The sequence below is a fragment of the Ornithodoros turicata genome, chromosome 1 (genome assembly GCF_037126465.1).
Source record: "Ornithodoros turicata isolate Travis chromosome 1, ASM3712646v1, whole genome shotgun sequence".
Classification (NCBI taxonomy): Eukaryota; Metazoa; Arthropoda; class Arachnida; order Ixodida; family Argasidae; genus Ornithodoros; species Ornithodoros turicata.
The window spans coordinates 220,455,614-220,599,792 of record NC_088201.1 but is presented as its reverse complement, the minus strand read 5'-3'; the positions used below and the strand labels follow the sequence as shown (position 1 = coordinate 220,599,792).

Below are 144,179 nucleotides of genomic sequence, written 5' to 3'. Positions count from 1 at the left end.
CTTTGGTGTCCGTCCATCTCATCGAACACAGTTTCATCGAGTGCCGTTTCATCACATGCTGCTTCACTCAACACGTCACCATGTGACCCGTAAAAGACATGCATTTGTGAAAGTTAAAGCGCTTTCAACGCAATCAATTGCCGGCACACTTCGAATGAAACTTCTGTTAAAGTATAGGGGAAAATAAGATGGATAACACGGCGCTCCATGAATAGACCCAGCAGTTTCAGTACAATTACCTATCCTGTGAACTAAAGAAAAACGATGGCTGAGGAGTGAAAATGACAAGAATGTAGCACCACATGTCACATGCGTCACATGGTCACTCTGAACGAATCACATCAAAGTCACAGTCTACATCTGAAAGACTGCAGCCATCCTCTTTACATATCTTGCTTTCATTTTGTTGGACATTTTCTCTATCGGGCGTATAGCATTTGCGATTACTTTCACATCTCCAAATTCTTATAACGGATAGGCCAAGGAACGGAGAACCTGCCTTTTGATAGTCAATAATGACGTTTCCTTTGCTAAAAGTGGAAGTTTGCCTTCGAGTCTGTTTTTAGGTGGTAATGTGAATGCATCTGGAACAAATTGAAGTTTTAAAAGAAATGCATACTAACGGCCGTTCCGAGATAACCGGAGAATAAATTTAGTAAATTTCACTAGGCATACCCATCGCGTTATCGTGCTTTTGCAGGCAGATCAAAAGAAAAAAAAAAAAGGGGGGAGGGCGATCGTGCCACTTCTGGAGCTCTTCCTTACAATTAACTTTGGTATATCTGTGCTACAGAACCCCACACCACAAAGGGCAAGGTCACTCAAGAGTACACCAAAGGGACAAGCGGGACAATAAGATGATCCCAGACGCGAAGGCGCACATGTGGCTGGGGTCAAAAATCGTTTTCTTTGGTCTCCAAGGTGATTCAGATGAAAACTAGAAATAAAGTTCAAATTACGGGGCTTTATGTTCTTACGGCGTGATCATGTTTATTACATGTTCGCGATTACTATTTACTATTTAACGCGGACAAACACCGCCGCGATTATTGTGGGATAATATGCTTGATGGTATTAGTCAAGGACCTAGAGGTTGTTAACCTTTCACACACGGAAGGATGTGTGCAAAAGGTATAAAAGAGGAGTCCTGACGCTGGGATCTTTGCTCGCTTCATTGCCGAGTGTTCTTTTCGGATGCCAGCTAGCCTTCCCGCCATGATCAACTTCTTCTGGCTTGTCCGCCTTTTTCTTGCAGGTAATATTTGTTATCATATTTATTCATGGTGTTTTGTATTGCCGCTTGCACCCAATTTGTGTCGAAAATTTGTCCTGAAAACATCTCAGGAAAATACGTCGACTGACTTAACAGATTTTCTGTTTCTTTGTTCTCACAGAAGTGTAATTACTCTACACGGGAGGTACTTGCACTGATCCTCGTCAAATAAGATTAAGCGCGAGAAATCGAAATTTATAGAAAGTACTTCTCTGTTTCTTTCATTCGCGTTTATAACGTGGCGAGACACCGAAGGTGCATTATGCAGCAGGCCAGTGCAAATACATTCTCAGAACGAGTGTGCAGCAATACATATGTGGTTTACGCGTATAGAATAGATTACATTACTTATCTGAATCATTCTGATATTCACACACCAGTTACGAAAGCAAAAATCAGAAAAAAACGAATTGGTAAAATGCGTAGTTATTCGGTGTCGCTTCAAATGCCAAAATAAATTAAATAAAGGAACCGTAAAAAATAAGACGAGAGAATAAGAAGAGAAAATAAGACGAATGTGCATGGATCATCATAGAGAAGCGCATGTGCCTTTCCGGGTCGTACACGATATGCAGGAAATCGGAAATTCTTATTGATAGTCACCGGTAGCGTTAGCGATAGCGTAGCGCTCCCAGGTCCCATTCTTATACGGTTTATGTGTGGAACTATTTCTGTAATTACATGAGTAAGAGGCGTTTCCGAATAATATACACGACAGTGTGCATTGTACGTCACTGTAGAGTAGTTCCATGACCGCCTCTCGACATTTTATACAGCATGTGAATATGCTTTAACGTTAGGTAAAAATAAATTACGCGAGACAAGAGCTCGTACGATGAATGATCAAATGAACAAATGATGACAACAGTGTACATGGGTTTTTGGCGCACTGAACGCGTATTAGAAGTTTCGTTTCCGACCCTCTAACTACCGCAAGGGACGGACGTTGAATGCAAGCAACCATGTTCTAGACTTCCGGCACTTCCTGTCATTTGTTTACATCGAAACATCAGAAGCATCGGCCGGTGGCGTGCCGAAATTGTCCTGTATGCGATTAAAAGAGAATATTTCTAGAAGTACCGTTGTAGTAATTCTGTACTATATGTACTACTTCTGATGCTAAAAGGCTGTATCGTGTGATTATCTGTGCGCGAGAAAATGGCGAGTACATGTTTCAGTGTGGAAGCTTGCTGATTCATTCGTTCCACAGAATGGCACATTTTTATCTCATGAGGCATAAATTAAACTGTCAGGCTTCCAGCTAGTGCTATAATTTGCTTGTGACTTGTGTATTCATTAAAATGCTTCGTGATTGCACCGAAAACAGTTGAGCAGTTTGTTTACGCATGGGCAGCGTTGTTATGGGTGCGGTGTTGGTTTACATTGTGTTTGGCTCGCATATAATTCTTAGGTGAAAGCGCAATCCTGTCATGGCTTCAGGAGGTAGGCTTAATCCGCAGTTCCGTCGTTTTGGGTATGTAGAAACAACGGGCATTATTGTCCGGACGGTTAACAACTAGTATTATCTTTAGTGGCGCCCAGTTGGCGCTGGACCGGGCGCTGACAATCACGTATCTTTTCGCACGCAACGTTACGAGAATCCATGTGTTGGCGTCCGAATCATCTAGAGACAGTGTTCGGACACCTGGCCGTACTGTCTCTAGGTGGCTCAGACGGCTGCGTTGGGGCGTTTTTCTCGCCATGCAAAGGAAGTTGGCTGCAGAGGGGACAATTGGCGGACCGGGCAAAATTTTAGAAATCGATGGGACGCTGGTTGGCCGGAGGAAATATAATGTTGGTCGTGTCGCAAAAGGTCGCTGGGTGCTCGGGATTGTTGAACGTGAGATTCGGCCTGGAGGCAAACCACATGGTGAAAGGCTCGGTCTTGTGGTTTGCCCTAGGAACAAGCGTGACCGTGCCACCCTTATCCCGGTCATCCAGCGGCATGTGCAACGCGACACAACCATTATGACTGACGGCTGGGCAGCGTATGCCAGGCTCCCATCTCTGGGGTGAAAGCCCTCAGCTGTGGAGGGCCAGAGGTAGGCAGCCCTTCTATGCGCATCATGTTGTGAACCGTAGGCACAACTACGTTACGCCTAACAACAGACAGGTGCACACACAGACGATCGAGTCCACATGGCGTGGTCTCAAGCGTGCCCTCCGTACTGGTGGTGTTCGCTGAGACTACCTTAATGGCTATCTTGCTGAGCAGCTCCGGCGCAGGGACCGTCGCAGAAGCCAACGAGATCCATTTGAGGACCTCCTGGAGTTGCTTATTGAAGCGGGTGGAGCAGTCTTCGACAAGTCGAAAGTACGTGGCCGAGGATGTCTTCCTGCTTCACACGTTGCTAGAGCTCCACATGCAGGTGCTGTTGCGGCGGCCGGACCACCTCCCTCGATACCAGAACAGGGAACAGCAGTGCCACTGACACGACAGGTGCTGGCACACCCAGGACAACCTGGAACACCCCGCGTCCCACCTCATGGGGCCCTGCCAGGACGCATCTCTGGAGCCAGTGCTGCCAGCACACGAGCCAGAGTTCCAGTAGAGCCCTCTGCAGTGCGAGCTCACACAGCTCAACAACCAGGTACTGCCACTGCTGCACCACCTCCTCCCACACCACAGCAGGGAACAGCACGGCCTGCAGCACCAGCAGCGTCAACTGGACAGGATCAACCTGGAACCCCCCCACCCATACTACTCAGGGGGACGCTGCCTAAGACCAATCCCAAGGGTGCGTGCTGCTCGCACACCTCGTGCACAACCCAGGGCCCGAGCACCTCTGACAGAGGTTGAGCAGAGGCAGCAGGTGTTGTCACCTACCTCTGCTCCTTTCGCAACAAGAACAACAGGTGGGACCCAAGCAACTACCATCGCTGTGCAGCCAGCAGCAAGGGTGTCAACGTCATGTGTCACTGCCCCAGTTCTGGGTGCGGCACCTGTATTGACACACTTGTTGCTCACAAATACAGGGTATGCCAGTGCTACAGGGAATGGGATACTGCCCAGCACAGTACCATTGGTGCAGCCACAAGTCATCATGCTTCCGCCCTGGCAGCTGCAGGCTAATCCACCAGCACTGACTGTGCAGCATCCTATTGTTGTACCACCACTGGTTCCACAATAGCAGCTGTTGTGGAACGGTGGTTCAGTAGTACAGCTGTCACATTCTTAAAGTAGAAATCAGTTTGCTTTTCATTTTACGCTATAAAACTCAGTCCAAGAGCTTCACCTTGAGCTTGAAGAACAAAGGAAAGCCAGCACAACATGAAGGCTTTGAGCACATACTTTGAGCGTTCTGGATGTGCCGTCCTTTCTGTCTTCCTCAAGCTCAAGGTTCCCCTTCCATATTTGCTAGCTCACTGACATCATTTAAGCGGGTAGAAATCCAGCGAACCAGTAGTGAAGTATGGAGGGAATTGCCCCAGGACGAGAGCTGCCGATATTTCGGACAGAGACTGTGCCCAAAGGAAGAACAGTCTCTATTCGAAATACCGGCGAGTGTGGTATGGCGGGCTAGCCCGCCATAGCTGTGGTCCTGAGGCAATTCCCTCCATGCCTTTGTAGCGGCATCGCCATTACCATCCCCGCGCACCAATAACCTAGGCGCGCGGGTAATGGTAATGGCGATGCCGCTACACCTTCACTTAAAGGGATCGAAAAGTGAAAAATAACCCACATATTTTTGCCCACTGTCGTGCACAACATCGTTGTTTGATAAGACACAGAAAGCATTACTTCTCAATTCGGCATATTTTTTTACGTATAAATATTTTGAAGATTGCCGGAACATGGACGGTGCTGCCAGCGAATGGTGAAATAGAGCAACTTGAGTTTCAGGTCCAGGGCCCCAGGGATTGGTCATCCCTTACCACGTGAGAGTTAATTTTGTAGAGAACAAAGCTGAAGCACATTATCTTACAGCTAAACGCCATTTTAAAAATGACGCTCACTTCCATAGCTTTTACGTTAATAAAGCACTCAGCTACTTCACCGCTACGAGCTACGATCCGCCGCGCCATCTGCAAGGCCGTCTGCGTTATCGCGTTTATTGTTTGCGTCGTGGGTGGTCGTGTTGGTCGCGCAAAGAGAAGTGCATGACATGTTCGTGGTTGTTGTGTCAATTATTCGGGAGACCTACATATGCCTGGTGTAGCTTTGGTGTTCGGGGATGCAAAAATCATGTTCGTTCACCATCGGCGGCGGGCGTTTTCTACCACAAGATTCAACAGGAGGGTGCGCAAAAACGAATGTGGTTCGAAACTCTCTGTTATTAGATCTAGCAGTCGTGTCGTGTGTGCTGAGCTCATTTTGCTGCCGATGGCTACGAAGATGCCGTAGAAGGCCAATTGCGAAGACGTCCGAAGCACACTGATGCTCAGTACCCAGTGATATTGCTTCACCGAGGTGACGAGTTCACCACAACGTCTTAGGTATGTACAGGCGTCACACATGTTTAAATTATAATATAGCGACGACGTATTCCATTGAGCTTATGTTATCCTACTTGTCCCGTACTCAACATTGTCAACATCAACAAATTTAATTTTAGGGTCCTTCCAGTGTTGAAGTGGCGCAAGACTGCTTCGTGTGTGTGTGTGATCCAGGCACTGAAGTTGACATGACAGAAATAGCTGAAAGCAGGTATGCAAAGTCCACAGATGGAAGCACTTGATTTGTTACGGGTTGCAGACTTTGTGACATTTTTTTGAGTCTTTGGACAGGTGCAGAACATTAGTATGACGTCAACAAGAGGAGAAGAAACCGATGAGAACTACTAGCTTGTTTGAAGGGTACAAGAATACTTCCTGTTGAGATGTAGTTATGACTTTATGACTAAGGAACGCTAATTAATTTTCTAGAGATGCATCCTCTACACTTGAATGCCCAGTGAAACAGCAAACGTTCATTGTCTTTGAAGTCCCACTACTCGAATTGTTCAATGTGTGTCAGAGCTGCAGTGAGCCATGCAATGTTACCACATCATATTGGTCCTAAATTTGCAGAGTTCCTCTATCTCGGACGCAACTGTCATTTCCCTTTATTGCTCTTCCGATCCTACCTTCTCAGAGATTAATGTGGTTCACTATACACTGCATGGGCACTGCCTTTCTCTACTCATGCTTTCGGTTTCTTGTTCTGTTGAATAAATCTTCACTTGAGTTTGCAGCTATCACGCTTTCTACTGTGTTTGCCCCTCATCTATATTGATGTGCTGTAACGATATAGCACATCAACATACCAACAACCTACCAAACAACCTTGCCAAGTCCGGCTTTTGGATGGAAACTACACGATGTGGTAACATCCACATATATAAAGTTTTAGTGGACGGAGATTTGCTGTTTTTGTGCAACCTTCATTGTACATTTCTTTTGTCTCACTTAGCATGCCTGAAGAAATGTTCTGATCTTCATCAAGATGACAGGTCATTGTTTGATCTGCAGCATTATTGTTCCTGTAATATTTTCACTAACAGATAATACAAAAGTGAACAAATGGTAGAATATAACTAGCTTGTTAAATTCAAAAGGGAAAGACGAAACTGTTTATACTTCTCTTGTTTATTTTGTCGCAGGTTTTACAACTCTATCAAGTACGTCAAAACATCGGAAGGCAGGAAGTCCTACTCTGTTAAATCCCTGGACAATAAAAAAGAAAGATATAGTTTGAGTTGTGACAAAATGTTGCTTCTGCTCTTATATTATATTTCAATTAAATGTTACGATGCATTTGTCGTGTACACTGAAGCCAGTTTCAATTTGCAGGACTGTCAATAATACTTTACATCTCAATTACAGTAACAGAGGACTTATGCAATAAATTATTTAGCCATTTTGGAGTACTATTGCCCACACCAATGCTGCATGGTTAACTTTGAACCCAGATCAAGGGTTGCTAATAATACTTGAAGTCAGCCCTCAAGTCCTTCTTTACAACTGTTAGTTGGTGACGTGACAATAAATCAGTTACAAGTACTCCGTTTAGCAAAACAGAGTTAATTAAGTGTTAAATCCCAATCGTAGTTCAATTATCAGTTGACATTTGGAAACGTGGTCACTAAGAAGTACACTAAAAGTTATGAACACAGTTCAGCTGAATGACACTGATGAAAATTATCTTACTCCTCACATATACAATTGAGACATGAGTATAACATACAAATACATCTATGCCCACAGGTTACTTAACCCTCCAGGATCAAACTAGTAATTATAATATGCTGTGACAGCAAAGAAAAAGCAATGAGAAAAACTTGCAGCAAACAAGAAATGAAAATATGCTGACATTTCTACAGGTCAGCGCACTGATGGGAAAGCATCCCTAATAGCATGCGTGACGCAGATCGAGATCCAGTGGAGTACTTTCTATTGTGTTTTCTCGGAGTCCCCCATACCCTTTTTGTGAATGGCCGACAGGTGGTATAACGGAATTTCCTGCAGAAATAATTGTTTTCCGTCCAGTTTGCCGTTCAAGTAGCGCGTAAAGACCACACGGCGCTTCCGTGTATGTTGCTATGCTCTACAGTTTCTTGGATGTATGTAAAAGACACTTGCAGTACTTCGGTGTCATGGGACAGTATTTCGAAATATTCGTTAGTTCTGATGCAATCGTCTGTCTGCTTTCCACACGCATTCTCTACCTCTCGGCAGCAAAAACTGTAGTATCCATCCGTAGTATTCGTCGGTTTGCATTTCACACATGAACACCTGCACGACGAAAAAACAGCGCTTGTTTTCGACTTACACAAGTGCTTCTCCATGATACATGGAAATTTCACGGAGCAGTCCATGTTCACGGCACGGTGAGCTACTGCAGAGAACGAATGTGACTCCGATTAATCTCTGGACGAGGAATCTTCTGCTGCGAAGAACACATTTTCCTGCACGCTAACGCACGAACAACAGTTCGGCGTGAGCGACAGTTCTCGAATGCGGAATTCAAGCGCACTCATGTTCAAGAGGCTCGACATTCTCGACGTAGAAAGTGGTCACAAAAGCCCACTGCCATTTTTGTTGTCGCCGGATTAGCGCCCGGAAGTGCGCGTATTACATGCGTCCTCGACAGATGGCGCGGGGTCATGCAATTGTTGACAGACTGCTCTGTTTCCTAGTATGTCCTTGGACATGCAATTATGGAGAATTCGATTACAGAAAAACTACAGCGATTTCAGCGGAGTTCTTTGATGTTTGAACTTTTGAAGGTTCAAGCTTTTCGCTGAACATAAAGTTTCGATAGGTTTATATTCACTTTTCGGTCCCTTTAAGGTTGTTCTGCAAGATAACTCACAGGGTGTCAACCAAATTGCAGCCTTCAAATTCTCATATTTTTCCGGGTGTTCACTGACTATTTTAAGCGAATTCCATGACCAAAACAAAAGGAAATGTGGTGTCTCCTGCTACATTTTAATACAGACCCCTCATAGAACAGATCATTATTTAGTGGAGGCTGGCTGTCTTTCTTCGGCTCCTGAGCTTGTCGTATTGGCGAACTTGCAACACTCAGCAACGCCGCTGCGGCACTTAACACTTAACCATTGCTCGACAGCCCTTATTCGCTGCGCATTGTCACAGCACTTGTCTGCAATTTGCCCTGAATTCAGTGACTTTTTGGCAAATACCCTGACAGCAGCATCTGGATTATAAACTGATTTCCACTTTAAGTAGGTTTTCGTTTTGTCTTCTCTTCTTCCTTTTTGTTGTATGTCTGCATGCATGGAAAACACAATGGATGGCTTGCAAAAATCTCGCGATCTGGATGTATCTCTCCAAAACACATGGTATTTGCTTTCAACGTGCCATATGATAGCAAAACAGAAGCCTGTGAAAAACCAACGTAACGTCAGAAGTGAGAGCTTCCTATATTCCTCTTAGGTCTCAAAATCGTATGACTGCACCACCAGCTACCTCACTGGTTGGGCATGTGGTTACAGTAATGCTCGAGCAGGACAAGCTTCACAAGCGATGAAGCCAGTTCATCTGCACACCTATTATGCTCTTGTTGCTGTAAAACTTTAAATGCAGACTCACATAACTGTCCTTATCAAGATTTCCATTTGTATAACTTAAGTTGTGTTTGTTTCAGAGCTAACATCTGTGGAACAAATTGTAGTTAATTTCTATTGAAATTTAATGCATTGTGGGCAGTGGTTTATATAGTCCCAAGCACAGGGAACTCTTGCAAAAAATTGGGGTGATGTTGATTTTTAGTGATGATGTACAGCTAAATGTACCATTACCAACACATCATTTGTGTGTGTTAAAGTTTTGATTCAAGTGTGATGCTTCCATCTCCAATTACTACAAAAGGGATACCCAGGTCTATAGGTGCACGAGGATGCTGACACCTGTTTACAGTACTTGAATACTGTCTGTCGGTTTCTGAATTCAGGGGCTACCTATAAAGAAGCTATGGCTTGTGCGTTGTCTGGACATGGACATGTCTGTTTTGAGTTATATTTTGCATATGTTCCTGGATTGGTTGTTGCTGTAGCGAGTTGCAAACAGTCAGTGCTTTGCTAAAGTTTACCATACCTGACTGCCACTGAGACATACAGCATTTGGCAGCAACAAAATGCTGATGTAGAAGGCCACCATGTTGAGATCTACAGCTTTTTCAGTAGTCCTTATTGAGGAATGGACTCCAATTACTTTGGAAATGTTACTTGTGCAGCTACAAAATCGCGCATACAAGAACTGACTTCACATGGGAGCTCACCCATTACGGTACGCCTACAGACAGTGGGGCTTGTAGGTAAACAGTACATCTTGATACTGTCAACATTGTATTCCTCAAATAGTGCCACACACAGCACTGAGGGCATCTGCCTATATTTTCTGTTGGCAACCTCTTGGAGAGGAGGATTCATTTTACGTGCAACCATTATTATAGTGTCTGGTATTGCTCATACAGGAGCTTAACCAGGGGGGAACATTGGTGATACCCTCGTCAGACTCAGTCCAAAGGTTGCACCAGGCTACCTTCTGTTGACTGCGCTCCAGCCTGGCACAGTTTGCGCAGATACGCGAAGTATTTTACAGTTTCCAAGACATTACAATGTGGCATCCATCGAGGGGGCAATGCGGTACAGCAGTGCTCTGGTGACAAGAGTGCCTTGCATAACTTGTAGAAGATTGTGTTTGAAAACTTGTTGCAAGAACAACCTCCAGAGGAACGTTTGTAGAAGATCTATGCTGGGAGACTATCTTCTATCAAAATGCACAAGTCAGCAAGATAACAAGTTGTCAGTTTCCAAAAATCATAATGCCCTAATGCGTGTACAAGACAGCTCAACAGGTGCAGTTTTATACTTTTACATTCTAGATAATATGGAGTAGATTTACACATAAGATCAATTGCATTCTCCTTTTACATTTTGGATGTTTACTTCGAAAAAGGTCATGACTATCGGAGGCACGCATATCGTAGGAATGAGAGTATTCCAAGTTTGTGGACAGCAGTTTATTGTCCGAAGGCTGGACTGGACTGGACGTCCGTGAGGATGAGAAGCTGCGAGCCAGAATGTTAAGCTCGCGCCGGGTGGCGCTGCTGTCTCGTCGGCTTCTTCGTCCGGCGGCTGGAAGCGCCGCTACAACATTGTTCTAAACAGTCAACATATGTGGCAATCCCACTTTGAAATGCCCTGCAACTCAACAACTCAACTTTCCACTTGCTGCATACAGACGCCATCTTCCTTCGCGATGACAACCGGTCGAACCGATTGACGGCGTGGTCGTTCGTGCGAAATCACACGTTTCATTCGGTATAACATGTCGCTGGTGCCTCTGAAATAAGTTTTCTGAAGCAACGGAATTGTGGGATGTCAAGCAAAAAACACAATGTTTGTTAAGAAGGGATGTCTCATTTGTAACGCTAGGTGCTTGCAAATTACTGCAGGCAGTGTGAGTTGCTGAGGCGTATGTTTGTCGCCGTCACGAAAGTGTTTCGCTGCTTTCTGCTCGAGGAGCCGGTGTGATATTTTTGGTTAATACACTAATGCGATCCCAATGAAGGCTTCTGAGGGACGTTTGACATTCGCAGTTCCGCCGATGGAAAATTTGGAGTGGGGAAGGGCCGAATTACGCCGAACGCGGTGTTCTTTGTTCGGACCAACAAATGTAGAGGACGGTGCCCTTCTTTCACACCAGCTTTGACCGGCGGTGATGGAATGTCCCAGCGGGCAAATGTGCGTAACCTCAAGCTAGGACGGTGCCGGTAGGACTGGCTGGCAGGCACAGTGGCGCGCGCCAGTAGAAGCACGTCTTCGTCGTTGTCCACGGGCCGCCACACAGGGTTGTTTTTGTAACGCTATGCAACGTGGCTCAATAAGAAGATCTGCAGAGATAAAAAACGAAAAAAGAGAGAAGTAATTTCAGTGATGGACATTATACCGGATAATGCTTTATTAGTACGCGGACTCATCGTCGGCGTTATCACGGAAATACTGGCGCTGTATAGGCAAAATGGGCATGCCAGTATAGGCAGCCCATATTTGTCCAGTATGGAGCCTGGTTGCACTCTGCATATTGGTCCCATATTGGCAGCTCATACTCGACCAATACTGGTGCTCGTGGCAGGCCACATGGGTCCAATACTGCACCAATATTGGCGCGCTGCTTGGGTAGTAGATCAGGGATCCCTCTCCACTTTAGTGCAGTAAGATTGCTTTCTGCTGTGCTTTATCTATTGCGTTGGTCGCTACAATAAAGTTCTCGAAACTTAAAAATTTCAACCACCCTTGAGCTGTTGAAGCTGGTTCTCCATGTGGGTCAAATATGGCATTGGATGACACATACGGCTGCACAGTTTTCCCTTCTGGTGCTTTTCCAGATGCAGTATACACGAAATCCTCGTGCCAAAAATGTAGTGCCCAGCTTCGCGGTTTTAGTGCTTATTACTGAGAACGAAAATACACAATGAATCTAACGAATAAACTGTTCACATCATACTTTGATGCTGCCCTCTCGCCATGATGGCTTTCTCCTCTCTCTCAGTGTTGCCTGCCTTTTTCCTAATTACGCCAGGCAATACTACACACGTCTTCTGGGTATGTCGGCGTGAAATAACAAATTAACTGCAAATGGACAGCAGGTGCGGGAGTGTCAGAAACACTCGCGATTATATTTTTAGCACAAGTTTCGAATATTCGAGAACGAACATACTTGTCAGCTTCATTGCAAGCACACAAGGAACGAGCTCATTAAAATCTGCTCTCATTATACCAATAAAGTGCGCGCACAAATGTACAGAATAAAGCATTGCAGCGGAATACGTTGCGCACTCGAAGGTAGGAAGCTGAGTTGACAATGCATGCTCAGTAAGGCTGAATACGACACGTGGGTACACCTCCGACGTATCGAGCGTATCATTCTCCCTGTGCGCTTCCTGGTCAATTTCATGGCACGTCTTATAATGCCACCGTAACGATGTACGATTACTTCGGCGGAAAAGGCAACAGTGGACATCAGCATGCCCGTCGCCCATAGCACAAAGTGTGGCCGCAGATCACTCATGGTCAAGGCCTCTTCTTCTAAGGTCTTTGGCATGTCGTCGTTCCCCAATTGACCTGTTACTCGGAACTCTTCCAAGTTCCTTGCTCTTGCGTATAATCCGGACTTCACACCCTGAGCCACGATTTTAATAACGATAAAATACCCTTTAATGGTCCGGTTGGTTTAGACAGGTGTTTCTTCCTTGTTGGATCGGAGCTTGCTGGTAATACGTACAGCTGCATCCCAGAGTGTCCGAAACCAGATAGAGCTCCCGGCAGCTACGTATCGTTAGGTGGGCAAAGTACGTGGAAAACTCGTCCCGCCAGATTTCCTAGTCCTGTTTTCCTCTCAAAGAAAAGTGTGCGAGATTTCCATATCTGCCCACATAGCGATGGACATGTCAATGTAATGAAGCAACTTAAGGAGATGTTGAGAATAAGTGTCTATACAACAGAGCGATGTTCTGACGTCTAGCCGTCCGTTTCCTGCGAAAACTTTGATAAGCCGTGGAACGACATCAGATGATAGTAAGTTTTCTATGGAACCAAACGCCTTCGAACACGATCATACGTGAAATACGGATAAAATCAGGACTGCTTTGAAACGCATGCTTCAGCCGCCACATGAGTCACGGAACTGACTCCGTTGCGACTCTGTTAAAGTGTTTCTGCATTGTTATTCGAAAAGGTGTTCTCGGGGACTGAAAAAGGTATATTTCCAATTTCAACTCTTTACATGTCAGACTTCCACCGCACAAAAGGAGAAACGATGGTCATTTACCCCTTCCTTTGAGAGGAAGGCGTATAAGAGGAGTCGGAACCTCGCGGAGAAGCGGTAACGCGTCCATCTTATTCCTTCTTACACCTTCTCCCCTCGACCGCTCCGCCGCCGTGCACTTTCATCCGCGCATGTAATGCACATAGTTCCAAATATTTTTTAATCGTTTCACAAATTAAATCTCAAATATACATTTCCGTGTTGATATAAATAAGTGAACTCAGTCTCTCGTCGGTCGTCAGTCGTCACCAACGCAAGCAACTTATTTGTGGACAGTTTTAATTCGAAAGCAAAGTTAGGTAGCAAGCGAGCTGGTGGTGACGATCCATGACTTGAAAACCGGAGACGAGGTAGGGACGGTAACAGACGAACACAAACACGGTCTCAAGAGCTGAGTTTGAGACCGTGTTTGTGTTTGTCTGTTATCGTCCCTACCTCGTCTCGGGTTTTCAAGTAATAGATTTTTAATTCTGCCGCACTCTTGTACCCTTACGGGACCTTTCACGTCAGTCTGGAGTATGGCGAACGCATGTTTGTGTTCGCTGTATACGTATGTGTATGTCTGAAGCTCAGAGTTATCAAGAAATTGCTACTTTTCGGAAGGATTCTTCGGACTGAATGCATTCGGTGTTTGGTTCACCCACGGCCGTGAGAGCTGTTCTTGAATACGATAAGGCTTAACAAAACCGTTTCATACTTTCAAACCTTTGTTCGATGGAGTCAATTCAGTAAATTATTTATCATTTTCAGGTTGCATACCAGCTTGACTGGTAATGAGGCGTGTCACTGGGATTGAAGCACAGGTGAGGTCATGTTGCTTTGCAGGTCCTTACATTGTGTTACTGGTGAGCCGCTTACGGCGTACGTGTGTTTGTTTTGCAGTTTTATCGTGGAAATTGACCGTGGACGTTCGAACGCTAGAAAAGACATGCTTTGAACGAAATTCTGCTCAGAGGCGTCATGGTATTAATATGTGAGAACTTGCAGTGTTTCTATAGGTACTGCGACTTTCCCGATTTGAATTTATTTTTCTTGTGTGTGGTTGTCGATATTGGACACTTGAATACTAATGGCCAAGCCGGTTTGGATTCGAATTTTGACGTACGTACAATTTCGCTCTTTGAACTTGTTTCGTATCTCTATGGCTAATGTGTGTAACAGTTCACATTCGTTGTTCTGTGGTGCCAAATAGAGTCACTAAATAAGCTACGCTTCAGAGTATCGACACTGAGTTCCAAGAGCGAGCATGCGCCATCTTGTTTCCGCTCCACGCTACTCACGCATACGCGCACTGCGCACTTCAGCGCACGATACCATCTGTCGTGCGCGCGTGAAATGTTATTTTCATTTGCAAGCAGCAGTTGACGGTCTTGAGCTCGCCTCCCAGGCGAAAATTTGAGCTGGGAAGCCAACTGGTACCAGTTCGTTCCCAGTTCGCACCAACTGGTGGTCAACTGGAACCAACTGGTACCTGGGCTGGTGGCAACTGGGCACTTAGTATACCAGTTCAAGCTGGACTGGTTGCAACTGGGAAGTGAACAGGTACCAGGTTCAAGCTGGGCTGGCGGTAACTGGAAAGTGAACTGGTACCAGTTCAAGCTGGGCTGGTGGCAAGTGGGCAATGTGTGCAACCAGTTCAAGCTGGAATCGTGGCAACTGGAAAGTGGACTGGTACCAGTTCAAGCTGAACTGGCAGCATCTGGAAGTGAGGTGGTGCCAGTTCGAACTGGACCTGTTTACATATTTGGGAGGAAGTTTCGGTTTCAGTGCCAGGACAGGTTAATATGAAGATTGCAAGACGAAGTTATAAAAACGATCAGACAGTAACTTTATTAGTAGAAATAATTATATTTCAATTTTTGGTAACGTTCGTTAGTGTTAACGAAAGTTATTTTGGAACTCTTATATTTGTATTTTGTGCGTTCCTGCTGCCGCGTTGAATCAACGGTCGCTTGCTTAGCAGCGTGCTTGTACAGCGATTTTTGCCCCTTATGTTCTTAGCGTGATGTGTGACATAGGCGTTGGTTTTATAATCTAAATGATTTGTCTGCAAGTTACGACAGTGCGACAGTACAATGAGCGCCAGCGGCCGGCGGGTGGGTGTTATAGGATTGCAGCTTGACTACAACTGTGGAGACCGCTTTATATCGTGAGTACTATATACTTAAGTGCTTTTCCGTTGTGCACCATTTAGAAATATTACTTCCATTAGAACCTCTTCTCTTTGTTCCGCGTCATATTCGTGGCACCTGCAAATGCATGGCGTTTTACGAGTAACATCCGGTTTATGTTAACGCTACCAGCAACTTTTTTCATTCATGTTTTTGTTTTTGCTTTTTTTTTTTCGTTCATTCTCGTGTTTTAGATCCTTCACACCACGGATGTTGTCGAACTAGCGTAGTGCGCCAGAGTAGTACTCATTGCCCCCGAAAGCTGGCGAATCTCTTAGTTGAAAGGTCCAACTACTGCACAACGAAAATGTTGAGAGATTCGCGTACTTTCTGGGGCCACGACCGCTCAGATTGAATGACTGTCCGGGCACACACTACAATTACATGTTGTAATTGAATGCATATTCACTTGTGCCCTTTCAACTTTCCAGAAACCTTAAGCTGCTGGGGCTCAAAGGAAAATATCGATCCATTATGTGCTATTAACAACATCTCAAATACTTTGTTGAATGATTCAAGATGTCCACAAGGCAGTCAAGCAAGGGACCAATCAACCATGAAGTATTATCTATTCCATGTAACTCTGTAGTTCATCTACTGCTATAATTTAATTACATTATAGTTACGCTACATGTACATTGAAATATGTGTAATGTTTGACTACAAATAAAATACAATTTTGCATTGCAGTTCTTTGGATCTGCCGTTGCTGGGAGCAGCAATCCTACAAAGGGGCACCGGTTACATACAAGCTAACCTTTGTCCGAACAGGCCGCTCTAAGTGAAGGCACTTCAACCGGTCCCAGCTCAACAATGAGGTTTGCAACCAGTTCCAGTCGAGACTGCGACTGGTTAGAAACCAGTTGGGCGAACTGGTACCAGTTGAGATTGGGACCGGCCAGAAACCAGTTGGGCCAACTGGTACCAGTTGATCGAACTGGTCCCTGTTCGATAACACAGCTCACCCAGTGCCAGTTGAACTGGTCCAGTTGCAACTCGGACTGGGCAAACTGTGTTATCGAACAGGGACCAGTTCGATCAACTGGTACCAGTTGGCCCAACTGGTTTCTGGCCGGTCCCAGTCTCAACTGGTACCAGTTGGCACAACTGGTTTCTAACCTGTCCCAGTCTCAACTGGGACCGGTTGCAACTGGGACTGGGTGAACTGTGTTATCGAACAGGGACCAGTTGTCCCAACTGGTACCAGTTGATCTGGGACCGGCTGAACTGGTCCCTGTTCGATAACACAGTTCAACTGGTACCAGTTCAAAAAAATTTCGCCTGGGCTTCACATCCTCGGAACGCTCTGGTTGACAATACATGGATTATCGCACAACAATCACACATGCTTCTTTATGCCTCAGCGAGCATTATGTAAGCCGTCCTTGATCCTCAACTGGTGATGGTGCGGATACAAGATGACGCTCCTGCTCTTGCTTGGACCTCAGTGTACCCTGAAGCGAAGCCTATTTAGTGACTCTAGAGCCAAACTCACGTGTTGCACTTCTCTCGTTCGGTATTTCACTCGATTGGTATCATGCAGGCTACAGAACTCCATCGAATGAGTAAGTCTACTACAGTATGTTTACTCCTTTTATATGTGCTAAAAAAACTCCTCTGGAAGGGTGCGCTGTGGGTCAAGCTGTTTACTCCTCCTTAACGTCTACCTTTTCGGATAACAGTGTTGTAGGATTATCTCCATTGACACTCGTACTTGTTCGTCTGGGAGCGCTGTCCTTTGCCTTGCCGAATACGAAGACGCCGGACAATTTCAATTTCCCCGAATGTAAGAGACTCCTTGAATTCCAGGCGGAGGTTCGTGCACAAATGGTCAGAGAGTCGGCTTTCGCGTATTCCTCACTTAAGGCTATCAATATCTTGATTGGTTAATAAAGACGTTCCCTACTGTTGTTTCGGTTGCCATGAGCCGGTTCTATTTAACGCAGATTTCGTGTCGCCTTGGGCATTATTCATATGACCTATGTAACAGATAAAATCACACCGAACGTGGCTGAAGTTGAGTGATGGTCTATACAGTGTCGTGAATAACCAGAGTCACCCGAGTTTTGATGTTAGCGAATTTTACGGGAAATGAAAAGGTGCACGGTAGTAGAGTTGTGAACTGGGCAAGTTGGATATTATACTAGCCTTAAGTAACACAGACCGGTGTGCGGATGACACAGCCACGTTGTACTCCGGAGAATATGACAGTCGCTGGCAAATAACTTGATGTGCGCGTTGGGATTTGAACTAGCTGCAGGAATAATAACTACTCACCCTCGTAGCGCCCCCTATAAAATACGCATTTTTAAGTAAGTAAGTAATTTTAAGTAAGTAAGTACGCAAGAGTTTGACATTGCCTCATCGACACAATGTTATATATTTATATATTTAATTGCAAGGTATTTATATCTGCATGACGGATGGTCCTATGATATTAGTACTCTACTAGAATAGAAGCTAAGAAAAAGTGAAAAGTTTGTTTTCCATAGGTATGCCACTATCCAAGTAAAACAATGAACATGCATCAATGCGCACGATACAGCCAAGATACCAATTAGAATTGTATGAGAAAATAAAGAATAATCTTCGAACAGGACGCAGCTGCTTGCTGCATCTAGCAATTGGTAAAGGCAGTGTTCATATATGCCCTGATGTAGTGTATGTCCGCATAGCCCCGCGTGAAGTTGGTGTCCTTGCATGTGTTTCCCGAGTCCAGATGGTTGACGAGGAACAAGACATAGCCACCTCTAAAGTTGTATAGCTTTTGGGCGTTGCATATCTGGAAAACATCGTAAAGTCAGAGGGTGACGAGGGGTTTTACAAAGGTCAAAAAAATTATATATAAGAAATTTACATCACATCACTGGCCCTTTTGTTTGCCCTGCACGACAAGTCAATGCGGAAGCGACACACAGTTTTCGACTATAACGAACGAATATTTAACGAATATTCCGCGGTTAAGAGAACACGCATAACTGTGCGGACGCAACAACGACGTCGCATTTGACATTAGTTTATTTCAACCCCCCCCCTCTCCCCTAACGTGTTGGTCCACTCGCAGTGGCATACTTGGGGATGATGTCGGGATCACCGACAAGGTCTGTCTCTATGTCTAGAGAAAACGTCTCCGTGAACTCGCTTTAAGAATGACTGTGGTGCCGTCGATAACTATTGTTGGTGCAGTATGGCCAATGGTATCTTCAACAAAGAGAACAGCCTTCGTATCGCGGACTACAGCAGTGCAGTGATTTCGCTCAAGTACCAGAAAAACCCGGGCTCTGTACTACTCTACACACGGCACAAGAAAGAATAAATCAATTGGAGTACAGCACAATGTGTGCTTGTGTCCGTGTGTGTGTGTGTGTGTGTGTGTGTGTGTGTGTGTGAACCTAACAGACACCCTATCCTATCGCTTTCATAGTACTCTGTACATGTACTAAAACGCATGTTTCGGGAAGTGTGTGTGTCAGGCCTGGCGTCATTTGAAGGAACATCGAAAAAGACATTTGTTGTTACGAGCGACACACAAATCGCGGCCTGCCCTGAAGTGACTTTGCGCGGACGAAATAGCATCAATGCAGACGAATTGATGAAGCAAGTCCTTACTAAAATGCCTGATTTAGGGCGAAGAAGGAACGGCGACACCGAGGTGTCGTCTCAAACTGCATGGAGCAGAGCATGAGGGCAGAGCTACGGATCTTATGTTATGCACACGACACTCAGTCGATTACAACTCAGTGGGAAGAGGGCGCGAGATGGAAGAGTGAAGAGGTTCACAGTCTTGTGGCGTGGTCCCAAGGACACGCAGCGCCCTCTCCCGTGCTACCAAGGTATCGCCTGCGGTACGGTTGTCTCACATCAGCCCGCCGTGGTTTAAACCATCTCAAATCTTCAGGTGTTGCTAGGACACGTGCAGGATATGGTCCACGTTTAAATAGAATATCGGAACAAGATGTTCGTGGGCAATCAAGGTAATATAGGCTGCACAACTACCGACAGGCGATTTCGCCAACGAGCAGCACATTGAAGCTTCTAGTTTGTTCCCGTGTTTCAGCCTCACAGCGCTTACTTTCCACAATACTGACCAGGTGCTGCTGCCTCATATTTCAGAACAACAATTGTATTCGCGAAGACAAGCTTTAGTCGATGATGGGGTATTTAATGGCCGCTGGCAATACTCTGCCTCATTGCTCGTGGCGATGTGTGGAATCAAAAACTGAGTGCGTTGGTGGGCTGGGTTTGGCCATAGACCAAGAAATTTTGATAGAGGGAGTGGGCGAGGTGTGCGATTTAACCGCGATCCGCATCCGCTTCGCGTCCACGAGCGAAAGTTGTTCAACGTTCTGATGAACAAAATGATCAAGAGGGGCGCTGCGAAGCCATGGAGTTTCCCGATTTGCCCGAAGGACCTGGAGTTTCGGAGAAGATGGGGAGGTTGCCCCGTCACGTCGCCGGGGGACAGATTGATAACACCTGGCGCGATAGGTGTTCGCGCGAAAAAGAATACAAGAAACAGGTGTTCATCTCAAGTTAAAGCAGTCGGCTAGGGGCACATCAGCGCGACATTTTTTTTCTCTTCTTTTTGGGCGGGACCTGGAAGCATTTCGGTGGCTACTACGCGAGTGCCGTAAAATCGCGGTCTTAATACTACATTCATACATAATAATACATACATAATACGCGGACGTAATACGCCGTTTCAGCTACAAATCCTGGTTAAATATACATTGCTTTAATTGGCGCAAAGTTATGCAAACATTTAATTGTTCTTCTGAATACAGTTTACCCCTCATGTCTAAGCTATATACGAGCGCACCTATCTCTGTTGTGTATTTTTGTTAAAATTGCATCCAAGTTTATGAAATCCGGTAAAACCAGTGTCAAATGTAATTGTCACTGCCCTTTTACCGCTGCTAAACTCACATGACGATATTTGTACGATGAAGTGAGAAAGTACAACATAATTACTAGAAAAATCACAAAATTCTGAAACGATTCTGAAAATTCTGAAAACACCTTGGAAACGACCGCAGTTTAATTGGGCTTATTTTTCTTTCTGTACTCTTTAACGTTTTGCCGTTTGTGTTTAAAAGCACACTGAAACAAAACAATTACGATCAGATCAAGACTGTCCTTCGAACAAACGCTACACAAAGAATTCGCTAAAGGCGTCCCGACACGTCATCCCAGGTTATTCCAGATAAACGTACAACACGCTTGTTTGCACCGATATGGCCCTACACTGGGTCTTCCACGGAGAAGAGCAGAATCGAAACTGGTACTGATACTGATGCGGCTGAGACTGATACATCACAGCACGCCTTGCTGCCACATATAATAACACACATCTATGTCCAACACGTCTTGACATCATCAACATATATCAATAATATGTGAATTACCTTCATCCTGTATGTGACGTTGGTGTCGAACATGTAGATTTCAGTTCGGGACAGAAATTTTTTAGCAACATAATTAGTCATGCTGCGCTTCTCAAGTCCAAATTTTCGCGTGCAGTCCTGAAAGAAGATTATTTTGTAAGTCCTGTACTTGATATATTAAGACATTGAAAATTTGTATTTGAAATTTATGGAATGCGTGAGCTGTGAATTTTTTTCATGGTTTGATGCGCCACACCTTAGCAGTGAGCTGAAGCTTATATCCTACCTCGTTGGTGGACGAATGCGCTAGCAGCAAGCGGTGCTTTCGGTAATGCATGATTGCTCCAAGTGCCACACTGGTGGAATTTACGCTTTTGTAATCATACACCGCGCGAAATACATCAGTGTTGGAGTGTCAAGACCGGCGAAATAATACCCAAGAGGCAATTCTCCCGCGTAGATTGGTTGATAAAAACTACCAAACGGGCTCCTAAGGCAATCGGTTCGAACTTATGTTTGCGGTGGGAAGTCATTTATACAGACCTCCGCCGAAGGCCTCCAAGATAATTCGCGACACCTACCGAATTTTTGTTTCTTTATCTCCTCCTTCAGGGGATAATGAACATCCAGCAACTTATACAGCGTCAGCCGTTAAAGGGGCACTAAAGTGATGGCCTTACGTCGTCTACAACACTGCAGAATGAAAGCGATGTTTTCACTCTAGAAGGAATATGTGAAGGACACGTGTGACATGTAATGTGCGTAATCCCAAAGCTTTTACTGTTTAAGAAAAGCAGATCAAAGAGCGAAATCAGCGCAACTCTCCCCTTCATCTAAAAGCTAACCTCCATGGAGCACATGTCGTCAACTGCGGATGGACACGGGGCCAGACAATCAAAGCGCTCTTGCTCCAGAGAATGTGCTCGAGTTACGCTGCCATGTGGTCTGTGCATGGTAGTACCGGCCTCTGTGGCACAATCGGTAGAGTGTTCGCCTTCTGGTTGCCAGATCCCTGGTTCGATCCTAGCCGTGGACGCCAGCTACTTGGTGGCAGGGTACAAGTTGAGCGTGCAGGGGCAGTCTTCCACGAGAGCGTTCATTACGGGGTCTTGTGTGCTGAGCTTTTATCGCACGTGAAAGTATTAATCTACAGGCCAACAGGTGTGCCATCGCTCATGATCTCAGTTGTATCGCGATATAATTATATTATTTATTTGATATTATGATTATTATTTCGCCGTTGTCGTCTTATCTCGTGAGTCGTCTTGCTATGGGGTGGCACCGTCTCGTCTTGCCCTACGAGATGGGGCTGATCGCCGGATGCGTCAAGATATCATGATTCGTAAACAGCATAAATCAGCTCACATCGGTAGGCTAGGTTCGCAGAAAAAGAACAAAAAATCTACCTGCTTTTTGTCCACTGGTATACGCGTACAACATACAATAGCATTCTGCAAGTCGAAGCGCTTTCATTCATTTCTGTGCAGCCAAGCTCCAAAAGTTGCCATAGGCATCGTGCAGACACAGGGCTTTTGCTTGCCAACACGATCACGTCAGTGTACCCTTTAGTGCAAGTTAAAATCGGGTCGAATGCAGTGGCTGCAGGCTTTCACGTTCGCCGCTACGATCCTAATTTTCAGTCATCCCATTTGGGTCCGAATGGCGGCACATCTGCCAACTCTACACGTGCGCGAATGCTCCAGAGAAGCATCCCTCCGTAGTACCGTGGGATATGAACGATACCACGTGGGACGCGCAGTGCAATCAATGAATGACGAGCCACATTAGCCGAGAAGGCAAACAGCGTCTGCTTGGATGGTGGTAACCAAGATCTTGCGGCATTTTTTTTTTTTTTTTTTTGTGGTATCCTATTCAATTTTCCAAGGGGCTCCCTACAGAGTCTCCATAAGAATGTTCCCCCGAAGTCGGTCCAGGGCGCACAACATACAGGCTGTCCTCCAAAGTTGTAAGAAACTCTTCTTCGCCTGAAACAAGTTTTAACGGGCCAACTGTGTCCAATTCTTTTTTTATGGCGCCATTTACTATACTGGATGTCGTTACAACCATTCGTACGATGAAAAACAACGTCGCTGTCGGTTGGGATGGCATCTCAGTACGTGTTCTCAAGACCTGTGCGAATGTTCTAGCAGTGCCTTTGCACCATATTTTCAACCATGCTTGTATCGCCGCTGTCTACCCGAACTCTCTTAAAGTTGCTCGCGTTGTGCCAATATATAAGGCAGGCGATAAGGAAAAGGTCGAAAACTATAGACCGATATCTGTGCTTAGTGTTATTAATACGTTATTTGAAAAGCTGTTGTGTAAACAGATCAGCCGATATCTGAAGAAATATAACATACTTTGTGATGCCCAGCACGGATTTCGAGCTGGTTTGTCAACTGCATCTGCAGTCTTGGCTGTTAGTGATGTGATACATCAGGCCTTGAATGATTCACATGTGGCTGTTGGTCTTTTTGTCGATCTGCGGAGAGCGTTCGACACTGTTGATCATTATATCCTTCTTTATAAGCTTTATTATTACGGCTTTCGTGGTTGTGTATGGCGTTTCTTGAAAAGTTATCTTTCTTCACGCACTATGTATACGAGTATTGACGGCGAGTATTCTGTTCCTATGCCAATTGACATTGGCGTGCCCCAGGGCTCTGTTTTGGGCCCTGTCTTGTTCTCTCTGTATATCAATGACCTTCCACAGGTGTCCGATATTTTGTCAACCTACATGTATGCCGACGACACATGCTTTTTGTATAGTTCCTCAAACACTTCTGATATAGGCCCTGCAATGTCCTATGAGGCCAACAAAATCGCTCAGTGGTTCGAAGCGAATCGTTTATCTTTAAACACGAGTAAGACGAAGTTTGTAATCTTCTCTAGATCATCATCTATCAGTAGTACTCAGATTAATATTACCGTTCAGAATCAAGCTGTGGAACAAGTGCATGAAATTAAATATTTGGGAGTGTTGCTGGACTCATCTTTTTCTTGGAGGCCACATATTGACAAAGTCGCAAAAAATATATCGCAGTCCTGTCACGCTTTATTCCTTGCTAGACAGTACTTCCCCCTGTATGTGCTGCGTCAAGTGTACTTTGCTCTGGTCCAGTGTCACTTGACTTACTGTGTTACCTCATGGGGCAATGCATTTACAACATACCTTGAGCGTCTATTTAAACTACAAAAGAGAGCTGTCAGATTAATAACATTCTCTAATAGTCGAACCTCATGCGTTGGGTTGTTCAGTGAATTGAATATTTTGCCTTTTCCCGATCTGATTCGTGAAAGATGTACCTTGCTTGTCTTTTCTATTGTAACGACAAATGTGCCCTACAATAGCTCTATATTTAAAAAATGCAACAGGAGCAATCGAAGTGTTGCTTTACAAGATTACATTTTGTATAGGCCAAAGAATGCATATGGAACCCGTTTGACTGTGTGCTTTGGTACGAGACTGTGGAATGCCTTACCGTTCGATGTGAAAACTAGTCATTGTTTCGCCGCGAAGTTGAGACAGCATATACTTGCCTCATCAAAATACTTGAAAATTGTTTAGTATTTCAGTTACCGCTTCAACGTTGATGTTTTTTAACTGTGTGTCGCAGGAGTCTCCACTAGCATGCGCTACTGACCCTGTACCGCAGTATTTCCTTTGGCTGCAATGCCTTGTGTTTTTTAAATAAATACAAATAAATAAATAAATACATTCCGTCAATCATTCTCCCTTCAGCATTTGTCCACGTCTGTGTGGCGCGGATAACAGCAAAGCTTCCCCGGGGAAACACACAAACAGGAGAAACACGCATGAGGCAGTTTAGTCCAATCAATGATCAGCATCATGATATTCAGCTACTTAAGGCAATCGGGACCTTGGGTTATGTTTCCGAACCGTGATCAAAAGGATCCTCCAATCTGCTGTGTTTCCCAGTTTCCCGATGCGGCGAGATAAGAAATAAAGTAGAGCTGCGAATTGCACAGACCGTGGGTGCCCATCTTTGTGACTCCCCGGTTACCCCGGGAAGCAGCATTAGGTGTCTCAGGCCGACTTCAGGGGGAACAGTTCCATCATCCCTCAATAAAGTGTCGGAAATCCCAGATTGAACCTCAGAGGACACAATCAGTACTAAGATTACAACAGACTCCCTCTCCTGAGCGCCAACTTTGCTAGCTGTGCTTTTCACACTACTCATTTTGTAGCGGTGACGCAGCTGTTTTTATCAATTACTTTTCGAAGCAACGCGATACACTCGACGACGAACAGGGACAGCGTTGAAGACTGTGGACTAGCTGACTTGCGTACTGTCCCCCGTCGTCGTTCGTTCATTAGTCGTCAACAATTAATAGTTGCGCTAGTTTTGCACGGAAGCGCTACACAAGGTAAGGTAGTTTTGCAAGCTCCTCGCCAACGTGCAGTTTAGCGGGCTCCGCGAGTCCCCTTTATGTTTGTTGTGAACCAGCCTCAAGGTGTTGCTTACCCAGTGAAACCAAAGGTTCAGTGTATTGAGTTGGCATTTCTGGCATTCCTGATTGCTGACTAGATCCATATTGTCATTGGCCAAGCCCCTGGGTATACCCCTGTAGGTGATCATGTAGCGGGCGCAGGTGAAGGAAAGCAATAATGGCAGGTCGGAGGGAAGCTGGACGGTCTTGATGAGCTCCAACGACTGGACCTGCATGGTAACGAACAAGTTTGAAAGAACCGCAGGGCACGAAAAGTGCTTTAGCAAGGCTTTGCTTTTCTGTGTCAAATGCCTACTGTGACAAATTGGTTTCGAATCTTGAGATATGCGGTGTAATACCTTGCGCCATGCGCCTCCCGACGGCGTAGCTGCTCAAAGCTTATCCACCCTCTCCAAACAAGGTCACTTGCCATGAATTCTTACTGGACACTTACATACTGGTGGACATTTACAAGCAGAAAAATCCTCGGAATTAAGCTTAGTTTGGTTTCTGAAGTAGATTACGTAGTAGCAGCAGCAGGGTATCAGCAGAGCTATGCGTAGGTACACCAAGGGACCACAGTTAAGCATATTTCTTGAAATATCGTTGCGGTGTCTGCAGAAATTGCTCTCGTAACTGTACTTGAAACAATCCCTTTAACTCCCCCATGATGGTCTCGGTATAACCCATTCGAATGCACGGAAGCCGAATTTTTCGTTAAAAGTATAATTTCTTCTAATTTCCGCCGTGTTTGTTTGGATTTAACGACCCACTGGCTGCTGTCATGGTCTGCTACAAGAATTTCATACGTCGATAGGAAACCAGTACAGTACCAACACCAGTATTTTTGCAAGTACGACGCAGCGAACACAGTGAAGTACAACCCTGCACCCACGTAGTAATTTGCAACAGACCTAATGCAATGCTCTCGTGAAGTCGGCATATCTCACGCGGAGCAAAAGAAAGGATGGTTACCTTGTTGTAGAGTATTTGCTGCAACGCGTAAAGACTGATAGAAAAGGGAGGCCGCATCACGACATTTAGATATTTTAATTGGTCGCAGAGTAAAGGATTACGGGAAGAAAAGAAATACGGTAACTAGCACGGTTTGCAGTCGTTAGCAAAGTGATGTCCAGGTATATATGTAAACTGTTTTACAATGGCGCAGAGAAGACAAGTTAGAGCGTAACACTACAGCATCGAGGTTCTTCCTTACGAACGATGGCTGACCGATGACATTGGCTAGGTGTGTCCACAGTGATGGTGCGTTAAGCCGACAGCTTGGAACACCTACGATTTCTTCTCTCTGAGATGTTCGGACGAGTAGCGCATCTGGAGATAGTTCCCTGGAAGAGAAAGCGTAAAGGGTCCGCGCGTTTGTTCACGATGGGTCGTCACAGGACGTATATAGATTATTTAATACGATTTTCTTACTCTGTTGCAGCCTGACACTGAGACACCCGAAAATTACAAAAACTTTGAAGCGCGGGAAACGTGCACATATGATACAAACTGATACGCTAGCACTGCTGTCGTTCATCATAGTGCGAATTCCAACATTTCAGGCGTTTCGTTTCGTGGGGACGACGATGGAACGATGGACGCCAACTGGTGGAACATGTCGTGGACATGGACACAAAAAACATGGACAACAACTTTATTTTGAGGTCATGAACGGGGAGTTTCATCGCCAGCGGCGATACTCTATCCTATCGCTGGTGGTGATATGGGGAATGAAATAATCAGACCCTTCACAGCAAGGATCGAAGTCATATGGTGTCCAAAAAGGTAAAAAGAGTTTTGGGGGTACAGCGTTGGTTGATTAGATTTAGACAGGGACAAGTAATTGTGTGTGTGTGAGAGAGAGAGACAGTGTGAGTCCAGCTGATTAAGAGACCCATGGAGTGCTGTTCTATAAGGTTGGTAGTGTAAAATGACAAAAGGAGGAAAACAAGGACACAAGGTGGAAGCCAGGGTCGCAGTGTGTGGCAGACTGCTATTGGGAGAGATTCGTGTGAGTCGTACGTGAGGTAATAATGAACCCAGTTGTTTCGCTAGTGTAGTGTCTACTCTTGCGATTGGCCGGACGGGCTTCCCGGTGTGAGCGAGAACAAAGATTTCCACAATTGGCGCTCAATGCGGGGGGACTGAGCCCACGACCTCGAGATTTAGAGTATCGTTCTCTACCGAGTGAGATATTCGGGTCTCTTCGGGGAGCCAACCCCAAGCAGCTGCCGACGCCCTTTTGCTCCCCCGGGACCCCCAAAGACACCCCCCGAGATCCTCCAAATGGTCTGCCAGAAAGGCCAAACAAGCCAGAAAAGCTGCAAATACGGGTGCCCTACACCTCATGTGGAACACCGATATCCCCGGAGACAAAAAGGTTGGGAATATATCCGCTTTCGTTGACTGGCTCTGGAGTCTCAACACCAAGTCGAACCTCCGCGGCACCTTTCTCAAGAGGATCAGAGACTGTTGTGGCTTTCTTGGTCTCGAAAGTGAACCGGTGTACCCATCGTCGCGCATCTCCCCATAAAAACAAACAACCAAAGAAACAAAAACAGTATCTGCACTAGCTCCGAGAGCAGCCAATTCTGATGTGGACATGGCCCTGGCAGTCTTACGACGCAGTCTTAGGACGGTGGGAACTTGGTGGAAGGGCACAAGTCTCTCAGACACGCTGTCTTCTGCGAGGGACGTTAAATGTGCTGCGGCGTGTGTCGGGTTTCGGCGCACTATCAACCTGGCAAAATTAATCGACATACCCGACCACTGTAGCGTCGTTCACAGTCACATTATATTCAGCATTTTTCGGCACAAAGGCATTTTCGGATGTCTATCACAGAAAGTGGATATGGCTGCTGCAGTAATGCAGGCGGTGAAACGCCGACAAACACAGCGCACAGTGCAGTGAAGTCTGAGCCCCTCTTTTCTGTCGGGATTAAGCGCGACATTGTTCTTTCCTCTACAGAGCTGACGATGGCCACACTTGCAAGTAGGGTACGGGATTGATATCCCTTAGCATGGAATTTATAGTCTCTGCTATTCCTGCCTAGCAATGGGCCGCACATGCGGCAAACTCAATTATGGGATATGCCTCCGTGTCTCAAGGCCTCAACCTCAATCTCTACGAGGTCGCATTGACAAAGATTACGCAAAGGATTCCGTACGCATATGAGTGACCTAAAGTGCATCATGGTGGTAGCCATCGCTGCACTATCACATCGTGAACTGCCTGACTCCCAAGCTCTGCTTGATACACGGTTATCTCGTGTTCGTCGTGCAAGATTGTAGGGGTGTTGGGGCTGTTGTCTTCCGAGTAAGCTTGACAGATAAGCGTGTGATAATCGACGGCGTGTGCGCTCACTTCGAAGCCCATCATTAACTATGATCTCTATAGAACTGGTTAATGTAACAGATGACATTTTACTTACCTAGCATACCGTAGCAGCTGCGATCTCATTTCGTCATTGATGGTATCCGCTGCGTCGTAGACGGCAGGTATTACACCGATAATATGTAAACCTCTCGTCTGCATCTGGGTTTGTTGGTCGCGCAAACCCTGTGGAAGGCAGGGAAGGCATAGTTCTTCAGAGCCATGTCGTTGATCGAAAGCCCAGCCCCGGACCGGCAGACAGATGTCATGGGATATGGAAATACTCCGAGGCACATTTAACATATGTTACTATTTGCCATACGACCTGTTTTGAAGAACAGTAAAGTTCAGCTTAAGGAGATAACGGTCGTAACCTGATATCGGTGCCATCCGCGCCATCTGTTGACCTATTTGTGCATCCACGTCTGTTTCGTCCTCTCTCTGTATCTCTGCTGTGTTTGAACACTCCCATCCAGGCGATTTACATAAATCAGGTCTGGGGCCCTATCCGCGTCAAAACTAATCGACCTCGATTACTTTACTTCACAAGCTGTAGGGCGGGGCTGCCACGAAACACTCCGCCCTTAGATCCCGACCGTTTGAACTGAAATTTATACCTAGTTTTCCTCCGCAGCCTCTCGGCCGCAATCTCGGACGGTGACCCTACGTCATTTTGATGTAACAATGACGTAAAAGATTAGCTTCAATGCTGAAATGTAGCGAAATATGGTCGATTACGATTCGACGGGTTTCGTGATGCATGTGCAGTTCCATTTATTGTGTTGTATAAAGTCTGTATGTGCTCGTCAAAACCAAAAATTCATATCTATCTTTGTTTTTCTTTAATAATGAATGAAAAGCACCGCTGCACAACGCGCTTCACCGCGTTAACACAGTTCCTCCGTGCGGATCGCCGCCTCGGATGCATGAGAGTGGCGCGTCTTTCGAAGCGTCGTCAAGGCACCGTACAAGTAACCAAAGTTCAGTTTGTTGAGTAAAACTTATTTGCTGTACCATTACCACCCCCACAGCTCACGAGCAAAATAAGCATAAATGTCACTTATCATTTAGCATATCGAGCACACGAACACAGAAAAATATATAAAAAAGCTCATAAATAATGCTCAAGATTTAAAGCACGAACCGATTTCTCATTAACGCGTTTACGTCTCGTGCCACACTGTCCGTTCGACCCTTTGCATGATCCTTTGCGGTTTTATCGCTTTGTTGCCTGCCATCAGCGCTATCTTACGGGCACATACCGCATTATAAATGCCAAGTGTACAGTCACGGTGTCACACAAACATTGCCGTCTTGCACACGTGTACGTCACGAAAAATGACAAAAGAGCAAGAAAGGAAATTACGAGCGTGCTTTTCCGAGGATTCTCCATGAAATTCAGTTTTACGCCGGTGCAGTTTTCCGTTTCCAACACCAAAGAGCCCAAGCAACAAGGCACAATTATCAGGAGGAAACAGTGATAAGGCGGGTCGCTTTCCAAGATAACACGTTGGGCCATTGGTTGATAAAAGGTGTCAACCACTTTTAATATTCACGCCTTTTTGGATTGTGCACCAATGACTGAAGGATTTAAAATAATCGAGGTCGATTACTTTGACCAGGATAAGGCCCCTTGTCTGGTTCTTATGTTCCGCGGTACACAAACCGTGCACCGGTGACGACTAGATGTGAGTGCTCCGAAAGCGCGTTAACGCCCACAATTTGGCCTAGATGTGTCATACAGTTGCTTGAGCCTCAGGGCTCCGCACCAGGAGTTCGCAAGCTTCGCTTTGCAGAACACCCTTTGAAATTCGATCGCTGAGAGAATACTGAAGGTACAGTGGAGCTATTACATACCTCAAGCTTGCAGAGCTACAAGCTTTCAGAAAAGCGTACAGGTTTGCTATTGACTTTACAGTTCCTTTAAAATAAATATATGGAAGGAGTGTCAACCGGACCTCCATGGAGTTGGGGCCATCCCAGCATGGCTTTGAAATCAGTTCGTCTGCGCAACGATGGTTATTGCAAATAAAACGTGCTGCGCGTTTTTTTTTTTTTTTAATTCAGAAGGATCCCTCGCTTGGCTAGCGTATTCCAAATGTTGGAGGACATGTGGCTGACACACTCATTCCTCGGTATCTTCGTGTTGTCCTAAATTTCCTCTTGTAAAATGAAGTGTCTTACTAACTCTGAATACTTGCACTTGCATATTCGTATTTTTCAACGCTTTGAGAGACTTCTCAATCCAATTTGCAATTTAAGTTATTAAGTGTTAGCACAATGACAAACTTACTCTTAGTAATAGCAAGTGTTAGCACACCGATGACGAGGTAACCGCCAATTTATCGAGCCTAAAGGAACCCTAACCAGAAAGCGCGACTCAGAATAATATCCGTTGATAGGTTGCAGTGTACGCCTTAGTCTACGGGGCTACCACGGGGCTACCACGGGGCTACCTACGGGGCTACCTACGGGGTGGCGGATTACTAACACTCGCACGTACTTAACGCCATTTTTACGCCACTGTTCTGTTCTCAGCAGATCGATTTGTCGTAACTTAACGTCATTAACCCTAACCCAGTCACCCACTACATAATAATGAGCCGATGATTTTACCAGTGTTTTACATAAATTAAACTAGAAGTGGGCCTAATACCCATCCCCGTCGGAAAACACATCGGCTGCACTTGATGGTAGTTCATTAATTACAATATTTTTCCCGTTACTCGGACAATCTTTCATCCAGGCGAGAACCAATAACTAAGCTTGCGAAGATAATGGGTTCAAAAAACAGGTTATGGTTTACTGGGTCCAACGCTTTTCTGGGGGCTGAGCAACTCTTCTGGTTCTTTCATGAACACTGTAGCACGGGACCACTTGGACGCAAGCACTCCTACAGATTTGGGCTTATGGTGGTCATACACAATGCGACATAAATGAACGACAATGCAAGATACATATGGTGAGTATAGTACAAATGGACTAAAAACTAAGTGAATATAATTGTTTACCGAGTACAATGAGGCAGACAATATTCAAGAAAGTCCACGTTAGTATCTATATGCACGCTAATGACACCGCACAATGAGACCTCAACTAGGCACAGGGAAGTCATAATCATCCATATGACACGTCTTGCTTCAGACGAACGGGTCGCAATCCACTTCCAGTCACCTCGTCTCTAGAGTGTAATTTTAATCTTCATGGGCCTCTGTGCACAGTATCGAAAAATTGCACGCGAAATAGCGGTGTAGCCTCAAGCCACATGTATTACCAAATTTCCCCTCTGCAAAACAACAACACGTCGCTCCCTAAGAACCAACAAGGGAGACAGCATCGGTAAAGGAACATCACGGCTGTGCGGGCCTATTAGTCTAACGTCGCATTTATCCTGTGAATGTGTCGCCTTCTCACTGATCTGCTAAGGGAGAAAGAGGGCGTCAAGTACACTGTAGGCAACTACGGAATATAGAAGTATAGGTTTCACAGATGGGTTTCCGGCCGTCCCTTTAAGTGGATTCCTCCACTAGGATCCATCCATCGTGGACCTCCTACAAAATATAGCCTAACTACCCGATTGGCCGATCTGGATTGGGTCCCTCTTCACAGCGACGTTACATGTTGGAAGAAAGGTCATCATGTACTTGCCTTGAAGAAACTAATGATGTCGCCTATTTGTGCGTCGTTATTAGAAGTGAAAAGTTTTATGTTGAGTTGCGCAAAATGGGGCAAATTGTTTCTCCCGAACCACGCCAGATTATCCCTTCCATTCGTCGTCTGTAAGTCTTGAAGTGACTTGCTAGGTACCCTGGGAAACAGAAAATCATCATGAAGACACTACACTAAGGAGACCTCAGCTACTACATAACGACACTGAATAACATTATACACCAACATCTCGTCATAGTACATGTATGACGAACGTATGTACCAACCATCCCCTAAAAATGTATCATCATACAGTGCTGGTCACTCTGCTTATACACCAGTTAAAATGTTTTCAAACACGTATGTATAACCAGTATGACCGTGTGGACTGTTTGACAACATGTTGTGATACACACGACGATGCATTGGGGCACTACCGAAAAACGGTGATGGATAAGTTGGATAAACGGGCCTATTCGCCGCGACAGTGTTCGTTCGCACGAGCCAGTGTCAACGAGATTGTAATGCACCTGAGTTATTTTGCACGAGTCAGTTATAAGTCCGTGTCAGCAACATTGTGTTGCAAGTGTTTAAAATGGCGAGCTCATTGTCTGCGCGCATGGAGCATGAGACAATCGAAAATCAGCAAGTGCAGCCCCGTCTTCGTAGTCATCGTACATCTTGATTAGCGATGTCGGCACATGGGAAGTATATTAACTCTTCGGTTGGTTACTGTCAAACTGTCGTTTGCCATGCATTAGGGTTTAAGCCACTACCACTGTTCCTCCAGTTCAGTTGAATAACCAGTGTGACCGATGTTTGAATAACACATGTTCGAGACGATGTATAATCATACAAGCGTTTGGACCAAACTAGTTGTCAAACAAGATATGCATAAACATGTATAACCAGCGTGACCGAGCATTATACATATGCCATACATGATTAGTTTACGTACGTGTACAACCAGAGTGACTCCGGCCTTATGATTGCCCGTCGGCTCATTAACCCTTCCCCAGGGAAAGGTGATCAACTGGTACCCGTTGGCTCAACTGGGTTCTGGCCGGTCCCAGTGTCAACTGGTTCCAGTTGGCCCAGCTGGTTTCTAACCAGTCCCAGTCTCAAATGGGATTGAGTGAACTGTGTTATCAAACAGGGACTAGTTGCCCAACTGATTCCACTGGAGGTGGTCCCTGTTCGATAACACAGTTCAACTGGTACCAGTTAAAAAAATTGCAAATTTGTAACGTTTACTGTAGTTATTGCACATTAATCTTAGTTATTGTGATGTTAATGCATAGTATAGGGGAGCTATGGCCTTGTCAAGCATTTCAGGCTTTTTTGCCATATTTACCCCGCCCCGTTTGGTGTTAAACATTTTCATTCATTCATTCATTTAATAACTAAAAATAAATTGCATTTTTGTGTTTCTGTAGCTTGGATCTGCCTTTTTTGGGAACAGCGATCCTGTAATGGGGCACCAGTTACACACCAGTTGAACTCGTGCCAGCTACGCTGTTATCGAACAGGCCAACAGGAACTTCAGCAGGCCGAAGCTCGTCACTCAGTTTGTAATCAGTCCCTGTTTGAACTGAGATTGAACAACAGTTCACGCAGTCCCAGTTCTGGGTGGGATCGGTTACAAAATCAGTTGGCCCAACTGGTTGCTAACCGGTCACAGGCTCAACTAGGAGAGGTTGCAAACCTCATTGTAGAGTTGGGAACGGTTGAAGTGGTTCCACATCAACTGGTTCGTGTTCGGTAACACAGTTCTCCTCGTGCCAGTTCGAAAAATTTCTCTGGGTACAACTAAAGAAATCAAATCGGTTACAAAATCAGTTAGCCGAACTGGTTCTTTAGCTGTACCCAGAGAAATTTTTCGAACTGGTACGAGGAGAACTGTGTTACCGAACACGAACCAGTTGATGTGGAACCACTTAAACCGGTCCCAACTCTACAATGAGGTTTGCAACCTGTCCTAGTTGAGCCTGGGACAAGTTCGAAAAATTTCTCTGGGTACAGCTAAAGAAATCTCCGTGATCGATTGTCAACCTTGATGGGAAGGAACCATGGCTTCGCATTGCAGGACGACTAATATCGAGAGCGTGCTGCAGTCGGGGGAGGGGACTCTAACGTATTCTACCTTTTTCTTGGTCGTTTTGTTCCTTGGGCCAACATTAATCCTCGGTAGTCCTACACGTCCTTTCTAGCATCCTTCCACAGAGACGTTTTCTGCGCACATTGTATGTCTGCACGAAATACTGGAGTCCTTCACTTGGTTGGAAGCCAAGCGATCTAGGGTATCATGGGAAGCAGACACTACCCATTGATTCAGTTTGGCCAGTTCGACATTAGCGTTTTGCAAAAATACTCATTCAGCGGACTGTATAGGTGTCCGGAGCTGTCCTGCCTACTTTGTTTTTACCGATGTCACATTCTAATTGCCGGGATTACTTACAGTATAGGCATGTCAATGCCGCATTTCGTGCCACGGCAAGTTACTGCATTAGCCGTGGCGAATTTTTCGACTTCACTTTGCCTCCTTTTGAACGGAAACCTGTCACGGCATTCGAGCAACAGGACATCGCAGAGATTATCTGGCATTTTGTTGACATCGCTTGTGACGCACACCAACAGCCGTTCTGCTGAAATGAAATGGCACCAAATTATTTCCCTACACTGCCTGTACATCGATGCCCTCAGGTGCACCTAGCGTACTCCTGTAGAGATAGTTTGGTCTCTAATGAAACTGTGAAAAACGTGTTGGAAAAGGGAAAAAATCTCCGTCAACCGGTTTTGTTCGAAATTGCTGTATGGACCTCGCTTACTTCGGTATCTTAAGTTGCGTTATCTACCATGTTTTCACTATTTTCCTGTAGCATCAGCAGTGCTTCCGAGATCCAAGGGAAGGGCATGTTACGGGCGGAGGCGGACGGCTGACGTGATGTTTCTTGACGTTTGTCAGTGCTGACGAGAGGGGGGGGGGATGGGGGGGTCTAAATCCCTGGAGATACCAGGACCTGTGTACGTCCCATCTTTTCTCCCGGCCGCATCCGTATCCACGGGAAAGCATAATTGCATGGACCTCTTTGCTTTCAGGTGTACGTAACAAACCATACCGCTCGAGCCGCCGGACACCAACCGGACTACAACTAGAGAGGACGTACAAGAGTGACAACTTACAATCATTTCAACCATTTTCACACGGGGCACGACCATGGCACAAATCCTCCAAAGAGCCAACGATATGCGAATCAGACAAGAGGTAGAACTCATCCTGTCCAAATGGACAGGAATGCGCCATCGATCCTGCATAGGCGCTAACGAATGAACAGCGGAAGAGTTTCGGCGATGGCGCAGCTGTATTTGTTCTATTGTGAAGTAAATAGTTGAAAGGTGTGACTCTTCTATGCCCTGCATTGTGTCGGCTGTCTGCCGAGTTCGATATGAACAAACTTTGGAATGATCGCGGATGCACAGCGGTGTATCCAGCTGCTTCGGATAAGGGATATGTCTTGCATACAGCAGACATTGTCGTGCACTGGGTGTGCTATCGCTACGGCAGGGACAGTGATAACACTGACAATTTGTAAAAACTAAATAATACTCTTCTGCTTAGTCCCGTTATGATCACGTTGTCGCTATTCCTTCGATTTCGTGTACTCCGTCGTTCACATTGTAATTCAGTAGGAAGCTGGAAGTGGACATTGCAAACAGTGACATCAGGATAACATACCTTAAATACCTGGGTGTAATCGTTCCAGCGGACTTAAGATGGAATGCGCATATTCGATAGGCTTCTACAAAAGCTAGGAGAAAGCTGTTTTGCCTTAGAAGGTTATTACGGTATTCCACATCTGAAGTACGATTGTTGGCATATAAATCCCTTGTATTGCCAGTGATTATGAATGCCAAAGTTGTGTGGGATCCATACACGTTAACGCACGAAAAGAATTAGAAAAAAATCCAATCGTATGTTTCGGCAGAAACGAATCCTCAACAAGACTGCGACATCTATCGAATTTAGAGACTATCCAAGTGTTGTCCTTAAAAGACGAGACAATTTTTTATCTAATTTTTACGGACATTTTAAGAGTAACTTAAACAAGTATATTCAGCTTAAAGATCCGTTGACTTTCAGGTATCTTCGTACGCTATTTTTAAAGTGAATTCCTAGTCGGACTGATGCCTTTAAATACTCATTTCTGCCAAGAACAATTGATGACTGGAACAATCATCACTATGAAATTTGTAGCTCCCAGTCATATACAGCTTTTACGGAAAAGCTCATGTTCCGTTTCAAGTTATCATCCTAGGATCCCAGACGACTTTGATATTATTTGCTTATCAATTATGGCCTTTTCTTTTTCGTTGTTGCGATGTGTGAGTGTATTGCCTACGTTATTGTATTTACTCACTTCTGCAATGGCTCCAGAAGAGCCAGCAGTATCTCGAAATAAACGGATCGAGCTCAGTGAAGAATTCGGAAGGCGAAAGAGCCTGCTAGAAGCTCGCGATATTTTGAATGTTATCTCACACGAAATGCGAGTGGCCTTGCTTCCCTCTCGCAGCTCTCCCCGTAGAGTCCTTTCTTTCAGAATTTCAGAAAAGCACGCCGTCGCGTTTTATTATCAAGTCTCTTTCTGCGGAGTTGTGCGCAACGTCGCCCCACAGTCCCAGTTTGGCTCGGACCGCCACAAGCTGTATTATCTGACCCCCATGAACTATACATGTCATCATTCTCTAAAGTCCCGCAACGGCCAGTAATGACACGTATGCAGGGTTTTCCAATAACCTTCACCTGCGCTTATAATGCATTCCGTGAATGCTCGAGCAGGTCCATAAACATGAAAACGAATTACCTGTATGGGGCGACGCCGGAGTAGATGCTGTGCCAATTGGTGAACTAGTGGTCGATGTACTTGTACTGGTACTTGTACTGGTACTCGTAGTGGTGGTAGATGTACTGGTACTACTGGTGGACGTACTTGTACTGGTGGAGGATGTAGTCGTACTGGTAGAGGACGTACTGGTACTGGTGGTGGACGTACTTGTAGTGGTGGATGATGTAGTCGTACTAGTGGAGGACGTGCTGGAACTGGTGGTAGACGTAGTTGTACTGGAGGTGGATGTAGTGGTACTAGTGGTGGATGTAGTGGTACTAGTGGTGGATGTAGTGGTACTAGTGGTGGATGTACTGGTACTGGTGGTCGTTGTAGTGGTACTAGTGGTGGATGTAGTGGTACTAGTGGTGGATGTAGTGGTACTAGTGGTGGATGTAGTGGTACTAGTCGTGGATGTAGTGGTGCTGGTGGTCGATGTAGTGGTGCTGGTGGTCGATGTAGTGGTGCTGGTGGTCGATGTAGTGGTACTGGTGGTGGATGTAGTGGTACTGGTGGTGGATGTAGTGGTACTGGTGGTGGATGTAGTGGTAGTGGTGCTGGATGTACTGGAAGTAGTGGTGGAAGTACTGGAACTAGTGGTGTTCGGCACATTTGTTATCACAGGATTTGTAACGGCGGTAGTAGCTGGTGAGATGCTTGGCGTCTCAGTCGAATATGTTGGTTTCAACGTCGTCGGGATGCTCAGACTGCTAGTCGACCCAGCAGCTGGTATGGCAGTTGGAGGACTGAGTGTCAAAGATGCAGAGCTGGTGGTCGGAGTCGGGATCGCATTGGTCGTTTCTCTTTTCGGAGTCTGCGTCGATGATGCATGCCTAGTGCTAGGCTTCTGCCCGGGCGAGCCTCTGTCGGGTGCACCGTTTCCAGGTTTACTGTACACCGTACTAGTGCTGCCCATACTGGACTGCTGGCTCAACATCACTGTTGGGAAACACGGAAGGAAGAGGCAGATGTTCACAATTTGGGATACCATCTATGAAACTCTTCACCCCAGAATGATAATTTTGCGACATTTATTAAAGCGCACTTTCAATTGCAAAATCATACGTACGCGTAGCTATGAAGTTCGCAAGAATAACGTTCCGAAACGGCACCTAATATCTCCGTGTGACTTATCTTGCAATCTCTGCTATAAAAATTATTAAAAAACAGGATGCGCATTGTAGTCATTGGGGAAAGGATGGACCGGTGACAACTCGTCCTCTTTTTTCGTCCTCCATTTCTTCCTTGCTCCGAAACTTCTGAATAAAGCGTTCTATTTTCGCAACTGCCCTAGCTACACTGCATACATGTCATATTGTTCCGTTTGTTTTAGTGTTCCAGTTTTATGCCCAAGGAGTTCAAGGGTACACAACAGCGGTACACTACAGTCGCGATTTGGGATCACGAAGGCGAATAAGTACATCCCCTTGCTTCGACTGAGAGCTTGTAATTTGTATAAGGTTGGAAATCGAGAAGAAATTTCAGAAGGCTAGTATTTGAAAACCAGAACTTACCAAATGCCACAATGAAAGAAACGATAAATGCGACACAGAATGTGGTTGACAGCGTGCAGCACAACGAACTGTAACGAACAGAAAAAAATGTTGCAGCATTGCTCAATGCTACTGATACTCTTGCTTGCTACTACGCTTTCTATTTGCGGTTGCCTACAACAATAATCTAATATTTAATTTAATGCAGCATGAAGACAAGCCCCTATCCAAGGGCATTTAAGGCAATGTACGGGAGAGTAGGGCGCCTTTTCTCTCTGGATTTTGTTGGCGATGCTCAGGCGGCAAACTGAAAAACACGCCGGATTTTATGTAAGGGAATAGACTTTGTTTCTCGTTGATAGTTGCTGTGCTTGTGTTCCTCGGGGTTGCGGCGGGTCGGATACGGAACGAACCCGGGTTTGTGAGCCGCGGGAACCACATGTTTGAATGATCTAGATTAGTTGTCCATGTTTCCTTTCTAGAATGGAACTTGTGGCCTACCATCGACTGCTGACGTATAGGCGGAGGAACAGGAAAACATCTCACAACGACAAGAAAGAGATGGAGAAAAAGAAAGACAGACGGATGATGACGTGTAGGTTGGGCTTAAAAAAACATGGCATTGATGAACGTTAGGAAGTGGACAGGCACCGTGTTGAGAAAGTCTGAGAACGCCTGTGTCATACTTCTCTCTGTCGACCATAGCCCGGGCTTTCTCAGGATGGGTCGGTCTCATTTGCTACGACAAGCAGACAACCAACGTATGGGTAATGGGGGAGCGGATCACGTGGCTTCCTGCGCGCTAAGAATAAACTAGAGTAGTATACGGTATCTGAAAGCATTTAAAACCATGCAGCTAGGAAACACCTTCATTGACTGAGCCACTTCATTGGCGAATAAACAGTGTGAAGTTCGAAAGGGAAGCCTGTTTTTCAATAGTAAGTAGAGCGGGTAGTAACTGCCTCTTGCTTTCCAGACTTTCGTTTCGAGGTTTCGGTTGGTCTTGGTTCGGTTGGTGCTTCGGTTGGTCGCAAAAATATGAAAATATATGCAAAAATATGTCAAGAGAAAATGGTAGCATGCGTGGGAATAAAACGAGTCATCTTATTTCAAGTGAGCATACATATGTTTGAGTAAGTACATACAACGAAAAGAATTACACCGACAAAACGTAAGAGAAAACAATTTAATGCGGATGTCTTGTGTCCCGTAGTGGACGCATCACTAATGCAATTCAGAATGAGGAGACGACAGACCAGTTCGGTTATCTAAAGGGGTGAGAACGGACATCAGGGCTTGGCTTTTGGGGCTTTTGGAGTATTTTTGAGTCGGTGTTGCTGCCTCAGGGTTGTGTCTGCGCGCTGTGTCGGTTTATCTTACTCTCGATATTCAATCCTGGATCCTGGAGATCCTGAGGAACGGTCTCGAATTCCTTACACCGGCGACCACCACCTTAAGCCAGCGATTCCGCACACTCATCTTAAGGTTCCGAGCCACTTATCAAGCGATGCATATCGCCAACACAATATACGCGTTCCAAGTACAAGTGATCTTTTTTGAACAAGGCTCTCGTTGGTCCTGTTAGCGTCCCTTCCTCTAGTAAACTACAGAAATTAACAACCAGAACTTGTGAAGCTATATACGGTGTGTATCGGAGTGACGTAGTAAACTTGCTCTGTTCATATGCACGGAACCTACACAGATGCATAAAGTGTGGCAACACTTCATATACCTCGATGTTTCACCATAGTTGATAGAGCACAAAAATCGGTTGTGCTTCAGACTTGGGTTACTCGAAAGGGAAATATCATACTTACTCGTCCCCTAGAAAAGCAATACAAAAACGAATGGTTAGAACCCTTCTGCATCAAACTGTACAACTGCCTGTTTCTACTACATGGGTCCGCAGCGCAACTAGATGCACTTCAATTTGCAGACTGTCGCTCTGGGTGGCTCACTCGACAGTGTATCCGCGTACTGATCTCAAGATCGCGAGGACAGTGGCAGATTGGTTGAGGGATATACGGATAGAGTGGCTGAGACGGGCAGTCTTCGGCGACGGACGTGTGGTGTGCCACCTGTCTGGACTTCGGCGCACTTTTGACAAGAACTTTCAGGTGTGCAAAATCAATCCGCACACCCAACCACTGTGGCGTCTCTCATGATATCAGTTATCTCGTGACGGAAAGCGACGAATTATAATTATTATTATTTCATTTCCGTACTAACCACGCAGTCAACCGCTCTACGTACTCCCTGACATGGGAATAAATTCCTGGTGCCTTTTGAAATTACTAACAGATCTACACAGTTAGAGGGCACTCTTTCAGACCAATGGAAGTACACTCAGGTGATGTGCAGTTTTTTGCACTGGATTTGCCTCCGAGAAGCAGAACATGATGGAATAAGGTGCATTAACCTAGGGACCACTCATGCTGCCATCGGATGCTGCATAGCCTTAGAGGATCGTTACGGGAAACTCTTCGAATCGAAGTCTGATGTGGTCCGCACTCACCTTCCACAATTATTTCCTCCGTTGGCATCAGAGGATAACTTAGACTCATGCTTTCTTCTATGTCGCCTGCTGAGCTCATAGCATCGGCTGAGAAGTTCTGTTCTGTAAAGATTATAAACCAGAATCCCGTAAACTCAGCTGCGAAGTTAAGATAAATAATTATGAACTTAAAATGCACGTTACGATGAATTATTTTAATATGGGAGCATATTCATACACAGGCATCTATCAGGTTGTTTTTTCACCTTTTGTTTTTATCCAACAATCTATGGGAGCAGCATAGATTACGTTTTTACAGATCAGTTCTATGGCCCGGCGGCAAACTCTGGAGGACTGTGTGTAACTACAAGGACAAAACTGAGTTAGCGGCACGGGAGGCAATCCCCGTTGAAATCAATTGTGCCTTTGTAAACCGACAATTGAAAAACGCAGTGAAGCTCACTAAAATTTATTAAAAGCTTTCGCGTGGTGGACCATGCTTCATCGGGTAATAATGAAATGGTGAACTCGCACAAATGTACATAGACTCGTAAAAGAAGGAATTATATATTTGGATTTGGTTAAGAATGCGAGGGTTGAATAAACAAGAGAGATTTCCTTCCTCACATCTGTACTATATTCTACTGGGTTGCTTAAACTATTTCGGTCCAAAACAAAAAAAAACGAAATCCTACACGGCCCCAAACGACATCCTAATCGGCCTCTGTTTCGTTGTACTCGGCGCTAACCGTTGAATGATTCAGGTGTCTGGCATCATATTCGCTTCCACACAGACGGCAAAGCGGCGTTCCCTTTTCAACGCTGGTTTCAGCATTAATTTATTTTAGAATACTTTAGAATTACTTTAGAATACAGACGGAGGGGAAAATACAATGAATGGTGTAAAAGCAGTGTCTACAAAATTGAAGTAAAATGCATTTCAATGCAGTCAACAAAAGCAGACAGCGTGTCGCATTCCACAACTTGCTGAGGGAGATTGTTCCAACTTTGGATTGATGCCGGGAAAAAGAATCCCTTAAATAGTTTCAATGAAAACCTTACTGGTCAATATGTGTGGAGTGTTTATTCGGATAACTACCTGTGTTCGCTAGAGCAATGTATAATGATCAATTAATACACGTCTGTTTATTCAAAATTAGCCAAAAAGTTTTTAACCGTTGAAACAGTCGATGGGACAGCGTGGGAACAATTGGTAAATGCAACAATTGGACGGCGAGTCATTGCTTGAACATTTGTTAGGAACAAAGCGCATCGTTATATTTCTGCATACGAACCTTACAATTTGCTCCAAGGGGATGACCTGTGAAAGTAATAACCCTGGAGCGGCTTTAAAAATAAAAATAAATACATAACAAAGGAACTCAATGCTGATATTTTAATTTATTTGTTCAGTATTTCGTCCTTTTGCTATGTCATGTGATTTTTAAAGCCGAATGTCCCTTTGACACAAATGTTAGGAACGAATATAAAAATATAGCGGGAATGAACCAGGGTATCGAAAGAAACGCCGCTCTGCAGTCTGTGAGGAAGCAAATACGACGCCTGGTACCTGAATTATTCAACGGTCAGCGGTGAGTACAACAGAGCAGAGGACCACTAGGATACCATACGATTTCGTTTTTCTTTTGAACCAAAAGGGGTTTTGCAACCAAGTAGAGAATAATGCAGGTAGGAGGAAGAAAATCCAACTCTTGTTATTCATGCTCGCATTCTTATTCTTCTCCCAATATCTTTCCTTTTTAAGTGTCCACGTACAGCTGCGAGCACACCATTTCGTTCTTACCTGGCGGAACCTTAGCAAGCTTCATTGCCGTTTTTCCAACGTCTACACAACTACTGGACCTGACTTTTTCCACTCTACCAGAGTATACCTCATTCGTCAAAATCCAGAAAAGAACGCGTGTCGCCAAATATCCATCGCATAAAAATTTATGCATACAAATGAGCCGATACCGAAACAACGCGCATCCGGAGCGCATGACTTTCGCCGACGGAGGTTTATCTTGGTCGGAAAGTGGTTTATCTGAAGAACAGATCGATGCTTACTCAAATCATCTCCATTGCCGCAAAATTACGTGCGCCGTGATCCCTGTGTTCGCGGTCACCGCGGTTTCTGCACATTTGCATAGCGAAATTCGTGGATGAATATTTTTAACGCAAGTGTTGTTTCAGGATTATTTAAACACGAAGTGGCCAGCAACGAAGGTTGCTAAATTGCAACTAAATTGCTTGGAAACCATGCAGAAGAGCATTGGTCGGTCTTTCGCAAGACTTTCCTTAGTCGTCTCCCTGACAAGGTGCGCCTTATTCTAACAGGCAATGATGTCACCCGGGTAACGTAGGGACGAACACGCAGATCGCATCACCGACTACGCTTTGGCTATCCTTGCTGCTGTGCTTCCTGCAACGGATTCTCAGCCTAACAGCAACTTCGCGAGTTCGCCGTTGATCGCTTCACCAGTGAAACGTGGAAAATGTCGACGCAGTTTACCAACCTACGAGCTAGTCTTGATCATCAGTCTCGCAGATCCCGGCCATGGTCCCCGGTAGAGCCCTGCACTATCCGCGGATGGAAGCGGATATCCGATACTTGAAAATTTGAACTTGAAAATTTAGGACTTTCTGCAGTGTACGGATCGGATGCGAATGGCGCGAGGTCGGATGCGAATCGGATGCGGATACGAAGGCAGCGGATCGGTAGCGGATCGGATGCGGATATACCGCGTGGTGTAATTTTTCCACCAGCAATTTATTTGTATTGCGCTGCGAGACCTTTGACCATGCACGGCCAAGACGGGAGAGAAGGCATTCTGGCTTCTCGAACCGCGCGAGCACCGATGAGGTAGCGTTCCACGCGTTTCAGAAGTCTCTCCATAACGCCTTTCTTGAAATGATCACCTTTGCTTGTCTTCGTGAGTCCTTCCGTGACAGCACGGAGGCATCCGAAATTATACCAACATAGGGTAAGGTGGGCTATGTTGAAGACAGTTGAACTTTTTTGTTAATAGCACTCAGAATAATTGCCTAAATTGTACCATAATTCGTTAACTGAATCCGCAAACCTTTCGGAAATGATCCCCAAATTACTGTGGTACAAACGACATATTTATTTCGTACGAGACAAAAATGACAGGCTACATATTTTAATCAACTTACCCCACCCTACGGGTAAATTGATGACATCAAAAAATAATGCCGGGTTTAAATTTTGTGTCTTGTTTGGGACAGCCGAAACGGTCAGCCACAAGTAGTGCACGTTGAAACACAGGACAATGACACAGCATCATAACGGTGAGGTCATATTTTATTAAGACGAGGAGGAGAATGAGCAAACTGGAAGTCAATGCTCGCGAAAGTTACAGACGGGACAAAAAAGGGCCTCTGTTACCTCGACCACATCTGGAAAACAGCGTCTCACGTCTTTCTAAAAAGCCACGTGCAGGACGTCAACGCGTTACTTCAAAGTCCAGACAACGACTGTGCTCACCCTGGTGTTACAGACGAGAGAAAAATATTGCTTAGAAAAGGCCACGCGAAAAACCCAAACTGTCCTCAACTTGCCCCCGTCTTCAAGTAGCCCCACTTTACCCTGTGCTTCCGGCGGTCTTTACGCGTACTTCGAAACGTGCGGATTTTGCGGAATGGGATGCGGATTGTGCGTTTTGGTCAACGGATCGGATGCTGATGTAAACTGTTGTGCGTGCTGTGGATGCGGATCGGATGCGGATAACGTTTGCGAGGTGCGAGTCGGATGCGGATGCCAAAAATCTCACCTGCGCTGGGCTCTAGTGCCCGGTTCACCCTATCAAGATTCCCCCCCCCCCCGCCCTTTTAGCGATTTTTCCTGAACTTATTACGCTGTGCAACCTGTTCTATGATGGACCATGCCATCCATCGTATAGAGCAGACAGACGCCAAGACCTTCGGGACGCAACGCGTGTCTTCATCAGATCTGACCCTGTTAAAGCCCTCCCCCCCCCCCTTACACCTACCCAAACTGTACACTACGCAGTACTATCCCGTACGGACTAAATTGTTTGTGTGAACCGCAACGGCAGGGAGGATACATCACCCCTTCACCGCGTCATGCACGCCTACGTCGCATCTCACGCCTTTGCGCCTGCCGTTGCAGTCTCTGCCCCGATCTGGGTGTTGGGGGTATAGAGCCCTAGAAGGCGATATAGGCACGCGCAATTTGCCCGTAAAATCAGATATGACCGGCCTAGTACGCACATTATTATACATTTATTCATCGCTTTATTGATAGGAGGTGAGCCAAGAGGATCGCTAGCCTCATCACCGGGCGCTCGTAAGGCGACACCTCTCGTTAGTGGGGTACAGTTGGGGTATTTTCAAACACATGCACAATATGTGACAAACCTGAGTCAGATCTGCCTATAGTCTCCGAAAGGACCGGATTTGTGAGATTGTTAGTTCATACGCTCACAGACTCATCTATTAGGTCAAATAGATTTCAGGAGCAAGCATATACAGGAGCATTAATGTGAGAATACGGTTGTTTACATCCTTGTTCACACCATGAGACAATATTTGCTATAACGGTAGAGATATCTGAACAGATGAGAGATCCATCACAGTAACCCACTCTGTCCGAAGCATCCGCCGTTCCGTAGACGGCCATTTCATTGCTTACTTCAATATCTGATCATGGAAACAATGATAGTTTTTATTTTCTGTCGACACGTCTTAATGAATAGTTTTATCACAATTATCGTCTGCCAGTCTGAGTACACCTGAGATTATTGTCAAGTAAAATTTGACCGTTTTGACTGGTGAATAAATGAGAAAGTTATCTGCGAACAGACCTACAGTAATGCGACAGTCGACATCAGTATGGCTATTGTTAATATATGCTAAAAAAAATAAGTGTTCCAGTACAGATCCCTAGCACACATAAGAAAGCGTTGCAACAATGTCGGGTGGACTACCTTGCAATGGAACATACTGTGTTCGAAGATACAAGCATTCATCTAATGGCTCGTGAATACCAGCAGCGATCAGCGTAATAATTTAAGGTGTAATTAGCAGAGGGGTTTAGAAAATTCAGGTGGGCTCCTTCATTCAAGCAGCGCGCAAGATCGCGAACAGCTTCGAACAGACACGTTGCAGTGAATATACCTTTCCGGATAACTATGCTGATTTATGGGAAAGACTTCCGGGAGCGTCATTATCTGGAGACAAATGATATCTTGCATTACGTTCCATCACTTTTCAAGCTTCTCAAGCTACGGATGCTGCCGGGTAGTTGTGTAAATTTTGCCTCCCACTCGACGTATATATCGAGAGAACGATAGCACATTCCCAATCCTCCGGCACATTTCTGTCTTCACAAGAGTACTATTAGGTAGAAGAAATCGGAAATCCGTCCAGCTCATAGCCTTTACTTTAGACGGAGCGGCAACAGCAAGATATAAAGGTACCGTGAAGGCAGCCACTTACCCATATTATTTGAGGTTGTCGCCTTGACAGTGATTGCAAATAGAAGGAGGAGCAACGATGTTGTTCAGGATATGCCTAACTTCGCGCTGCTCGTGTAGAATGAAATTTCTTCAACTTCTTCCAGCTCGTGCTCCGGTCTCATCTTGCACGCCATTAAAGGGACAGTCCGGGAGAACCGGAAGTTGATTTTTTCCAACTGCCACGGAGGCTTACATGCTGTGTGGAAAGTTTCAGCTCACAAAACGGCGTGGTTTTCGAGACACCGAATAAAAACTTCTCCTCTGAAGGCATCCGGTTTCGTTTTTCTCCCTGGCATACTCCTTGCCCTAAAGATCCTCTATGTACGTCATCAGTCACGTGAGCATGACGTTCCCAATGGACACAGTGGGGCGCAAGACTGCGCATTTGCTGGGAATGCAGAGAGGTGTTTTTTTCTATGAGTGTACTGAACCGTAGGCTGCGTCTCATACCTGTATTTACAGTGACGCTACTCAGCATTTTACTCTGCATAACTTGTGATTGCTACTCAAAATCATCATAATGGGCAAATGCTAGCACGCAACAACCAACTATCGCGCAAACAGGCATGCGCAGGTCACGTGCGGCCTTGCTCTTATGCACGTCACGCGAGAGCTCGCTGCGGCCTTTACTCAGGACCAACTGCGGTATAGAAAAAAATCGATTATAAATCGCGCGATAGGATTTCTTCTGAAATAGTTTGCACGGTTGTTGTGCGGAGTATTAGAAATCATAAGACGGTGTTTTCCAGACCCATGTTTTCGACCGGACTGTCACTTTAAGGAACCATAGAAGCTTCGGATAATTAACCGATTACGTGAAAATGCAAAACGACATGGTGACAACCTTAGCAGCTCAGTAGATAGCGTTCTGCTTTGTTGGGCTCAAAACCTGTCGATAGATCAAGGCTGATGGATGGCCCATGGATCAAACAAAACAACAACAACTTTATGCGAGTTGATGAATGGGGAGCTTGATCGCCAGGGGCAATGCTCCACCCTGTTGCTGGTGGTGATGTGGGGAATGAAATAATGAGCCCCTTCACAATAAGGATCGAAGTCCTATGCTATCGAGAAACACATTCGCATTCAAACAAAATTATCTCACACAACGATACCGTTTAGAAGAAAAAGGCAACGAAAACAGAGCCGTCTTTTGCGGCAACGGATGGTGCTAGTGGTGGTGAAACGGCCCGCCGTTGACGGCCTCACAAAGATGGGCAACGTCACGACTGACGCCCAGGGAGAATGTGTGTCCTGGGCCGACTTCTAAGGAATGGGATCTCCAGGTACCAAAGTTTGGCGGCATCCAATCAGACAGAAGGAGAAGCGCGCTCATAGCTATCGTGGCGGTGTGGATTTGGAACGGGTCCAATGGTACTGTTTCGTATATGCGCGGCGTGATGCGCACTGCTGCATTTTTCAACACCGACTCACTGAATTGTAGCCCACAACAGTTCTCGCGAATGTTCCTCTCGCAGCATTTATGTTCACGTCTTTCGCCACGTGCACTATGTTTTTCACCGGGACAGGTCCATGGCGTGGCACACGTGTTCACTCGCAGCATGGAATAAAAACACTCATGCACGAGCTGAAGCGTGGTTTAGGGCTCAGCTCGAACCAAGAAAGAGCCCGGCACAATTTTGATTGTTGCTTTGTAACGGAATTAAATATTTGAATTATGGTAACAAGTAGGAAATGAATATAGCGTGTAACGTAAATTGAAGTCAACTTGTTTTTTTTTTTTTTGCATTTCAGGGTCCCTTGAAAAACGGCTTCCCTTTTCTCCTCTGCTGCGGTTGTAACAAGCTTCTATGGAAGTTCCATCCCTCTGTATTTAAAGGATGGTGCATATTCGAAAAAACGATAATAAAGAAACCAGTGCAGTGGGACAACGAAAGGGACAAAAGACGAGACAAACACAGCAGTTTTAAATTTATTTCAGTACATGGTACATATATCTTGCGTTGGCGACAGACATGTGCTACCAGGCGAGGCGTAGACTCTGTGGTAGACTTCTGCAGCACCCTGGGGATAGTTGCAAAAAAAAAAAAAAGATCCTGCCCCGGGATTCCGGGATCTACATTTACAAATCTCGGCGTCCCAGGATTGTAAAAACGGCTCGGGATTCCTAGTCCCGGTCTTTCGTTGAGTGCAGAAACGCGTGAAGGCAAGGAACAATTAACGCGATGGCCGCTGGATGCGACCAAAGCAACATGACACGTTCGAGCCAGCATACCTTTTTTTCTGCACTAGAACATGCAGCGGACTTCGCCATTATATGATGTTTTCCATTATGTGTGTATTTAAGTGTGCACAGTTAGGTATACCATACATCCGTTTATGGGTGCCTGAAAATAAAAGGATGAATTGAATTCATACAAATTATTGTTCTTAATGATTCAACTTGATTTTATAACGAGAGGATAGAGAGGTAGCATGCGAGCTGGTGGTATAGATCCATAACTTAAAAACCCGAGACTAGGGGACAAAAAACCTTGTCTGTGTTTGTCGTTTTTTTGTCCCCTAGTCTCGGGTTTTTAAGTTATTGATTTTATAGTTGAACTAGGAAAATAAAGTTCATTAAAAATTACCATATGCAACTCTACGCCCCAATATTTCGCGGACCTCGATCCACACCGAGAAGCGGTCCATTTTTTTTTTTGTTCGCCCTCATTCGTTTGTTTATTATCATTCAGTCATTACGATTATTACCATCCATCGACTGCGTCGCAGTTTGACGAGAAAGATGTTAAAGAAAGACATCCTCCACGAGCCACGAGAGCATTCCTGCCTATGAAGAAGAAGGGGAAGAACGCTAGCATTCCGGTTACTTCGAGAACCAGTTTCAGTTTCTCATCCTATCCCGAATTCCTCACCACCGCAAGGTACCGCAAGGAAACAAAATGAGTGAGTACCTGCGTTCATACTGTGTCATTCCTGTTTTTCACTTCGTTCTGTTGTCGTAATTTGCAATACAGTCGATTCGGTGGAGATTGATTGAAGCGGGTGTCCGATATTTCAAAGAGATACAGTGCTCTACTACTGTTCCTCAGTTTGCGTACATTTCCATTCGGTTTTGCTTCAACAGTACCGATTAGATAGTTTCAGTACATTGTACGTACACTACGGAAACTGTAGGGTGCTGTCATACTGATACTCAGCAGTGTGATGTCAGCCTGTGGAAGGAAATTGGATAACTAGTACACGATCACCCATAGCATTCTCAGAACTGCTTCAGTGAGGTAGTTAACTCTTTCCTCTTTTCTAAAACTCCCTAACGTTTTGTACTACTACTTGCGTTATGCGACAAGTGTACACAAGGATCGAAGTTACAAGCAGTACGGGAATCTCTGAAGAATCGTGTGAAAGGTATCGACGCCTAGATAACCCGATAACGTAATACCCGATATCCCTCTTTCTCATCACCGTTAATAGGTTCCGTCTGTCTTGTCCTTAGAAAAGTTAAAGCATGGTCCACGCTATTGGTTTTCAATAGTCCGTCCGTCAACGTCTCAATGTGACGAACACATGCGTTTCCAATTAACGTCTACACTTTCACGACTAACTTGGCGAGAAACTGCTTACGGCCGACTACCTTAAGAAGGTAGATTAGGTAGGTTAGGAATGTAGAGAAGGTAGGTAGAAGGTAGGTAGAATAAGGTAGGTTACCGATAAGAGCGCGCTGCGGCACGGCTGCCGGGGCAGCAACCGGATGTATGTCATCTCTCCATTCAAAAATTGAACTTTGCTTACCTAAGCGTCCGTCGCTTTCGAAGGGGTTAGCGTGGGTTCACAGACGGACGTATTGAAACGCAATAGTGCGGACCAGGCTTTCGAGAATCATTAGCGTGCTCTGCTCCGAGTCCCTAGTATATCCTTCGAAATGGATACGAGTGCCCTTCGAGCATATTTAATCAAATAGACGCCCCCCAATTGTACGATTCCGCCTACGCTGTCGTGGCGACACCTATGAGCGACGGATGGAATTGAATACGTCACTGACATTACATTACCTGTCTTGTTTCACTGCTATCTCATCCATTTACCTCGTTTCATTCATTGCGCGCTTCACAAACGGAAACGTGTTAAACAGTAGCATGTAATTCGTGGTGTCCTCCAAACAGTCGTCGTGCCCTGTGTTGTCGCGATTAGATCACACGAGACTGATTCAGAAACTGGTTCACTTGCCGCTTAGCGAGTCGTTCGCCCGTAAAACGTATCAGCACGGACTCAGCGGGCGGCGCCCTGGTTGGCTGACAGCTCTAGGAAATCCGTCGTGTCGAAGGGCGCTTGCTGTCCTTTGGCTTTGGTTTCTCCAATAAATATTTCACTTGTTCCGCCCCAACAGCCGTCATTCCGAGTGCGATTTTGTGAAGTTGAGTGCGCTTTTGCTTTACTTGTTGCGGCCATGTGTCAAGGCGATCTTGCGTTTGGAGAACTTGATGCTGTGCGGTAATTTTGTCATGCCTATTAGGTACGGATGAAAGCGCAAGCGGAGGCGGGGGAAACGTCGCGCAACCGGGTGAGTCTCACAAAATATGTTCCTAGAAAAAGGAGTCCATGGCTCGTTAACGTACAAACTCGAAATTTGCCGCTGAAAGTTCAAATTATATTTTTAATGGCGTTCAGATGGAGAACGGCTGCGCAGAGGCATAAAAGACACGTTGGAGTCTCACTAGATACATTTGCAGAACGTTTTGTCGTAAGAGTATCTAGACCAAGTGGAATGCAAGAAACGCGATGCGATTTGTTAAAGTTGGCCGCTGGGTAGGTCTAGGAATTCAAGCGGCTGTAGCTACGGCGTGCTGTAGCAACACTGATCATATCACTGTAAAATTCCACACATATTAAGTTTAGTCCCCAAATACGATTTTTCACTCGATGTTGCATTGAAATAGGCATGCGTGTAGGTCCCTTGCAACAATTCGCCCCGTACGAAGCCCACGGAAGCTGAGTTCGAGTACCCACGCTGAATTCGCAGTATTTTCCAGGACTAGTGCATGCGAAGGAGGTATTGCATAGGTAAGGCGAAGGAGGTATTGCATTGGAAGTCCCGCTTGCGTTGTAGACGCAGGTGGTTGTCTTCATCGCTTTAGCGATTCTGTCTTGCCCGCTTAGACTGTCGCATGTTACAGAGACTGGCTTTGCGTTACTCCGAAGTCTCCTTCGCAAGCCGTTGTCGCTGTGTCCCGGGACGCGTCCGCTCGACAAGTGCTGGCGATCGCGAGCCGTGGTTGAGACACCTCAAGTTGCTCCTGCTATCATTACAAACGCGATGTAGCACGTGACCTCCAAGGGACAGATAATGATGGTCCCCAGCACATACATTTCCCTGCCGTGTGAGAAGACATATAGAAACTTCGTGAGAGGTGTATACCGCCTCACCTTTTGTTAGTTGACTCTTATAACCAGCTAATCGACGAGACTGATCGATAACTCGTACACAAAGTAGGTACGATTCACGTTCTTACACACTCCGTCTGACCTGATTTCAGTAGGGTTGGATGAAGTAGTTCATTAGTGAATTACGAATTAGGAAATATTCAATTGCTAGAGAGAAATACATTACTGACTACGTCTCCATTAACTATTTATTACCGACCCATCTCACCGATTGGTTGATACAATACGTCGATACCGAGTACGCACAAAGTGTGGCGTTATCGTTGGGTTCGTGCACTTTATCTTGGGTTAATTAGGGATATAAAAGTGTTGCCACTGACCTGTAACAGCCGATGACTCCGTAAGAGACGACCGGGACCAAAAAAAAAAACACACAAGAAAGTCACACAAATAAGTCGGTGCACATTTTTCAACCGTTATCATGAAATGATACAATCATCATACGATAAAATGTCCGATAAGTTCGACGTTCCCCGTTTGTGGAACGTGGAACCCCGTTATGGAACTGATTGACCTACTGTGTGACGCCTGTCCACGCTCGGTACACCTTACGTCTAATGGTAATAATGCGTCGGCGAGCATGACTTTCCCTACGGGTTCGCTGCATTTCCTACCCTTCTACGGAGTCAATTAGTTAATTACAATTTGGCGTCAACTTTTGCATCACACGGGTAGTCGCCCGAGTAAATATTTATTTACCTAATCCATGTTTGATACGATATGCGGATGCGCAGAACACGTCAAGCACGTTGGGTTCGTACGTTGTGCACCCAGGTTCCCTCAACTGCGTAGGGTTCACCGGCTTGTGTACTTATTTCTATCATGAAGTAACCAGTTAACTATTGCTCGAGTAAATATCCAACAAGTAGGCCGAGTGATCACCACATAGCTAATTCACTCAAAGGCCCTTAATCAACTATTCATTACTTCACACCGATTGGTTGATACGTTGTCAAAACATCCTGTCCGGGCATGGGTGCCCGCACAGGAAAATAATACGATTCAGCCACACCTCCTCTCGCGTGATATAACCTAAACTCCGTGGAATTCGCTCATCTATGTAATTTTTATCTCGATAGGTTCATACCAGAGTTGCTTCACCAGTTCGTAGGATAGCAGTTGACCTGATTCACGGGTTCATGTGATAAAGGTTGATAGGAATCACGAGTGCGTGCGATACCAGTTGATACAATGAACCAGTTCATACGTTATCGGTTTATCCGGTTGATAAATAGAGAGGGAAGCTGCGCTCATTGGTATAACATATAAATACGTGCTCAGTGCCAGTGCTAGGGAACGAACATGGACGCACGACATGGCACTGAAGTGACAAATTCATTGCAAACTGCATGCTCCTAATACCTTGCCCACCAATCCCCTCTGATGTTACCCATCCAAAAATCTGCTCTTACATCACAAGTCAAAGCAGATCCGTGTGTGGCGAAGACGAGGACAGCTGATGCTGTCCGCTCGAGCAATAAAGCATGAGCTCAGCTCCTCGCTGATGCTCCACCAAGCCGGACAGGCTCTGTCTCTAAAGTGGTGACCCGAACGATCCGAACTGCAACATGGGAGGTTCACCTACCGCGGCCCGCGTTGGGCATTTCGCTATCCGCCTGCCACCATATATTCGGTCCCACCCCGACTTATGGTTTCAACAGGCGGAATCTCAATTCGCATTAGGCGGCATCACTACCCAATCGACTAGGTACCATCACATCTTGTCTGTCCTTTCCGAGGACGTGCTACTCGAGGTCAGCGACGTTATCAGCTCACCTCCATTACAAGATCCCCACGACGCCCTTAAGCGTGCTGTCATCAGCAGGGTTCTTCCGTCCGATCGTCAGCGGCTGCACGAGCTCTTCTCAAAGGAACCCTTGGGGGACCGCAAACATTCACAGCTCGTCAGATACATGCAACAAATCCTGAGAACCGCTGCTTTTGACGACAAGCTCTTTCGTGAGCTCTTCCTCTCAAAACTTCCTCATGCCGTCCAGCTGGCACTGTCTGTTACGGAAGAGACCGACATTGCGTCATTAGCTACCAGAGCGGATAAGGCAATGGAGCTGTTCTCCGACTCGTGCTACCCGTCTGCGCTGGCAGCGCTTGAAGGCACACATTACTTTTCATCTTCACCAAGCGCCCCTTCCCAGCACCTGCCACAGCACGCATCCTCTGTGTCAGCAGCGGAAAGCTCTGACCTGGCCTCGCTACGGGAAGAAGTCCGCCGTATCGCAGACATACTCGAGCGATCTGGACCCCATGACCGCACTTCCTCAGGCCCAGACCGTTCTACTCAACGTCGCCGTGCCGCACGTTCCCCGACTCCTCCCACTTCGCCGCCAACGCGCCGACGCCACCTTTGTTGGTTCCACAGCCGTTTCGGTCGCAGAGCTCGGCGATGCGAATCTCCGTGCGCATGGCAGGGAAACTACGCCGGGGGTTACTAGCGGCGACCGGTAGCCCCCACCACATACGGCAAGGTCGCCCTTTCTTCATCAAGAATCGGTGCGGCAAGCACAAATTCCTGGTCGACACCGGAGCGGAGGTCAGCGTCCTCCCGGCCTCACCATATGACGCCCATCATGTATCTCACAGCAGTAAACGGCTCCAGAATTCCTGTTTACTACCGTCGTTCATTGACTCTCGACTTCGGATTACGCAGGACATTTCACTGGGTGTTTCTCGTTGCTGACACTCGGCACTGTATCCTAGGCAGCGATTTCCTAGGGCGCAACAAAATCTTGGTCGATGTCGCTGGGCAAAGGCTGGTAGACCACCTTACTGGCGTCACGGTCAACGGCGTAAGCACGCGCGCTACATCTGTCGGCCTCGCGATCACTCTTCCGCAGAACAATGTTTTTGCCGATCTTTTACGCCAGTTTCCATCCTTGACGGCCCCGTGTGACTGGACGAAGCCCGTCAAGCACCCTGTCGCCCACCACATCGTAACAAGTGGCCAACCAGTATTCGCAAAGGCACGTCGCCTAGGCCCCGAAAAACATGCTATTGCGCGACAAGAGTTCGACCACATGTTCGCTGTCGGCATCATTCGTCCATCATCTAGTAGCTGGTCTTCGCCCCTTCACATGGTTCCTAAAAAGACCGGTGACTGGCGACCCTGTGGTGACTATCGCGCGCTAAATTTGGCTACCGTTCCCGACCGCTACCCCTTGCCCAACATCTCTGATTTCACCACGGGTCTTTCCGGTGCAACGATGTTTTCGAAGATAGATTTAATGAAAGCCTGCCAGCAGATACCAATGGCCGAGGAAGACATTCCCAAAACCGCAATAGTCACCCCTTTCGGCCTCTTCGAGTTTCTCCGAATGCCGTTCGGCCTCCGGAATGCTGCCCAATCTTTTCAGCGGTTCATTGACAATATCACTCGCGGGCTACTTTTCGTATTCGCCTACCTCGACGACTTGTGCTTCGACTACCTCGACCAGTGCTTCACCCGAAGAACACCTTCAGCATTTACGAACTTTATTTTGACGCCTGGCCGACCATGGGCTGCTGATCAATGCCGACAAATGCGAGTTCGGAGTTCCGGCCTTGGAGTTCTTAGGACACAGAGTAGACGCTCGAGGAATTTCCCCGCTTACAAACAAAGTCGAGAAAATCCAGAACTTTCCTCTGCCGTCGTCCATCACCCAGCTCCGCCGTTTCTTGGGAATGATCAATTTTTATAGGCGTTTTATTCCACGCTGCGCGGTAATACTACGACCGCTTGAGGCGCTCCTGAGGCAGACCACGTCGGGAGGCACGACGCTTTCGTGGTCCTCCGATACCTTACAAGCCTTTCAGGAAGCCAGATAAGCACTGGCGTCGGCAGCGACCTTGATCCACCCCGTCATGGACCCACCTACGTCTATAATGGTGGACGCCTCTAACCACGCCATCGGCGCAGTCTTGCAGCAACGCGTTGAGGGCCAGTGGCAACCTGTCGCGTTCTTCTCGAAAAAGTTCTCCCTCACAGAAGAGCGCTACAGCACGTTTGGACGTGAGCTCCTCGCTGCCTTCACGGCTGTCAAGCATTTTCGATACTACCTCGAGGACAGGTCATTCACCATCTTCACAGGTCACAAACCCTTGGTTTTCGCCTATCGTTCAGGTAGCTCTCGGCGTTCCTCCAGGGAAGTACGGCATATCGCGTACCTAGCGGAATTCAGTGCCGAGATCAAGCACGTAAAAGGTAGCGACAATGTTCCAGCTGACACGTTAAGCCGCATTTCGGCTTTGGAGCACACCCCCCTTAACCTCGCCGACGTTGCTCATCATCAACAATCTGATTCCGAGCTGCAACACCTACTATCCAGCCATTCCTTCCGGGCCATTCGTGAGATCTGTTTTCCGGGAATAGACATATCTGTTTACTGTGACACATCCACAAGCTCGGAGTGACCCTTCGTTCCGAAGGCCTTCCGGCGACCCCTCTTCGCCGCGCTTCATCAACTCATCAACTTCATCAAGTCAGGGCAGCTCAACGTTTGATTACGGCCCGTTACTTCTGGCCTTCCATGAATACTGACATCCATAACTGGACCCGATCTTGCCTCTCCTGCCAACGTGCAAAAGTCCACCGCCACGCCATTTCTCCGCTTTCCCAGTTTCCCTTGCCGAGCGCCCGGTTCACGCAGATTCACATCGACATTGTCGGCCCCCTGCCGCCCTCGAACAATCACCGATATCTGCTAACTTGCCTCGATCGATACACCAGATGGCCTGAGGCCGTACGCATGCCAGACGCCACTGCCGCCACGGTCGCCCGCACTTTTGTTTCCACCTGGGTCGCAAGGTTCGGTGTCCCTTCTCAGATCACCACCGATAGAGGCAAGCAATTCGAATCTCGACTATTCACATCACTGACGCAGCTCCTCGGTACCAACCGTTGTCGCACGACTGCATATCACCCATGTGCCAACGGTATAGTCGAGCGCTTCCACCGTCACCTGAAGGCGGCCATCATGGCCTATGGCAATTCATCCAAATGGCACGACTGTCTTCCATTAGTCCTCCTGGGACTTCGGGACTCGTGGAAAGAGGATTTAGGCTGCACCGCTGCCGACCTGGTGTACGGCACTAGCCTTGCCCTTCCGGCCCAGTTCTTCGAGCCCACTTCCTCAACGGCCATTACCCCCTCGGACTACGTAGAGCACCTGCGTGAGCACTTCTCCCACATCACACCCACTCCTAGGCGAGCACACAAGTCCGGCAAGCCTTTTGTCTCTCCGCAACTCACCTCCGCCACTCACGTTTTCCTCCGGACCGATGCCTTGAGGAAATCGCTGCAACCTCCCTATTCCGGCCCCTTCCCCGTCCTGGAGCGACACCCGAAATATTTCGTCATACACTGCCACGGCCGCCCCGAAACGGTCTCCATCGACCGCCTGAAACCGGCTTTCGTCGACGCCGAAGACACCCCAGCGGTCCTGACCACCAGCACCGCCGGCCGTCCCAGCATCCGCCGCAAGACCCCCAAAAGAGTCTCTTGGAGTGAAGAAGTCACTTTCGTTGGGGGGGGGGGGGGGGGCTACTGTGGCGAAGACGAGGACAGCTGATGCTGTCCGCTCGAGCAATAAAGCATGAGCTCAGTTCCTCGCTGATGCTCCACCAAGCCGGACAGGCTCTCTGTCTCTAAACGTGTTACCACAGCTATCATCACTACAGTCTGTCAACAACCCCGCAGAGGGAATTGGCAGAGGGCATTGCACCCCGCCTGGGCTTGCTTCTTGACTCCTCGTGCACTGGGAAGCATCCTGTTTTGAATTCCGTTGATAGTTGATGGATTCGATTCATCGATACGTTGCCACCCCTTATGCGGTTACATGCTCTGCCTAACCTAATCTCCACAAGATAATTGATGTCACTCACAGCGACAATGTCCACTGGTGTGGCTGAACGTGTGTAAGAAACGCGTAGAACAATATGCCCTTTGAAAACGTGCGAATGCCTGAGCCTGGCGTGCTCTGCTCTGACAAGCCATAGTGATAAGGCAACTAGCATAGAATCTGTGAACGGTTCGACACACATCGCTTGTGCCTTTAATTGAAACGACTCCCATTTACATTAGGTGTTCAAGTACGTCCCGAAGAGGATAACCGCGTGGACGAAGGTAAGTGCAAATAAATCCGCAAGAAGCTCAATACCAGCATGATGAACATGATCAACGCTCAGTACTGACGGTGAGACATTTACGCTAACCTCCTGCATTCTTCTTTTTTTTTGTCATTTCAGGCAAATGGTAAGTAATACACTAGACAATAGGTCCAGTATCTCGGTCACTTACTTCGGGCCACGAGCAAAGAATAATTTTTTGCGCAAGGCATCCACTTCTATTACCCACTGCTTGCGGTGTAAGAAACAAGGTCCCATGAAGGCATTATTGTACGCAAAATAATCTGGCCGGTTTTAACAAAATTCGAAATACAGCTGTTTCGAGGGAGGTTGGCTTTTCCATCGACTTTTCATATTTCAAACAAAAACCCTTTTGAATGACCTACGTCATTCGCGCTCTCGCGAGAGACCTGTGAACCTATGCAGCACCAAGACGAAGCTGGACTTCAGGAGCACTAAGAGCGTATCTGTCATTCACACGACGCCATTCCATGTCAACACAGTGACCGTGGCACATGATTCTATGGTGTTCAATATCCTCACCAATCCGTGTTTGGCCGATATATGTGTTCCCTCGTGTTCCCTCGGAATTTGGATCTGTCGACGGCGGGGACGAGGAAAATTCGTGGAACTGGGCGGCGTATGGTGCCATGCTTGTACCGAACGGACTTGTTTCGAGACTCGCAATACGCTTACGTACACAACGGTGGCAGTCAGGAATCTTTCCTGGACGTTTTATCGGGAAGAAACTGCCACCTGCTGTGCCCCCCCCCCCAAACACAGGGGCGCTTTTACCTACGTGCCGCACCAGACCTCCGCTGGTAGCGAGATGGGCCGTGGCCGCCAATATTACATTCTTGTAGAACATGGGACTGTATGGGGCTTCTCCGCGATCAGAGACGGCTCTGGGAGCGGTCCCTGCTATCCCACACGCTATCCCTGTCCTCAACCGCATCGTTGCAGTCGTTTCCAGATAAGAGAGTCTAGCCAAGGAGTTAACGAATGCTTTGCTTTTAGCGTGTTTTTATGGCTGTATGGGTCCCTTTGAGAATTCTTAGCACCTAATATTTAGTGGCGCCATCTAGCATTTTACATGCGAATTGATAATTGGAAATAAAGTAAACACTTTTAATTCATAGCGGCACATCTCACGCTTGTGGTTTTATCCTCTGAGTCAGGACAGTGATCCATATGCAGTAATCGGCACGAAGGACGATGCTAGTCGACCAAGGCACCCAGATCATTGATAATGAAGTGGTTTCAAAGTATTTCTATCAATATTGCTGCAGTATGATTTAATATGGATGCGGCAAAAATTCCTGTTCATGAGCCAAGCCGCCGCACTTTAGTTGTCGTGTAAGATTAAAATGTCGCAGTGAAATTCCACATCCCACATATATTACATTTCCTCTCTAGGTCTGTGCGCTTCATCGTGATCTCAGTGGTGCTGTTCATTTTATTAATCGGGGCAGTTATCGCTACATCAACACGTGAGTGATTTTTATGAGTATATTTGGAGTATTTGATATTTGATACAGTATTGCTAAATACGTATTCATCGCAATGGTCAAGCACATATATCTGAATTGAACTTCGAATACTTCCGAAAGGCGGCCGAAAATCAACAAGCATTGATAGTAAGATTTCAGTACGCTAATTTAATAAAGATTGGCCGTTCGGAGCCGACTATCTCTTCCCGATCGTCTCGTTTTATGTGTAATAGAGGGAAAAGCAAGTTGAAAGCATATTGTGAGGAGGGAATCTACATCCGAGTGCAGCGGTATGCAGGAGTTCAATAACACAGTGAACGCGAAAGTGAAGTCCATGCACGGGTATTGCTTCCTTCTTTCTTTGTCACCCTCTATGTATGAATATGGATAATAATTGGGAGTAGATTTACACGTGAGGCGAGTCAGACCACAGTGCACAATCAATCGTATCCAGTCATATCACGACAAAGCATAATTCCACCCTGGGCCAAGAGATGGCCATATATGGTCCGATATTGGTCACGTTGGCCAGTTCAGTCAGTTGCTCTTGTAGTTTAGTTGAAGGACGAGGGTTGGAATGACAGAACCTGCACGCTGTTGTTGACCATACAGAAGTGGCCGCCGTCCCTACTTTGGCGAAGAAAGCCGGGGTGAGGATGAAGGGTGCAAATACGTAGAGAAGAGGGTGCGAGGGTCCATCGAGGAGTGCCACATAACACGTTCCTAGCCAATCGTAAATTCGAAATGAGTCATTCTCCGAGCTGAATTGTTGAAAATGCGAGACGTGAGCTTGTTAGTGATAATAGTTGGGATAACCATAGAAATCAACGACCTCTGAACTTGTGTGTAGCGCCACCAAGCGGGTACTGTGTAAATTAATCAGACGATTGGATTCAATGCTGCTTTAAAAGTGGACGCGTTTCACGCAAGTATAGCTGCGTGCATGTTCAATGGCCGTTGGTTTCAATGATCATTGAAGACTACTAGTGTAACAGGGGTATTACCTAATCGTTAATAATGCGATTTGCGTCGAACCGTGTCAACTGGAACCCATCACTTGATATTATGCATGATTTTCTCCCGTTAGGCTAGATAAGATTACAAGGGTTTGCCACGGAACAAGGACATAAAACAACTAGACATGCCCAAATAAAAACACCCTGATTAAAAACAAATCTGTGGCGATTTTGCGGTAAATGGAAGGGAAATGCCTTAGCATTAAGCGTATTTTCCCGTCCATACTTGACTTGATTCCCGATTGATCACCTCCGGTCTATACTTGATTTTTGGTTCAACACTTTACATTGCAAAGTGCGAGACCATTTAATTAACCTTTCATTAGCCTCAATTACTTTCACTTTGCCTGTAATTACCCTTCCCCTTAAATTTTGTTTACTTGCTTTAATTGCTCTCCATTCCAATTTAATTGAGGTTAATTACATTTAATTACCTGAGGTAACCTGGGGTTAGCTTCAGTGATCCTTAATATAATTTAATCACTCTTAATTACATATATCTTATATTCATTAGCCTCAAACTAAACTGTCTTGCTTTTATTGCATTTAATAGCCTCTAATTACGTTCAAGTACCCTTACCTCTTATTGTTAATTACCTTTATCTCTAGGGGGCGAAGTCTACCTCTAAGCTTACATATAACAAATTTTATGTAGGAAAACGCTGTTTATACATGTCTTGACGCCCGCCCCCTATAGGGGTTCTCGGAGGATTCTGGAGAATGGAACAACGTATAAGTGAAGTTCAAATCTTGTACAATACTGAAAGAGTGTCCATCATACTGCCTCAAGGAGATTTGGGGGCTTGAGGAAGTCGCCACCGATAGAGAAGTGACTAATAAGGTTCAGGAAGAATATAGCCAGTTTGTTGATGTCGTTTGTTTGTTTGTTTGTTTGTTGTTTGTTTGTTGATGATGCCAGTTGTCGTGTCCCGTCGTACTGGTAAACATGGTTGCTTCTTGACAACGTGCCGTGACTATCTTGTTACTTAGCGAACGTCATTGAATCGTCTTTGCTAAAAACACGTTTCACTGAGGATCACTAAAAAGCTCGGTAAATCGCTAAAAACTTAGATCGTATTGCGTTGTGAATAGCACATCAAGAAACCAAACTGAGAAGCGCTAGGGAAATTGAATCTTAAGAAAGCGTTCCCGAACCCTTTAAATGAAATCTATTCAGTAAAGCTCCATACTGCCTATCAGAGTTTACGGATACGGAAGGGTGTACATCCAGCAGTCCAGTCGAACCAGCGGCCACATCTACAACATGTCGATAGACCACAACAAGCGTTAAACTCATGCCTTTCCTTGTGACGAGCCTCAAACCAAGCTTACGTATTTCACGCCAAACTGATTTCACGTGCTGTCTCATGATATTTGGCAGCGGGCTAACGGGAACAATTTATATCAGTGATATCGGATATCGTCGCCCAGTCGAGAACTCACCCACTGTCTGACCTGTTGTACTGGCATGGTAGGTTTGTGAACCGCACTCTGTACGTCAGTGGTACGTTAGTTGTTAATGGACATCCATTAAGCTTGGCTCCAGAAACCATAGGCTGTTTGTGCTATTTTATTTCCCTGTTTTCGCGTCAGAGGTCCTTTCTTAATTATTTCAGTCCTTTGGTACATCTTCCTCAAATCTCCCGGCAAAGAATCCACACTCTTCACGTCTTCTTCTGGATCTTCAACAGCCTCCACACGATCCACTGCTTCTACCAAGGCATCGAAGAGCCCGGCGGCTCCAAGCGCTACGACCGCCAAAGCATCGTCGCATCCCGTGCCTCACATAGGTATGTTGATTTTGATTCTCCAACACAGTTGACGCGTCACTCGTCACATTAGCGGGGTCACGTACAAGCAGAGGCCCGATTTTCTTACTGTGCGAGATAGCCACATCGAAACTCACGACGCAGCTGACTGTAAATACAAGGAAGCAATTTTTGAGTAAAGGCCTTACTCATCCATGCTGTCGGTGTTGTTGTTGTCTTCGTGGTTGATTCCGAGTATCGATACTAACGGTCTGTACAAAGTGAAGTATGATACATACTTGGAAGTGTGTACGGCGACTTCCCTAGTATAGACGATCTTGAAGACAAAGCCATGTCATGTTGTTGGCACAACGCCTGTTGTGTTTAGCATTACACTGAGGGCGTGCTTCATGTATTGCGGGAACCAGTAATTTTGCAGGGTTTGAAATGTTCACGTTGAAACACCCCCGCGATGATCATCGGCATCTCTCTCTCTCTCGTTTTGTGTGATCGACAAATGGTATCACATCACCAGTTTATCTGCTTCTTGGTAGCACCGGGCCTTGGTATTCTACAGCGATAAAGACATAGTTGCCACCACATTTTCCGTGATGCAGACGTTGTTTACCGTGAAGCTTTCTTAATCTGAATGGGAATCGTTATTTCACTCACTGTTAAACGGTCTGCGTTGCTGTCGTAAACTCAATTCCCCATACCATTGATCTGTCGTCTTGCTCTGGCTGGTTGATTCGAAATCATTAATTGGTCAGTGTTGATCATGCCACGTTTCAGACAGTGATTCAGGAATACGGCATTTCGATAACACAGTTTACTGATGCAATGACAGTCAGGCCGAACTGAACAGATTGTGGGAGACTGGATCAGCCCCTATGTGTGGTCTATGCCGTTCAGTGAGTGGAGATTGGAGGATGTCATGACAGTCTTGTTTTCTGTGGCATTTTCGACCAAATCGCATGTCTCATCGATAAACGTTCAGTTTGCACGTGTTGAGTCGTTCCATCTCTGCCGCCGGAACACTGTGGACGCTTCGATGCGTGCAACGACACTTGTAGCTCAGGAGAAAGGAACATACAAGAGATTTATTTGGCGCTTCCTGTCAGAATCGTAGTCAACTTTACTTTGCTTGCGACTTGTGGACTGGAGGGCACATGGAACTAGCGAGCTCAAAGGGAAAGTAGCAGGCAGTCGGGTGCGATTGTGAATGAGTGCTTACTGTCGGCGTGGTAACTCGTAACATATTTTGAGAGTTAGAACCTAAAGAATACTCTGCATTAACAGGTGTAGAAGACAAGCGAGATTCACGGCCCACATAATCCGCGTGCGAAAATGACATCTGTTGTGCCATCATAGGTTTTTATTTAGGAATCTGTAATTAACAAAAATGTGCTTGTGAACCGCGCGATGTGTACCTTCATCTCCGTCGACATCACAAGAAGTGGGAGCTGTCTGCAGTGTAATTCGAATTTTCTCCCACTAGTATTTCTTATATCTGTTCGCAGAAGGTGCTGCAGCGGGACTGGAGCCAGTCATTATTTAAACCCAAAGTTTTCTTTTCAAAACCATGAAAGTGCGAACTACGACACCTGTACGCCGGTCATAGACACGGTTGCTTCGCGGCGCCACCGGGACATATAGAAAAAACACGTTGCTTAATTCGTGTAATTAAACAAATATTGCGTAATGCAGAGCCATACATTTTTTCAGTACCCGTAGCGGCACCTCGTTATCGGTAGCGGTATTTCGCTGCATTTTCCTGACGTAAGGAGCATCGATATCGCGATACAACACAAAGCCGTTGTAAGACCCTCGAGGCCAAAAAGGGTTTATACTAATTTGTGAGAGGCCAAAGCAAGACACAAGTCAAGCTGACAAAAAAAGTGCAGAGGATGATTGTGGTGTCAACCCTGTACTCTGCTGTTACTTTTTATGCTCTGTCTTTTGTAATGAGCTGCAATGTGAATCACAGATTTATTCATAGCAAGGTAGCCTGATTATACTTCTGTCCCAGTCTTTTACTTGCCAAGGTAACACCAAATATTTGGAGAGTTGATTCCAATATGCCCTACCGGGATCACAAAGCTTGCATCCTTGTGGAAGGAACAAGGGCAAGAGAATGCAGTCATTTCTCGTGTTCTGAAAATCCTCCTATACGCATCGTGTACCATATTGCCGGGTGATAAACAGTAGGTCTGCTACCCCCGAACCTGGCGACCAGCGCATACCTAGAGACCCCGTAGGGGTTATCAGTGTACGCGAATCTGCTGTGGGTGGCGCCACCACGGACCCAAGACCCCAGTCCCGTGGTTTCATCCTTGTCGAGGGGATGTAAGGCGAACTGTAGAAACGTTGAAGCGTCGGGGTCTTGGTCAGGCGCCGGTCGACAGGTTTTCTAGAAAACTCTAAGACATTCTAATATGGAAGTAAACTGGCTGACTGGAGCGTTCATTTAACAAAGCAGTATGAGGGTAAAGGGTTGTTTCTAATGGTCAAGGGTAGAAAACGCCCCTGACCTGAAGTTTACAATTCGAGTAGTATATTACAAAAGTACAAAGTAAAAAGGCAGTAAAGTACAAAGGCAGTATAAAATTGGGTAAGATGTGATCATTCTTCACTGAGAAGGTGGTTGCGTGCAAACTGGTGACTTGTTACTGATGTGCACCTTAGAAACGTACTGTTCCCATAAAACACTAAACAGCCGAGGCGTCATCAGTGCGTCTAAACCCATTGACTTGCCAGTTGCAGAAATTCTTGGAAGATTTTCAGGAAGTGATAGACGTGCCTAAAATAAAGATAGGGAAGAACCAGTGCATCCCGACACGACTATCATCCTCTCTTTTGATCTCCCTGCTGTCCCCGAAAAGTCGGTTATCCCTCAGCTGTAGTGCGCCCATACATTCCAAACCCCTTGCAGTGCCTCTGTTGTAACATGTTCGTGCATGCCGCGGGCTCGTGTTGTGGCTCTCCCAGTCGCACACTGTGTGGTCAGTCCAGCCAAGTGACAAGGAACACACCGCTAAGGACCCATCTTACTCCAGATCTTGTGCGAAGGGGAAAATTCGGAACACATGCGCCGTTGAATTTCTGCAAGCACGTTCATTCCCACAGGAACATTCCCAATTTCGTGAACTTTAAGAATTCCAACCTCGGGGGGACTGATACCTTTGATAGTATCTGATGATTTCTTACACATGAGGGTTCAACACTGTCTGCCGCGCTGCTGTAGGTTCGATGTCTACTAGAGTTGATTTTGTGACATGACGCTGACATATAGCTACCAAACGACGTAGCGGATTACACGCCCTTGCGTATTACCGGCGCATGTAATAAATAGCATTTTGTAATAAAATTACATTTTGTCCGCACGGATCGGCATTTTGACCGTGCTGGAAATCGATAAATGAGTGGCGCACAGGCTTCCTACGGCGTGGGCATTAAATGCGGAATAACCCGACGCTGCCGTATGTTCATATGCAGTCGTATATAAGTGAAATAATTACCTGTCATTCCTTTCAGTTGAACGGCTGTTCGTGTGTGTTTTGAAGAACTACGCCGTCGTGGTGCCAGATGGATTATGTGACGTCTTGTTGCTCATCTACCGGCACAGATTTCCACATGGAACTCTTACAAGATTGGCGATAGTAGAGAACTTCACTAACACTAATCCAGGAGGTTCTTGTATCATCACGAAATGCGGCATTAACATGATTCTTCTGTAAGTGACCTTAAGACATTGACCGACATTTGAAGAGTACAATTAACGAGCAATGATGGGGGTAAGCTGCTGCCATTCTGAAACACAATTTGATCATGTGCGACCGTCATTGAAATAGGAGCGCAGTGAGAGACTGACTGAAACGCGACTGACAGTCGTCGGTATGTCGGATAGTGACATCACAACACACTCAACACGGCGATGGGTGATAGTCATCGAAGTGTTATCGTTTAGGCCAGAATTATTTATAGCAATTTCGCCAACATCCCACAAAAAAAGTGCTAGCACACCTGGTTTCTCCACAATCTACATTCAGCGATTACAACACTGTTATGAACATAAACGCTCAGAACGGCTTCAAACTGTAGCAATTACTTTCATGTGAAGATAGAAGTTGAAAGTCCCTTTGGAAAATTCGATTTTGCAACACGCGGGACACGGTGCCACCACTTGAATGCGCTCCCCGTATAGGGGTAGAAAAAAATTCACAGTGCGCCTACCGATCAAGTCCGACTTTTGATTTTGCTTCTGTGCATAGTCTACCTTCAACATATAAAATTTTCGAGGCAAGTTTTTGGTGGAGTTTTTTAGATAAAGGCTTCCAAAATTGGTTATTTTTCGGTGGTATGGTGCTACTTAAAGAGGTATCGCTTAGGTACCTGACAGAGTAGAGTAACAAATTATATATAATTCGATAGCCCCATGAATGACAAATTAAACGGCATAAAATTCGATCTTATTCGTCTTTTACATCGCCTGCAAAGTTGCAGTGAACATAGTGCTTTTCGAGGCTTTGAGTCAAATTTGATATTTTTTTGCAGACAAACAAAAACTGACACAGCACTGCCAACCCAGGAGCCTATTGTGCCCTAGGTGGTCTAAAGCCAGATCCAGAAATTTGTACAATACAACAATAAACAGCCTTGTAGGAAACGCTCAAACCTGCACGCGACGACATTGTCTTCCGAGAGGCAGTTTTTTCCTCCTCTCCTATTTCCCGAACCGCGCAGCGCAGATAATTCCGAAAGCGTTTATTTCTCCTAACTCACCGATGGCTTCTACATATATTTTTTTTCCCGTTCATTCGAGACACCAAGTGTACCGGATTGTTCGATTTGAGATGGAACTAGCCACGTGTGGCCTTAATCCAAACGTCAATTTGGAAGTGGGTCATCATTAACATCAAGAGTAATGGTCACCATTAACATCAAGAGTAATGGAAATAAGTAAACGTAATTGACGGGAACTAAATGAAATTTCAAGATTACCTCAGGTAACCTGAGCTTACTTTACCAAAGGGTAATCCAAGGGCAATTAAAGGGTAGTTGAAAGTAAGTTGAAAGGTTAATTAAGACTCACATATAATAATTGCGTCACCGGAACGTGGACCGGAAGTCATGTATAGACCATAAGAAGACAACTGGAAGTCTGAGCTGGTTCGAGTTGGATCCGAAGTGCATACCCGAGCATGAAGAGGAAGTGGACACCCAAAAGCCAAGTATAGTCCGGAAAAGCGTTGAATGCAAACGCATTTCCCTTATGTGTCGCAAAAGCGACACTGAATTTTTTCGTGCCATAACTTCGGCACATGTCATGGGAGGTCATGTGATCCAGTCACGGGGCAATGCTTCCCTAAACCAACCTCAAGTTTCTGTCCGATTCCCATGAACCACCAACCTCAACCAACCTAAAAGTTGGCCCAAGTAGATAGAGATAGTCAGACGGAGCGAGACTGCCTCGTACACAAAGGCTTTGGCCCTGATCGCTTCTCGGTATGCGTCATTCCCCGGACAGTCTCATTTATGAGTGTTTCACATTTACCTTAAATTTCCAGCAATTAATCATGACGCAAAAATACGAATATATATTCGCACGCGTGGTGGTAACAGCAATGAGACTGTCAGGTTCCAGGCCGACAGGTCGTTCTATTTAAACGTGCGGTCCATCACATTATGGTTCTGCTAAGTGAAGAAATACCAAAAAGAAACAAAAAAATGCTGAGTCAGCTATATAAAGGTCACAGAATAGACAGCAGTGGAAACAATACATTATGACACGGGGCCCTGCAAATATTATATGGGAGTAACAAGGTTTGACTCTCCTGACTAAAGAAATGTAGCATGCACTCTGTAGGTCACTTGCGACTGATCGTACAGCAGCTCATATCACCTGCCGAATACGCTGCAGCGCACAAGCGAACAAAATAACGTTTGGTGTCACTTCACTGGCCGCTCAACAGCTGTGCCGTGATTAGTGTGGCCATGTGTAAGGTTTTCTTAAAGATATTTTCTTCATTTCACAGACAAATAACAGACAGCCAATCGCTTGACAAGTTGGCGAGTGCTGATGGAACAAAGGATCTTCAGTGGTTCGAGGGACACAATTTTCGCCATTATGGGATGCTTAACCTGCGACTTGGTCTGCACACTGAAGAAGCTATAACACATTTAATTAACTACTTCAAGGCAAGTGACAGATTATTTTTTTGGCATGCAGTTTTACGGAAGAGGAACACGAATTGGAGCACACGCCTTTTGTTGGGTTGTTGTCTTCCTTTCTTTCCATGTGACCGGCTGTATCTTCTAGTGTTAGTTTTACCTGATGTGCACACCGAACGCAGAGAAACCGCTTGAGGTAAACAGGAAGAGAACGAATTGAAAGCAGAATGATTATCATCTCGACAAATCGGCACGACGAAAAGAAGAGGTTGAACAACAGTATACAAGATCTTTTGCACGCTTGGTTTGCCAGTTCAGTCCCTGTATATTATTCTACGAGGCTTGTACAGGGTGTTCCACGAGAGGGCGTTGTTAAATTCGTAAAAATAGTTTTTACTTCTACAAATTATGGCAGTGCTTTGAAGTCCTAGAGACGCTTTGAATTCGCGTGTCATACTAAGTTCGAATAATCGAATTCGCAAATTACCCGACACAAGGTAGAGTCCCTCTTGATCACCACGAAAACACACGATGGCAGACCACAGAGAACAAACACGGGGAACTAATTAACGGGAACGGGGAATTCATTTCTGGGTTTTGCTCTTCAAAAAAATTCCCCATCAATTTGAAAGTTGGGCCAAGGTTGTTGGTTTGAGCCCATTGCTCCGCAATGATCGTGACCGGAAGAGCCAGAGAGTTTTACTCGAATATGTCGCGCAGCCCGTCGTTATCGGTGGGCTGGAAGCTGACACGTTGAGAGACGTAAACGATCTGATTGTGCCGAGGTTTGTTTTCTGCTTCTACAGGAGGTGATGTATTTGGATGGAGCAAGTTCCGGAAACGTAGGCTGTCGTAACTGCGTACGTTTGAAATACCCTGGTGGTTTTGCGGAATGCACAAAGCTGTGCTCACGCCTTGCAGGTGTATCGACAGACAAAAACTACCTATAGTAAAATTCACTAGCATTAGGGAGTGCCCTTCGCTGTTTTGCGGCTATCAAATTTTTGCCCACATGTACACACGCGTGATTTTGATTGGAATAGTGAGCTCCATTCATCAATCCATGGCTAGAAGCGTCTCGCGGTACACCCTGTATATATGCATTATTATTTTTTATCTATGGTGAGTAAGGAAGTTATTATGTACGAACAAATAGCAAATAAATCATTATAGCACGCCCTTCGCATCACACGTGGACACTTGATGTGATTAACTGTGTGTCCATCTTAATTAATTAACTGTGTAGCTGAGAAAAACTGAGAAAACTGTGGCGGCATTGCCAGCGCCATCACATCAAGGCGCGAATAATAAATAGCCTTGCCTCGCTCAGCCCGAGCTCTCGCTCTGACCTGGCAATTCCACCGCCATGTTGTTGTCTGGTCTCGTTAGTCTTCAGTAGCACTACAGTGGTGACCCGGACGTGATGATAGACGGTACACCGAAGCGCGACACCCAGGTGTTCAAGAGGGCGGCTGCAACTGTGGACGCAGTGGCGTCGGGTACCGGTACAGCCTCGGGCCAACGGGTGAAGCGGTCAATGATGGTGAAGATGTAACGATAGCCGGATGATATTGGGAGTGGTCCCACCAAGTCGATGTGGATGTGCGCGAAGCGGCTGTCTGGCGCGGGAAACTGAGAAGGATGGCGGCGGGTGTGCCTGTGAACCTTAGTCCGCTGACACGGAATGCAGGCTTGAACCCAGTGCTTAATGTCCTTGTTCATGAAGGGCCAGACGTAGCGCCGAGAAATGAGTTCTTGTGTTGCGCGTATGCCAGGATGGGACAATGAATGATAGGTCGAGAAGACTTCTCGTCGAAGTGCCGCCGGAACAAATGGGCGGGGTCGACCTTGTGACGTGTCGCACGCGACAGGATGTGTAGCGCCTGGCAGGTCGACATCCTCTATGGTTAAGGAAGACGACGGGTCACTTCTGAAAGATGAGAGTTCTTGATCGGATGATTGGGCCTGGGCCAGTGCGTCGAGGAGCGAAGACTGACAGGTTGTCCCAATGAAGTTGACGCGACTGAGAGCGTCCGCCACCACATTATCTGCACCACTGATGTGCTGAACGTCTGTGGTGAACTCCGAGATGAATGCGAGGTGGCGGGTCTCACGAGGGGTGTAGCTTGTGCTGCATGAAGAAAATGCGTAGACGAGGGGCTTATGATCGGTGAATACAGTGAATTGTCGGCCCTCCAAGAAATGGCGAAAGTGCTTGACGGTGAGATATATGGCCAGGAGCTCGCGACCGAAGGCACTGTAGCGAGTCTCCTGGGGCTTCATCTTGCGTGAAAAGAATGCTAGAGGGCGCCAAGCGCCAGAGATACGTTGTTGGAGGACGGCGCCGACAGCTGTGCTGGAGGCATCGACCATGATGGACGTTGGGGCGTCGTGTTGAGGATGGAATAAAAGGGACGACGAAGCGATTGCCTGTTTGATTGCCTGGAAGGCAGCTGCCGCTTCAGGGGTCCAAACCAGCACAGAGTGTTTCGAGCGCTTGGTGCAGAGCAGAGCCTCGAGAGGACTCAGTTTGGCTGCGCATGATGGCACAAAGCGCCTATAAAAATTCACCAGCCCCAAGAATTGTCGTAGGTTGGTCACGGAAACGGGCTGCGGGAAGTCTTGAATGGCAGCGGCTCGGGATGGTAAAGGCATGATGCCCTGGCTGTTGACATGGTGGCCAAGGAAGTCGAGTTCTCCGACTCCGAATTCGCTCTTAGCGGCGTTGATAATGATGCCGCTCTGTTGTAAGCGGGTAAAGAGTGCCCGAAGATGATGTTCGTGCTCTGTTGGGGAGCGGCTTGCGACGAGGAGGTCATCCATGTAGGCGTAGACAAATGGTAATCCGCGAATGATGTTGTCGATGAACCTCTGAAAAGTCTGGGCAGCGTTCCGCAAGCCAAAGGGCATTCGAAGGAACTCAAACAGGCCAAATGGGGTCGTAATGGCGGTTTTTGGTATATCCTCCTCTGCCATAGGAATCTGATGGTAAGCGCGGACGAGATCTATTTTCGAGAACGTGGTGGCGCCTTCCAGATGAGCTGAGAAGTCCAAGATGTGCGGGATGGGATAGCGGTCGGGGATGGTTGCTTTGTTCAATGCGCGATAGTCGCCGCACGGGCGCCAGTCCCCGGTCTTCTTTGGCACCATGTGCAGCGGCGAAGCCCACGTACTGGATGATGGCCTGATGATACCAAGTTCAAGCATGTGGTCAAATTCTGCCTTTGCCACGCGGAACTTTTCGGGTTCAAGCCTGCCTTCCGTGTCAGCGGACTAAGGTTCACAGGCACACCCGCCTCCATCCTTGTCAGTTTCCCGCGCCAGACAGCCGCTTCGCTCACATCCACATCGACTTGGTGGGACCACTCCCAATATCATCCGGCTATCGTTACATCTTCACCATCATTGACCGCTTCACCCGTTGGCCCGAGGCTGTACCGGTACCCGACGCCACTGCATCCACAGTTGCAGCCGCCCTCTTGAACACCTGGGTGTCGCGCTTCGGTGTACCGTCTATCATCACGTCAGACCGAGGTCCCCAGTTCGAGTCCGCCCTCTTCTCTAGACTCGTCAACACTATGGGCTGCAAGCGGATTCGAACGACTGCCTACCACCCGGCGTCAAACGGCCTCGTGGAGCGCTTCCACCGACAGCTCAAGGTTGCCCTCCGGGCTGCTCCCGAAACACCCTGGCCAGAAGTCATACCGCTCGCGCTCCTGGGGATCCGTTCCACCTTCAAACCTGACATAGGCTGCACCGTCGCCGAGCTGGTATACGGCACGTCCCTACGCCTCCCCGGAGATCTCATTTGCCCGTTGCCAGGCAGCACTGCTCTCTCACCAGCTGACTACGTTTCGCGGCTCCGCCATACTATGGCCGCCCTTCGTCCAGCAACATCTCGGCCCTCGCGTGTGTCCTCGGCCTTCCAGCATCCCGACCTCGCCTCCTGCACACACGTCTTTGTGCGCTGTGACGCTGTACGGAAGCCCCTGCAACCGCCCTACACAGGCCCTCACCTCGTGCTGCGCCGTTCACCCAACTTTTACACCATTCAGCTGAACGGCCGCGAGGACACTGTTGCCTTAGAACGGCTTAAGCCGGCATACGTCGACGCTGTACCACCGTTGCCGCCCTCCTTCTCCGTGGAGCTACTCTACGACTCACCCTCCACGGCAAGCTGTCCGCTCACTACTCCAACTACTCTTCCCCCACCGTCGCCTCCTCGGCTGTCTACCCGACTCAGACCGCCCCGACAAGTCACTTGGGCTCCCAAGCTCGTTTCTATTCGCCAGCTTCCAGCGCTCGGCTAGGGGGGAGGCCCTGTGGCGGCATTGCCAGCGCCATCACATCAAGGCGCGAATAATAAATAGCCTTGCCTCGCTCAGCCCGAGCTCTCGCTCTGACCTGGCAATTCCACCGCCATGTTGTTGTCTGGTCTCGTTAGTCTTCAGTAGCACTACAAAACTGTAGCTATCTCCCGGGTATGGACGTTAACGGACGAACAGCATGCACAAAGGGGTTAGTTTACGAGTCTTGTTCCAACTTGCAGGTGTCTCACTAGAAAGACAACCATAAGACCCACATGATATAGCCTGTGGGATCATTCGATTCAATTGTCATGCCTAGGACGCAGCCGTCAAAACGAAGATGTGTGTTTTCCTCACGAGGTGTCAAAATTCCAGAAACGTTTGCCCGGCACGGCGTTTGAATTTGAAAAAAAAAAATTAAAACGCTACTAACTTATCATACATTTTACAGGCACTCCGTGAAAAACAAAACCAGATGAACACAAGGGGTCTCCACATTATAGGTGTGACACCGTATTTCTATACCAACACACCCACAATTGGTGACGACATCAAAGAAGACCTGCGACGCATTGTTACGTAAGTGAAATAGGTACCGAAAATCGTACCGGAATAAGCACTGGATTCATTTATTGTCAGCTAATGGGAATTGGGGACAGTTATTACACACAATCAATCCATCAATTGTGTTGCTAGTACAATGATGCGAGACGTATACTTTGTTCCACGAACATTCTGCGAAAGTGCTCGACGGAACAGAGTGGGCGATCAAGCACCTGACTAAGCCTATTACTATTTTTGTTACAATATATATTGAAGCTGAGCGCACTGGAAGTACGCTGGCGAAAGAGATAGCTGAAAAAGCCTTATATTTGTTTTGTTTGTCTTGAATATTCTTCCAGAATGACCATTTCATGCCTCTGTTCAGGCCTCTTATCTTCGTAACCATTAAAGCTACGCTGTTATCCTTTTTAGACTTACTGCCTATATGCTGCTGTACTCTATGTTGTACCTTCGAGGTTCTAGAGTTTCCAGGAGCCTAGAGAAAAATCGCAAAGTAGCCTCATTTGAAAAAGAGAAGCAAATTTGGCGGCTTTGCTGGCGCGTGAGTGCAGAATGCAATTCCATGACCAGCCGTGATGGTAAGCACGAGGCAAGTAGCTGGTCCAATGCTCACACACCATGATTAATGATTTTGCGCAGCTAATGCCAAAGTTGGAATTTCATCATATGCTACTGAATGTGGGGGTCCAGTTTCCACAGCCCCAGGCTTCTTTTATGCGAGACAGAACCTCGCCAATGAGGACTCATGCGTAATCTAAAAAAAATAAAAACTGGGTGGCGCTTTTGGGGCATGATAGTCCCAACTAGATAGCTGATGACCTAAAATTTGCGAATCAGCTTCCTAAGTGGCTTTTGGCAAAAGCGAGATAGCAGGATGGAAGACAAACTTATGTTTTAAGATCGACTGCCTTTCAACTAGGATTGTCTCCCTTTCTTTTTTCGCATACTATTTCTTAGATAGAAAATTGACCTACCTGTACAAGACAGATGACAAAACCGCATCTGGCTGTCTGCATCTAACCGCATCTAACCTCATGGCCTGTTTATAAGAAATGTCTAACGAATAATCAACAAAAACACCCTGATTGGAAACTTCACAGTATCGACAAATACACGAGATGCAGATATGCTGAGGTGTCCTGCTGTTCAAGTGGAGACCGCCTCCATTTGATTGTTTTGCTGATTCTAAAGGTGCAGCGGAGACCGTGACCCTACACCACATTATACCTTGCTTTTGAACTATCAACAACTTTTGTGTATCATTTACAGGATTAGCAGCACCCTGGTATACTTTAGACCAGTAAGTGTATCTAAGTAACATGCATAACATTTCTTCCCTCTGTTATATGAAGCACAAGAAATGCATGTTTTCAGACATTTTTGCCAAGTGTGGCAGTTGGAAGAGGAGTTTCCCTATGCACCACTTCTCTGTGGAGCTTATGTAGCACCAAGGTGTACAGGAAGCTAGATCGGCTCACTGTATGGTATAGAAACAACGATTTGGGGGTTGTAGATCATCCTGGATGAATACTTGAAAACGTTGTATGACGTCCAGAGGAAAGGTGAACTGTATTTTCATCGTTAGCTCTTGCACAAACACTGGATGTTGTGTACTGTAGGGGAGACGGTTGTCTAAAATCAGCACACCGTGGTTTATCTCGTCAGGTGTTGCAAGACTATTTGTTTCGAATAATAAACACGCGCAGCACATGATCCACCTTAAAATACATTTTCACAATAACCTAGTTAATATGGGACGGCGAAGTACTGACAGGCGGTTTTCGCTAACAATGTCCTCAACAGTAGATGTATCACTGTAATGTCGCTATGTATTGTGAAACAGGACATGCATTACCACTTGTGGATGGCACTCCTCCTGCTTGTATAATTCATGAATACACTATCACCTCTATCACCAGCAAAACAGCTAGATAAGTATTCGCGTACATACCATTTTCTGGTAATGTTGTTGGTACAATGTGCTGCGAGACAGGACGTGCACTAGCACCACTTGTGGACAGTGCACATCCTGCGTCTGTAATTCAAGGACATGGTATCACCTCTATCAGCAGTATGTACAGGACCCAATAGTTTGAATTTGGTGTGAGCCATGAGATACCTTTATTTCGTCATTAGTGAAAATGTCATTGCCACACAGTGAAGACACACTTATTAATAATACTGGAGGGTCTACTAATACTGATACTGTACTGGGAGGCAGCTAATGCCACTGCTACATAGAACGTGTTGTTGAACACACCACTTGACGCGGGCTCCGTCATGCTGCTTGACTGGCCCTGTAATAGTATTTTATATTGAGAAAATGATACATATGAACGGTGGCTGTTTACACTGCTAAGCGTTGTTTGAAACAAGCACTCGAAGAAGAAACATATGAGAGGGGCTAATAGTTCATCTTCAATAGGCGCAAACAAACAGCAAACAGCGATGGGGGACGAAATATTGCTCCTCGTAAAACATGCTCAGTGGATTCTTAACATGCTTACGGAGTTACAAGGGCTACCAAGACAGCATGTACGACGTTTATTCAATCTCTAATTTTACCGTCGACGTTCCGCGGGGCAAACTTTTGGCAGCCAATAGAACTGCTAGATAATTCTAGTTGGAAGGAACCACAACCACGGCAGGCTAGTGCACGATACCACTATATTTTCTTTTGTTGCGTTCCATTCTAACCTAACTGAATGCGCTTACCATTTGTCCCGGGAACAACGTAGGCATAGCCCTTAGCCGACTTCGTTTTGAAGCGAAGCCGAGGCGAGGCGAAGACTCTCTGAAATGTGAGGATCACATGTGCGGAGCACTTTATGCATAGTAGGATGCCGGGTGTGATTGCGGCCTCCCATTTTCGTTTTGTCATTCTCCCTTCGCCGGTGAGCTCCAGGAACATAACATCGCGTTCCCGTAATCTTCGACATGATACAACTTCCCTTGGGAGAAACTGTCACGGCAGAGCACTTGAAATATGGATGGACTATGGATTTGTCCGCTGCGTCACGGTCCGAACCAACTCGCAACAATGTCGTTGTCGCTGAGACGCTCGCGGCCGTAGAGGCTGCGCTTACGTTCAAACCTAAGCGACTAAATAACTAAGCAATTATCGGGAGAGAAAATTGGCCAAATAGGTCGTCGGAGTATGCTGAACTTCATGGTAAGAGTTTCATACCCACGTTCCCGGATGTTTTACGAGAATGGAAATATTTTTTAAAGACTGGCAAAACAATTATCACTCATGTTTAACTTCTGGTTTTCCAGAAAACTGTTACGCGTCGAAAAAGTGCTGTTTTGCAACTGAGGCGACTTTGCGATATTTCATCTGGACACCTGCAAACCCACAGAAGAAACAGTACGGCAGCACGTAGGCAATAAGTGTGGCGAAAAACTTCCATAGCATAGCCTTAATGGTTACAACGAAGGTACTAGACCTGAAAATTGAGGAATTGCTGGGCTCACAACAGTCATTTTTGGAGATTATAAAAAATATATAGAAGAAAGAAAGAAAGAAAGAAATATATTTTCAGCCATTTTATCCGGCAATATATTTCCTTAGCAGTAGGCTTCAATGCGGCGTTAAATCACCCCTTAATGAAAATAACTGTACAACGTACAGAAGGGTGTAGTTGCACCATATATTGTGTTCTTGGTTTCTATTCAGAGGTGGGGAGTAATGCATTACAAAGTAATGCATTACCGGTAATGCATTACTTTTGAGTAATGAGTAATGGTAATGAATTACGTTTTGCCAGCAAGTAATGAGTAATGGTAATGCATTACATTTCGACTGAGTAATGCAGGGTGGCATTACTCATTACTTTTGTCCAATGTTCATTGCGCCACGTGAAGATTGGGAACCATCCAGGTTTTCAACCCGCCTTTAACAATGAGCATGAAAGAACTGATGTTCTGAGGCTGGAATTCCAGCCTCAGAACATCAGTTCTTTCATGTTCAACAGTTGCCGCCTGCGTCGATCCCGTCGTATGAATGTGTGTATGAGTGAAAGAGGATGAGTGAGAGAGAGTGGCTGGTTTGTCCCTTCAGATGACGCACCCTGGAAGTCGCTAAGAAGGCGTGTTAGCTTAGTTCATTTGGTAGAGCCCTGGACCGGCAATCCAGAAGATGTGGGTTCGACTCCTACAGCTGGCTAACCTTTTCAGTGACTTTCATATTTCATCTTTAACAATGAGCACAGGGCAACAAGGAAAGAGAAAGGCGCAGCCTGGGGAATTCTGCAGACTTCAACAGTCGGCGGTGTGTGTCACAAGTGTCTACATGATGATATCTCCGATTTTCTCTTGTGCGCATTTGGAGTAAAGGAAAATCAATGAAATAGAAACATAGCCTATACGTAACAATTGCTGTAGGGATTCACCGTTTTGGTATGGTACTGTGTTAGCTTCTCTTGTGCTGTCAGAGGAAGTTTCTCCGCCAGAACAGAACTGTAGACTGGGCCTCATCCGCCGGCTCCATAATGCTAGGAAAGGCATCATCTGCAATAAATCTTATCTATAGCTTTTGCCTATCCGACTCGCTTCTGCGGGGATTTAGTGGCACCGATTTGGGGATACTCGGGACGCTATTGCCTATAGCAAAAAAAACAGCAAGGAAAAAACTTATGCATAGCACCTTTGAGGTTTATGCCCTGAAACGTAAATGTAATGCCAGAGTAATGCCATTACTTCGTTAAAGTAATGACATTACTAATGCATTACTAATATCCAAAAAGTAATGAGTAATGTAATGCATTAGTTTGTTATACAAGTAATGAGTAATGGTAATGCATTACAAAATAAAAGTAATTTCCCCACCTCTGTCTATTCTTCAAGTGAAATAAATTTTGTTGTAACAAAGTAACAGCATAGACATGCTATGCAGCATAAGTTCTCGTTGAGAACTAACCAATCGGCAATGCCGTGCGCGGCCTCCTCATCCATTGCTGTGACAACAGGTGACATAGGCCCGGTTTGAGCAACGATTCAATGCTTCAGTGACAATAACTTCCTTTAGTGAGGCACAGTTAATCGTCATATTCGAGTTAAGGGTCGACGATATCTGTGCAAACTCAGCAATGATGACATACAAACATATTGTGAGGTAGGAGCTGTCTGCGCCCACTAGCCACGCGATCGTCGCTACCCCCCCTTCCTAGTCAAGCCCATAACATCATGACGCAAACCTAAATCAACAAATTCTTGGAAGTCGAGGGCTTTTGCGAGGGATGTGCTTCTTAAAACCCCTGCTTGTGCTCTCGCCTGATCGTGTTTCGTGCTTGAGCACACTTGTTTCTCGGGCAAAAAAGAGCAAGGAAGGGACGTGTGCTTCACTGCCCCTTGAACCCTCTCTACTGTTGTGTATGTGACGAAGGTAGCGCCCTCTGCAGTTATTTTCCCAAGGAAAGGGTTGTCTACGTTATGTGCTATGTTCTTGTTGTTAGTCCCTGGGTAACTGGACACCTGAGTTTTGGCATTAAAGCAACCGTGATCGTGGGGCCTCTCCTGTTATTGTAAAGTTGAACGACGCCGCTTGGGCCTGCAAGAACGCACTAACAGCCACCTGGGCTTTAGCAATTTCATTCCCAACCCCATTCCCATTCCAACTTCCACCAGCACATTATTGGGTACTTATGCGCATTAATTAGTTATCTTGCAGGGAAGTCGACTTAGACGCCCTTCTCATCAGAACAACTCAGACAGAGGCTGCTCTATTCGAACCAGAGTGTCGTCTTACCGGACCATCACTATGGACGCATCTAGACAATCTGCAAAAACAAGTAACTTTTGTAAGTAACTACGACTTGAATACTGTAGATGCTTTGAAATCGTGTTACAACATAATTGAATGCCTCCGACTGGGGCTCCGTCCCAACTCGACCTGACGGACGTCTTTTCAGTACGTTCGAATATTACACAGAAATAAGCTTTCACTAGCACTTTATCAATAGGCGAACAAAAGTAAAACTGGTGTTATTTTTCTGTTCCTTGAGTAAGAAACAGGTGCTACATAATTAGCAAGCTATTAATTTAGCATTTATAGCCTTTATTTATATTTTAATTAAGTTAGCAATAATTACACAAGTAGCGTAAAGCTATCATCCGGCTTCCTGTCATCACTCTGTTTGCGTAACGCTCGTGAAAGCTTAATTTTGAACACCCTATATTGGAAGAATGCATCTAGGGCGAGTTCACGGAAGTGCTGCAGCTGCTGCAACGCCCGTGCAAGATTTTGTGCACCGTTGAGGAGGTGACGTGAAAACTGTAGCTGTGAAACATTGTGCTTTTCGACGCTTTTTTTTTTCATCCACGTGGTGTCTGGTGATCATTAATGTGCTATAGATAAGCCGATTCTTCCGCCGCGAGCCAGTTTGGAATATCACGGTACTCTACACAAGATAATTGTAATGTCATATCGTGATATGTCCTCTGTCCTCTCTATGTACTCTGAAGAAAGCGGTTATGATTATTCAGAGCCGTATATTAAAAGGGAGTATATTAAAAGTTGGAAATACAACAGGAAGGACAGACTGGCATCGTGGCGGACAGTATGGGAACTGGTATTCCGTGGAATAACACTTCACAGGCTTCAACTACAAAGCATGCACAATAACTGAGACTGTAACTGAACACAATCTGATGAAGTGACACCAGAGAGTGATGTACACATCCACTGACAGTGTCTCTGAGGCAGCACTGTGCTCCTTCACCCTCTCACATCGGGAGTGAAGCGAAGACGTGTCTCTCGAACAAAAATAGAAAAAAAGTGTTCCTTCACGAATTTTTTGTGCATCTATCCAACGGATCTTTGTTCTGAAAGCAGCTACGGTAGCAGGTGACCGAAGGGACCAGATATTCTCACTGGGACAACTTCGTAGCCATTATAATTAAATAGTTAATCATTTAAAGTCAATTAGGACGTTTGATGGTGCCCTTTAGCATATCCTATACTGCAACTGACTTTTTATTAAAAAGTTATGTGATAAAAACCTGATCGAATTTTCTTGGACACCCTGTAATATATGCCTTGGGGGTAGTTGCATTTATAATCGAATGATGCCCGCCGGTCACATTTTTCATTTCTCTCGAAAACATGTATGTTATCCCACCCACAAATACATGCAAAAGGTACCTGACCGCAAGTCTCTGCGATATTTTCGTCTCCGTCCAAGGCGCTTCGAAGCAACCGGCGCGAAAGATCATTATTTTCTCTTTCGTTTGACGTTAAACGCATTGCTTTTTCATTAGCCATTATCCCGTAACAATGCCGTGAACACGGAAGGGTAGAGGAAAATTATCATTTTCGCGGCAGTTTTTACCCAAAAGCACATCTTTAAATTTTCCAATATTTTGTACTAACATAGCTGAGACATAGCTCTTTCAGGATATGCAATAAAATGTTTCCTTATTTTGGTCCCACAGGGCGCGCAATTTTTTTTTTCGCACTCCCATTAGGCAGCGCTCACAGGGGTCAAACACAGGTACACAGATTGGACTTCTATCCCGACCCCTGTCTTTCTTTTTCGTTTTTTTTTTTTTTTTTTGGGGGGGGGGGGCTTTCAGTGAGGGTGCCGTCATGCCGAAGGCCAAATGTAAAAATGCTCTCTGTTGCGTTTTCGGGATTTTGTTTCGTATGCTTTTGACCATATAAATATCCCACGGTGGAACGTGCACCGTCCACTTTGTCAGCAAAAAAACTTCGTTCAAATGGGACACCTCGTTCAAGAGAGACAAGGTCGCAAATTTGGAAAAAATTTGAGGCGCGAAATCGCGCCGGTTGCTTCGAAGCGCCGTGGACGGAGAAGAAAACACCGCAGAGACCTGCGGTCAGGCAGCTTTTGCATCTCTTTGCAAATGTGACCGGCGGGCATCATTGATTATAAATGAAACTTGTTTCACAGGGAAGCATGCCCTTATCAGGAAGAATGACTGACGTAGATTGCATTGGACTTGTGTCTTTTCATGCAGGTTCAGTCGTTGGAATTTGCAAGGACCGTCCAGCTTCCCTCCGATCTACGGATATTGCTCTCTTTCAGCTGTACCGGGTTCAGGACATTTTACAAAAGCCTCTTGGCTCACTTGAGTAATCAAGATATCGATAAAATTCGGCATGAGAAGTGTAGAGTAAGCCAGTTGGCGAAGTATGGAGAGGAAAATGTAAGCGTGCGTATGGTTCACCTTCCGCAGACTCATGGAATCGGTTTGCCATAACGCAGACCCAGTGCCCACAAAAATTCATACACGAAGCTTATGCTGCTCTCTGTGCAACAATCCACTATCAGTAGTGAACATGGAAACGAGCAATAGTTGTCGAGGTACCTTCACGTCGAGTCAGACAGGGTCTTCCGGAGAATGCCAATCATGCCCTAATACGCATGCAGTTCACTGCCCATAAAATTACCCCAAACTTTTGAGCAGTTATATTATTTTTGTTGTTAAATCGGCAAAGTTAAGGGGGTCAGTCTACAGTTTTTCATATTTGGCATTTTCTTATCTTTGGAGCTTCATGTCTCTGAAACTGCTAAATATAGCAGAATGAAACCTGGAAATAAACGTGGCAGATAGACTTAATCTGTGCCGTTCCGTCCTTTATATACTATTCCGTTATATATTAAGGAAAGCGAATATCCCTTATCGCACGGATAATGCTTAAAATAATCGTTGAAATTAATCGTCACTGGAGCTGCAACGCCACCAAGCATATGGACCGTGAAACTTCAAAAGGAGAATTTGGTGAAAAGTTACCTAAGAGGTACCCACGTGACATGGCTTGTGACCCTGCTTGGATGAACAGTTTCACCCAATACCAAGTAACCCAAGTGTTGAACGTTGGTCGCTATTGGTTGTTTGTTGTCGAGCATCTATGAGCACAAGCTGGCCATAATGGGCTGTCATACAAAATATTTTCAGTGTGCTATCTGTTTGTCGCGAATTCACGTCGTTATTACGTGCCAGGCATGTGGCCGTGGCGCTTTCCGAGCGCAGGAATTTTCAAGGTAGCACTTAATACGGCTGGATTCGATACGTCCATGCACGGAGTTGCTCAACGATATCCGGTGTAGTCACATCCGCACTGCGAGGGCGGCGAGGGCGACGAAACCCAAAGACGAGCGGATGCGGTGCCCATATCATGATCCAAGTTCCTAAAACCGCTAGATTTCTGACATTCATGTTCGGGTGACAAGGGTCACGTGATCCATCTCGGGCGCCAAGGTAGCAATTCGCGAGCGCTGGGCCGTGTTGCCATCAAATCACCACCCGTATTCGCCATTTGTCGCTTTCTAATCAGTCGAAGAAGGGGCGAGTGATGAAGCGAGTGACGTCTGCACGTCTCCGTATAATTCTTTCTTCTGCTCATTCGTTTTCAGCTCAGGCGTCGCTCAAAACTGAGTGCTACGCTGAGTCACATCCCAGGGAAACTATGTACGACACCGCGTGCCTCCCTCCATTAATCATTCTCCGAAGCGCTCTTAAGTGAAACTTATTTATTTATTGAGTGGTACTGATCATATGAGCGTCGATGTGCGTAGCAGAGCTCTCGCTAGCTTTCACGCAACCTGCGCCCGTCGTGGTTTTGCAGGATGTAATTTCCACATGCTCCAATATTGGATGTCAGCGTTCGCGATCCTTGTCACTTTTGACATTTTGATTATCTCATCTCCTGAGCAGAGTTGTAGTTGTAGGAATTACCCAACACACATGTCAACATTACTCTTCAAGGGTTCGTACATCGTCATGTTTCAGAAATGCCACCAAAGCAAACTGATGGGCATGGAAAGCAACAGCATGACCAATTATGTCGTCCATGTAACCCTTAGTTCGCGTCGCGAGGATACCGTAGACATGTTCTACACCAACGTGACGTATAAGATGAAGGTACGTCGCACTGCTTAATCAATCAATTCTCTATGGGTCAGATTAAATTACAATAAGTTCTTATAGGAAGGGAGTTGCCTCAGGACAGAAGCCGCCGATATTTCGAACAGAGACTGTTCTTCTTCTGGGCACCGTCCTCATCATTGGCATGGTATTTAAAGGGTTAGGTGTGACGTGTTTAAAGGTTCATGCGAATTGTGGGTCAACAGCCCGGAGGGAAGAAAGGTCCGTACGGGTTTTTACGGCGGGAGTGAATGGCTGCTTTGTTAGAGTGTGGAGGGGATTATGTGAACGTAGTGATCTAGGCTACAGACCGGTTGCAGAAAAATGGAAGGCTCACGAACACGTGGACGAAACGGGACAACAGGCAAGAATTCGCAAGCATAGCGAAAGATAAGGAGGTTAGTGGTTACGTGGGGAAAATTCCAGAACGAACAATTTTTTTTTTTTTAATATATATCTGTAATACAAAGTTGTGGCATGCAATAAAGAGAGCAGAAAGCAGTGGCCATGCAGAACATAACAGATGATAATGGAGGTAGATGGCAAAAAGCATATTTTATTTGTGAAGTGTTTCTAGGGTGCCTTGTGATTTGTTGATACCGGACGGGTGAAGAGCGTTGAACTTGTATATGAGATAAGACTCCCTATCACGTCTATCACGTATGGATCTAAACCCGGTTTCTAGAATATATAGTTTAATGTTGTCAAAATTGTGACCAGGAACGTTAAAGTGTTCGGCGACTGCTTTGGGGAGTTTGTTGGACGTGTCGGTTCTGTGTCCGGTAAGGCGGTTGTTCATTTGTTGGCCGGTTTCACGAATGTATTGCATAGAGCAGTCGCCGCATTCAATGCAGTATATAACATTGGAGCTTGTGCATGTGAATGCGTGGTTAACGGGGTGGGTGTAATTGCTCGCAGTGCTTTTGATGGAGTTAGCGTGTTGAACGTGCTTGCATGTTTTGCAGCGCGGGAGGTTGCAGGGTCGTGTTCCCGTGTACGGGGCGCTCGTTTTGCTGATTTTGGCATTGACCAAGGAGTCTGCCAGGTTTCTTGCGCGTCGGTATGTCACCTGTATGGGATTTGTGAATATGTTGTTAAGTCGGTCACTGCTTTGGAGGAGGGGCTCGTGCTTCTGTAGAATGGCTTTGATGTTTGGAAGTGCGTTGGAATATCTTGTGATGAAGCTTATTTGGCACGCGCCGGGATTTTTTCGGTTTTCCAGAACCTCGTTTCGATCGAGTGTGAGTGCCTTGCGACGGAATTCGGTTAGGAGGGAGTCTGGATAGTCCCTTTGGGCAAGTGTACTGCAGAGTTCGTCAAGCTTCTCAGCGTAATCTGTGTCGTCTGAACAAACTCTGCGTAGTCTTACACTCTGCCCATTAGGAATTCCAACCTTACAGTGACGCGGGTGGTGACTCTTGAAGTGAAGGTATTGTTGTTTGTCAGTTGGCTTTTTGTACAGGGTTGTGACGAGGTTGCCGTTGTCTAGTGATATCGTGGTGTCGAGGAAGTTAACTTCCTCGACGCCACGATATCACTAGACAAGTCACCACTTTCACCTATCACTAGTCACCACCCGCGTCACTGTAAGGTTGGAATTCCTAATGGGCAGAGTGTAAGACTACGCAGAGTTTGTTCAGACGACACAGATTACGCTGAGAAGCTTGACGAACTCTGCAGTACACTTGCCCAAAGGGACTATCCAGACTCCCTCCTAACCGAATTCCGTCGCAAGGCACTCACACTCGATCGAAACGAGGTTCTGGAAAACCGAAAAAATCCCGGCGCGTGCCAAATAAGCTTCATCACAAGATATTCCAACGCACTTCCAAACATCAAAGCCATTCTACAGAAGCACGAGCCCCTCCTCCAAAGCAGTGACCGACTTAACAACATATTCACAAATCCCATACAGGTGACATACCGACGCCCAAGAAACCTGGCAGACTCCTTGGTCAATGCCAAAATCAGCAAAACGAGCGCCCCGTACACGGGAACACGACCCTGCAACCTCCCGCGCTGCAAAACATGCAAGCACGTTCAACACGCTAACTCCATCAAAAGCACTGCGAGCAATTACACCCACCCCGTTAACCACGCATTCACATGCACAAGCTCCAATGTTATATACTGCATTGAATGCGGCGACTGCTCTATGCAATACATTGGTGAAACCGGCCAACAAATGAACAACCGCCTTACCGGACACAGAACCGACACGTCCAACAAACTCCCCAAAGCAGTCGCCGAACACTTTAGCGTTCCTGGTCACAATTTTGACAACATTAAACTATATATTCTAGAAACCGGGTTTAGATCCACACGTGACAGACGTGATAGGGAGTCTTATCTCATATACAAGTTCAACGCTCTTCACCCGTCCGGTATCAACAAATCACAAGGCACCCTAGAAACACTTCACAAATAAAATATGCTTTTTGCCATCTACCTCCATTATCATCTGTTATGTTCTGCATGGCCACTGCTTTCTGCTGTCTTTATTGCATGCCACAACTTTGTATTACAGATATATATTAAAAAAAAAAATTGCTCGTTCTGGAATTTTCCCCACGTAACCACTAACCTCCTTATCTTTCGCTATGCTTGCGAATTCTTGCCTGTTGTCCCGTTTCGTCCACGTGTTCGTGAGCCTTCCATTTTTCTGCAACCGGTCTGTAGCCTAGATCACTACGTTCACATAATCCCCTCCACACTCTAACAAAGCAGCCATTCACTCCCGCCGTAAAAACCCGTACGGACCTTTCTTCCCTCCGGGCTGTTGACCCACAATTCGCATGAACCTTTAAACACGTCACACCTAACCCTTTAAATACCATGCCAATGATGAGGACGGTGCCCAGAAGAAGAACAGTCTCTGTTCGAAATATCGGCGGCTTCTGTCCTGAGGCAACTCCCTTCCTACATCTCTACCGGTTCGCTGGATTTCTACCCAAATAAGTTCTTATGTTCGCTCTCCTTCTGCCTGGACATTGATTCCTGCAGAGTGATCTTTCTCGAAGATACACGGCGTTGAGAATCAAACCTGGGGGGGGGGGGGGGGGGGGGATATAGGTTTATTGCAAAAAAAAAAAAAAAACACGAAAGAGGGGAAAGGTTAGCCTGGCTCCAGAAGCCGACTTGCTCTCAAACCTGTGCAACTGAGATGCCTTTGTGTAGCTTAGTCATGACCGACAAAATGTGAGCACGAGCACAAAACAATCCTTGAGCGCTCTATGAGCATGCAATTATAACGAGAAATAACCTGGTTGTTTTGAATTCGAATGCCATAATTTAAAACAATTACATTGTGTTTAGTCTTAATCACCTGACTGAAGAAGTGGATTCGGTTCCGTTCTGGTTCAGTTCCGGAGCTCAGATGGAAGGATTGGAGCGGGTCTGTTATGGTGCATAACGGTTCAGCGCACTGCACAAAAAGTTGTGCCAACCAGTGATGGTTTGTGCTTGAAATAACCAATAGTACTGGCAGATGAGCACATTTTCCTAAGCCACCGGACCCAAAGTGATGCACAGAACTTGTGGAACACGTGGTGAAAACTGGGCATTCTTTCGACTTCGACAACGCGAAGACCTTGACCATTGAACAAACATGGGGGGGGGGGGGGTTCAGGAGACTCCAATAATCTTGGCATATCTATGGCCATAAGAACGCTTGTAACACCCACAAACGACCTTAAAGGCCTACGGCGACCTACGAAGGCTTAAAAGGGTTTCCACATTCGTGTGTTCATTTCTCGTCTGCATCCCAGCTGATGAGGACGCCCGTATAGGCGTTGAAACGTCTTTGTATTTTTGTTTATTTTGTTACGTAAGCCAATGTACCGTATTTGCTCTGAACACGTCTCCTGGCTTTTTGCCTGTTTTCAACATGTCTGAGTATTTCTTTTTTCGCTTTGCTTTACCATATCCCAAAATTGCGTACCTCGAATTGTACTTGACTTGCCACCCTATTTAACACCTAGGTACCCTACTGGAGCTCCAAACAAAAATCTGAAGAAAAAAACACGGAAATGATTTTTGTGCCATCGAGAACCATTTTTCGGAAGATAAAGACTTGCTGATTGTCTAACACTGCAACCGGCAGCACGAGTAGTAAAGCGCAGTTGAAAGTTAGCAGCCGTCCCGTCCAGTCTGTCTTTTATTCACCATGTCAATGTTTCCCTGCTGCTTGGCATACCTTATGGATTGGCAACAACTTCCACGCATTGTTCTCTTAGTGTACTGGGAGATTGCACGATGAGTCAGGCAGGGTGGTCCGGTCGACCTCTCAGATTTTTTCGTTCCAATATGTACTGAGTCCTGGTCCACCCTGGTTTGCCAGTCCACCCTGAATTATTCTGCGTGAAATCACCTAACTTTACAACATTCGCGGGTAACACGCTGGAGTGAACGGAGCAGGATGCAATCTTTCTCAAGAACGCATGATGCAAACAGCGTTTTGAGATCAAACATCGACTCATTTAAGATACGCCTGATGAGTTGATGACACCGCCAGCAAGCACTCGCGTTGTTCAACGCAAGCAGTAAGAAAATCCTACTAACATAACCAGTATGTCATTTCTTAGTACAATACCTACTTTGCGTGGTAACCAGATCACCACAAGATCAAATCGAGATCGCAACGAACTAGGACACAGACAGGTAGCACATATTCGTACGCGATTACGAGCGTCGTGTATGACGTTCACATGTAAATCGACGCATGATTAACATTTCCCAAGCGGCACAACATCTTGGGGCAATATTGGGCCAATGTTTGGCCGAAATGCTGTGCTGCTTTGGTTATATTATATATGCTGCAGTAGCAGCGCTGCAGTTGGATGTCCACTCTTTTCAAACTGTCCTTGTGCGAGCGCCCTGCGGAACTAGAAAAAAACTATGAAAAAACTTTTGCCGCTGAACCGTTTTGCGTACCCGTCCAGAAAAGTATTGTTTTAGTTCTGGTTCAGTTTGAAGACGACAACAAATATAGTGGCTCATGATTAAAAGCGTTGAAACCTCAGTGCCACGGAGCTAAAAAGACAGACACAGACACAAGCACTGACTGGGGAACCAAGAAATTATTATCATTCAAAACCCGCTTAAACCTGATCTTCTCGAATTCAGCTCCGCCTTCTTCTCAAAGTTGTCCCTCCTCCAACTGATCTGACTGATCAGGTGTTTTAACAAGGCCTTGTTGTTCCTTCCTATCAATTCGAGAAGGTCAGGTTTAAGCGGGTTTTGAATGATAATAAAGTCTTGGTTCGCGAGTCAGTGCTTGTGTCTGTCTTTTTAGCTCCCCGGCACTGGGGTTTTAAGGCTTTTAATCATGATTCCAGGGAACCGAACAGCCCAATTTTTAACCCTTTCTGATATAGTGGTTCACTGCTCGACACCCTGCTTTTAATAATCAGCTATACATATTTGACTTGTGCTGTGGAAGACAAACAACTGCGAATTCAAACAAGTAAGGCAAAAGAGGTGCGGACGCTAGGAATCGAACCTGGTTCTTCTGATCTGTAGTCGTCGTGTGATGTCGTGATGTGTTGTCGATGCGCCACTAAAACTCTCATCACGCGCATCACCATGATCTCTAGTCCCCCCTGTACATGAGTCACCCAATAGCTGAAGATAATCGCGGGCACTGTAGCGGTCAGCATATCTGACCTTGGATCAGAAGATCCAGGTTCGATTCCTAGCGTTAGCACCACTTTTTCATGAGTTCCTCGAAATGCATTCATACCCTTAATGTATATTGCCTTGTAGTACCGTACAGTCTATACTCGCGTTAGATGGGCTACCTTCATCCATGATCAAAACAAACAGTGCTTGAAAGTAGCGCCACCAAGCGTGTGGTGTGTTACTCACTAACGTAAAAATGATATAGGGTGTGTGTAATCCAATGAACTTTGAGGAATGTACACACGCCAACGCTAGGTGGGCTACACTCACGATCATGGTTGCATTCAATGATAATCCAGGAGTACCTGTGTAAAAGGGGGCGATTAAACACTTCATAGCAAACATTGGATAGTTTCCGCTTCCCAGTCAACTCTATCTCATGCTGCCTCACACTCTCTTTTTCTCTTCAGATGTGCAGCGCTCAGAAGATATACGGCTTTCAAGGGGGCTATGTTCTCTTCGACTTCGAGCAAATAGACACAGGAAACAAGTGCGGGGATACCAACTTCACTCATGGTTATGCGGACGCGCACTACATCAAGACCTACATGAAAACCTCACTCGCGGGTTGCTAGAAGCCACATGCCGATGCGCCCAACTGTGTTGTTGCAATCACAGCGCCATTGTTTGTGATTTGGATTGTTTTATTTTTTTCTCAAGCACAATCGCAATAGATGTCTTTTTAGAATAGATAGCGGTAGAACATTTTTTTACTGTGTCATGGAGGGATGTTTCACATGCTTGCATACACACTTCTCTCTGGATTGTGTCTCCTTCCTGACCATTGACTTGAGACAATTTCCGTGTTGAAGCCTTCTATCGCGGTACTGAGCCTTTTTTCGTGTTATTTTCGGGCATCATGGCGAAGTAAGCTATTAGTATTATTATCAGTATTACGTTATCTTCCTCATTACAACGTACACGTGGCATTCGAGCGACTTATATTACACTAACTTGTGTTTGTCTACACTATGTAGCATATGGGGGACTGTTCCCCCGTCCAGAACGTAGCTTTCTCTTCCTCTACCTCTTCTTCCTCTAGGCGTCCGACCTAGTTCGCTACATGCTTCCCAGCTTGCAGTCTGTTCCTCAGGGAACAGTAAGGGACCCTGTTCCCAATAGTGACTGATAAAAAGGTTCCCAGTGGCCCCTTGTGGTTCAAGGCTCCGAGGATGACCCCCATGTCTCATGGTCTTGGTGGAGCGACAGCTGGGTATGCCTTGCCAGACAAGAATAGCATCCCGTTCTCGCATATCCGGTATCTAGGGGATGGAACGATTGTCGAAATTTCGCCAATGCGCCAAAGAAACCTTAATCATCATCATCACTATTGTCGAAATTGCGTTTAATGTTTTGTCTGTACTTTTCTCGTTCCACCGGAGTCTTAAAGCATCCCCTCTGGTCAAGCGAACAAACTATCCATAACTGTTCGTAAGTTGCTCTGATCGAACCTCTTCATAGACGACTTCGTATTGTCCAGAATGAATTGGACGGTTTCGTATGAACTGTAGAAAAACTGCATCGTTCCCGTCAACTCGGTAACTGCCAAGGAAGAAGGCCCCTCCCACAGCAAACTCGTGATCCTGCTGACTGCGCCAAATATAACGCTAACATGTGTTTGTTCATCTACACTATTTTAGCGTATGGGGAACTGTTCCCCCTGTCCAGAACGTTGCTTTCTCTTCCTCCTCTCCTTCTTCTGGGCATCTGATCTAGTAATACGTAATAGCGATAAGTACTGTAATAACAGTAGTAATAAGTAACAAGTAATAATAATAGTAATAGCAATAGGTAAGTCGAAGGTGACGAATTGGGTGCGCATTTAACAAATATTTTGTCTCTTCTCCACTTGAACTTTTGTTGCGTTAATATAGACTTTCTCTACCGAAGAAAGGCCATCGCCCATCAATGCCAATCAGCCAGTACACATTGAATTTCCTCGTAGTCATAATCCGCTCCCAACTTATTAAGCTGATTATGAATCTCCTGTTGCACGACAGAGTTTGTTTTTGTGTATGGGGACAACTTCAAGTCTGCCCCATGTAAGGCCCTATGTAGGAGACACGTAAACTGCGGTTCAAGCATAAAGGAAAAAGTAGCGTCTGCACTAGAGCTATCGATTCAATCAAGCTTTAAATGTTGCCTGCACCTGCACTGTAGGGATACCAACATCCCAATTAGTAAGAGGTGTTCGCAGGGGTAGAGTATGAGGGTGAATGTTTATTAACGATTTTAACTTTGTTGACAGGAGTACAGCTTTCTTTTCCCAGAACGCCTTGCTTAGTACTACTTGCAGCCATGGCTTTCCAGTGGTAATTTTTTTCTTTATCCATTTTATTTCGTTTCTGCGCACCATAGCCACATTAGTTAAAGCTGCAATGGTAGCCACATCAGTCGCGTGTGGATGAACCAAATCAACGGATGACCTGGCTTGGAAGCGGAAAAAAATATGGGCTCTTTCTCACTGCACAGCGTACTCACTGCACAGTATCTGATATGATGAATACATAGACTATAATGACCTGTTTGCACATTGGGCTGCATTTGCCCCCAATGTATGAAACCAGATCGCAACACAGAGTCAACTCCAGACGTTACCCAGGCGCAGGCTCGACTCCGCCGACCCGCACCCAGCCCGTACCCGACTGTTTCCATGCTCAGTCCCGGGCCCAGCCCGCCTCTGCTCTTTGTGCTCTCGAGGCCCAGAGGCGTATTTAGATTTAGTAAAGAGCACTGCGCCACGAGGAAAAGGACGCAGTTAACTGGTAGAGAGTGATGAGGTACACTCAACCGGAGCGGCTGTGTTTCTCTGCCTGCAAGCCGCTCTGTGCTTGCTTGCTTGGTTGGGTGGTGACCGCCTTGACCGCTTCACGGAGAGAGCGGTGTCGTGTGCAGACGTAGTATGCTGCTGCTCCTCTGTGGCTTTGGTGAAGCGAAGGACGCTATCATGGACGCTCCTTGTGTTGCCCAAATTGCCCAACTCCTTTCGTCAAGTCGGCAAATATCTCAGCGCGCCCGCCACCACCCCACACCAACCGGCACCAATTGCGTGTGAGTGCACGTATGAAATCCAGACCCATTACACGAAATAATCATCACATATAAAAAAGTGATGGTTATTTCGTTATATTAGTTCTCAGATGGAGAATGCAATGATATCACAAACCCAATGTAAAAAAGTGACATGAAAATTCAGCTGTCCAGTCTCGTGTAATATGTTCGCGTAGATGCCCGACAATAGCCGGCATTGTCAGGCCCGTACCCGGCCCAGGCCCGGTGGCTGAAGCCCGAGCCCGGCCCACGTCCGCATAAAAAAAACGCAAAGCCCGGCCTGCGGGCTGTGCCGGGCTCGGGCTTTCGGTTAAGCCCGGGCCTGTGCAGTGCTCTAGTGTACCATTTCAATCCTGCGTCGCAACGCACATCAAAACCGTGGAAGCATCCGGGCACGCCAGCTCCCAAGAAGTTCCGAAGCACCCCGTCTACGGGTAAGGTCATGGCCACGGTTTTCTGGGACAAGGCTGTCGTTGTTCATGTTGATTTTCTGCGCAGTAGTACCGCCATTAATAGTGCATATTACTGTCAGGTTCTCAGGGATGTGCATCAGGAGCTGAAGCAAAAGCGACCGGGCCTCATCATCAAAAGAGTCCTCCTCCTACAGGACAATGCACGCCCGCATACCGCGCATCTCTCGACACGCACCTTACAGGAACTTGGCTGGGAGTTGCTGCCACATCCCCCTTACAGTCCAGACCTCGCCCCCAGTGATTTCCATCTCTTCGGGCCACTGAAGGCGTTCCTTGGGGGCCGCCACTTCAGCTGCGACAACGAGGTCAAGAATGAGGTCCGACCATGGCTGCAAGGCGTCGGTAAGGAGTTCTATGCTGTTGGCATCCAAGCCCTCGTGAAACGCTGGGAGAAGTGCATTAGTGGAGCTGGAGATTACGTTGAAAAATAAAACTAATTTCTCGCCTGTAAGTTCATTTTACTTTTGCGAAAAATGAAAACTCGCAGTTTGACTTGAACAACCCTCGTATTGTAGTATAGGTATCAAGGTAAATATAAATGGTAGCGAAGGCGGGAAAAAATACGAAATCTGTGTTAGCAACCCTGCGCCCTTCATGATACACATGCGAGCGTGGTTGTTGAGGGGCAAACTACGAAGGTAAACAAAAATAATTAATCGTTGCGCGAATAATGTCTGTACTAATACAATATGGATGTTTTTAATGTAGCAATTCACGCGGTCTGCCAGTAATAAGATTATAGACAAAGCCGAGTACTCTTCTGGTTCCCATCGTTCTCCATGTTGTTAGCTACGAGTTTGCTGTACGTTGACTATAGCTCACCATACGTTGACTGCGCACTTTGTGACTGTTCATAGCCGTTTTCTTCTTCATCGTCGGCTTTTCAATTTCAAACCACCTAGTCCAACTTGGGACATTCCTCGGGGAAATGCCATATTTCAGGACAGTAGCCAGCTATTGCTTTATTTGAGTGTCAAGAATGTGGACAGTGCTGACTTTGGAGCTGTCGGTTCCTCTTCCTGCCTTTGCGACGTTTGTGGGTGCGTGTGAGGAAGCATTCAAAGCCAACGTTAAGACATTCCTCACCTCCCAAGGGGTCAGATCCAAGCTGTGTGAAGCGTTGGACACACTTGTGCAAAGACATTGAGTTTGTGTTTTTCATCCGTGTATGATGATCTATTTCACTTTTTTCTGAGGGTACGACTGTTCTGGTTTGCACGAGAATGGAATGAGGAAGTACGAAGTAGTACGTTACGTCAGAAGGCACTGCAGCAGGCAGCGAGACTAAGTTCGTAATCTCTCCACGTTGTTGTGATGTAACCAGAAGTTTTCTTTCCATGCAAAGGGATATGCATGGTTCTGTTGTCTATCCAGTGCTTTCAGTTGTAACCTAGATTACACATGATCTCTTGTAATTCTTTCATTCCTGTGAAGCATACGATTTGTCAAAGTGCACTTTTGCACATAGCTCCTTACTGTGTTATCTGTATTTTGACAGCCATGCAGAGTTCAGTAGTCTGTGCCAATTATTTATATGTTTAGTGTTTGTACACCTGTGTACATAGATCCCTAGCACGTAATTTTATATTTTGAATCCTGCGCTGAGTTTAGTAGTTGTGTGCAAGTAGGTAGGTGCAGTTATGTGCAGGGCTAAGCACTTTGTGCAGCTTGCAAATCTACACCACATGGCAAAATGTGCACAAAATAGCAGAAGCACAGAACATTATCGATGCTTTGACATTCCCTTAATACAAAAATGCGGTTGTAATCAAAGTAGAAGTAGTCATCAGGAGGTGTGTACACACTGAACAAGGTTGTCGTTGCTGGAAGCTGATACTGTTGTGGCTGTTTTGCAAGACAAAGTATCACAGACTTCTAAAATGAGCTAATGGACCTGTGCCTTCTTATTCCCCCATAGCATTCGTTACAGTGCCAAAAACTGTGGGCAGACATAGCACCACACAGTATGCAAATAACATATAATGTGATCTTCTAGTGCAAATATGTTCACTTACACCTTCTTTGTACGAGAGATATGTGGAAAGTTCCAGATGTACACGAGGACAGCTATAGCAGCATGCATTGGACATCAAGGTCCTGGGCCCCACCTGTGTTTGCTGGAATTTGTACATTGTCCTTTAGTGCTTATTCAGTACATGGACTGTCATACTGGTTATTTGCACATTATTCTGTCGTGGGTATTTATGATGAAAGATGGAAGTCACTGAAAACTCACTGCGTTCCAGCCTCAGAGCATCAATTGTCTCATTTATACTGTTTACAACGGCATTTCGAATTTACCTCTGATAAAAGAAAGCAAGCCCCCAGCTGGTCTCCTGTGTCCTTTGTTGCACGCATGTCGCTAGTGTTGATTCTTCTCTGTTTACAAATCGTTTGAGTTTTTGCTCTTGGATTTGCCTTCAACAGCGGTTCTGACATACCGCGGCTCCACATCGCAATGGAACGCACGCGCAGCGCGAGCGCCCGCCCCCCGCTATACCTAATGATGACGTACCAAGTGACGTCATTATGACGGAATTTATAGTTTGCCCCGCAACGGATGGATGGCGCTGACGGTCTTTATCATGGCCGCCCTTGAAGACGTGGTGGCCAATGCATGCTTCGCTACCATCTATATTTAGCTTGTAGGTATTGCCACCTTGTACTTCACTCCTTGTACGGTACTCCACGACATCAAAATATGTTTATTTCTTCGTCGAAAACGGTGGGGCAATACGATTTAGAGAAGGTGAAGGTGTATCCGGCGGCACTCATACCACCAGAGATTTTCAGATTATTAAAATAAGCGCTTCTCGTGGAGACTGATCTGACTGCGCTCAAATAGAATCACCTAGGTCTCTGTTCAAGTTACAAAAAACTGCTACGAGTAAAACAAGAAAATCACGCGTTTGAAAAATTTCGCGCTGACGCAATAACTTCCGAAAGCGAAGAAACAAAATAAGATAAAGACAAAGAAGAAGACATTGCAGTTATACGGCAGATCTATCAATTTACGTTGACTGAACTGAAATGTGCCGACAAAGATCATGGACACGTACAAGAATTAGTTCCTTCCGCTCTGAACTTGCAACAAAACTTTGAAACGCAACTGATGAAATATTCTCTGCAAGCACGCAGCCTCGCGGGAACGTCCTCTGCTCCACGAGTCTCTCTGCCTTCGAATGACGCGATCACACCCCGCGCGGGAGCAATTGTCCCTAAATGAGCTCGTCTATTATATTCGAGTACAGTTTCTTGACGTTTTCTCTTGTTCTTTAATTATTTTTTTATGGGAACAATCCGCGGTACTTTGAGGCAGTCACGATAAAATATTGCTGAAAAAGCATGATGAATAATTTCGCATCTGGCAATGCGGCCACAACATGAGCGCACGATTAAAGGTAATAATATTAAGACCAGTTCGGGCTTTACATAACGAGAAAACTGTTATCATGAGCGAGGCCACAGTTGTGGCTCCGTGACTAATTTTGCCCGCCTAAAGGTTTTCTAACGTGCGCGAAATCTCGTCGTAGGGCACACCACATTTATCGCCCCTCGCGGAAGACGGCGCGTCAGAGCAACTTGTACTCTTCCACCAGGTTGCCGCCGTTCTCGGATGGACTTGAACCCACAATCGTGTCACCAACAGGCGTACAACGATTTGAGAATACACTCAGAGGGGGTTGTCATGACCAAGGGCTGCAGTACTCTCGAGCATATATATTGCAATAATGACATGAGAAACAGTTATAATGGCATTAGAGAAGCAAAAACTAAAACTAGCCACAGACTGCGTCGTGAAACTTACAGGAGAGCACAATTATACCTCGCGAAAACCGAAGGCCGGATCATTACCCACTGACGCAAAAGTGTTTATTAAAACTCTCGCATAGATCATTAATTAAACATGCACGCCTGGACAGTATTTGCTATGTGTTTATTGACATCAAGCACAGCTGTCCTGGACTAATGCCCGAAACCGAATGCCACGAATCACACAGTCCGCTCTGCGCGAGCCACTTATTTTCGACCCTGTCCATCGTTCTCCTTGTCCTTGCATCGGTACAACACTCCTCCTCTGAGAAGCTGCCTTCTGGTCGGAAGCGATCCGGTGGTTTCCGTGTCCTTTCCGAACGCCTAAGGGTGACGTTTGTTTGGGAAGGTACCCCTGAGCTGCAAGGCTGCTGTCCAACTGCGGATGCAGCTAGTCTAGACGCGTCCTGCACTGTCCCATCCGCCAAGACAAACGTGCTGGGTCCCACTTTCTGCTGGATGGTGATAGGCGGACCATACGCTCGGGAACCTCTCACACGGTGACCGGGTAAACGGACATGTACATAGTCTTCCGCCTGAAACATAGCGGTCCTCACACGGTGGCGTTCGTCGCAATCGGCTTTAGACGTTGCCTAGTACTTCTTGATACGCTTACGAACCCGGCTACGTCGAGTTTTCATTTCATGCGCCTCTGATGTAGCTGTTCTGAAGGCGATAACCCCGTTGTTGCGTGGAGCGTAGCCCTGTAGATCCCCAAGAACGCCTTCACATCTTCAGAAACATTCCTCCCAGTTAGTGAAATTGTTTGGAGGAAGCCCTTCAGAACCCTATTGAAGCGTTCCACCTGTCCATTTGCTTTACGGTGGTATATTGCCGACTGCCGGTGCAGCATAGCCCTCTCGGCAAGAAAATTGTTGAACTGTAGAGCTTCGAATTGAGGCCTGCGGTCCGAAACCAAAATTTCAGGGTACCCCTCACGAACGACAATGTCCATTGGAAACCCAATGATTATCTCTGTAGTGACATGCGAAACAAACGTACCTCCGGCCACTTGCTAAAATAATCCACAGCTGCGATAGCGAAACGGCAGCGTGCTGGAAGGTTGCCGAATGGCCCTATGATATCTATCCCCAATTGCTTCCACGGACCGCAAGGGAAAGGTACTAGTTGTAGAGGTGCCTTGTACGTCACCGCAGTCTTGTCCGCTTCACGACATATATAACAGACTCGTACGTACACTCTTAGAAAGAGGTCTTCTATTGTGCCGTCAAGAGCTGCCGCGTCTTCTAGATTCGCACTGAAGGCCGAAATTTTAGACGACAGATGCTTTTAACGACGACAGATTTCTTGCTTTTTTTGGCGCGTATGCGTGTAGAAGACACGTTTATCACGTGACCAGGAATCGGACGTCGTGAAGTCTATTTCGTGTTGTCTAAATTTTTGCCGTGGTTTCTATGCGCTCGGAGTGATCACCTGACCGGCGTCGAGGACCGGAGTCACGTGAACTATGCGACGGGGCCAGACATGCTGGTGGCGCGGCATTGGTCACAGCTCTTCTTCGATGCCTTGCCGCCAGCGTTTCCTCGCTTTGCTGATTCTGGGATTCTTTTACAGGTAAGACACCTCCGTTTGATAAATTTTATTGCGATAACTATATTAGATATTAGCCGGTACACGGCACAAGTGTTACCCGGAACATGCGTCCAATGCTAACACTCACCTGTCGACCATGACCGCATTCAGTAAGATATCTCTTTGATCTCTCCTCCTACATACTTGGTACTGCTGTGGTGCCAATGTACAATTTTTCTCTCCTCGCTGCCTCACCTATCATCGTTCTAGTATAAGCTATAGTTCGTACCCTTTCACTGTTGTCGATAGTGACTTTTATTACACTTAATGTTGTTCCTATACATTTTGTAATGTGTCTTTGTCGTCGTTTACTTTGTCACAGTTACGCCTTGAAGCAGAATTCCGATTCGAGGCCAGGATGAGAAGCATGGTGGAAACGCTGCACAACGGGCGACAACTGCCATATCAACAGCCCCCACAAAGAGATGTAGAGCCGCTGAAATATGGTGATCATATGCCCTGAGCAACAAACAGGTCCGCATCCCAGCGAAACTTGTTTCGTATTGGGTTTCAAGCTTGCAAATAGTTTCGCAGCCAAGCGGCGGTGGGCCGCGCCGTTTTGTGCAATCTGTGATATTTTGACTATGTGTGGCTGTTAATTTTTATTTTCTCTGAGTCATTTCTTTGTGAACAGGGTATTTTGCATAGTTCGCAAGTCCAGTCAATATTCACTGTATCACTGCCACAATTTCACAACTTTGTCGAAATAAAGTATTCAATCCCCTTTGAAACAATTTCTGTTGACTGCAAGACTGCCTGCCAAGCCTGCGCCGGGGGAGAGGGGAAGCAGCAGCACTTGGGGAGGGGGAAACGACCGGGAAAGGAGGAAACTGTGAAGCATAAAGCAGACGCCACTTTTGTGGCTTCTCCGAGGGAAACCACGTGATGCAACGTCATTCCCCTCGCTTTCGCGTGGTCTCTACGTAGAAACCCCAAAATTACCGTTTTTCGGGTGTCTGTAGAAGACACTATAGAAGATCCATTTCTAAGAGTGTATGTATCAATTCCCACGTCCATATGAGGCCACCAATAACGCCCACGGATACGTTGCTTCGTCCGGATGATCCCCGCATATGACTTATGAGCAATGTCAACTATTCGTTTCCTCAGCGAGGAAGGAGGGACTATCCTTGACCCTCTGAGGAGGATACCTCCCACCGAAGTGATCTCGTCGCTAAGTGTGATATGGAGAAAGTTATTCTTGCTGCTGCTTGTCTAGTTGAAGGTCATGCTCCAAGCAACTCAAATCATGACGGAGCACGACGTCATCGTCCATAGACTGCAGCAGCTCTTGCATGGTGATGCAGGATAGCGCCTGCTGAACATAGCACACTAACTCGTCTTCACCTTCATCCCCGTTTGTAGCCAGCTTGTGAGGTAGGGGAAGTCGTGACACGGCGTCGGCGACGAAGTTATGCTCTCCTTTCTTGTGTACGATGGTGTTATTGTACTGAAGGAGACGTGCAGCCCAACTTGCAATACGCATTGGTTGCCGTCCAGTACCTTGGGTTGACAAAAGCGTGACCAAGGCTTGATGGTCGGTGCAAAGTGTAAATTTGCGTCCAAAAAGTAATACGTGCCACTTCTCGCCCGCCCACAAGCTTCCTTCTCCCCAGTTGAGTACCGGTATTCTGTCGCTTTCAGAGCCCTTGAGGCGAAACAGGCGGTACGTAGACTGTCAGGATGCTCCTGCTGCAGTACAGCCCGCAGGCCGAAATTCGATGCATCCGCCGTGACAATTGTAGGAAGCGAAGCATCGAAGAGAGCCAGAGGTACACACTCTTGGATGAGAGATTTTGACTTTGCTGAAGGCAGTTTCTTGCTCTTCCGTCCATAGAAATCGTGTCTCTTTGCGAAGCAGTCGCCGAAGCGGCTCCACCACTGTGGCGAAGTGGGGTACGAACTTGAGGTAGTACGAAGGAAGGCCAAGAAATGAGCGCAAGGATACGACATCCTGCGGAGATGGCGCATCACGAATGGCTTCCAATGTATCCTGGAGCGGACTCAACCCATGTGGCGATAAATAATGTCCCAGATGCTGTAACTCGCAGGTGGCAAAGACACATTTCTTCCTGTTCAACCTCAGCCCAGCGGCATCCACTGCGAAGAGCACCCGATCCAACCTAAGGTTTTGCTCCTCCATTGTAGCACTGTATACCAAAATATCATCGAGGTAGTGAAGCACACCTTTTAGACCCTTTAGGACCATCGCCAACGTTTTCTGAAATGCAGCAGCCGCTGATGCCAACCCAAAGCATACACGCTTGTAGCGAAAGAGGCCCACGTGAGTAATGAACGCCGCTAAATTAGGACTTTCTTCTGATGATACGCGGAAGAGAGGTCCAGTTTTGAAAAGTACGAAGCGCCTGCAAGGTGATGAAAGATGTTCTCCATGTGAGGCAAAATGTGGCTATCAATGGCAATGGCTGTATTGGGCTTCCTAGGGTCCACGCACAGTCTAAGCTCTCCAGTCTTCTTCCAGACAGCTACAATTGGGGACACCCATTCAGAGGCATCGATGCGCTCTATGATGTCCGACAGCTCCAGCTTCTGCAGTTGCTCCGAGACTTTTTTACGAACCTCTAACGGAAGGCGGCGAAGTATTTACTGTACTGGTTCCACCAATGTCATCATCGTCACTTTGTGTCTGATCCCCTTCGCTAGTCCCAATTCCTCTGAGAAAAGAGTAGGGTATTTCGTCAGGCACTGTGGTACCTGTGCTGCGGGTGTCGCCGACACTTTCCTACAAAGCTGCTGAGCAGGTAGAATGGCGATGTCCAAGGCGCGCAACATATCCATGCTAGCAATGGCAGCACCTTTACTTACCACATGAAATGTACAAGTGGTAGTCCTGTCGCCGAAACATACAGTAGCAGAGAATACCACTTCCGTGGAGATGACTGCTTTAGAGTAGTCTCTAAGTACGACTCCTGACTTGTGAAGAGGCCGATGAGATAACTTCTCATGGTACACGTTAGAAGGTAAAAAGGAGACCGCTGAGCCTTTGTCGACCAGAAGACGTAAGGCAACGCCCGCAGCTTGTATTTCACAAAAAAATGGCCTTGTGTTGGACGTCGATGTTGCATAGACGTCTACGTCCACCTCCTTGACCGAGGTTGCTTGTACCGAGGACTTATGTCGGCATACTGACTCGAAGTGCCCTTTCCTTTTACATGACAGGCAAGTTTTGTTCCTAGCAGGACAGCTGGGACTGTTCGCAAAGTGCTTCATCGACCCACATCTATAGCATGCATTCGACGTTTTCTTCTCATGGTGAGCTCCGGCTGAGAGAGTATATCGTGGTGTTGCTGACGAGCCAGGAGAGCAGATTCTTTTCGCGCCTGCTGCACTTGCTTTGCAATTGTCAAAGCAGTGTCTAAGGTCAGGTCGGGTTCTAGTAGAAGGCGATCCTTAGCAGCCTGACTCGATGTCTTCTCTACCAACTGGTCACAAATCATGTCTTCAGCCATGGCCCCGAACTTGCAGTTTGCACAAAGTGTCCGCAGCGCCGTAACAAATTCATCAATCGCTTCACCTGGATGTTGCGCACTTGCCGGAACTGGTATCGTTCGACCGTTCGATAGGGCTGGCAAGTAGAAGCGCTGTAGGCTCTGCGCCGCGGCAGCATACACGCCTTCCATCTCATCGACTGTCGAGGACACTGCCGTAGCAAGTAGACCACGGAAACACCCGTTGTCCCTCCACACCAAGACAGTTCAGTAAAATCAACTTCTTACGTGTAGATGCATATCCCGTTCCACCGTAGGCTTCCATGTAAGCCATGAAGAGCTGTATCCACTCCTCCCAGGGAATGATCGGTCAGCCTCAGCCTGAAGCCTCAAGCGACGTGAATGTTTTGTCACATAACTACGAATATACTTAATATGTATTAATATGTATTAGTTTAATACTTCATGCTACAATATATTTATATTTACTATTAAGAAACTATTTTGAATCCTCCCCTGCCAAGCACGATGCAAGGTTCATAGAAGAATCGACAGATGCCACATATGTTTCCAAAGGCGATCGTGTGGATCCGTGTCTAGTTTTGGTGATCGAGTCAAATTAATTCGTAGCAAAAATCTATGCTGCTTTAAAAATGGTATTCAGCGACATGCCTGTGCAGCCAGTAGCTCTAAACGGTGTTACTTGTGTAAGGCAAATGCGCAAATCGTTTTCTTGGAATGTCCCGAGCACGCAGTCTGAAAACGTGACCGTCTTTTTCACAAAGCGCACCAGGACGCACGGGCGGTGGATGTGATTTGCAAGTTGATTAGTATGGGCAGGTTTCATAGTGTTCAGCTTGCACCGATGAATAAAAAGTTGTCAAACATTTCAAACATCCCACACAAAAAGCAAAATGTTCGGTTCCACGTTTCCTAGATATTGTGGATGTTACACAATGCCATGTAACATTCGCAATGAGCGAACCATCAAGCAGGGACAGATCTGGTAAAAAGCGCCATCTCAGTCAAGCCGAGAATGAAATTTTATTAGCCTAATGCAATCATCGTGCGCGATATTGCCTGTCAACGACGCATGTCATCTTCCCCCATACAAAGAATACGCGCGTACCCAGAGTCGATGCTTTCGCCGTTTCGCAAAATTCCAACTACCGTATACTTCCAGCATTTTTGCCTTCTTCTAAACTACATTCATTAGCTGATTACTTACTTCTGTGTTGATGTTGACGTACCCGCACCGACTGAATCGAATGTGCAGCTCTACTTGGATAGCGCGCGCGAACTTCAGACAAACTCAAGACGCCTCGTTCAATTTTGCAAATTAAAATCGACCTGCGGCCCAGTTTTGAGTAATGCGGAAAGAATACCGCTCCAGGAGAAACGAGTACGCATATCCAGGTACAGAACCAGACTGAGAGGAGCTTAGCGGAGTTGGTACAATCAGTTCCACGAGCCATCTTCAGGATGCGTATCTCAACAATTGTAATTGCATGCCTGTTCCACATAACAGCATGTCCTATGACATTTCGTTCTATGGAAGACTTGGTGGCATCTGACGTTCTTCATCAGCTTAGTAGTGTTTTCGCAGCAAACAGGCCAGTGGACATCACATCATCGGTCGGGTGCATCGACACTTACTCTCAGCATATGGTCAAGTTGCTTCGAAACATTAACGTTCCTATTGCTATGTGGACAGATATGAGGTTCTTTATTCCTTCTTCGTGGAGGAACTGGGAACTCGCGCTGCTTGAGGGACGAATTTTCCACATAATTTGCACTTTCAACGATTTCTTGATGCTCGACTTTTTCGACGATTTCCGACACTACGCATTGGATCTATATCTTCTACCACGAGCCGCTGATCCAACGAGGAGGGATGGTTTACTTAAACGAGGACTACAGTTCATGAACATTCTAGATGAGTTTTCGCATACTGGTGTCTTTAATGTTACTATCGCAAACGGCAACGCTTACTAGCGGGACTACGTTGCGGAAGAATGCCTTTCATGTAACCCGCAATTACCGCTTCGGAACCACCTCGTGAGAAGCCAAACATTTGAGGGAAAGAATATAACGATTGTCTGCGTACAAGGAAACACATGCAAACATCCCAATGTGAAGACGCTAATGCGTACACTGCAACATAAAAATGCGACCATCACTGTGCTTGAGCTTGACTACAGAAAAAGTGACATTCACAAAGTCTTGAGTGAAGCCTTGGCGGCTGCGTACACGGGTAACGGTATTTCAGGACAAGACGTCCATTCGCCTTTTGAAAACAAGGAGAAGGCTGTCTTCCCAGGATATTTTGATTCAGTGGGTTTTTCGTTTTACGCTAAGCAACCGGAACAATTGCCCAAGGAAATGGTTCTATTCATTCCGTTCAGCTGGCAAGTGTGGATATCCCTGTTCTATTCATTTATCGCGTGTGCGCTTATCAGTTCCTGTTATCTTCGCATAAAGCGTGGTAGGAAATCATACTTGATGGATGTCGCTGGGCCACTTATCAGAACCCTTGTGGGGCAAGGCATAGTGGATACAACGGTGTTTCTCAAATATCAACCTTTACGCATAATTTTTGGATTTTGGATCATTGTCGGAATGGTTGTATCCACTGGTTTTCAAGGATTACTAACATCGTACTTACGAGACATGCCGATGGAAAAAGGAATCGATAAATTCGACGTGGGGCTTTTTTTAAAGCAAGGCTACAGAGGCTGCATGTTGCACAAAAATAGCACATGCCAGGAGTCCTCACCTATAATCAAAACTGGATGTGTTTGCTTCAAAGCAGATGGGTCAATTAAGCGAGAAAATGACGGGAAGGATACGTACATAATACCAGGTTATAATTTTGAAAATGGTGTTCACTTACACACTGAGCTCCTGCAAATTGGCTACAGAAAAGTTGATGACCTCATGGAAACCATGAAGCTGGGTCCAGTGACGACTATCACTTCCCCCTACCTTCATAGCGCCCGGAAGATTGTTGCTCAGGGTGTGGAGTCCGGATTATATGTAAGGGAACGCAACTTGGAAATATTCAGAGTGTCCCAGCAACATGACAACCGCAAGTTGCAACGGGGAGTAGAACAGGAAGCACTGAGCATGACCGATTTACGACCACTTTTTTTACTGTGGGCAGCTGGCATTCTGCTGTCTACTGTCGTCTTTACGGCTGAAGTGATATTCCACCGTTGCAATGGCGCTATGGTTCGTGCAATAAGGATTGCCAGATGGCGCATGGTGAGAAAGATACGCTTCGTACTTCGAAGGTTTCCTCGTCTTACGTAGTAAGCCTTATTAGTGGGTTACATCCTGCTCATTCTATATCGTGCTATTCTATTCTTATTTGTGTAGCTTTGAGAACTCATTGGCTACGCGCTCGCTGCGCGTGCAGGAAACTACCGCCGACGGTCTTGGAGCAGTGCTCCGGCTGTAGCGAGTATACGGCTGTAGATAGACTTTCTGTAGCGGTACACTCTATACCAAACTTTCTGCGTGAACAGGCACTTCGACGTGTAATTCACCGTAGCACCTTCAAGTGCATTTGTGCCGTTTATGCACATCGTTATACTCTGTGAGTGAACTTAATCTGTTGGTGTGCGGCAGCTACAACTCTGGGAGTCATGTGTGTTGTTGAACACTGTATGATTGCAGATTGAAATTAGCACAGCGGTTCCCTCAACCTGTTGTGAAGCGTTTGCACCTGCTACTGGTTTGCAGATATTTTCTTCTTTCACGTCGAAAAGCCAACGAAACATATTTTGTCTTATGTCAACACTATAGGCGTCTCTGACTTAAAGTGATGCGTAACGTCAGGCATGAGGTAAAGCGATTATGTACACGTATCATCAAACAGATAAAAACCTGGAAAAAGCAGCTGAGAGCTCATGCACGAGATAATAACTTCGTCACAACCAACCGCGTAGTTTCTTGTACTACTCGCATTGAAACTACCCTTATTTCGGCCTGGTTGGCAGAGAAACCAATGAAAAAAAAATAAGGAAGGAATCAGATTGATCTGATTCCCCGTCTTCCTAATCGACAATGTGTCACCGCGGTTCGTTGATTCTCAACTTTTCACAACGGCGATTCGTTCTGGTCAAGCACGATTTGAAAAGAGTGATGAAATACGGCACGAAAGCAAAATGGTATGACCACTTGACCAAACGACTGAATTTCCTTGTTCGTTATACGATATGTATGAGCCTGTAAACCGAAACCCTTCCAGCTTTGCTGATGCACTAAACCAGAGTGATAACGTCTAATTTGGCAGCTCTGGCGCGCATGAGCAAGTTATGGAACGGACGATATATGTGGTTAAACAAAAGTAGCTTTTACTCGGGTATTCGTAACGTTCCGTATGTGCAAAGTTATTTGTTTCATGCCGTGACGAGCCACTCGTTCTTTAATCCTGCTACTTGTACAATTGTGGACAAAACACGCAGTATACGCTCCCGCGCGTTCCATCCACAGAGTAACACGCTGGCAGTAAAGGGGACTGTACGCACTTAGACATATGCCTAGGTAGCCCAGTCACTTGTTTGCAAATCCGTCCGGTACCATTCGCTGCAAGGGTGGGCAAGAGACTATAAATGCATGTATGTAAAAATGTTGGATGCAGCTTGTTTACTGCAGAACTAAAATTTATGCATGTTTTTTATTCAAGCCCCATGCAAGTATCAAGTATTTCCCTATCCATACATGTCGGATCATATTTTGCTTGTGCAGAACCCATTTGACTCCCGACTGACAATTTGAAGACGAAACCTTTTTCTAGAAACCATAGCACCACGGCAAAATTAGACAATGGGCGACATCAGGTAATCCCAGCCCTCCTTGCGTGGGAGAAGGGACAGTAGTCCATGCGTTATTTTTGTTGACTTTGACACAACATGGATCATGGGCTAAAATACGAGAAACTGAAGTAGTTTGCAGACCTTCTCCTGCCTTGATGTAACGCAAGTTACCAAGGTTCGAAGCCGTGCTAAGCATTCTGGGATTTCTGAAGCCGAGGTTAGTGAAGAGACTGTGAAGTGACCCATCCTACTCTGCAAATCAAAATGCGTTCATGCTATCTGAATCTGAAAAACAATCATTCTGACATCGTGCATTTACATGGCATCAAATACATAAATCCGATGCAGTTCAGACACTGTAACTGAAGCTCTTTGGCAACCGCGTATTTACAAGACGCTCACACGAGCATCAGATTAGGGAGCACATAGAAATCCAGCGATATTGAACAACAGCACAGTCAGATTTGAAAAGATAATAATTTTCGTTCGCCTGAAATGAAATCGTAGGTGCAGCTAAGCTAAAATGCGAACAAATGATTCACAGGACAGGCGTTGTATTCGTCACCTCCAATCCATGAGACATGAAACTAAGAGGTACCCGCGCCAACATAACGTGTGTGGTTTTACACAGCCAGCTAAATGAAAGAACTGCTCAACGTACGCACTGTTTTAAAAACACACGTAGCAACCTTAACGGATCAGTGACAACAGCGTAGTGAAACAGTGCAGTGAAAGCAGACAACGTCAGAGTAGCGAGCACATCGAAAACAAGGGGTATTGAACAACAGCACTGTCAGATCTGAAATGTGATACCTAAAATGTGATCGTAGCTCCAGCTGAACTGAAGTGCCAACAAATGGCTCACAGGGCAGGCGTTGTAATCGTTAACTTCATTCCATGACTCTGCAAACACCTACACAAATAATAAATACATGAATCCAAGATGTCCCCGAGCCAACAACGTATCCAATCGATTGAATCTTAACACACACATAGGTCGGTCCCGCACAGGGCCGGTGCAGGGTCGTGCGGGGCATGAGGCAAAAGCACATCGCGGGGCCTGTTTCACACGATTAAATGCATACCTGGGGCCCTGCCCTCGTCAAGACTAATCGACCTCGATTACTTTACGTCACAAGCTGCAGGGCGGGGCTGCCACGAAATACTCCGCCGTCAAAATCCGCCCGTTTCAAGTGAAATTTATACCTAGTTTTCCTTCGCGGCCTCTCGGCCCTAATCTCGGACCGTGACCCAACGTCATTTTGACGTAACAATGACGTAAAAGATTAGTTTCAAGGCTGAAAAGTAATGCAGCGAAAGAGGGTCGATTACTTTGAGCGGCGATGGGTTTCGTGATGGGTCCTAGTGCATTTCCGTTTATTGTGTTGTATAAAGTCTGTATGTGCTCGTCACACCAAAAAATATCATATCTTTCTTCGTTTTTGTTTAATAATGAGAGAAAACCACCGCTAACACCGTTTCTTTGCGCCGATCGCGGCATCGTATGCGTGAAAGTGGCGGGCTTTTCGAAGGGTCGTCAGAGCCGTACGTCGTACAGTCAATGTTATTGCAGCGTAGCGGTGTGCACACAAAAAACTCATCGATCAAAGTTCACTGTTTGTTGAGTAAAACTATCAACGCTCACTTGCGGTATGATTACCACCTCCACAGCTCACGAGCGAAAGAAGCATATTGAAATGCGAATTATCATTTCGCATATCGAGCACACGAACACACAGAAAAATATGAAGAAAAGCTCATAAATAAAGCTCAAGATTTAAAGCACGAACTGATTTCTCATAAACGCGTTTACGGCTCGCGCAACACTGTCCGTTCGACCCTTTGCAATGATCCTTCGCGCTTTTATCGTTTTGTTGCCTGCCATCAAAGCCATCTAACGGGCACATACCGAATTATAAATGCCAAGTACAATCACGGTGTCACACAAACATTGCCGTCTTGCACACCTGTACGTCAAGTAAAATGACAAACAGCAAAAAAGGAAATTACGAGCGTGCTTTTCCGCGCATTTTCCACGAAATTCAGTTTTACGCCGGTAGAGTTTTCTGTTTCCGACACCAAAGAACCGAAGGAACAAGGCAGGGCGGGCAGATCACAGGTGTCGCTTTCGGATTCTCAGGAGGAAGCACCGATAAGGCGGGTCGCTTTCTAAGATAACACATGGGGCGATTGGTTGATAGAAGGTATCAACCACTTTTAATATTCACGACTTTTTCGATTGTGCACCAATGACAGAAGAAAGTTAAAGTAATCGAGGTAGATTACTTTAACCAGGATAGGGCCAGAGATATTAAAAAAAAAGTAATCCCTGGTTGAGGGCTTCGTGCGCGGGGCTTAAGGCGGCCCCAGGTACTCGCCCCCCCCCCCACGTTATCGCCTTACTTTGTCCCACATCTCCATATTTTTTGTCGCAACCACATTGAACAGACAGCATTGAACGTAACCAGACGACTGAATCTTATTAACACACATTAGGTCAGTCCCACATCTCCATTGTGCTCGTCACTCATACGCAGCATCATTCTGCAGAGAAAGCTATATGCTGAAGTGCTCCACAGTTCTACCACATGCGATTGCGAACGCAACCTGGCACAAATCTGAAAGGGAAGGACAAGAAAGAAAGAAAACTCACCCCTGAAACCTGAAGTCCAGTGAACAAAGGGACGTTACCAAACTCCCCGTTATAGCAGCGCATCGTTCTTTGCATTCGACAGGATGCCGGAACTGCCTCGTTGATCCAAAGATTGCAAGAAAAAAATACGCGCGACGCTCAGCAAGAAATAAACTTACTAAACTTCGAAACACTTCGGTAGCGAGCGTGAGCCCCAGCAACCAAACGAACGCGACCGAACGAGTTTGAACACTGACCGACTGACCGTTGCGCTGCGCCGCTGGCGGCGCCTTCTGGCGACGCCGTTTCCAAACAGGCGCGCCGAGGGCCGAGGCGAGGGCTTCTTGTTTTCAGCTGAAGCAGCTGAAAGCACACATCTTTTCGTCTCATTACAGCACTCTTGCGCAGTCGGATTTTCTTTTGCCTGCTTGTAACTTTATTCAGATTAGGTTATTCATGGGGTCAGTGCAAAAAAAACTACAAAAAAAAAACAATTGAATTTAATCACGTTTAACCTGCCGGTTGTAAGACATACGGTTTGTAGTAGCTGTGTCATGACAGCAGCATAAACAAGACACTTTGATAATTTTTCGCAGAGCGCAGAAGCAACGCTGTCTTATAGCTCCTGTGAAAGTGGTTGCATAAATTCGTGATGGAAGTCTAAATGTGGCCAACATGTGACATGCTTTTAGACGTCTAACGGTAGACGTCCACTCCGAAATATCTCGGCCATGTCTCGTAGACCATCCCTTCTTAGACGGCTAAATAATGTGTAGCGTTATGGACAGCTTGTGGAAGTCTAAATTTATTCGTATCCCTAAAGTGTCAGGTTAGCCAATTTTCAGACGTATACGAGCGCACCATGAGATACCTGGAAATAGTTTTCTCCAGTGTATAACTTGCGCATACATTCTTTTCCTGCTAACTATAACGCACAGAATACGAAAGTGTACGTCATGAATGTCCCAAATGAAAAATTACACATATGGTTTGCGCACACTAGACTATACAGCCCTCAAACATATGCTGAGAAAAACAATGTCCATCTTATGTACCTAGTTCGAAAATTACAGTTGTACGGTTGCGCTCTCATTTGAGTTACTCGCTCTTGCTAATATTGTACTTTGGATGGGGTCTACATTTCAGATGCTTCCTTCAGACCTATCAACCAGTCGGAGCTATGTGAACGCACAAGAAGCATTGCTCGCGTACTGAGAAGGTTTTCTTGTTGGGGGTATCATGCAGCATCAAAGTTACGCTTGGATGCTTGAATAGAACCTCAGAGTAGCCCATCTGCAGATGAGAAAAGTTCATGTGTGATTGCAAGTCTATGAAACTAGAGGAAGACCCTCAATAGAGACGAACAGTTCAAGAAGTGATGGGCCTATCATTGACTTCACCACGTTTCTTGCAGATGTTTTTTTACCAGTGGAAAGAAATCCTTCCAAGGTAGTTGACAGAGTGCTGTAATATTGATATAGCTACAGAACTAGCCTGTAATATACAACTGGGGCCTTACATTACATCAACCTGTACTAACGCAACAACGGGAAAGCCTGTTTCCTGCCTTCATTTTCTTCCAATAAACAAATCCCCCATGTTGCTACAACAGACAGTATTGATTATATCAACATTCCCTGTAAATTTCTTGAAACAAGCATATGTAAGTGTTCACAGGACTCCAGGACTATTTTTTCAAGCACTTTCCTGTTAAAAACAACAAGAAAGAAACAGAGAAATATTTCTCAGTGTATATGTGATGTCAGATACAACATAAAACGTGGTTGGAATTCAGGGAGAAATTTCGTTTGACCCGCATTGGTCTGAGACTGATATGCGAACAATATTCGGGACGAACTGAGTTTAACCCCCAAAAAGTCACATCATTCATGTATTATACAGGGTGTCCCAAAAAACGTGTCATTGAATTATAATAAAAAAAACTACAGCACCTAGAGTCATGCGGTCAATGGCATTTGTTCTTACTGGGTTTTTGCCACCTCCTCGTGTAAATGTCGTGTAACGTAAAGTTCATTATGTAAATTTTTGCGAGCTTAAGTTGGAAATTTGCCTAGTAAAGGTCACTTTTTTACCCCACCAATGTGAAGAGCGTGTCTGATTTAGTCATTAATGATAATTGACAGGGATATTCAGAAGCTATCCCATCGGAAAAAATAACCGAACATCATGCTCTACGGAGGTCGCACAGAATAGCGCACGACGAATTTTTCAGCGCAATCTTTGTCAGTCCGACGAAAGGAGGTTGGAAACCCAGCCTTCCCTGACATCGCAGAAAGAGATAAAACAGGCACGGCTTATCACGTCCGACTTTCGCTGGGATAATGCTTCCCCTCTCCCAAGTTTAGGAACTGTCACTTTTTCTACTATCACTCTGTGGGCTGGCTTCGGAACCTCCTTTCGTCGCACTGCGAGCGATTGCGCTCAAAAAGTCATCGCGCGCTATGGTCCGGTGCTCCGAAAAGCATGATATTCGTTTTTTTTTTTCGATGGGATAGCTCGTGAGTATCACTGTGAATTATCATGAACCTGAGTGAATTCGGCACGCTCTTCATATTGGTGGGGTAAAAAAGTGACCTTTACTTGGCAAATTTCCGAGTTCAGTTCGCAAGTATTTACATAATTAAACTTGGAGTACATGACATTCACATTAGGAGGTGGCAAAAACCTAATAAGAACAAATGCTGTTGACCGCATGATTCTAGGTGGCGTAGTTTTTTTATTATAATTCAATGACACGTTTTCTGGGACACCCTGTATATAAAAAAGTACTTCGCTGTGTGAGTCACCCACCAGAATGAATGAACCATATGAAGCCTTTGAAAATATGATCCTTTTGAAAAGACGCCATCCAAGCCACACTTTACATCAAGCGTCTTCAGCTGAAAGAAAACTCATCTCCAGTGTGATTTATAGCACGGTTCATGCGGTATCATACCTCAACGCGTGTAGCATGCAGAAACACGAAGTCCCAGTTCCACAATCTCAACTAAAACCGCCGTGATTTTAAATGTTCATTTCGTCGAAGGTTGCTATTCAGCTACGGAAATGAAACGCAGCTTGATTTATGCATCTATCTCGGAGGCTTCAAGCAGGTGTCCTTACAGCTATTGTTGCGACATTTTTTTCTTATTTTCATTTCCATTACCAAGGCGTCTAGTCACGAACTGCGCACACCCAGGCGATCTTAGATTTACAACCTACACATGATATACATTTTGATGTCCCGTTTCCGAATGACTGTTGTCGTTGAATGAAAGTTGAGGTCGTGCAGATAATCTTGGCTGTCGAAAAGTCTTTACAACGCAGAAATTATGTTTCATGCCTTCACACTGGGTACCGTGACAAGTACGCGATGAATGGTTTTGTGCGCTTAAGTATTCAACCAGAGAATATTACTAGGAACACACTCAAGGAGATTCTGTATAAGAGCCCAGTAGGGAGCCATGCATAGCATGTGAACCAGGGTTGACTGACGAAATCGTCTGGACAACTCAAGTCGAGATGGTGTCGTGGACATTCCTTCTCATAGTGGTGGTATTGGCAGTGTTCGACGGGTAAGTTGATAACGTTCCTTATTAGCCGCCCGGCGAGGTGGATAGTTGCATTTGCTCTTTTCGGTGTCCCCCTCGGTAATTCAGTCGGTAGCGTGTTGGCTTGGATCGCTGGTTCAAACCCGGCCGAGGATGGTGCAATGAGGGGCGGGTAAACATTGCTCCCAGAACCGTGTGTCGGAGATTTCCTGCGTGCATGAAGAGAACTCCAGGCGGCAGAAGTTATCCGCAGCCCTATCCTGCGGCACGTGAAAGAAATATCGCCATGGTATAGGCAGATAAGCCCTACGTCTTTAACGGTCGAGTGCCTTGATCGATTCGATCACGCTGGCATCTACTTTCCGACTACAAGCATAGGCGCCTAAATTCCATCACGTTCGCCAGATGACGCTGCCTCGTACTTGTGTCATATATATGTGTGCGTGAATGAGAGGATATGTTCGAGAGAGTGTGTTGAGAATGAATGCGCGTCCCGTCAAGCAGTTGGCGCTCCTAGGCGAGTCGTCCGAAGACAGATGCTAGCTTGGTCAAATTGGTGAAGGCGCTCGGCGGGTAATCGAAATAAAAAATAAAAATAAAAAACTTAAGAACGTCGTCTGCACAACTAAACCAAGAGAACTATTCGGTTCACTTTGCTCACAGAGGAAAGTGAAAGCCTAGATAACTACCTAGACGAATCGCAATCGACAAGCAAGATAGCGACAAGAGAGACGAGACGGATAGTACTGCTGTATGGTGTACGCGTGACAGTGAATGGGTTGACTGGGGACAAGAGTAGCTTTATGAAAGTTACGTGTGGAGCCCCGTCTTTAATCTTAGGGATAAAGTAATTTTAGAAATAAGGAAACACGGAAAACTTACAGGACAATAACTCTCAATTCGCTTTTCTTTTCTTTTCTTTTTTTTCTGGTTAACGTTGCTGTCTTTTGCTGCCACTCTATAGTAGAGCGTACGCACATGGTACGAGAGGTTAAACCCAATGGATTCCCCAACTCATTCGCTGAGCGACTGCAAGTTTGATGTAACGCTATTTCGTGTCACCGTGTGGCAATGAACGAAAGTCATCCAGTGTAAATATGATTCGCTTAGAATGACGTTAAATATGCCGGGTTACAGAAGTATGAAATCAGACGCCCCTGCCACGTTAACCTACATCCTGCTGGAACTACCGACTTGCTACTACGACAACAAGAACAACCACCAGGCATTCCAAAAAGATCACACACAGAAAGGCCGAATTGTGAAACCATTACTGAAATAGTAATGCATTTTATCCTGCGCACGTGAAGTGCGAACCAACTCGTCAATACGCGTTTGCTAAACATACGAAATGGGTGTGATTGTCATGGTTGCCAATATTAAAGGGGTTGTGACCAGGTCATACCAGGTTATCGTGGATGAACTTGAAAGATGGTTCTTTGCACAGATGTGAAACGACATTGAAAGTTTCACAGCGGAGATGATTATAGAAGCGGAGAAAATGGGTACCGCGAATACCGCGAACATTATGCGGCTCTGACATGACAGCCCTCGCCGCCACCAGTGAGGAAGCGCACGAGAAGTCACGTCCTTAGGGCTGCCAATGGGAAATTGGCGCAACTCTCAGGTCTGTGTCGTCTGCGCCTAGCTTGAGAGTGTTTTCCAGGGCTTGTATCTCGCTAAGAAAAACACGTAGGATAATTCTTTTTCCTCAGTATTCTAGTCTGCAGTACAATGCGTCCATAATGTAATGAACCACGTCTATGAAAGTGCCCCAGCCCCTTCTAGCACGATTCCAATTTCGCTGCGTAGGAAAAAAACAACAAAACATAAAATTTGTTTTCGACGTATGTTTCGCCAACTACCCGAAGCATCGATATTAGTTGTGATTTGAGGAAACAACTCTTACAAGATACAACTTTTACAGTGTTGTCGAAAGCACTGCCTCGTAATATCGCATATTCTTCCTCCAGCCAGGTAGAATCGAGGCAAGAGGCATCTCAACTCGCCGGTGGGCCTTCGAACGCTCGTTCGCAGAACTCCGTTCCTCGCCTCTTACAAGGACAAGCACTAGGGCTCTCGTGTGATGGATCTGTTAGTATATCACATGGCTCATAGCCGCTGGTGATCTGGAACGTTGTGGTGACACAACGGACGTTCACATGTACAGCTCGAAGCAAAGCTAACTGGAACGCCGCTTTGACCGCCTGAGCATGAACAGAGCCACCGTAGCGGCGCTTACGACATATAAAGAGACCGACTGACCCACTTGTGCAACGAGAGTGACCGCCTTGTCACGAGCAGTTGACTCGGCATTGCCTTCGATTGTGGATGCCATCGTAGCGTTTGTTTGTGTTAGCCGCGGTCCTATGAAGGTGTATGCTGGCCGACATCTCACGGATGTGATGCCGTTATCTAATTGATACACGCGAAGGTGGTCGAGTTCCCAGAGTAGGGCATTTTCAATATTGTGATACAATAAATAAGGATGACCGGAGTCCAGTGGCAAATTTATTGGATTTACTGTCCGCCTTTGCGTGTATCAATGAGATCAATGGGTGTCGCATCCGTTTGATATCGCCCATCCTACACCTTTACATAATCGGCGCGAAGCCAAACAAACGCCGCGATGATAACCACAGTTGAAGGTGATGCTGAGTCAACACTTCATGGCAAGTCCGACACCTCTGCAGCAGATGCAGGACAGTCGAAACACTCTTTCCCACAATTTCTCCTGGGCGCCGTCAGAGTGGAGAGACGCACTGCTCTCGGGAACCACCATCCCTATCTCGGGGTGAACACATTCCAGTGATTCGGTATCCTTATTGAGAAAACTCTTTTCCTGGTCTGCCGTCGGTGTAATCGAGCTGGTTTGCGTTACCGCACTGGACCCCAAGGGGCCAATCTCCGTCTCACGTGACGCGTGATGGTGCCTCTCTTCCCGATTCGCTGGTCGAAGCGGAGTTCTAATTACCTCGGTTTCGTACCTGTGCACATAGTGATCTGATTAGCTGCGACTGACGGAAGCTGTTAATATTGGCAGAGGCATTTGTGAGCTTGCTCCGAAAAAAATCCACACTGCAATTTCTTTTGTGCGACGAAAAACTAAATATTTTTAATACACAAATGAAATTACGGTGAAAAGACTCGGGGCGAAGCTTGGTGGGAAACAATCGCCCATTCGTCGAGCAACAGTGTTACATGTCACCAACCCTCTATTGGTTAAGTTCATAAACTAAGTAACCGACTTCTCGAACTATCTTTGAAAAATTTGCTCAAATTAGATAGTTCCTGACATATGCTCTGTCAAAACGCAATAACATTGGTACATCGCGGAAATTGGTAACAGAACTGTCAGCAGAATCACCATGAGAGTGACCTACGCAAAAATGCACCACGTTCGGCGACCGGCGTGGTGATGGTAGCGGTCCACAGATGTCGCTCTACGCTCCCATTGTTATTGGCATGTTTATGTTCGCAGCCCTACATGGCGGGAACTGCTGAGTCCATGTGGAGACTTAGACGCGGTCCGTAATTCGCCACGACCTCTTGCGCGAGCCTACCACCGGCTTTGGAGCGTGCAAACTTTAAATAAAACGATAACGATCGCTATGTGAAAGTTCAAAATCGGGGCCCCAGATCTGTTGCCCTATAAAAGCAGAAGGGCGACTCAAAGCCGCCGCTCTGCTTTGTAACTGCCCTCAAGCGGGTGCTTTTTGCGAAGTGGCCGTGTTGTCCTGGTCGTACGTCACAAGAAACATCATTTTGATGTTATGTGACTTGGTTTACATAGCGTTTTAGCGCTTGCCGGGATATACCCGACGACATAAAGCCAAGATATCAACACATTTTGTCACCGTAAGCTACAGGATGCTTCTTCCGCGACATGGTAACCCATTTCTCCTTAGTCTAAGTACATCGTATCCGTTCAGTGCGTCTTACGCGAGGTCCCCGTCACATCTTTAGAAGTTGTCAACAGTATGAGACCTCATGTAAAACTGCGCGTTTTACTGGGGAATTATCCAATCAAAATAGTTACCGTGGCGGAGAGACGTCCAAACCAGCGCAGAGAAACAGCAGACGCGTTTTCTTTACACACGGTTTGGCCGGCGATGACGGGCGGGGTCATCCTTACGGTCCCGTGAGCGTTGACTTTTTCTGTGACATGTGACCACGACTTGTCCAGAATGCATTGCGTCCGCACAGCATGCTTTCGGACATTGTGCAATGCATTGGGGGGCACCCTTGTTTATAAAAGTCTACCCGCGCGGTAGACTTCGAACGTATTCGACGGTATTCGAACGTATTGCATCGTATTTTTGCAAAACGATGCTCAATCGCTTCGAAATATGCCAGGAGATAATGTCCTTCAGAGCTCTGTGTGACGAACACAATGTTCCATCTGCATTGGCTAATTGTCGAGCATGACCTGCAGCGCGGCGACTGTTCACAGTAATACCCTGTATTATATTCGCAGGGACACAGAGATAGCGCGAGGGCGTCTGTCTCGGAGTGGCAAATCTTCGCATCTTCGCAGACGCGTATTTCCTTCATCCTCAACGTGAGAGGGGAAAGGAGTACAGTGCCGCCTCATGCGTCGAAGATGAGCTTTAACTTGCGGAAACAAAACAAAAAAAAATGTATTGGGTGACTCTATCGGAACTGGCCTAATCTTGTGTTGCATTTTCTGTTTCCTTCTAATCCTTTTCCAGGACGCGAGAGGCGACAGTGTGCTCTTTCTCCCTCTCACATTAGGGGTGAAGGAAAGACGCGTCTTCAAAGATGCGCAATGAACAAAATAAAGAAAAAAAAAAAGGCGTTCCCTCGCGAATTTTTTGTGGGCGATCTATCGAACGGATGTTTGTTCTGAAAACGGCTACGTATCAGGTGACCGAAAGGAACAGATGTTCTCATTGGGACAGCTTTGTAGCTTTTATAATTAAAAAGTTAATTAAGACATTGCCTTTGGACTTTGCTAATGCCCTCAAAGTGAGTGCCCTTCAGCATATGCTATATTGCAAGTGATTTCATGTTGGAAAAAGTGTTTTATACATTTAAAAAATATATATGTTTGCATCTAGCTGGGACACCCTGTATGTTCAAAAATCTCCGGAGAGGAGGAACAGGAAAAAAGGATGGCTTACTCACACGATTGCCACGTGGAGCAATCTCAGCCGAGTCCCTCAACAATACAGTCTAAATAGTTCCAGGGCGTAAGTCAAAGGCGGCAAGTCAAACAACATACATACAGATATACAAAGCTTAAACAATCAAAAACTCTGAATCCTAGGGGTCAAAGCCGAAAAGAAGGTATGAATGGGTTGTATTGACTATGACGATATTGGATACGGGTTTCACGGTAAAGTGGTGGTTAAATGTCACATATGTCGATTTTGAAGTGCCCCAAAACTGAGTGATGCTCGCGCTGCGTGTTGATTAACGAACACTAAATACGTGTGGGAAATATCTTGGTCCAACTGTTTGTAGTTTTTTAAGAAAACATTTCTTTTTTTAGTTTCGCAGCCCGCCCGTCAGATCGTCGGCAAACCCTCCGCAATGGCGCACCGACGTCACTGCTCAAGGTTTATATGTCTTGGGCTTGGCATGGACTCTTGACTTGGCCGCTTTGCTTCTCTGGTTTCATTCTCTGTGCATCGTACATTCGAACAACCGTTATGTTATTGCTAAGACTGAAACAAAGCATGTGAACATTTCTTTGGCACGGCGTCATTTGGAAAGCGCACTTTCTTGTGCTCACCTTGACTTTTATGAGCTGAGGCGATATGATACGTGATATGCCACGGCGAAGATGTCAAGAATGCGACGGTGCTACGCTGTTAGAAGAATTCATCGGAGCATTCAAGTGGTTACCTATTATGAGTGGCTGAAAGACCAAGCAATGCTAATCTCTTGGCTGACAGAGACAGCCGTGAGGAGTGAGTTCCACTCTAAGCATGTCGTCCGAAAATGTGATCATAGGATACACGCGGCTCCGGAGGCAAATTGGAATCTTGGCACGAAATCATCTGAAGTGAGATAACCGACACACAAAGTTGGAACGTGCCACGGAGGATCAAGGCGAAAAACGAGAGCTAAGGTAAGTCGCCGTTCGGATATCAAAATAGGAAGCTTCATGAATCGATTGTGCAACTGTCCTACTGTGCTTCCTCTGATATAGTCACGATTAACAACACAACAGTATTGATAATCTAACTTCTGAATTACCACAGGTGCACGCTGAAGGCGGAAATGAAGCAGGGTCAGGCTTGCATCTGGTGCATGAAGACATTGATGACACGTTAGTTGCAGTCTAGCTGCCACCAACAGGGGTGACAATGCGATGTTATAATGTGAGCATTCACTTATATTCCGCTTTTCATGGGCCCATTCATGCAGACATCTTGGCACCACTCTTAAACCAGCCCTCAACATTGCAACCTCTGCTTTCATAGTGAAAAACAAAGGTCGCCATTCCGATTAACTGCTATCTCCCAGTCCAAACACTTTTGCTGTTCAAACTCTGTTTCCTGTGGACGGGGAGGTACAAGCGCTTCACTGTCGGATATAGAAGGTAGGTTACATTACTTCAGTTAATTTGCCTTTAGCACATTTTTGTTTCTGTTAGCTGGATTACCGTTGGGCATACAATCCTTTCTGACACGCAGAAGCTGATGTCGACACCGATGACGTTTTAGAATTTTCACTCTCATCAACATCCATTGAGGAAGGTGCATTTACTATATGTGATTGTTTGATTGAAGAATAGCCCAGAATTCATGTTAACATTGTCTGCTGTTATTAATGCACTGTCTGTGTTCTGAAAGCTAAGAAAAAATGGTAACTATTTTGAATTGAATTGAATGTTTATTTCATCAAATAATATTTGATGGGGAAACTGGGGAAAAAGCTACAGCTAGCTTGACTAGTTCCCATCTCGCAAACACTTGACATGCAAGGAAAATGAAATGATCCGAGCATACATGGGCATACAAGCAAGAGGGAAAGATAACAAAAAAATTAAGAACTGTTTGAAAAGACAGATAGACGCTATGATAACGATTCGCATCCGTAGTTGGTCCGGACACGCGGGACGTTCCAGTTAATTTTATGGCGAATATTGTAGGAAGTTATATTTTGTTGTCGTTTAATTAGTTCAGACATTGAGGAGTATCGGCGAACATTTCTCTGTAAACACTGGAGTCTCTGTTCATAGATATATAAAACATTTATATTATTGTCAAGTTGAAAAACCCTTCTGTAGTCTCGCGACATCTAATATTCGCAATTACACGAATTACCCTTTTTTGTAAAACTAGCTGACGTTTCACATTACTCATCGAAGTTGTCCCCGAGATTAAGTGACAGTAGTTAAGATGCGAGAAAAATAGGGAATTATACACTAATAACTTAATGCGGAAGGGGAACATGTGTCTATACCTACTACATATACCAACTATTTTGCACAGGTTCCTCTGTATACACTCAACATGTTCATCCCACTATAGCTATTCATTGAAAACTGCACCTAAGCATTTGACAGAGTTCACAATTAAAAGTGGTGTGCCATTATATACTAATTGGCTACTTACTTGTATTTTTATTTTTCTGACCAAAACTAATAGCTTTTTTTTTATTAGTGTAAATGCGTAAGGAGTTTTCTGTGAGCCATTTCACTAGGCGATAAAGCGCGTCATTTGCAGTGTCAATTAACGAATCAACATCAGCACCACCAAAAAATATATTGGTATCATCCGCATACGATACAAATTCACATTCAAACTGACATATCATCATCAAGGTAATGAACAAAAGAGGCCCCAGCACACTTCCCTGTGGAAGTGTGCTTCCTTCATTAACATTTATTCCCTAACTTTATCCAATGGTAACAACAGGTCATGTCCAAGTTGCACATATTGTTCATCTGAATAATATATCAACAACTGTAAAACTATGCCACGTACCTCGTAGTGTTCCAACTTGAAAATAAGAATATTATGATTTATACAATAAAATGGCTTGCTGAGATCAAGGAGTACACCTAATGTTAATAATTTAGATTCTAAATGGTTAATGATGAGTTCCTTTTGTCTCAGCAAGGCAGTTTCTATAGACCGTCCACTCCTAAAGCCATGTTGAAAGTCATCGAGAATATGGTTTTTATCAAAGAAGGCACTCAATATGAAATGAATAATTTTCTCTAAACACGAGGAAAATATCGGCAAAACTGAAATCAGGCGATAATTTCCCAGGTCATTCTCACTGCCCCCCTTCGAAACAACCGTGACCTTGGCTATCTTCATACGAGTATTTGTTGGGAAGACACCAGTGCATAATGACAAGTTATGTATATGAGCAAGAGGAGCAGAAATTATGGCTATTACGAACTTAACTGGTTTAATTGTGATCTCGTCTTTCTCGCACGAGTTGCTATCTCTGAATTTCGAAAACACGTTACATGCTTCACTTTCTGAAACAGGTCGAAGAAATACTGACTCGCGTGCAGGCGATATGGACGACTTCATGAAGTAGCATGTAGTTCGATCTTCTTCGGTACATAACTGATCAACACTTGCGAAATGCAAGGTCAGTGGACACGCCAGGCTCTCACTGGCCTCGCAGCTAAGGACGCCACACCGGCAGACGCCCCCTGGTCTCTGCCTGTGACAGCAACCTTCCTACGTTTTCCGCACCACCAGGAACGAAGAGAATAGGTTCCCCCTCAAGTCCTTCGAGACCATTTTTATGCTCTGGTAGACGCGAATTTTCCTATCTCTACCGCACCATATACCGATGGCGCAGCTCGCGATGGCAAATCCGCCTTGGTATTCGTCATCCCGTCCGAAGGCGTAGTCGAAGGACGTCGCCTGTCGCATCAGACTTCATCCACAGCTGCGAAACTCTATAGCCATACTTTTCTTTCTGCAGCATATCGTCAATTTTACCTCGCGGGAATGTGTCGTGTTCACTGACTCTACATGTGCACTGCAAGCAATTGAAAATTCTGGCATGCGAGGCTCATCCGCACTGCTGGTGTTGGATGTGTTAAGGGCTTAGAACTTTGTCTACGAAGCATGGCACAGGCTGGTTCTCCAATGGGTTCCCGCCCATTGCGGTGTCGGAGGGAACGAACAGGCCGATCGCGCTGCAGAAGCCGCTCTCTCGTCTCTGAGAGGGACGCGTATTGTGCTGCTGAGAGGAGGTCGTCGTTCCGTCCTTCGACGCCTCCAGGCTCCTCTGGCTTCCCGCCAAAGAACATAGAACAAAGAACCGCTGACATTCTGCCCCCAGCCATGGTGGGCCGAGTCGATCCAGCGCTTGCTTTCCGCATGCCTAGACACAGCTCTCGTCAATACGCCACATTAGTTAGACACACGCCTCGTCAATAGTGCGCCTCGATGTGCCTTTTACAGCGCAGTGGTGTTTCCGCTTGAGGCACTTTGGTTCTCCTCAATGCAGTCGCTGCGGGTGCTATAGAAGATCTAGAGTACATTCTTCTCCATTGCCCACACTATCAACCTTCCCGAACCGTACTCTCGCCCCATCGCTCTCACAAAATTGCTTGATCCCTGCCCACATCGAGCCCTCCAACACTCTGCCCTCAAAGCTGTCTTCACCTTTCTGGATACCATAGGACTTCGATCCTTATTGTGAAGGGGCTCATTATCTCATTCCCCGCATCACCACTAGCAATGGGGTAGAGTGTCGCCCCTGGCGATGAAACTCCCCATCTCGAAATAAGGTTGTTGTTGTTGACTCGTCTCATTAAAAGTTAGATGCTCTCAACCGTATTATTTATAATGTGCAAAATCATTATAAAGTAAACATGACTATTCATTTCCTGTCATTATTTTTTTTTCTCTGTAGCGGTGAGCATCCCTAGGTACGCAAGCAACAAATTGAGTCTGTTTGGGATGACGAACCCTCATCACCTCATCAGCATTCGATGGTTGATGAATGTTCATGTTCTAAGCCACATGGAAACTTCAACAAACAATTCATGAAAAAGCCAGTCAGTGTTAGCACCATGAATTGAACATGGACTGTCCTGCTACCAGTCAGAGATGTTACATTTCAGGCACTCATTCCTATTCATGAATTACTTGTTGTCTTTCTCCCAATGTAGAGCTTGACACAGCTCATTTGCCTCTCTGTTAATGTTGCAGCTTGTGTTGTGTTTCTCTGTTGGTGTGTTCCAGGCTCACAGTCAGATTAACAGTTACATTGGATCAGGTCAGGTTGCGTTGTAGCTGTCTCATCCTGTCCTTCGCTGCTTGTGTTCCACTATGGCCCTGTTTGCTATTGCAGAAGAAGAAAAGACCTGAGAAAACCGCGAAAACACCGACCTGGAAGGCTGTCTCTTCTAGTGCTGGCATGGAGGCAATACAATGAGGTAACATGTTCCATTCATGAACGGTACATAGATCACAGATCTATGCCAATCGCAGATCGCAGCCAATTATTCAGATTTTTCTGGAACTATTTTGCCTTTTGGAGCTTTGACTGCCCATATTTTCTTTCTTTGAGCTAGATGTGATTCCCGTCTTGAGATATTTTAAGATTGATGATCCTGTACAGTTAGTTAATTTTGAAGCTATACTGTGCTGAGGTACAAAAAGGTAATTGCCATGTCTGCATTTGAATATATATGAATAGCTTGTAAGTAGTTTCCTTCTGGACATTTGTATTTGCATCAGGTCTCAATATTGCTGATTGGTGGCAAATGTAAATAAAGATATTTATTTGCTTGCCAAACAATACAGAAGCGTCGTCTTTTCTAGTGTGATATTCCCTGTTCACAAGACATAAGTTGCAAGGCAAGGGGTTGTAGGGACAGAATGATGGTAGAGGCTAGCATTGTTTTTTGCCACACCACATATATTCACTGTTATTCGTGTGCGCATATATGACTAGTAATGTACACCATGTGCATAAAATATAATTTCGTGTGCAGCCACACATATGGCTCAGAAGTTTAGATAATGCACTACATAATAGATGTCCAGGCATATATAATTGTACTTCATGAGCGATGGTCATGCTATAGCATAACTTCCGTGAAGACTCTAGTTGCATGGGCCCTGAAAGCAGGGTGTCAAACCGAACCCGAGCCCGAACCGAAAACCGTACCCGAACCGTTATTTTTGCCGGAACTGAACCTGAACCCGTATCGGAGCAGAATCGGAAAACTATAATGGCGGTTCGCAACAAAACGGTTCGGAGTAAAAGAAGTCAGCATAGGCGTTCAAGTGCCTATCAATCACCGAACGAAGACACATTGGTGTTCATATCATTTGGCAAATTTTCACCTAGCCGTCAAACGAGGACGTATAGTAAGTGTGCTTTCAGCGTCCTTTTTAACACGTTGAAGCGCAGTTGTCCTTGTGAGCGCCGCCGCTAGCGCCCAATGCACGCGCTGCGGCGTCTGCTCTTCAGAGAGGAAGCGCCACGCGGAGGATAAAGCAGGAATGTAGTTGGCCAGTTGTGTAGCTCTACAAGACATGTATATGACTAAGCTAGCGCGCACGTTCCCCTTTCCACTTGAGCAGTAGAAATTAAACAAGTCAGAAACATGAGAACTGGAGAAGGAGCGTATACGCAGAACAGTGCCTGTTTGATTGATCGTGGCTTGAAAAGTAAATGTAATTCTGCGTACTGCTAGTGCAGTTGTGTCGTGACACATTGCCGTTGTGTTATGGTTTAACTGGTACACTGCTGTGACCTCCGACGGAGCAAGGGTGGCAGACGTTCTTGTTTCGTCATGCTTCAGTACGGTTTCAGATCGATTCACGCTGCGAATGCATGCCGACAAGCACCGTCGGCTATGTAAAATGCTGCCCCTCGTATTAGACTTCCTTTCAGTGTATCTTGCTGGGACTGTGTGTGTGAAAAAAAATATATTTTGGGAACAGAAAGTAGGAGGACTACACCGCTTCATCAGGGTGGACGCTATTTGAAAGCATCCATTACACATTTCATTCGCTAAAGGGAGTAGGGGAAGGTGGGGCAAGATGATAGAAATCTGCAATTGAATATGGATTTTTTTTCTTTCGTGTAAAAAAAGACTGGCCATACGCACATTCTCGGAGCTCTATTGCTTCTGATCTGTAAATCAGAACGGACGTAGCCGGGTCTAAAGTAAACACAGAACAATAAATTCAAAAATGCATATTATGGCACCTTGACGCGGCCCTCGTGGAAAGACGAGACATCGCGTTGAGCAAGATGAGACACGGCGCGGTAATGGACTATCTACGAAATAGTTTTGATACCCAAGCACGTACACAGCCCCCTTGAGCTCACCGCCCACATGATGTACAATAAAACCACACCGAGTCCGGTGCTATTTCCCTTCACTCTTCCTTGCAAACAAGGCACCACCAGTATGATGCGTCGCTGGTCGCTCACTTTTGAGTGTGCTTCCGCGTTGCTGGAAATATCCTAGGAAACAGGAAAATTTGCTGCAGATCCTAGGCAATAAGCAAAAAAAAAGATTGTCTGAGGAATAAGAATAAAACTACCTGATAGTTGACCTATCAGTTCCTAAATTACATTAACTATCAAAGTTGTCGCGTCTTACCCTGTGCATATTATCGGGTGCGTTAAATTTTCAGTTAAAGTGGCGCTACGGACTAAATATCGTGTCTTCAAAATCCTACCAAAGTCATGCTACTGAAATCTCCTTGTCTCACTTTACATTCGTGCAAACTATTTTGGCTCTACGTGACGCGAAAGCTAAAGGAAAATTAATTTTTATTTTTGAGAACTGTGATGTCACGTTATGCTCCAACGAAGCGCCCGTCTTCGCGTCTTCCGGGGGGTTCACTCTTCGCACTCTGTTAGCGGAGCCCACTTGATATATCATCCAAACCCTCCAAACTTGGAGAAAACACAAAGGAGCAAAAATGCATCTCTCCCATCCCCCCTCTCCTTTCGATCAGCCTCACATGACTTCTCGACCACGTGATCTTCCCCGGAAACCAGCGTCGTTGCTATGAGTGCTAGGAGACGAGTGCCTTCCCCAGAACATGATATCATTGCAATTTGTGGGCTTATGATTTCCTCACTTGCTGGTCACGTCATCGAAACTTGTGGAGGCACAGCAGATCTTCAACAATTGACAGAAATGCACAGCTTTCGTAAAAAAAAATTGCTATTTTGCGTATAGAATTCTTGAGGCACCTCCTTTTCATGGACTAAATAAAATAAACTCTGTTTTCCGAGTCCGGAGTGACACTTTAAACACCGGATAGCCAAGAGTGCCCATATTTTGCATATATCTAGATGAATGAAAAATGAAATAGGATGTGTACTTACACTGACAGAATAAGCCTGCAACACGGTGCTGCACAGCTGACAAGAGAAAGGATTACAGAAAATCACGCGTTTTTTACGGGTCTTTACATTCCAGGCAGAAGTAACCAATCTTTTGTTTTGCTCCCTCTTCAACGCAACCACCAATACCGGTAATTCTGACACGCAATAAAGCGGACATGCAGAACCACCTATGAGTAAAGTTTCAAGCACATGAACCAATCTGTCTATGAGACAGGCGGCGTCGAGCAAGAAATGTCGCATCTTGCCCGGTGTCTGACCTTACCCCACAACCTTCGTGACCACTAAAAATGTCAATGCACATAACAGCAGGAAGCTACTAGCCACGCATTTCCTGATAAAAGTAGTTGTATACGAGATATAAAATGGAACCGTTGAACCGGTTCGCGAACCGGTTCGGGGCTGCGAACCGGTTTATGAACCGGCTCGATTTCTGGCATGGTCGAACCGGGACTGAACCGGAACGAAATACAAGCCACGCCGTATTTTTTGCGGTTAGACACCCTGCCTGTAAGACTGGCCTTTGTGAATCCTTTTAGTAACGTGTACCTAACTGTAAAGGCAGTTGAGTATGCTGCAGACATGGATGTATCTTACAAACTGCTTATCATGTCCTACATGATAAATATTAAACACTAAGTGATGTGTGCAATAATTCCTCCGAAAGGAATTAATTCAGAGGCTGACCACGGATGTCTCCCATTGCGAGAGTCACATAAATTGCCTCTATTTACTTTTACACGCCATGGGCTGAGTTGTGAGTTGAAATAGCACTCAACAGATGGATAAGCTTCACCCGCTGATTGGATTTCTACAACCTATGCTATGCCCTAATTCTTCAGACCCCCGAAACAACATTTCTAAGTGGCAATATGTGCACTGGTATTTCTTTTGCATTTGCATCGTGTGCTACCACATGGCCTCTGGAGCTTTTGTGTGCATGTTTTTGTGCTACAGTGTCACTAAAAACAAAATCCAGATGTCAGACATGAAATACAGCAGTTTGTTGCGTGCTACACAACGCAGTATCACATGTGAGTCTGCGACTCAAAGAAGATTCAAAGTCCGCTTCTGAAAGATGCACAGAATCCCACAAAAATATTAAAATGTGATTGGTAAAACTGAATGGAACCGATTATCAAGAGCGCCCGGTATTGGAAGATGTCTTTGGTCAGAGAGCTCAAAAAGTGCGTAGAGCTTCAGGTCTGGGCATGACCCGTTAATGGCAGACTCCCTTTCTATATCGGGGTCTGGCTCAATAGTCGTTGATACCAATGGTCACTTCAGACTGCAGTTGCAAGGAAATGTTATGTCTTTTGCACATGGTGTTCTGGATTGCGTGTCCATTTTTGCATACTTTCAAGGAAATGTTACTTGTTCTATATACATAGTGTTCGGTCTTCCATCTCTCTCTTCCCTCGGCCTGAAGGAAATGCGCCTTCTTCCTGTGTACTCCGTCTTGTGTCTCGTTTATGTCTCCCTGTCATTGTCAACAAAATGTTAGATGTCCTACGTAGTTCGTGTCCTGTCTTGCATCTCCCTTTTCCCGCAGTAAAAGGAAATATTTCTTCATTGTTCCGTCACATATTTCTTTCTACTCAGGCTCGAGGAAACGATGCTTTCACGTGTGTACATCGGGTTTCGTGTTGCCTCTCTTTTAGCTCAGCCTCAAGGAAGTGTTGCCATGCCCAGTGTAAATCTAGTTCTGTGTTCCATCTGTCCGCTCGATCGTTCCCAATGAAATCTCACTTTTTCCTGAGTAAATCGTATTTGGTCTCGTGCATGACGGTGAGTAAGCTCGGTGAGGGCTGAGTGAGTTCGGCTTCACAATCCTCTGCACTGCAAGCAGAACTTCGCCGCATAATACCCTCAGAAGTAACCGTCACACAGAATGATGTCGTTGGACTTCCTAATCAGTTGCAAATGGATGACCTACACATTGTTGTGACAATATCTGCAGGTTATTTTTCACAAAAAGGGGTTCGTCCGACTCAAAAATGCTTTGGCATGGCTGTGCTCACTAGGTGGGTTATGTGGTTAAGGCATTTTTTTAAATATTAGCGCTGGGAAGAGCAATGCAACAGGTTGCTTTCCGCTTGCATGCAGTGTTCAAATATATCAACGTAACGTTTTTAAATATAATTGCAGTGCATCGGGACGCCACGTGACTGCCTATTCAATCCACTGTGTTTTTGTACCAACGGCGCTCTATTTCCGGTGTGTGCCAGGAGGCACGGTTACTGATAATCAGCACCCAAGAAACAGAAATTAAGCTTGCAATAAAAAAGGTGCCTCCTTCAAGGAGGTTTTGACCACTGGTGTTTTGCTATAATTAATTTGTTTGTTTATGTCTGTGTCGCTTGTTTGCCAAATGTTTTGCCGGGATCCCCTCATCATGGATCAACTTCGTCACAAACTGTGCATAAGAAAACTCTGCGAGCAACCCCGATAGAAACAGGAGGTGAGTAATAGTCCAGAGGTCGATAAAGCAGAAGCGGAAAGGGTGCTCTCAATTACGAAAGGTCACCTCCCAGGTTGAAGAGGGTTGTGTCTCCATGTCGGGCATGTCCGCCAGGCACTCCTTCATTTACGAACTTGTCAAATATTTGCTGCAATGTAAGACTGGGAAGAAACCTTTCTGGTCCCCCAAAATCTCGAAACTATTGTATCTAATTTAAATACCCAAATCTCGCAAGCCCCAACAGCAAGCCTCAACAGCCTGCTGACTTATGGCCGGATATGAGGGACGACTGTTTGGCTTGGAACGTGACAGAAAAGTGTGTCACGTTGTCGCCAAGTTGGACGGGGACAGTCCCACCAGAGGTGGGCACCCTCACAAGGGCATGTGAGGGCGAGGGTTTCCTCAACCTCATCTCACGGTGAATTGAGGTGAGGGCCATTTTATCTGGTGATGTTTGAGGCAAGGTGAGGTGAAGAAAATTTAAAAAAAAATTTTGAGGTGACACGAGGAAAAGTTTTCTCCCAGCAAATTGAGGTGGGGTGATGCTCGTGAGGACAAACCCCCACCTCTGGCCTCCACCATCCCATGAGCAGAAAGTTTAACAGAAGATGCACAACCTACCTCATGATAAACGACGTCTGGCAAACGGATCTCGCTGACTTTTCAGAGTACATGCGCTTCAACGGAGGTTACCGTTACGTTCTCGTGGCGATAGACCCCCTCTCATGTTTTGCGCGCACCCTCCCACTAAAGACAAATCATCCGGCGAAATGAAAAAAGGCGAGGACAGCACTTTTTCAGGGCAGGTAACCTTCTTACACACATCTTTTGCAATACAGGAGGGAAATTCTACAAGAAGACTGTCAAGGAGTTCCTCGCGAGAAAAAAGGTGGTTCTATATTTCATGTTTTCTTCTGTAATAAAGGTCTCAAAAGCAGAACGATTGATAAGAGGTTTGCATTACAGAATCTTCAGGTATTTCAGGGTCACCGGAAAATACGACTTCGTTTCTGCACTTCCCAAAACCATGCATGACTACAACACCACCAAACACAGAACGTTGACTCCTTGGATAGTCCCAATTACTGTGGGGGGTCGTAACGAGCTCTAGTTGCTAAGTTAACGGTGTCCACATTCCCTGTGCGTTGCCGGTAGCTTGTGGTCAACGCTACTACTTCTGTAGGCAACAGACAGTATGAGTATCACTAAAGTTTCTGTTGAGTTTTTACTTACAGGAAAGAATGAGACCTTTGGTCCAACGTCACGCGGGCCCTCCATTAATGTTGAGTGTGGGCATGTGAGCTCTATTGATCTAATAAGCGAAAAGCACCTGAAATGGCGGGATCCGACTTAGGCTTATCATGAAAGTATCTGTCGTGTTGTCACCTCCGGGAAACAGCAACGACGACGAGGCATTGGCATCGACGGACTGCTCGTGGCGAGGTGACGAGGAAGTGAACGGAGGAACGGACTGGCAGTTCGAGCCTGGACTTGGAACGGGGAGAATAAAGCCTGAACACTCTCACGTCGTTGTCTTGTTGTAGGTCCGGGAGAGATTTAACTGGCGCGGTCGACATGATTCCCGACAGGATCACCCAACCTCACGCTCCTGGCAGGACACGTGGACGGAGTGGTCGGCCAACCTACGTCACTACTCGGATGACTCCGAAGCAGCGGCAGCACGGCGGATCGGACGGCGGACCTGGCCTACCGATCTAAGGCAACGGCAACCACCGTGGGCTGCGTGGCATCGGCTGCAGTGGAGGACCAGTGGCGAGTCCAGGGACGGATGAGAACCTCAATTGATTTTTCTCCTGAAGGACCAGGTCAATGGTGAGGACAAGGGGTATGGAAAGGGCAGAACAGGTTAGGGATCTCGCGCCGGAAGGGACACATCAGACGCCATTGTCTCCTGGACATATGGAAGGGGTGGCCAACTCTGAGCAGGACAGCACGCGCGAAGACCCTGTGAGGCAGAGTAGTGGTGAGATGGTGAACGCGACCGCTGATCTGGGGGCGGACCGAAGGGACTTGGAGGCCCTTAGGTTACAGATTGAGTTGCAAAGGTTAAGGTTGGCGACAGTGCAGACAGAGGTGCAGGCTCGTGGGGAAAGCGCGGCTGCAGGCACGCGAAGGCGCATGGGTGAGTACGCAGCAGAACTACGGGCTACCTTGCCCCCGATGCCCGATCTGGATGCCTTGGTGCCAGCATGGTTTCGGGGTGCTGATGCGTTATGTAATTCCTTGGAAATTCCTGAGTCTGTGCAGGGCGCTGTGATCCTCCCTTTCTTGAACGAGCGGATGCGAGCTTTCGTAGCTTCCCAGACGGTCACAGAAATCCTAACCTATGGGCAGTTGAAGACGTTCATTCTTAAATAGTTAAGGCTAACGGCGAACACGTACAAGCGGTTATTTAACAGCGCTACGAAGACGACGGACGACTCTTGGAATCAGTTTGCCACTAGGGTAGGGACATTGTTGAGGTATTACTTGGACAGTCGAGGCGTTCAGACGCTGGATGACCTCAGGAAACTTATGATATCAGACAGACTGAAGGAGGAAATGTCTGAGGAAATGCAAATGTTTGTTTTGCAGGGTGAAGTAATTCAGTGGCTACGTCCTAGGGAGCTGGTTACAGCTGCAGAAAATTTCGAGGAGTCGTGGCAGGATGTGGTTGACGCGAGAAGACGCGGTGGGGTCTTGCGAGATTATCCGAACGGCCATGTTAGGTCGGACAGGGATACCGCACGACCCGGTCGGACAGGGGACAGTGACGATGGGAACCCGAGACGCTGTTACCAGTGCCGGAGGTCCGGCCACATGCGTAGGGCTTGCCCGGAGCTTCAGCGGGGATCGGAGGGGCAATGGTCTGTATCCCGGGCGGATGGTCCACGGAGGTGAGTCGCAAAAGTCGGGTTCCAGGGTACAGACGGAACAGTTCGGGATCGTGCGGACTGGGTGGACATTGCCATAGAAGGGAAAGCGGTCACAGCCAGAGTAGACTCCTGCGCAGATGTAACGATGGTGCACCCGGGAGATGTACCAGCGAAGTGTTGGGCACAAGCGGGGGGTGTTGTTGTCTTGTGTTAGGTCCGGGAGAGATTTAACCGTATCCTTCAGACGTAGAAATTAGACGGGCGAAATTACCTCAATCCAGATGTAGTTGGCATTCATTTAGTTATTGGGTCAGAATGAGAGGTCATAGGTAGGTAGTGAGACCTCCGAATTTGTAAGTGTGTGGGACGATAGATTAACGATATTATGGGACACGAAGTTTTGCAGTTGTGGATGTAAAAAGATGCCGGCAACAGATTTTAGGGCGTTAGCAACACTAGTCTATTTAATAAGAGGATACTAAAAGTTAAATGGAAAACGGTCGATGTTTCGACAGTGGCACTGTCTTCGTCAAGACAAAAGAGGCACAGGGGTTACACATTGCTTAAATAGGTTTGTTATGTGACGTCATAATCGGTACAAGCACGCCACGAAGCGGTTGTCGGTAAGTCAGATACAGCAATATTCCAGCAGATGAAATCCAGGCGGTGAAGTCATCCTCATTGGGTTCCTGTCCATTTTGTATGGAATTTGAAAATTCCAGGGCAGGTTGAATGCTCCTTCAGCCTTCGCTGAAAAAAAAAACAAGACAGGAAGGTTATTGCTCGTCTATGCGACAAGTTTTGTTATCGTTGAAGGTACGCCACGATCGTCGTTCATAGTTGATTGCAAGTTGATAATGAGATAAGATTCGCGTTGCTCCCTGCACCGATCCGAGCTAAACTGGAGAATATAAAGTGACGTCACTTACTGAATGCCCTGGTTGTTTCAAATTGCGAGAGACCCGGTGGTGTGGAATTTTTCTAAGACCACTGACGTTTTTTGAAGCGTTTTTTGTAAGACGCCATCAGCCCGGTGGTTGCGGAATCTAATCCGAAATAATGTTTTGGTCTGGCCTACGCATTGTGCTTGGCACATGTTGCGTCCACACGTGACGCCACAGCACAAGCCTTAATGAGACAGTGACGTGATGTGATGTGTGGACACGTGACATTGGAAAACATATTGTGACGAGTGGAAATTCTAAAAACTCACGCCGCGGCATCATTCGCGAGACAGAGATAAGACGTCTGTGTCCCTTCCCCATGTTTTTCCATGCCACGTGTCTCGAATGCGCTCAAAGGCTGCTTGTGATGTCATCTGCACAAGCCTCATTAGTTGCTCCATGAGTGAGTCGTAGGGATTGGTAGGCAGAGCGTTGGCCTCAATGTCAAAGACTTCTGCGACGGCGGAGGGGGACAGCGGCGCAAGGACGAACACTGGTGACACGAACCAAAGTGTTGGTTCGTTCATCCACAACGGTGGAAGCTTCATGTCAGAGGCGATGACTTGCGATGAATCGCCGTGGTTGGTCTTTGATTGAAGTGGGCTAGGGAAAGAGTTCATGAATGTCCCGGGGACCACGTTCGGGTCACCAAATATGTGGAGCTTCAAGAACATGCATGGTACCAAGAAACATCACTGAGAAGGGCGAGGTATCTTTCAATAATTTCTTCTTCTTCCTCATCCATCGGCATTGGTTGCGCACAGGAAGAATGGCCAGAGCTCGTGATAGATGAAAGCAGTAGGATTATGAGTATGGGAAGATTGTACTTGTACTTTTTGGAAAAACTTAAAATCAGAGGGAGTGATCTACAGGTGCTTTACAAACCTACCTGGTGCCTACCACAGGTCAACAGGTCCCCGTCAGCCCTGCCAAACGCCAATGGGTAGGGAGCCCTTCCTCTGGTGACCCCAACAACCCACAGATCGTGAATGTTCCCGATAACACCATGGACACTTCGGCACCGCCAGCTCCTCAGCAGACAGATGCGATGAACGATGGCAACCTTGCCACTTCACTTCATGACCCGTTCACCACTGTCACCTACAAGAAGAACCGAGCCGGCGGTATTCCCATACTGTTTCGACCAGCAACTACTGACTCCTCCTTCTGGAAGGTGAATCCTAATGCGGCCGCTAGTGAGATACGCCTGCTAACCCAACAACAGGTTATGCACCACCGTTTCCACCGAGATGGTTCTCTCTTCGTCTCCGTACGGTCCGAAGCAGCCGCCCGCAACCTTTTGTCTGCTAAGTGCTTAGCTGGGATTCCGGTGATACCATCAATACCCCAATCGTACGCCAGAAATATGGGCAATATATATGATGTTCCAAGAGAGTATTCGAACGACGACCTCGTGCTCTACCTTAAAGACGCAGGGGTTTTATCTGCACGGCGACAGGTTCGGCATTCCATAGCAGAAGATGGCAGTGATGTGTTTACCCCATTACGGAGCGTTATCCTGACTTTTGAACCTACAATCCGTCTTCCTCCCCGAATTGCCCTTGGGTTTCAGACCTTCACAGTCCAAGAGTACATAGAAGGCCCCATACAGTGTTATAACTGCCAACGATTTGGCCATATTGCACGGAATTGCCGAGGTTCTACACGGTGTGGCATCTGCGCAGGACCTCACCGGAGAACAGACTGCAACAATAAAAGAGAGCCAAAGTGTGCTAACTGCAAATCCAGCCATCCCACATCATTTTCTTTATGTCCTGTCAAGACCGCCGCCACCAAGAGGCACCAAGACCGGACCCTACAACTTACGTCTGACGCTCCTAGGGATGCTAGTGCCACAGTCCCGTCTCGTACAAATGCACAAGAATTTCCTGCACTACCCCCTCGATCTGCACCAGCTGAACGAGGGTCGCTGAACACAGTCGCGGCTACGCCTATCACAAGCCCACCGCCTCCTCGTCCAACAAGACAGATTACAAACACTTACGCCAGTGTGACGGAACCAGCACGCTCGAAGCGACAGTTACCCTCATCAACCTCTCAATATATGCCTTCTCTGGGACTCTTCTCAGCGGTACTCGCTGCCCTTAAGGCCATTGTCTCTGCTTTTCCTGGTGCGTCGCAATTGCCCGAGGTTCAAGCGCTTCTGGCAGTGGAGGCATTATCTTCGCATCAGCATGACGGAATTGTATAAAAAGGCCCTGGCTATGCAGTGGAATCCTCGAAGCCTGCGTAACAAGCTCCCAGGTTTTAAATTACATCTACAACAGTACAAGTTCCCTTTCATAGCTATATGCGAACGCGGCATGGATTGTACACATCGTGTTAATGGATACAGAATCTATCGCTCTCATGATTCCCCTGAGAGCAGAGCAGCGCTATACGTTCGCAATGACCTCGTTGCTGCACCCATCGGCTCAGTTTGCCATCGCTCTTATGATTACGTCACCTGCAGGATCCGCCTTGGCCCCATGCTGCTAACGGTCGTCAGTATCTATATCCGTCCCGCGGTACAGGTCCCGTGGAGTGACTTCGAACGCTTACTTGGTTCTCTGGATGCCCCGGCGCTTGTGCTAGGGGACTTCAATGCACATCACTCGGCCTGGGGAAGCCGAAGGACGGACAGTAGGGGAATGAGGTTGTTGGAGGCAATGGAGAATAATAACATGTGCCTGCTGAACAACCGCGAGCCCACTTACATGCGATCCCCAACATCACTTGATGTATTGGCCTCTCGTGGTGCTCAAGCGACATAATTCGCCACTTGTCGTGCGCTACGGACGTCGACACTAGAGGTAGCGATCATTTTCCTCTATATATTTCGCACGACAGACTGCCCCTCTCAGCCACTGCTGGACTGATTTCTTTCACAAACTGGAGACGTTTTCGTGCGGGCCTCAGAACATCTGTGCACACCGGTATGTCCCCAGAGGCTCTCTCTCAAGCAATTACCCGCGGTATTCAGGACGCGGTGGTCATGTCTAAAAGGGTAACAGGCCATGTCGGCCATTCCCCAGCCATTAATCACCTTAGAGCATTACGTCGCCGAGCAGAAAGAACGGCTCGTCGGACAGGGCAACTTACGGACATTGTGGAATACCGCCGGATGAAAGCTAAAGTAACACGAGAACTTAAAAACGTGGACAGGAAGCGTTGGCGTAAGTTTTGCAACCACCTTTCACCGTTTGATCCGGCCACGAAGATCTGGCGGACAATCCGATCTCTGAAGGAGGCGGCCCCTCAAAAGAATCCTCTCGCGGCCTTGGCTATCGTTCAGCGTGTAGACGAAAACACGCTTGCGACGGACTTCTGTGTGGTACTAACGACTCCGGCGGCTGCCTCGACCACGCCCCTACACCGCAGCTTTGTCCACAGTTTGACGGCTGAACTTCACCACGACTGGCCCCGTCCCCCGGAAGCTATGGACCGCGACTTCACACTAATCGAGCTAAAGGCAGCGTTGAAGCTTGTGAACGCCGCCTCGTCCCCTGGGCCCGATAAAATCACCTATGCCGCCCTACGAAACCTTGACGGGCGGTCACTCCAAGCTCTCCTTCATGTCTATAATACGTCTTGGCAACAAGGATATTTACCACATACATGGAAGGAGGCATTGGTTGTTCCCATCCTGAAACCAGGCAAGCCCCCAAATTCCCTATCCTCCTTTCGCCTGGTGAGCCTGACAAGCTGTATGGGGAAACTGATGGAGAGAATGGTTTTGCATCGCCTCGACTGGTGGCTTGAAAAACAACATGCGTTCCCTCACGAAATGGCTGGATTTCGTCGCCACCGAAGCTCCATGGATCCAGTTCTCGACCTAGTCTCCACAGTACAACATGCTCGAGCCCATCGACGGATCGTCCGATCGGTCTTCCTCGACATCAAGCGCGCATATGATACCGTCTCGCACATTTGTGTGCTGCACGCCTTGCGCTCGTTTGGAGTATCCGGTCGGCTCTTCATCTGGCTCCAAGACTTCCTTACGGACCGAACTGTCGCTGTCCGTACGTCCCAAGGCCAAAGCCCTCAGCATCCTGTTCCTCAAGGAGTCCCCCAAGGAAGCATTCTCAGCCCGACACTCTTTAACGTGGTGATGGCCGGCCTACAATCAGTAATTCCTCGCAAAGTGTCGTTCTCCGTCTATGCAGATGACGTCGCCCTTCGGACAGTAGGAAAATCACGCCCGGCTCTCCAGCGCCGGCTGCAGCTCGCTTTAAACAATATCCATACGTACCTCACGCACCTCGGGATGGACCTTTCACCCGAAAAGTGTGTCGAGCTCCCTTTCACGCGTAAAGCTATGGCCAATTTCCCTCTTTGGCTTGGCTTAAAGAAGCTTGATCCGGTACGCTTTCACCGCTTCCTTGGCGTGGTAATCGACTCGGACTTGCGCTGGGCTCGGCACATTAAACATCTTGAAACTAAAGTGCAGCGATGGCTCCCCGCAATTCAACAGCTTTCTGGCTCAGGATGGGGCTGTGATCAGCGTTCCCTGCTCGCGGTTCACGCGGCATTGGTGAGGGCAACTGTGCTTTACAGCCTTCCTAGTCTGCACAGGATATCAACAACTTCATTAAATACACTTCGGTCCCTGTTTGCTCGAAGCCTTCGTCGATGCCTCGGGAGTTCCCAGAATGGCTGAAACACGGCAAGTACTGGATGAAGCTGGTGAGCTCCCGACTGAAGTTCTCCGTGATCGGGAAACGGCTCGGCACTACCTCCGTTTGCGTGCTCACATTCCCCGCCACCCGCTACTCAGGAAAATTCGATACCGCCCTGAAAGCGACTTCTATCGAGTAGCGAAGAGGACACGCCAGACTCTCACTGGCTTCATAACTAAGGACACTATACCGCCGGAAGCCCCCTGGTCTCTACTGGTACCGCCCACTTTTGTACGCCTCCCAAACCTTCTGGAAAGAAGAGATCAGGTCCCCCCTCAAGTCCTCCGAGCCCATTTTCATGCTCTGGTAGACGCGAAGTTTTCTACGTTTACGGCAGCATATACTGATGGCGCATCCCGAAACAACAAGTCCGCCGCAGCCTTCGTCATTCCATCCGAAGGCGTCGTGCACGGAAGACGCCTCTCACATCCAACCTCCTCCACAGCTGCGGAACTCTATGCCATTCTTTTCTTTCTACAACACATCGCTGATTTTCCACCCCGGGAATGGGCAGTCTTTACAGACTCCAAATCTGCCCTTCAAGCAATTGAAAATTCCGGCATACGAGGCCCATCCGCACCCCTAGTCACAGACGTGCTAATGGCTTACCACACTATCTACGCCGCAGGCCACAGGCTAGTTCTCCAGTGGCTTCCAGCCCACTGTGGTGTCGTGGGGAACGAGCAGGCCGACAGCGCCGCAGAAGCAGCACTCTCGTATCGGAAACGGACCCGTATTGTTCTGCTGAGAGGAGACCGCCGTTCCATTCTGCGACGCCTAGTGACACCCCTGGCTTCCCCCCAACGGACAACCGACATTCTTCCCCCCTCTATGTTGAACAGAGTTGAACCCACGCTCGCTTTCCGCATGCCACGAAACACCTCTCGTCAAGATGCTGCATTAATCCACCGAATGCGCCTCGATGTGGCCTTTACAGCTCAGTGGCGTTACCGCTTGAGGCAAGTTGACTCTCCCACCTGCTGCCACTGTGGTGCTCTTGAGGATCTGGAGCACATTCTTCTTCATTGCCCTCACTACGAACCTTCCCGAACCACACTCTCCGAGTCTCTTCGTGAGCTGGACTCTCGCCCTTTCTCCCTCTCGAAATTGCTTGGTCCCTGACCCAATCCAGCCCAGCAACGCTCTGCGCTCAAAGCTCTTCTGACATTTCTGGACACCATCGGACTTCGATCGTTATTGTGAAGGGGCTCGTTATTTTATTCCCCCCATTCCATCCAAAAATGGGGTAGAGTATCGCCTGTGGCGATGAAACTCCCCACTCTCCAAGGTCGAAAATAAAGTTGTTGTTTGTTGCTTTACAAAAAATAAGTGGTGCGACGATACTCAAACTACTTCTGTTTTGTAATAATCAGTTAATTAGTGAAATTAATAAGCCAGTTTTTCTTAACAATAACACTAACTTTACGATACGACGATACTCTACCCCATCGCTGGTGGTGATGCGGGTAATCAAATAATGAGCCCCTTCATAAAAAGGATCGTGGTCCTATTGTGTTCAAAAAGCGCAAGGAGCTTTGAGGACAGAGCGTTGGTGGGCTGGGTTTGGCCAGTGACCAAGCAATTTCGATAGAGAGGAATACAAATGATAAAGTTGTAGTGCACGGTACAACGAAACGAAACTCGTTGATTGCAACTTTGTATCACTAACGGATACTTTTTGTTCGGCTCCAAAGGCTACCTCTCAGGTTTCACAAAACATCGACGTGGGAGCTGCCGTAGACGTGCCAGAACTCAATGTGAAAATGTAAATGAGAACTGTGACTAGTCTTCCATAAATAACAGGGCGCTCGAAAGCGCTGTGATGCGGTGCTCCCATTATGGGTCGCTTCAAGTGATAATAATGCCGGTGGCGCCAGTGTAGCTCCCAGCGAGAGCGGGAGAACGAGAGGAGCGTGAGAGCATCTGCCGATATGACTACACAGTAAACGGAGTTCTGCTTACTGTGTTCTCTTTTCTGTCTACACAGTAAACGGAGGCAATTTGAGTCCTATTTAGCGATGAGAAATGGGGTTGGAACGTCACTATATGTTTGGCTGATAAGGAATTCTTATGTTTATCTTAGATGCTCACTTCCTGAGTTCGTTATAGATACTCCATTAATCAAGCCAAAACAATGTATATCGTTTTCGAAAGGGCATGCCTTTTACATAGTTCAATCCAAGGCCGTCCCCTAACTGAGCGTGAACCAAATGTTCGAAAAACAATTGATGATCATTCGAAATTATTTATATCGCAGATGGCAATAATAAAGTACTTTTACCGAATATATCTGTGCATTTTTTGCAAGAGGGAGGCACTCATCGCGGAGGATGTGGTGGTAGTAGTAGTAGTAGTAGTAGTACTAGTAATAATTATTGTAATAATAATAATAATAGTCATCGGGGTCGATTTACATATGAGAGGAGTGCTGCCACGTTATGTGTAGGCCGGTTTCACGTCAGTTCAGGCAGGTAGGTCCCATCGACCTCTTCGATTTTCATTATTTTTTTATATTTAGAAGCTCATCGTACATGATGAGCAACAGCGGTAAAATGAATAATTTATACGAAATATTTTTCACGCAAAAAAATCCAGCAACTCCGGCCCTGAATTCGAGTGTTTCAGTTTTGCCGTGTTTGCACGCGTATATCTCCCAAATCTTAAAAGATACTGCAGTCAAATTTTTTATGCTGTAGTATGCCTACATGCCAGCAGTCCGAGCTAATTTTTGGCGCGCTGGAGCAACGCTCTGTGATATAAAAAAATGGCGAACATGCTCTCTCGTGCGGTTTCGTTCCAACTTCGACGCGTGATTTCTCTGACTGTGGATTTTCCTCACTACCCTATTTGGTATCACTTCACTCAGCTTTTAATGCTCTTTCATCTGGTATATATATCATGCGTGTACCCCCTACAGGTATCTGCTGAAACAGGTAAATGTCAAGGTATATTTCGAAAAAAACATTAATTTTGAGCGTCTGTTTTTCGGAAAGGCCCCTTTTTATTTCTTTTATATTTTGCCAGTACATGGTCCGATGTTAGGCCTTCCATCTTACGTTAAAAAATTCTGCTTCAAAAGGCATACACTGGCGATTAGCGCGTTAAAACGCGGCCCTAGTCTGCGTGCGTACGTGTCGGAGCCCGGCTGCCTGTACCGCGGGATGGCGGGCCTCGTGTCGATGCCCCCTTTGTTTGAGCAAGGTTGTCTGGCCTTAGCCTTACGTGAGCTATAGGCAAACTTTTGACATCCTGCTGAAGAAATAATTCAGTTCTGGGAGTTAGTTATTTCCAACAAAGCATCATAATGAAATCCTACGTTGCCGTAAAGCCGTATTTCAAAGGCTAGGTCAAACTTAATGGTCAGCGAAGGTAAAACATCACTCTTGCAAGCTCCGTACACGGTGATACCAATACTGCACAAATAAATATCGCGCTAGGAATTGCTTTTTTTCAGGGTTCCCGCAAGTTCCAGCGAAGCTTGCTTTACTTCATTTTACGATATTTTTAAGTTATGCAGGGGGCTTCTAGCACGAAATGCGTCTGCTGTGCCGAACTTGCAGCAGTACATTTCTTCTCAGAGCTAGGGAAGTGGGCGGGTTCTTGGATTTGTTATAGTTACATTAGATACGTTTGGAGCAGAGCCATACGGGAGGCGCACCTAATGCACTTCGATTTCGCTCAAAACTGGACAGTAGCCATGCCTAGCGAAATACAAGCGTGCCACTGCGGAAAACAAATTTCCATATTCACATGTGTGGTAACAGCTGGCACGGAAACGCACAGTTTGGTGTGGTGAGCGAAGACTTCTGTCACGATTCAGCACAGTCACTGTTAGCTTCCATAGCTATTGAAGAATGTCTTGACGAGAATGTTCCTCTTCCAGCTAATGATTTACGTGTCAGATGGAGCGGCGAGCCATTTAAAAAATCTGCATAGGCTCTATGAGCTCTCCAAATCTACTTTTGCGAGCGCGACATGGCTGTTCAGGAACAGGCCACGACAAGAGTGCGTGTGACAGGATCGGTGTGACAGGAATCAAGCACCATGCCATGACACCTAACTTGCGTTCAATCGAGCGAGACGTCATCTTAGAGTCACAAGATGTGATAACGTGCTTGCCAAAACACCTAACGCGCGTCCATTTACTCCATGTACGGGCTGAGGACGTGGCTTCTTTTACAATGCAAAAGAAAAAAAAAACAATGGGTAAACCTACCGCATCAAAGTGGCATACAGTTTTCTCATGCGTGGCAAAGCAAGACACCGGAAAGTCTAGGCCGAGAAACATTTATAGCTAGTACTGTGGACAGTGACTGCAGAAGAGTGACGTTTTCATAGAAAATTAGTGAAATCATTTGTCGCTGTAATTGCAAAATACCGCTTTTTCGTAGTCTTGTAAATATATCGACATAAAGTACCACTTTTGATTACACAAAGTTGTCCCTTTCTTGTACGACATCGGCAGGAGGCCCGCCATCCCACGGTACCGGCAGCCGAGCTCCGACAAGTACGCACGCAGACTAGGGCCGCGTTTTAACGGGCTACTCGCCAGTGTATGTCTTTTGAAGCAGGATGTTTTTGCGTAAGATGAAAGGTCTAACATCGGGCATTGTCCTGGCAAAATATAAATGAAATAAAAAGGGGCCTTTTCGAGAAACGCACGGTCAAAATCCTTGTTTTTTTCTAAATATACCTTAACATTTGCCTGTTTCAGCAGATACCTGTAGGGGGTATACGCACGATATATATACCAGATGAAAGAGCATTAAAAGCTGAGTGAGATGATATCAAATAGGGTAATGGGGAATCTCTACAGTAGGAGAAATCACGCGTCGATGTTGAAAAAAAAAACCGCACGAGAGAGCATGTTCGCCATTTTTTATATTATAGAGCATTGCTCCTGCGCGCCAAAATTTGCGCTTGGACTGCTGGCCTGTAGGCATACTAAAGCATTAAAAAAATCACTGCAGTATCTTTTAAGACTCGGTAGATATACGCGTGCAAACAGGGCTTCTGAATATAAAAAAATAATGAAAATCCAAGAGGTCGATGGGACCTCCCTGCTTGAACTGACGTGAAACCGGCCTTCTGTCCTTTAACATATTTTAGCCCATCCCATGCTGCGTCCGTTTTATTTGTTCGCCGACGATGTAGGTTCTCTAAGGCGCAATTTTTCTTTCCTGGTCCTTGGCTAGAAAGCCATCCCAGTCAGCGCTGCTGCATGTGGCTCATCGCGGCGTGATGCGAAAAAACATATATATACGGGGTCGCGCTCTCCTGTCCGTACCCCTTGCATTTGGTTCCTAGATCTAGAGACATAGTTAGGACGGTTAACGCCTCCTGACGCAGATCTTTCCCTGCAGTATCTTGCTCAAATTCTTTTACAACACCTCTGAAAAGATCCCATAACAACTGTGCTCGTTCATCTCTGGTGTCCGAGGACAGGACTAGGGTCACAAGGCGTGGTAGATTCCCAAAATGTAAATCGACATTCTTTCCTGTTAATGATGTGAATTTAGCAACTTCCGTTTTGCTGTCAGTGAGCAGCCTGACATTCGCACCAGATCCATTTATAATGTCCACCAGCTTTCTCACGGACATGTCTTTTCCTTTCGGATCGCGCACTCTAATAGCAGTGTCTACGTCCGGCATTTCCAAGAGCAGGTTTTCAAGAAGCCGCTCGACTATTCGTATCTCCATGTGCAAAACATCAGGGACAATGAAGCGGGGTTCTATGGAGAACAATGGGGGGTACCGCACTGAGAGTTTCATGTTACCATACATAACCTCAATCTGCGTCTGCTTTCCACTCGCCGAATAATAACTTGTGAGTGTTTGTTTCGCAAAATTGATTAGCATAATAATTCCTAAGAGGATCGTTAATCCAAGAGCTTATATGCATTCCATTACCGATGCCGAGCAATTTAAGAAATGTTTATGCGACAGCTGGGGGAGGAGGGGGGGTGACAGGGAAATTCGAGCGATCTGCCTGCCTACACTGGCGGCACTTTGCTCGGTGAAGCGACGAAGAGGGAGAGATGAAGAGGAAGGCTCACGTGTCTGGCTGACATGACCGTTGCGCTGCATAGTCATTTAACAATTTCCACGTCGTACGTGTTGTCATTGTTTGCTCCAGTTGACCAAAATTTTTCATGTACTTGTTTATTTACCTCCACGTATCTGCGCAATTTTTTCATGTGATTGTAAATATTGTATGCTGCTATGTTAACATTATACTACCAAATGTTAACCTCCCGTTTGTATTGCCTCATGGCCGCGAGGGTAAATAAATAAATTAGTCTGTAGGTCTCACAGCACAGCACCCGTCCACCTTCCGCGAACACATTCTTTGAGAACGATAAATCAGCTTCTTTTGCGGGACTCGCCGATGCCACGCAACTACTGAAGTTTCTCTCTCTCTCTGTTTCCTCTTTGTTTTTTTTACAGCGGCCGCAGACCGGCCACTGCTGCACGGCTCATGATGTACTCGTACCGGGCATCAAGCGCAGAATGTTTATTTTATCTGTATCTCGTAGAGTTGCCCGCTTCATCACGGCTTCCGCGTTAACCACATGACAGACAGAACCCAAGCAGCAAAATGTACTGAAAGTCGAGTGCAATAGGGGTGGATGGTATGTGTCTTATCAATGTTCTTGAGTGTCATGAATATGTTCAAGGTCTTCCACCCACCCGTCCACCCCTATTGCACTCGACTTTCAGTACATTGTGCTGCTTGGGAAAGGCGAAGGCGATTACAGCAGCTATCAACGAAACCCGTGCACAAAAGTAACGACTGACTTGTTTTGTTTGATTTTAGTGACTTTTTTTTTCCTTCCATACTTCATCCAATAAAATCATTCCTTGTTCGTCAAGATATCTACTGGAGCTGATAGCACTGCGGTCTTGTCTTGAGTAGGAAGTATGCTAGGACGTTGCCGAAGCTTATTCGCTAAGCGCGCGTTCTTGCTATTGTTCTTGTATGCAAGAGCTTTTGTGCCCGTGTAGCTCTGCGGCTGAGAATTCTGTGAGTCTGCGACGGGAGTACGAACAGATGGGCTTTCCTATATGTCTTCAGACTGCCTATACGCCGTAGAACGAATAATTGCTAGAACGGTAATCCATAATCTGTATGAGAATATGCAAGGAATATATTACACATCCATGAGAAATCTGG

At 46.2% G+C, this 144,179-nt stretch overlaps 3 protein-coding genes and 5 long non-coding RNA genes across 8 annotated transcripts; 5 read left to right on the top strand and 3 right to left on the bottom strand.

Annotated features, from left to right (window-relative positions):
• Nucleotides 1-18,094: 18,094 nt before the first annotated feature.
• LOC135376786 (uncharacterized) lies at nt 18,095-21,234 on the bottom strand. The gene is made up of 2 exons (XR_010417847.1): nt 21,123-21,234; nt 18,095-18,499 (listed from the first exon to the last, which is right to left on the bottom strand). It is a non-coding gene; the product is annotated as an uncharacterized LOC135376786 (long non-coding RNA).
• A 4,384-nt stretch (nt 21,235-25,618) lies between these two features.
• LOC135376781 (uncharacterized) lies at nt 25,619-29,241 on the bottom strand. The gene is made up of 3 exons (XR_010417846.1): nt 28,988-29,241; nt 26,770-26,899; nt 25,619-25,783 (listed from the first exon to the last, which is right to left on the bottom strand). It is a non-coding gene; the product is annotated as an uncharacterized LOC135376781 (long non-coding RNA).
• Nucleotides 29,242-32,623: 3,382 nt separating this feature from the next.
• On the bottom strand, nt 32,624-37,506 carry LOC135376778 (uncharacterized). The gene is made up of 3 exons (XR_010417843.1): nt 37,440-37,506; nt 35,036-35,219; nt 32,624-32,737 (listed from the first exon to the last, which is right to left on the bottom strand). It is a non-coding gene; the product is annotated as an uncharacterized LOC135376778 (long non-coding RNA).
• A 16,413-nt stretch (nt 37,507-53,919) lies between these two features.
• Nucleotides 53,920-54,801, top strand: LOC135394899 (uncharacterized). Its single transcript, XM_064625961.1, has one exon. The coding sequence runs from the start codon at nt 53,920-53,922 to the stop codon at nt 54,799-54,801; it is 882 nt and encodes a 293-aa protein (XP_064482031.1).
• A 2,517-nt stretch (nt 54,802-57,318) lies between these two features.
• LOC135394895 (uncharacterized) lies at nt 57,319-58,599 on the top strand. The gene is made up of 3 exons (XM_064625947.1): nt 57,319-57,847; nt 58,425-58,466; nt 58,589-58,599. Exons 1-3 carry the CDS (start codon nt 57,319-57,321, stop codon nt 58,597-58,599), a joined length of 582 nt encoding a protein of 193 aa, XP_064482017.1.
• Nucleotides 58,600-72,471: 13,872 nt separating this feature from the next.
• Nucleotides 72,472-73,203, top strand: LOC135394879 (uncharacterized). Its single transcript, XM_064625924.1, has one exon. It carries the CDS (start codon nt 72,472-72,474, stop codon nt 73,201-73,203), a length of 732 nt encoding a protein of 243 aa, XP_064481994.1.
• A 474-nt stretch (nt 73,204-73,677) lies between these two features.
• LOC135376771 (uncharacterized) lies at nt 73,678-81,993 on the top strand. Its single transcript, XR_010417842.1, has 3 exons — nt 73,678-73,779; nt 79,433-79,562; nt 81,742-81,993. It is a non-coding gene; the product is annotated as an uncharacterized LOC135376771 (long non-coding RNA).
• Nucleotides 81,994-112,587: 30,594 nt separating this feature from the next.
• Nucleotides 112,588-128,357, top strand: LOC135376856 (uncharacterized). The gene is made up of 3 exons (XR_010417890.1): nt 112,588-112,737; nt 114,687-114,807; nt 128,194-128,357. It is a non-coding gene; the product is annotated as an uncharacterized LOC135376856 (long non-coding RNA).
• Nucleotides 128,358-144,179: the final 15,822 nt, after the last annotated feature.

Excerpts from the sequence above, each read along its gene's own strand:
- LOC135394899 (XM_064625961.1), top strand. The coding sequence starts at position 53,920 with ATGGGAGGTTCACCTACCGCGGCCCGCGTTGGGCATTTCGCTATCCGC.
- LOC135394895 (XM_064625947.1), top strand. The coding sequence starts at position 57,319 with ATGGCCTATGGCAATTCATCCAAATGGCACGACTGTCTTCCATTAGTC. Across the intron at positions 57,848-58,424 it reads CCCCAAAAGAGTCTCTTGGA|GTGTTCAAGTACGTCCCGAA; the intron begins GTGAAGAAGTCA and ends CATTTACATTAG.
- LOC135394879 (XM_064625924.1), top strand. The coding sequence starts at position 72,472 with ATGGGCTGCAAGCGGATTCGAACGACTGCCTACCACCCGGCGTCAAAC.